Source organism: Camarhynchus parvulus, chromosome 1A (genome assembly GCF_901933205.1).
Source record: "Camarhynchus parvulus chromosome 1A, STF_HiC, whole genome shotgun sequence".
Classification (NCBI taxonomy): Eukaryota; Metazoa; Chordata; class Aves; order Passeriformes; family Thraupidae; genus Camarhynchus; species Camarhynchus parvulus.
The window spans coordinates 67,236,280-67,358,175 of NC_044586.1; the positions used below are offsets into that span (position 1 = coordinate 67,236,280).

A 121,896-nucleotide genomic window follows, 5' to 3' on the forward strand; every position below is an offset into this window, starting at 1 on the left:
CAATGTTTCACCACCCTCATTGTAAAAAAATTCTTCCTTACAACTTATCTGAATCAACCCTCCTCCAGTTTAAAACCACCAGCCCTCATACCACGAATTTTTATGTGCATCCCACTGTTTCTAGCCTGTCCCACAGGTCTTGGTGGGGACAGGGACAGTGGCCTGGCAAAGCAGAGCCACTTTGAGTGTGCAAAACTAGTGTGTGATTAATTAAGGCTTCCAAAGCATGTTAAGGACCATAAAAATCTCCAAATGCAGTCAATTTCATATTTGCATGACATCCTTTCCCATTTCTCTTTTTCTCACTTTCTCAGGAGGAGGGGAATGTTTTTTCAGTGTAGCAGTTCAGGTGGCAACTCAGCTGGCCTGGGACGAACCTGTTTGGGAAGGAAATAAAAGCCCATCCAAAAATGAAGTCCTGAGATCTCTAGCAAAGTCCCTCAGCACTGCACCTGCCCCATGCCACACACAGCCCTTCTGTGCTGTCTAGAAGCTGCAGCTTTTTGGTTTCTGGACTGTAAAAGACCGTGGGGAGAGAAGAACTTTTCCTCTGTTTTGCTCAGCATTGACACAGGGGTGCTCTAACAGGATTTTGGGTACCCCCAAGCCAGCACCCTCAAGGAGCAGGAAGGTGATGGTTTTCCTGTCCTCATTTTCAGGATGGTTTGGAGCAGAACTCAAATTTACCACAGTATTTCTCTTCTTTGGGCACAGTGGTAACAATGAGAGCATTGGAAGTAGGCTGATGCTTCCCAGTGATTAATTAGTGTTTTTTGAGGTCTGACCATCCCCTGTCCCTTCTCATCAGCGCTGGGTGGTGAAGGAAGGGCTGTTGTGTTTCATTTGCAAACAGCTTGGGCCCCCAGACAGCTGTGCTTCACCCCAGAGAGGGGCTGGAGGGGCTGCTGACTGCTGGAGGGAGCTGTGATGTGCCTGAATATCCTCGGCCACCTTCCCCACACTCATCCTGGGCCAAATCTGGGGCAAATTCGAGGTCACAACCAAGCCACAGCCGCTGCTTTGCCCCTCTGCCCCTGTCAGCACTTGCGGCTTTTAGCTACGCCCCATCCTCTGCCTTCTGCATCCCCACCAGCCCCGCTCCTTGCAGCGAGGGCTTTTTATTTTCCAGCCTAACCTTTGTCTCGTTGAGCCAGTGACTCATCTCACTCATTAGCTGAACTTTGAATATCTCTTTATCCGCTGGATCCCTTTCAAGCTCGTTCCCTGGCAGCGGAAGCGCCTGCTCGCCTTCGCTCTGCTCTGGATTGCAGGGGAGCCGCCTGCCTCGCTCTTGCAGCGGCATCTGCCTCCCCGGCAAGGCAGCAGAATAAACCCAGGCTGGGGCAGGGATGGACTCCAGCCCTTCCCGTGTCCTGGGGGTTAATCGCAAGGACACAGCCCTCAGCGTTTAGGAAGGCACCCCGGTTTTTGGCTGGCACCCGCCGTTCCTCCGCCCGCGATGCTGGTGCTGCAGTTTGTGTTTGCGGAGCGCCAGGGATGCTCTGCTCCAGCTGTGCTCAGCGCCAGAGCCAGCACAGCCGAGCGGAGCTGCCTCAAGGGCTGCTCTCCTTGTGACACCCCAAAAAGGTCCAAACCCTTCTCCAGTGGCCCCCTTGATCCGTGCACAGTCAGAGCAAGCAGAGGAAATTTCGGCTCTTGCGGCTGAGCAATCTCCTGGGAAGAGCAGGGCAGGGGATGGGTCAGGTGGGATAGGGCGTGGATGACTCAACGGGGTTTAGAGCAGGTTGTAGAGATGTAGGTGACCTCAAATCACGGCTCCCGACGTGCTCCCGCTGCTTCACACTCGAGGAGCCTCTCACCCGATGAAATAAGAGCACTGAGAGCGCTCGATCCAAGGGAGAAACCCCTTCCCTGTTGCTCCCTGGAAAGTGAACAGAGGGTGATTTTCTCTCGTGGAGAAGACCAGCAGCGTCCTCTGCGTGCCTGCTACCTTTCACCCGGCTCATTTTCCCACTGAAAATTCAATTTTTTTTTTTTTCCCTGGTTAGCAGCTCTAATCTCCTTCCCAAATTGCCGGGCACATGACCGAGGGCATCTCCGTCGGCATCTCCGCCCTCCCGCTCCTGTTTACGTGCTCCTGCCCCCTGGTAATTTGTGTCTCTCCGAGCCGGGGAGCTGGAGAGCCCTTCCCCGCGAGGAGCTGATGATTCACAGAAAAGGGAATCAATAAAGGATGACTAAGGCAGCCCTACATCAGGCTAGTGATTAGAGGCTGCCTCCGCAGCTTGGTCCAGAGTGGCAATTTGCAGATTGTCTTTACAATTTTTGTCTTGCGGGGTCTCCATCAGGCTCTCAGCAGCACTTTTTATTTATTCACTTATTTTTGACTCTGGCGTTTCACAAGGATTTGTTGCCTTGAGCTTTCTGGGGGTGAGAAGTTGTGCCAACCTACGAATTTCTCAGCAAGAACAGTAACTCAGGCTGCCCTAAACCAGCCCAAACAGAGAGATGGGTGCTATTAATCACTGCTCTGGGGCCTCTTGGGGATTGCTTGCCCACGAAAGCACTTTGGGACAGAAGAGTTCTTGAGAGCTTTTGATTTATGAACTCTCCACCCAATGCAGAGAACACACAGGCACGATAAGTGCACACTGGACAGGAAACTAATTACGTACTATCAGCTGCTCAACATCCACGAGGAGGTAAAATAACGCTCAGCCATGAGACAGAGGATATTTTACACCTTTGCAGCCCAGCTCCCAAGAGTACACACAGGTACTCCACGGTCTGGAGGTCAGCTCTTGTTCCATGCTATTCCTCCAATTCATTGTGTGCTGAAGCCTTCTAGGAGCAGCACAGGGCTGCTTCTCATGGAAGGTGTCCCTGCCCATGGTAGAGGGGTTGGAAGTAGGTGATCTTTAAGGTGCTTTCAAACTCAAACCATTCTGTGATTCTGTGGATGCAGGGGATGTGCCAGCCTCACTCTTAAAGTACCCAGGAACATTTCTGTGGCAGCTGTGCTGTCCAAGCAGGGCCTGGGGAGGGGTTTTATTTGCAAGGTTATTCTGTGCTGCATCAGTTCCCCAACTGAGATCATTGTGTAACCCCATGGCAGGGAGGAGAGGGATTTGGGGGCTGTGGGGCTGTTAAATAGAGAATGGCAGCCTTGGTGACGGGTAATGTGAGGATGCTGGGGAAAGCAGGCTGGTGCAGGAGACAACAGCCCCTCCCTTGTGAGGAGGGGCTGCTTAGAAGACCCTCCAAAGGGCAAACTCCTGGATGGCAAGGGAGAACCATGGCACTCATTGCCTGATGGCATTTCACTGGCATCCAGGCTCCAGCAATGACACAGGAAGCAGAGACCCTGTGTTGGAGCAGTCCTCAAAGCCTGCTGAGGTGATGACAGGGGAGAGGGAGGCCAGGAAGGAAGAGGCATTTCCCCACGCCCATGCCAGGAGGATGCAGCACATAATTCCTGGCACAGGGATGGCAGTTTCCACAGCAGGCTCAGTCTGACCTCCCTCACCACAGGGAGTTAAAATACCTCTCTGATCTTCCTGCTCAAATTTCCCATTAACTTTGAGGTGCCTAATGGGAGAAAGTGCTCTGGGATGGATGAGCATCCGTCCTGGGACATGCCTTAGACACTGGATTTAAGTTCTGGCTCATCCCATCCCCAGTCCAGCATGGTCCCATCTATCCAAAAGAGCTGCTTCAACATCCCAAAAGTGCATATTTCTCCCTACAGCCCTTCAAAGGTGCTCAAACTTCCCATCAGCTCATCCTCACACTTGTTGGTGCCAGCATCGTTTTCATTGCCTCCATCCAAGTGCTTGGGGCCGCCTCCAGGGGGCAAGCCAGGATGCCCAAATTGGCTATAGGAAATCTGTGGAGGTGACTTTGATCTGTTCTGGAGCAATGAGGTGTCCACCAGACAGAACCCGGGTCTCCCTGCTCTGCTCAGCCCACTGGAGCCCCTGGCTCTTTGGGATGCCCTGGGTGAAAGCATCTCTCTACCTGGGCAGCTCCCACTGGGTGAATAAGGAAGCAAAGGAGGTACCAGCAGTGCTGAAGCACGTGGGGGATGGAGATCTGCTTATTCCATGGCCTCAATCCCCTCACTCCCTCCTGCCCTCCTGCTAGTTTCATGGATGATGTTCCAAGTAAAAGGAAAATAAGAGCCAAATCTCAGCCAGGTGTCACAGGTGTGGGAACACAGCTGTGCCCAGTGTTCCCCTTCCTGAGTGGGGAAACAATTTGGGTTAGACCCCCTGCTCCTGGCTCTGCATTCTGCTGGGGATGTTGATGCCATGGATCCCACCAGGAATGGAGGTGCCATGGGCAAGGGTCTCACTGGGGATGGTGAGAGTTCCACAGTGGAGGGGACAGTGATGCCACAACTGAGGGTCCTGCTGGGGACCCCCAGCTCTGGCAGTGCTGCTTCCTGCTTGGGTGCAGCTCCTTCCCTCAGCCTGCCAGCAAGGCTCCTGCTCCTGGTTGGTTCCCAAAAGCCAGTCAGATGACAGGGTTATTTACTAGGGCTGGCAGGAAGGAAAAGCCATAAATTCCCCAGATATAAGGGCTGAGTCAGAGAACGAGGTGCCTGTGGCCAATTCCAGCATGGCCTGGGGAAGCAGAGTGAAGGGAGGGGACAGGGTCAGCTGTGCTTTGTGCTGTCCCTTGAAGGCTGGCAGGGACAAGGAGGTACCAGACAGCAGGTCCCATCAGCAATCCCAGAGCTGCTTTTCCTGGGAAGGCTACTCTGCTTCCCGTGTTTGGAGGCAGAATTTTTCTTTGGCCCCCTGCCCTGCTCGAGGATCATGGCTTGGTTGGAGGGCCTTGCTGACAGCCTGCCCTCCCACCCTAGGGATTGCTGCTTCTCTGGCAGGAAAGCCAAAGGTTCAGCCTTTGGGGATGAAGACCATGCATTATCTTTTGCAACTACCCCCCAGCTATTTAAAAAAAAAAAAATTCCTTAAATTAGCCCTGATGTGCTGCAAACATAAAATCCACAAATTTCATTAAGGAAAAAAAAAAAAAAAGGGGAAGAAACCCCACACCATAAGGAGACATTTGGATCCATTCACATGCATTTCTTTTTCCTCTGTTTGTTTGGTTGTTTGGGAGCAAATTATCCAGCGGCTTCAAACAGTCTCAAACCAAAATGGATAAATATTGTCTCTCCAGAAAGTTTTACCCCACACCGCCTGCTCCTGCCCTGTGCAGGGCACAGCCTCCATAGCTGACCCAACCAGACCCTAGCCCTGGTAATTTTGCTCATGGTCCCCTCATCAGTCACTGTATCCCTTATTTCTGCTCTCTTCAAGTTTTTTCCTCCTCTACCTCAGGAGCACTCACGAATTCCAGTGGGTGATGATAGAGTTTGCAACCCCTACCTCCTATTTAAAGTTTTATTAAAGCTCTGGAATTGCAAAATGCACCTCCTGAGGACCAAATCCCACTGCACCTGTAGACCTGAGGGTGTCAATGTTTTATGTCCCTCCCTTCTTCAGGCCTTCTTCTTCTGGTGTGCTGCTGGTGTCTGAGACCATGGTGCTGCAGCCCCAAGGATAACCGGTCATGCTCTGACCAGGGCATCTGCCACAAGCAGACACAGCCAGGAGAGAGAATGAGGATTTGGGACCATAGAAAATGTAGGTGAAAACCACTTCTGCAATCCTCTCTCCCTTCCCAGCAGGTCCTGAGAACATTGACAGATGAAGGAGTCTCCTTCCCATAGTGACTCCTGGTTCCCTTACTGAGGGTAACACTTTCTCTGGTTCCCTTCCACCACTGAGCTTGTTCTGTTAGGAAAGACAAAAAGCCACGAAATCCTCCCCAGAAACATCCTGTGTCCTTCTAGCCTGCTTAGAGAGGACACAGATACTGCCAGGTCCCTGTCCCCTGCTGCTCCCTGTCTCCTGATGGCCCAGAGAGCTCGGCTCAGTGCTCCAGGGACCTGGATCAGGCCACTCCAGCAACTAACGGCTGTTGCTCAAGCCCTCACGGATGGAAAGGTCTTGAGCAACAGCCATGAATCACCCAAATAGTGCAAAGAGGAGGCGGCCAGAGGAACATGAGGCCAGCACAGACCTTGAGGCAGCTGGGGGGGACCAGTTTAAGCCACGCTGTGTCAGAGCACTGGAGGAGAAGTGGGGTGGAACACACGTTTGAAGGCACAGTGCTCATCATCATCATCCTTTCCAGCAGCGCTCATTGCAGGTGGGGAAAGGAGAATGAACCTGGAGAAGGTGGCTACATGTGCTGGGCTGCTTTGTTTGCTCCAGAAATGTCTCTCTAAATATCAACCCAGGGTTGGGTCTGCAGCAAGACCTGGGAAATATGCCCATAAGTAAATTGGGAGGGTTAAAAAGAGACACTGAGTGGGCTAAGTGGTGAGTAATGGAGATGTCACTCAGCAAGAGGAGATGTTTCAGCATGCTCAATACCGTTTAATATTGGATGGAAATTTCCAGGTGTTCACAAGAAAACAAGAGACAACTCATTACTTACCAAACTGCTTCAAATTTACCATCCTTTGTGTATCTCATTTTATGCATTGCCCTTCCAGATCATTAGCAAAGATGTTAATGAAACTTGATCTTTAACCCTGACTCTTGTTCTGCCCTGGTAACTGGGCCTTGCTCCATGTAGCCCACTCCTGTTACTGAGGATTACTGACTGCATCCCAATGTGTTTTCAGTTTGCATAAACCACATTTCAGACCAAGGCTTTTTTTCCCTAATTATTGTATTTCCTAAGACAAAGAAGCAAAATACATTAGTCAAAATAAAAACACATGTTCATAAAAGGCCGCACTGCTTTCATCCTTTGGCCATGCCGTTCTCTAGCAGCATTTCTCTTTGCACCAAAAAAAGTTGGAAAAGAAGAAAACTGGCAGTTTTCTGTGCCCATCATCCCTTGAGTCTGACTGTTGTCTCATGGTAATTTTATTCAGCATCTGGCTTCTGCAAATTTTCTCCCCATTGACACTATTGTGTGGACAGAACCAAGCTCTAAATATTTCATCATGATTTTTTAGAGAATATTTGTTCTGCTACTTTTATGGGCTGGTGATTGCCAGAATTATATTCTCCCTTTCTTTGTTTTAAATCACCACCTCGTTTCCTTTCTTCTGCCTCTCAGGATCACATTGTCCAAGGATTTTAAAATGCAACCACCCAAAGATCAATATGTTCATTAAAGAAACCTCTTGTTAGCAACTGAGAATGAATACTGAATGTCTGCAACCCACACAGATTGGTTTCTTATGCATAAAGTTTCTCAAGAATGCCTTTTTCCTCTTTCTCCCTGCACTTGGAGAACAGGATTTTAAGGATCATTCAGAATATTGTCCCTTTTGTCTTTTCAATAGTGTCTTTTTCTTCCTCACTTACCTTCCTACCTCCTTTTTGGATGTAAATCCCCTCTTACTCCTTCAGTGAAGACCAACCTGTTTTGCTGCCTGGCTCACTGTCCTCCTCCCAGCAATTCTTAGCTGTGTCAAAAGGCTGCCGTGTGGTTATCTCCCTATATTTTCCATCCATAGGCAGATGTCCACCCTGCAGAGGGCTGTGCCAGCTGGAAACGTCACTGTGCCCTGGGTAACTGTTACCATCCCCAGCAGCACAGGACAGTCTGCACCACGGTGTCTGTGGTGTCTCATTCTGACCCCAAATCTGCTCCAAGGAGCAATGCTGCTCTGTGATGAAAGGGCTGGAGCAGCTGGGGGGTGGGGAGGAAAGGCTGGAGGAGGAGCATGTCCAGTGACACAGCTGGATCGAGGAGTGCACATCTGTCCAGGGCTCCCCATCCCTGAGGAGCCTCTTGAGACTCAGCCTTGGACAACGTTTATGTTTGACACACTCTTGGACTTCAGCCCGAGGTAGACCCTTCCTTGGGATTTTCCAGCCTTCTCCCTCACCTCTGGCTTTTACTGTCCCTTCAAGCAGAGACTTAAACTCCCCTCTCAAATCCCTGCTTTATTTTCTTTCTTTCTTTATGCAATCCTCACTGTGGCCCAGCTGAACTCCTTTCACAAGCTGCATGTCCAAAGTTTCCCATCCCTTTCCAGTCTGGGGGAAGCAAGGTTAGGAAGGTTTTCCAAAGTGTAACTCATCACATGAGTGCATGCTTTGGATCCTTGCATTGGATCCTTACTTTGGGGTGAGCAGCTGAGGAGTTGGAGAGAAGCAGGGATTGGGCGGAGGATTGGTTGGAAAAATGTAAAAGCAAAGTGCAGCCTCGAAGCAGCAAGACAGAGCTCAGGGCAGGCAGCTGTAACCAGCTGTGACAGCTCTGGTTTCTCCTGCACTTGTGCTGCCTCCAGGCTCTGCCCCATCACACCAGGAACTGGTCCCCTCTGGCAGTGTCCTCACCTTGGGCAGCCAGGAGCATGGGGCCCTGAGGAGACACACTGGCAAGGGCTGCTCCCAAAATAGCAGTGAGGCTCCTGGCTTTGGGTAAAATGTCCCCTGTGCTGGCCTTGGTGGGAGGACATGTTTTGTGCCTGTGTTCCTACACTCATCACCCAGAGCTTCTGTGGAAGGGGAAAGGATGAGAGTTCCAAATGCAGAAGCATTTTGAGAGATGCCCATCTCTGCCTGAAATACCACCCCTGCTACACAGAAAGCACAAAAAATGGGAAAAAATATCCCACTCCAATCACTGTGATGATTAAACAGAGATTTCAGTATCAGATTTCAGCCCTGCCATGGGGAATAATTGCTAAATCACACAGACTCAGTGGTCATCGCCTCACTGGGCAAACAGGAGCAGTGATGTCAGCCTGCAGACTGCATTTCCCTATGGACTGACTCTCTCCAGGTTGTTCTCCTTCCCCAGAGCCTGGCTGTTGATGGATTTCTCTGAAAGTGACTCAGCACCAGGGTGTGATTCTGGCTGCGTGCACCCAGCAGATCCCAGCCCGCGGCGTCCACGAGTTAACACAAAGCCCTTGAAGGTCTCACTAATTTATCTGCTTATTGTGAGGCTGGAGGAGACCAGCAGTGAGGGAAGGTCTCAGGTTTATGGGATGCTGGGGCTGGCAGGGACCAGCCTGAAGGTTCACTCACCAGAAGCCACCCCCATGAGGAATTGCCAAGAATTGCCCAAGGAAGGATCTCTGCAGCCTTTTTCTCCTGAACAGAGGAGTCATTTCCCCATGGGAATACCCCAGACACCCCCAAATACCTCATTCTTTCTCCTTACACCCTCAGCCATGGCAGGGATGCTCCATTATCTTTCAAATCACAGGGACTCATCTTTTCTCTCCCAACCCCATGACAATGGTTGATCTTTACAGGGCATTTTCCCTACATAAACCTCATGCCAAGGAGTGCTGTTTGTAGAAGAAAACTGAAGCAGAGAGACAAAGAAAATGCAATTTTCAGACCTAGACCTCTCAGGAGCTGCGGTGCCTCTTGACCTTCTCCCTTACCAGCTTGCCAGGGCTGAAATCGCTGGGAAACAGGGATTTTTGGGCAGAATTTAAGATGAAGGAGGGTAAGTTTAGATTACAAATTAGGAAGAAATTCTTTACCATAAGGGTGGTAAGGCCCTGGCATAAACTGTGCAGAGAAGGTGTGGATGCCCCATCTCTGCAAGTGTCCAAGGCCAGGTTGGACAGGAGTTGGAGGAACGTGGGATAGTGGAAGGTGTCCCTGACCATGGCAGGGCTATGGAACAAGATGATTTTTAAAGTCCCTTCCAACCCAGGCCATTCTATGATTCTATAAGAGCTTTCCCCAAAAGAGCATTAAATCCTCATCCTACCTCCAAAGCCTTTCCTGCTGCCCTGTGCAAGCTGGAGTCTCTTTGTGAGTCAGAAATGCTGACACCTTGTCACTGAGCAGTGTGAGGGTGCAGGAAGGAGAATATTGCTTAGCAGCACTAAATCCAACCCCGCTCCTATTATTGCTGGATTTCTGAACCTGCTTCTCCTGTGCCCGCTTTGTCAACTTATTCACAGTTGCTGTTTATGCCGGAACTATTTAGCAGCAAAAGCTTTTCTAGTGGTTCTTTGACATCCACCTCTTCTCCAAGAGGTTTGCATCTGAGATGCAGATGTGCCAGCTCCAACTGGCTGCTTGCTGCCCTGGAATTGTTGGAGGAGGTTCAGATGGAGCAGCATTGATCTGTAGAGCCCTAGGGCCCAGCGTACCCCACCTGTATTACCCAGGCTGGAACAACACAATTATTTCTACTGAAATCAGCAGTAAAGTTTTCATCCACTCTCATTACACTGAATCAAGACCCTTGGATGGCGCTGAGCCGAAATATGATTAATGGTTTTCCAAGTGCAAGCCAAAGGTGGGTGGAAAATACATCTTGGAAACCAGCTTGGTAGCACTTTGATGCCTTCTGAAGTCTTACCAGGATGCAAAAATGTACCTGGCATTTTGCAGCTGTAAATATGGGCTTCACAGCCACACGCAGCACTTCCAGCTGCACAGATGCTACTTATTTTTGTGTTCTCCTGGAACAAAACCTTGCTTTATTTTTCTCACTTCCAAAACAAACTTCCTTTTCTGCACTCCCACAGAGAATCGCCACCAGGAAGAAAAGCTGTGCAGAGTTCTCTATCCAGCACATTGCCTCTCTGTTCCCTCCACCCCAAGAACCTGAAAGCAGAGCTGGGCTACTGTTTACAGAAATCTGAAGCGAATTCAAAGATGTCTTGTTTCTAAATCCATCCATTTCTGATTGAAAGAAGCTGAGCTAGTCACATTTGAGGAGCTCATTAAAATGTAAACAGCGTTGCTTTTAATTGCCAGCGCTAAAAATTGTCATTATTTATTTTAAATGTCGAGGTGCATAAGAATATGTGTTTAATTGCAAAAAGAAGGAGGAGGTGAATTTTAAACGCACTTTGGAGATGCTGCAGCTTGAGGTCTGGCTGGGTGTTTCCATGAGGAATTGTAGTCAGCCGTTTCACCCTGCAATTCCTTCCATGCAGACACATTTTTGTACAATTTTTTTTCTCTTGTAATACATTTTTTGTTTGGCCTTTCTTTTTCAAAACCCTATTTCTCACCTTCTGCAAATTTTCATTCTTGAAGAAATCTGGAAATCAGTCCAAAGCTTCTAGCTCAATCATTATTGGATGTTTTTCTGCTCACGTTGGTAAAAGGTTCAAATGTGTGTAATTAGTTAAAGATGTGAAGTGCTGACTGAGTGCTAAGAAATGTTACATAAGTGCAATGTATGGCAGACACAGTGTGCCATGAAAGCCATGGCACTGTTCTGCACTGAACCAGCACCTTTCCCCCAGGTTGGCAGCGCTCCTTGCTGTCACTGCTGGAGGTTGTCAGCACCCGACAAATCAGCAAATTGTTTTAATACACCTTCACAGCTAAGAAAACTGAGGCACAGAACAGTGAAGTGCCTTTTCCCCTGGGGACTCAGCAGCAAAGCCAGGCATCCCAAATTCCACTGCCAATTCCAACTCCATAACCCCTGGCTGCATGGATGCTGCCACACACTGTCGGCAAAATCCTGGGGTCACAGCCCAGGGATCAGCTGGGAGCAGAGGAGAGGGATGTTTTGGATGGGATCTGGAGATGCTGCAGCCCACCAGAGTTTGGGGAAAGGCCCACAGAGTTGGTGCACGGCCACGGGGACTGGTTCTAGGTGTGCTGACATGAATAGTTTGTGTGCTCAGAAAGGCTCCCATCCTAGTGAAGGATGGAGACCCCAAATCTTCCCTTTCCACAGTCAAGCTCTTCTGAGGAAGACCAATTTCCTTGGAAAGTGGCAGGGTTCTGCTCTCCACAATGCATTTTTGTAGGGCTTGCTACACTGAGGAGGGAGGGGAAGAGCAGCTTCATTTCCTGCTGCCCAGCTCATGTAATTTCCCATCTCCTGCCCATCCCATGGATACATGCTGCACCCATTGACTCAAGGACTTTCCCTGTGAAACCCAAGCAGCCGTGTGGCGAGTATGGACAGTTGGGACATACTTGAGCCACAACAGGCCACTGCTCTGTGCCTCAAGTCACCAGCCAGGAGCTGGGACATGCCACATCCACGGGATGCAGACCCAGACAGATTGTCCCTGGAGGACCTTGGACAGGATATGCATCATCCTTGCTGCCTGGCACCTCAGCTCTGTCCTTCTTCAGCAGCATTATGTTCCCCCACTTCCTCCTCCTTGCAGCCTCTCCCTCCTTCTCCAAAGTGTTTTTCTTCAATTGCTTTTATAACTGTGCTCTCTTTGGATTTGCAATGTCCTCTGGAAAATCTGATTTCACACCATATTTGTATGTTTAACAAAAATAATTCCAAACACCAAAAACAAGCCGTGCCCTGACTGGCGTTACGTAGCATTTGTGATAATTGGATTCTCAGAAAGCCAAGCACTTTCTGGATTTTAATGAGATTCAGACTTTAATTACTGCGGCCCTTTCCCAGGCATGCAGTGGAAGCAGGGAGGAAAATGACCATAATCAGGACTTGGGCATGTTGCAAGAGACAGCCTTGATGGATCGTGTTTTGGTTCCTTAATAAGGGACCATTCTTGCCACACAGTTGGACAGCCACTTTCTCTTGCAGTGTGGCCTATATTTACACCCCGTAGGATTTTGGCCACAAACCACTGCTGCAGCCTCTCTGAAGACACCTCTTCCCAGATGGAAAACCAGCAGAGATGGCTTCTGGTCCTGCAGGAGAAGAGAGGGAGACAAGGACATGGTGGTGACTGGCACATGGTTTTGCTGAGTCCTGCATGCAGCGCAGGAAGGACATGGACCTGTTGGAGCAAGGCCAGAGGAGGGACACTAAGCTGATTAGAGGGATGAAGGTCTTCTCCCATGAGGAGAGGCTGAGAGGGTTGTTCAGCCATGAAAAGAGAAGGCTTTGGGGTCTCCTAATTATGTCCTTCCAGTACCTGAAGGAACCAACAAGAAAGATGGAGGGAGACTGTTTACAACGACCTGGAGTACACAGGACAATAGGGAGTGGATTCAAATTGTCAGGGAGTGGGTTTAAATTGGATATTGGAAATAAATTCTTCCCTGTGAGGGTGGGGAGGCTCCAGCACACGTTGCCCAGGGTACTGGAAGTGTTCAGGGCCAGGTTGGATGGAGCTGTGAGCAACCTGGGATACTGGAAGGTGTCCCTGTCCACAGAAGAAGGGTTGGAACTAGATGATCTTTAAGGTCCCTTCCAACCCAGGCCATTCTATGATTCTATTAATAAATCTATGATTTTTTGTGGATGATGATGATGATGATGCTAGCACAGAGTGATCCTTGGGACGACTCTAGGATTCCTGCAGGACCAGTACTAGCTTCCTGCAAGCCCATAGCACAGCTCTTTGCCTCCTGCACGGTGCAGATCCCAGGCAACTCCTGCCTGTAAGGCTGGGATGAGTCACTCGCTGGCTTTCTCGCTTCCCGCCTCCATCCTGCAGGATGCGGTGTTTTGTCGAGTCTTATCTGCACTGAGGTTGGAGGAAGCAGATGAATGCAGTGGTTTCATGTCTGCAGAGCGCCAGCCTCAGCAGAGGGGTGGGGTCTTTAACAGAAACACACAAACTTTATCTGGGAGGAATCAAGATTCCACGTGGCCACCCAAGAGGACCTTCAGATTGCAGTGTTCAGCCTGCATGACGATGCTCAGATGCAAGCCAAGAGAAATTAATTAAAAATAAATAAAAAATAAAAAGGCTTTGTTAGATGCTACATCAAACTCTTCCCTGATGGGTTGATTTATTACCTTACGGTGTTCCCACATCTACTCATTTTACAAAATGATAAGAAATCTCTCCATTTCTGCATTCTCAATAGCCCTACTCCTTAACTTTTGTTATCCCATCGTCCTTTTGCCGGTCAGAGATTGATGTCACTCCCTGCCTTCCTCCTTGCTGCGTTCAGGATCGAAGTCAGAATTGCCAGGTAAAAATTTCCAAGATTGCTCTTCTTTCCATTTCCTTTTCCAAGTTCCCAGATATCTGCCTGGTTTTCCATCACTTCTAAAAGGTCACTCTCTCAGCAGTCTGGAGTACACATTGTCCTTGCTTACCACACACAAGCATATTCTTGGAATCACCTTCTTTTTTAACCACTCACTGCTTCCGCATTCAGCCGCGCACTCTGGATGCCCACGCAGCCGTGACTGCTGCTCGCTGGCAGCAGAGGAAGCCGAGGTCTAAGCAGGCAGCAGCAGCAGTGGGTGGCTGCAATGACTCTTGACATGAGGTACTTCAGCCACCATGGGCAACTTTGGCACCTCCATTCTGCCCAGTGCTGTGATCTTCATCATTTCATGGGATGGGGCAGCACTGAAGGACACAACATGCAGGAGCTGGGGAGGAGCACGATGGAGCTGGCACTGTGAGGGGAAATCTTTGCACAGGGCTCAGAGCATGCCTGGGAATGTGGTTTTTGTGGCCATCCCCTCCAGCACTGCCCAGGCAATGTGACGGAGCAGGGACACATCTGCCAGTCCTTGTCCCCCAGAGGCAGACCCGTATCTCTGATACTTCTTGAGCCTCAATGCTCCCTAACTGCTCTGTAGGATCAACCCCCAGCTCAGAATTGTCTTGTTGCTCATCCCCCCACCTTCCCTTTTCTCCAGAAAACCTGCTTGCTTTGCCCTTTTCCATTTCCAGACCTGTTATTTTTACCCTTGGAGCTGTGTATTCCCGGGGGGGCCATGTCTGCTGCTGCTGTCCTGGTGGAGGAAGCAGGGCTGTTCTGCCTTTCAGGGCTCATTTTCAGGGCTCTGCAGCTCTCATGGGTGATAGGTGCTCCCCAGACATCCAGGACAAACCACAAGCTGGGAATCACAAGCAAATCTGTAGCTTTGGAGTATGTGTAGGGACATACTTCATACTTCATACAACACACTCTTGAGCTTCCTTCAGTTTTGCATGGAGCCAAATTTCTCATCCTTGCCAAAGATGACTGGATTCAAGGCTAAGGGCAGATCTAAGGGTCTCAGGGAAGATAAAGAGGGTGAACTGGAGGGCTCCCATGGGATCAGGGCCTCACCTTGCAGAAGGACACAGCCAGACTTAGGCCCCATTGAGATAAATCCCAGGAACAAGGTGTCTGCACAAAGGCTCTTAACCTGGGGCTTATGCAGAGCAAACTCCTTCACCCCCTGCAGTGACCAAGGAGCTTGAATTTCCACACCTAAGTCTGGGCAAACAGGAATACACCAGCAGGTGATGTGGAATGACCTGTGCAGGAAGAGAAGTCTCTTTCTAAGTGCTAAGACTGGAGAAGGGAAAGCTGCCTTTTGGTGTCCCTCCTGTTACACCAGAACCAGGAGAAACTGGGATTTGCCTGGCTTGCAGCAGCACTTGAGGACACAACTCGAGGACATAACTCGAATGTTGTTCTGTGTCCCAGTCTAAAACAGCAAGGGAATATCTGTGCTGGAATGGGGTTAGGAGGGAGCTTGTTTTATTCCAGCACATGTTGGGGCTGATACTCTCTGGACTGTGCTTTTCCAGGTGCTCATGTTGAAGGATGTGGTGATTTGGGTCATACTCCTGTCTCTCTTCTCCGACTTCATGTTGTGTATCCTCTTCTGGCGTCTCTGTAGAAGGAGTCCTCCTTGTCAGCAATGTGGGGAGGCCCCTGAGCTCCACAGTCAATCCATGGATGTGGGGGCAGGTCAGGAAAGCAGCAGGGATGGCCCTCCCACATCCCACAAACCTCTGAGCTCCACCTGCCAAGCCCACAGAGATGATGCCTGTGAGCATGAATCCATCCCAAACCTCCAGCACTCAGAGGACCATTGCCTCCCTCCTTTTCCCAGGAAGCAAATTGCAAACCCATGTAACCACAGGGACCAGCAGAGTGTGGAGGGCTCAGGCATCCGTCCACGCCCGTCTGTGGCTCCTGGGAAATTGCTTCTGATGAGGCAGGAGAAGCTGAGCCTGGGATAAAACAAGCCTCCTGCTGGGTATGTGGCTCTCCTCTCTTCCCAGAAAATGGAAGCACTGTCCTGCAATGGAATGAGAACTTCTGGATCCGTAGATAAAAACAGCCCCTGACCATGTATCACCCCAGCCCCTCCCAAAAAGCCTTCTGGTGGGGGTGGGGTTGAGCTTTGGACAGAACAGAGGAGTCTGTTTGGGTGGATTTGCTGCTGGAGCAACAGTAAAATGCAGCTTGAGGTCCCTGAATGACCTGTACTGAGTGAAAATACTTATTCCTCCACAGAATATTCTCTCTCCCTTAAGTGGAAGAAAAATTCCTCTCTCTTCATGGGAGCAGTATGTTCCCCTTATTTTCCACTTGTGCCTGAGTGCTATAGAGAGTCTTAAGTGGAGCATCTATGGCCATGGAGGATGACCTTGGTGAACAAGCATATCCTTCCCCAAGCCCTGCCCTTCCCAGAACTGCTGCCAGTATTTCCACCTACAAAACTAGGAACAGACACAACAGGAAGCAATGCTCTGGAATAAAGCAGCTTTTCAGAGACTGGAGACTGGGCACAACCTCTCCCCAGGAAATGCTGGGATGGGTTGGTGGGTTTGGCATGTGGATGTTTCATGTGCGTGGCCATATAATTGCATTTTGTCAGGCCTGGGAAGTGAAAGGACAGGGAAGGCTTTCCTTTTCCAGAGGTCAGGCATCACTGCTCCTTATGGATCTCTGCGCAAAAGATCAGAGAACACCCGTGGTGGAGAGGATCAGTTCCAGGTTATCCGTGGCTTTTCCTCTCCCTGTTCCTGGCTGTGGAGATTCCAAGTGAGAAGTTTGTACAGGATGCAGAGCAGTTGGCAGAAGCTGCTGAGATGGTCTGCAGCTGGCTAAGCCACTCCAAGGAAAAGGGATGGGAGCTGGCGTCATCTCCATGTGGCCTGTGGCTGGACACTCCACAGGGAACAGGGAGAGCCCAACAGCCTCACTGGAAAAGTCATCTTCTGCACAGATCAAAGCATGAGACTGTCCTCCAGAGGAGAAAATAACTAAAGAGAGTGAGAAACCTTGGGCTCTTTAGAAGAGAGGCAGAGGGAGGATGTGCCCCCCAGGATTGGCCTGGCAATAGTCAGGCTTGCAGAGGTGGGATAGAATATCCTAAGAGAGCACTGGGAGAGCACTGAATTTTATAATTTTCATATGAAATCAGAACAGGTTAAAAACCTTTGTTTGCAGATCCAGAGCATAATTAGCAGTGAGTCATGGAAAGTGTTGTTCCAGCTACTGTAAAAAAACAAGCTGGCGCTGAAGGGTCTGCTGGTCGTTTGAAAGAACCGAGAGCTTCAGCCCAAGATTCCTCCTTCCTTAATTGCACCACTCTTGGCCACTCGCTCTAAATTAAGCAGACAGGAGCACAAGAGAACTAATGCAGTGCTCTGAAAGGCAAACTATTAACCAAAGCATCTCTCAGATGTTTAACTTCAAGGAGGTGAGATTGAAATCTCATCAATTATGATCAGCGGACATGAGGAGGGCTTAAAGTTCATCCATAACGTAATTTGCACAGTAATAAAAATTAAAGATGTGAAATCTCTGCTGGGCTGAGTCTGCTTCAGTCTCCAGGGTGAGTTAGATGGGTCCTTGTGCCACAATTCCCACTGTATTGCCTGTGTGCAATAAGTGCAGTGCAAGAAAAGTTCCTCTGATGCACTTTTTTTACTCAGAGGATGTTGCTGTTGAATATTTACACCGCACTTATAAATGTAAGGATTTTCTGTGCAGTCTCAGGCATGTTTCCTACTCTTGGCTTCATTGGCAGTTTTCTCTTTCCAAAATTCACCCAGTTTTTCTGACTGTTCTTCTGGACCACAAACAGCTCTCTGCTGTCCCCTGACATCCTCTTCCTTTAAACACTTTGCCCAAGTTCCTTGCCCTTAGCAAACCAGTCAACAGGAACAATGGACTTAGGGGAGACTGTGACATTCCTGGGTGAAAAACAGGATTGAGTCCTTCACTTTCCCACTGTGCTGCTGACAGAACACTACTTAGAGCTCCTACCCTATGACACATTACCCAAACATTAGTTAATTATCCTGCCTGACTCCTTAGAAAGTAGGCAATTAAGTACTTGGGTTCGTTCTCCTTGTGAAGAAAACCAGGCACAAAAAGAGGTTAATAGGGGACAGACAGATCCTGTCCTATAGGGTGAAGAATATCCCTGTGCCTGTATCAGAGAATGGTTTGGGCTGGAAGAGATCCTGAAGGTCATCTCATTCCAACTCCTCTGCCATGAGCAGGGACACCTTCCACTGGGTTGCTCCAAGCCCTGTCCAGCCTCTTCTTGAACAATGACAGGGATGGGCCAGCCACAGCTCCTCTGAGCAACCTGTGCCAGGGCCTCCCCACCCTCAAAAGAAAGATTTTGTTCCTAATATCCCATGCAACCCTGACTGCTGGCAGTAGGAAGCCAGTCCCCCTGTTCTGTCACCCCATTTGCCCCAAATCCCTCTCCAGCTCTCCTGGAGCCCTTTTATGCACTGAAAGGAGATCTAATGTCTCCCCACAGCCTTGTCTTCTTCAGATGCACACTGCCAGCTCTCCCAGCCTGGCTCCAGAGCAGAGTTGTTCCAGCCCTTGGAGCATCTTTATGGCCTCCTCTGGACTTGCTCCAACAGCTCCATGTTCTTCTTATGTTGGGGGCTCCAGAGATGAACATAGTACCTTAGGCGGGCTGTGACCTTCCAGTACTTCTCTTGTGCAATTCAATTCCCATCGAATTCCTCCAGTTTACAGGAGGAGTGCAGAGCATGGGGCTTGTCTTACCCATCTCAGCCATCTACAATAAAGCTGAGCCCTTCTAGAATGTGCTTTGACAGACCAGCACCTCAGGAGAATGATTCAGCTTCATGCAAGATGTGTCCAACTATGGTGGGCTGAATCATCCTCTGGGAAGAGCACACAAGGAGTCCACCTTCTCTGTAAGCCCCCAGAGGAAGGTGTGGATGCCCCAAGCAGACAGTGTAACTTGTCTCCAAACCACAGACAGCAGTTCTGCCAGGACCAGTGCTCAAGACCTCCTGGATCCTGGGAAATGTTCTGCTGCTGTCATTTGAGCTGACTTTTGTGAGCACTGTAGAGCACCACAGACAGAAAGAGGGCTGCAAGCTCGCTACTATCAATTTGATGACCAGGGCTCCATGAATTTGGGATATTTTTGGAGGGAGAAAACGCTGCAATACACTATTTCTAATGCAGAGAGAAAACATTTAGCAAAAGAGGAGCTTTTTAGCAACAGAAGGAGCTCAAGTCTAGTAACAAGAGCTCTAGCCATTGTGACTAAGTACGCCATAAAATGTGTAATTAGGCACTATAGCAACTATTGAATTCCAAGGCACATTTTGCATCTGAAACACAGGACAGAGCTCTCTTTGGGTGATTCAGAGGAATCATCACAACACCCCAGCGCTCTGCAGTGTACAATGAGCAGCGAGTGCTTGCCGTGGAAGAGCATCCCTGTGGGAGCAGTCCTGCCTGGGATGAACACACCTGCCTGGGAGGGAAGAGATGAGTAAATATTTTTAGCCTGAGGCACAGCTGGGAGTGTCTAGTCTGCTTCCTACGAGTGCTGAATTGTGGAATGGAGCTGAGCGTGGTGGCGCGTCACACTGGTGGGCACAGAGGGAGTGGCATGGGGTGACGTCAGAAAACTGCATTTTCCAAAAAAGAAGGACATGGTATTGTTTGAGCAAAGTCCAGAGGAGGGCCACAAAGCTGGAAAGAAGACAGGAACATCTCCCTCACGAAGACAGGCTGAGGAAGTTGGGGCTGCTCAGCCTGGAGAAGAGAAGGTTGTGTGGAGATCTCAGAGCAATCTTTCAGCATCCGAAAGGGGCTTACAGGGAAGTCAGAGAGGGATTCTTCACCAGGAACTGTAGTGATAGGACAAGGAGTAATGGCTACAAAGTGAAAGAGGGGAAATTTAGGCGAGATATTAGGAAAAAATTCTTTACTGTGATGGTGGTGAGGCACTGGAGCACCAGTGGGAGGATGTGGATGACCCAACCCTGGCACTGTCCAAGGCCAGGCTGGATTGAGCAATGTGATCTATTGGAAGGTATCCCTGTTCATGGCAGGTGAGGTTGGGACTAGATGATCTTTAGGTTCCTTCCAACCCAAATAATTCTGTGATTTTACCAAAGGATGGAGAGTATGAGTGTGATTTGTGCCACCATTCCCATTTCACTGTCTTTCCCTGCCCTCGGGTGCCCTATTTCAGTTCAGACAGGGCTGAGCATGCCAGGGTACCAAGGAGATCTTCTTTCCCCAGTGTGGCTCAGAGCCACTTGCATCCGTTAAAAGGCATCTTCTGACTCAGATACACTTTCCTCCATTGTCTGGGGCATGTTGTTTTGCAGCTGGAGACTAGTGAATGAAGCTGAGTTACTGACCCTGATTTGAAAAAAATGCACACTTGTGCTTTGCAAAACAAGCCTTTTAAAGCTGGCTTTTATGCAGAGAATTATGCCAATGTGTGCATGGAGGCGACGGCATTTCGGGTCCTTTTCAATCTTCTGGATTGTCAGTGAGGTCTTTCACTGATTTAAGCCTTCAACCAAAGGACGGATGCTGCAAGAGGCAGTGAAGAGGACTCAAGCAGGTACTGGAGTGTTTAGCCCAGGAGCAGATGCTTGGACTGGGGCCTAGATCAGAAGAGGTATTTTATTATGCTGAAGGAGGTGTTGTTTTACTGCATTGTAAGGAGGGACAGATGATCCCTCTCTCTTAAGGGAGAAATAAAACATCATCTGGTTTTAAGGCTTGTTCTCATCCCTTTTGGTGTGGATATGCATGGCAGCCCCGCAGGAAATAGGTCTCAATGAGCTTTGCCACTTTTTTCCATCATGTCATCAAAATGAGAGGTGAAGATGAGGGAGGCCAGTTTGAGGAGCTTTTGGAATTCCCTCTGGTCCTGCTCCAGCCTTGCCCACAGGTTAGAAACATTTTTCTTTGAAGGTGCTATGGGAGGCAGCAGGGGTTTGGCTTGGGAGGAAGCTCTTAGCCTGGTCTGGTGCAGGCAGGAAGTTTTATTCCCTTTGCACCATGTCTGAGTTAAACGAGGCCTGGCCTTGCAGGAGGAGCTCGGTTAGGTGAGCACCGCCAAAATCTGGTAGGACAATACCCCGCTGGGCCAGCACTCTGCTTCCGCTCCCTGAACAATGGGAGTTTACACAACTGCAGCCCACTTGAGGTTTCTGCCTTGCTTCATGGCTGAGCAACGAGACCCCAAATGTTACAGCTCTGCCTAATGTCCTTGGCTCTGTCCTGCTTTGGAAGGAAACATGCAGCGGCCTGTGCTGCCAATGCTATTTCCTCTCTCGCTTGTCTTTAAAGGTCTCTTTTTCCAACAGCTGATCGGCTCTGCAGCTCCGGGGAGGACGTGAGATCCGGCTGGCCCACGAGCTGGCTGGTATGGCTGCGTGCCATGTTGTTGTTTGTATTGCTTTCATTTTTCTGGCATTACTTGGCTCTTCCACGAAACTTGTTTTCATCCTGAACTATGTGCTCATTACATATCCAAACGCCCACGCGAGGTTTTGCATGAGGAAACTCGAAACACATGCGCAGTAGAGAAGCAACTTTCTGATGGGGGGGGGGAGTGGGGATGAGATATTTGTCTCAAGGCTGACAAACAATTGTAAAATCCCCAAGTTTCCTGCAATTGGGGTTCCAGCTCACTGATGACAAGCATGTGAACGCTGTCTGTGCATCCTCCTGGCAAAGAGATGTGGGGAACATCTCTTGTGGTCACCTTGGCCTTTCCCAGCAACTCCAGCTACTGTCCAAGGCACACATCCAGGGACCTCTGAGCTCTCTGGCAGGCTGGTCCCTGAACGCCAAAGGGACCTTCTGCTGCTAGGAAAGCTCTCAATTCCCCTCTGTGGCCCCATCCTCAGAGAGCAGCCAGCCACAGGCAGCACAGATCCACCCAGCCAGCTCGGGCTGAGAGGCACCAAACGTGCTGGAGGGTTTCAGTGAGGTCCCAAGTGAGGGGGGCAGAAGGAGGAAAACTGCACAGGGTTTGCTTCATAAGGACAAGGAAGCTTGTGAAGGGCCTGGAGCACAAGTCTGATGAGGAGCAGCTGGGGGGAGCTGGAGGGGATCAACCTGGAGAAAAGGAGGCTCAGAGGGGAACTTCTCACTCTCTACAACTCCCTGACAGGAGGGTGCAGCCAGGTGAGGGTCTGTGTCTGCTCCCAGCAATGGGATGAGGCGAAACGTCCTCAAGTTGTCCCAGAGGAGCTTTAGATTGGACATGACGAAAAATTTCTTCACTGAAAGTGTTGTCAAGCACTGAAACGGGCTGTTCTGGGTAGTAGTGAAATCACCATCCCTATAAGTATTGAAAAATCATGGAGATGTGGCACTTGGGGATGTAGTTTAGTGGTGGGTTTGGCACTGCTGGGTTAATGGTTGGACTTGATAATTTTAGAGGTCTTTTCCAACTTCAATGATTCTGTGATTCCATGTGTAAGAGCCCTCTTTGTGGTACTTCCTTGGAGCAACGGGTCTCAGTCACTTCTGGAGGTAGGATGAGGCATGTTGGTGCCACTGGGCTCCCCACATTCCTCAGATCCAGAGTTACATTGGCAGAGCAAGCACCGCACAGGCCTGGACCAGCACAGTGGGGTTCAGATTTTCTGAGTTTTCTCCCCCTCCTCTATGGCCCCATCACCAGCTGGGCTCCAGCAGCTGCCCTGGTTGGGATACAGAGAGCTCATCTGGAGGCTGCAGGCCATCCAAATCTGCAGCTCAACACTGCCCTGCACATCACGCTCCTCCCCACTGTGCTCTGTCCACTCAGAGTGTGGAAAAACCCTCTTCTCCAGCAGCCACTGCTACTGCGCAGGACTGGGCAGGCTGTGCTGGAGGGACCAGAGGGCTCGGTTTGCAGCTTTGGATTGCTCTGCTTCCTCAGAGCCTTCCCCGCTGCCTGTGCTGCAGATAAATAAAGATTTTCCAGGGCTGTCAGTACTGCGTATTTCACCAGCATTCCCTTCACTTTAAGTCCAAAATGTGCTAAAAATACGCTGGCTTGGCATCCAGGTCTTGATTCAAGTGGTAACAGGATATTGGGCAGAGAAATCCTGGGGTGGTTTCACTGTGTAGCAGCAAGCTGCTGGCTCTTCCTCCTTTTCCTCCTCCTCCTGGCTGCTGCAGGGCTGTTATCCCCACTCTCAATCCCCTAAATTTCATATTCAGAGGTCACAGGTTTCACATGGCATTGCTCCCCTTGGGGTGGCTGTTAGCAAGGCTCTGAACATTGAGGTGACATCTCTTCCTCTGGGGTTGAGAACGTATTATCAGCAAAATATTTGTTATATTACTCCTGTGGTAATTTTGGGAGGGGGATGCCTGCAGCCTGGAGCTGGGATAAGTGAACTCTGAAATGCCACGGGAAGGCCACAAACTTCAAAAGGCTTCGTTAGTGAAGCAGCAGAAGGAGATGTGGATGTTTGTGCCTCATCCACGGATTTTGTTGTGTTGTTGCTGAGGCGTGTGGCTTTGATACCAGCAAAAACACAGCGAACCCCCTCTGGGAAGGGGTCTTGAGATGAAGTGCTTTCTGCTCCCCCTCACTTTTGAAACACACAGTTGATGTTCAGCCTTCAAGGGCTGAGCGAGTTTTTCATCCGCAGGCAGATTTTGCTGCCACATTCTCACTCACTTTCCTAAAATAAAGGGGAAAAAAAATAAAAGAATCCTTGTGCTAATTTAATCTAGCCAGGCATCCTGCTGTCCTGCCTCATAATATCTCTCCAATCTGTCATTTCCAACAGACAGTGGTTTATTGGTTTGGCTTTTTTCTTTTCCTCCCCCTGTTCTTGAAATATCTCCCCTTCTTTCTCAAGTAGCCCAGAGCTCCCCCAGGGGTGTCCCAAGTTTCCCCTTTGCTTTGGTGGGAGCTCTGGGTGAAAACATCTCCCTTCTCCAGGAAAAACCCTACAACAACCTCAGACAGAGAAAAGCTTGTTAAAGAATGCCCAGCTTATGTGTTGGTCCTGTCAGTGCTGCGTTGATGGACTCAATGGTCTTAAAGGTCTTTTCCAACCTTAACAATTTTATAAATCCAGGAACTGGTGCAGGATCAAACCTCAGTGGGTTTCTCTTGATCTCTTTTCCAATCACCCACCCACGTGGGGCCAGGGAAGGAGCATTTGGTAATTAAAACCCCTCAGCCCCCTGAGCCCCTCATCTCCACAGGGCATTCCTCAAACTTCTCAGCTCACCTTTGTTTAAGCGAACCTAAACAAAAAAACCCTTGAGGCATCCCTTGAGCCCCTCAGGGAACCCCCTCAGACCCAGAGCCCCTCTGACCCACCTCAGCTCCATGGAGCATCCACTGAGACCCACAGCCCCTCTGAGCCCCTCAGGCCACCTCAGCTCCATGGGGCATCCTCTGAGTCCCTCAAAACATCCCCTCAGACCCACAGCCCCTGTGAACCCCTCAGCTCCATGGCGCATCCTCTGAGTCCCTCAGGGCATCCCCTCAGACCCACAGCCCCTGTGAACCCCTCAGCTCCATGGCGCATCCTCTGAGTCCCTCAGAACATCCCCTCAGACCCACAGCCCCTGTGAACCCCTCAGCTCCATGGCGCATCCTCTGAGTCCCTCAGGGCATCCCCTCAGACCCACAGCCCCTCTGAGCCCCTCAGGCCGCCTCAGCTCCATGGGACATCCTCTGAGTCCCTCAGGGCATCCCCTCAGCCCCTCTGAGCATCCCCTGAACACCTCAGGGCCTCTCATCCCCGAGGGGCAGCGTCTGAAGCCCTCGGTCCCACAGAGCAGCCCCTCAGCCACCCCCGAGCCCCCTCAGACCGTCCCCACCCCCGCCGGCGCGGCCCCTTCAATAGCGCGGCCCCTTTAAGAGCTTGGCCCCGCCCCCCGCGGTCGCTGCCGGGGCCGCTGCTGACAACAAGATGGCGGCGGCGGCGGGTCCGGCGGGTGCTGAGAGTCGTGTGTTGGGCTATAGCCTGCACCGCTGGAGCAGCTTCTCCTCCACCTACCTACCCGAGTGAGTGCCGGGCTCGGCGGCGCGCCTGGAACGCGCTCCGGGCTCGGGTCTGGGGGTGGCCGGGCGGCTGGGCCTGTGTGCGGCCTGCGCGGGCCCCGCGCTGAGGCCCGCGCGGGGAGGCCGCGGTGGGGGCAGTGGGACCGGAGCTGTGTGTGAGCGGCGTTCTGTGTGTGAGGGGGTTCTGTGCAGGAGATTTTAGGGGGCCATGTGTGACCAGGGTCTCTACAGGAGAGTTTGGGGTTGGCTGTGTGTAAGAGGGTTCTTTACAGCGGGGTTTGGGGGGCTGCGTTTGACGGAGACCTGTACTGCGGGATTTGGGGGGGTTTGTGGGGCAGGAGGTGCTCAGCAGGGCTGGAGGTGCAGGGACAGGGCACCATCACTTGGGGCTGTGTTTGGAGCACTGGTTCATGAAGAGATTTGGAAGGAGTTGTGTGGAGCAGAGGGTCTGGGCTTGCCGGTTTTAGGGTGATGAGTTAAATAGGGAGGGCCTGGAGAGTTAGGTTTGGGGGTAGCTTTAGGACGAGATATGAGCAAAGAAAAGTTGCAGCTAAAGAGGAGAAGCTGAGCCTAGATTTGGGGGAAGAACAGGTGCCTGTGTGGGAGAGGCTGGTAAGTTACTGGGTGAAACGAGGAGAAGGATCAGTGCCCCACCTGCCCTGCCTCTGTCAGGTGCTTGTGGGCTCTGTGTTTTTTGGCAGCTGGGCGTCCTGTCCTGCCCCTGACCTCTGGCATGCTGGGCTGTGTCCCCTGCTTTGTGTGGCTTTAGGGGAAAGGGGTCACCTGCTGCTCTCATCGCTTGCCTCTAGGAATTTGGGGGTTGGCAGGACCTGTTAGAGCCATCGGTTTGTGCTGCTGTACCAAGTGATCCCATCCTCTGTTGACATCCAGCTGCAGCCTGTGGAATCCCTCATGTCGCTGACAGTCAAGTTTGGAGTGACCAGAGCGTGGTATAGGTGTGATGTTTTTGGTACACCTTTGGGATAAGCCGTCCTTGGTGCTGGAATTTGGGAGGACTGCTGGGGTCACAGCACAACGAGGTCATTATGGGCTGTCCAGACTCATCCCATCATCGATTGTGTTGCGTTTGCTGACCTTTGATTGATGTATCCTCAACTCACCCGCTAGCAACAAGTGACAGAGTTGCCTTAGTTGTTAATTATTAATATCCTCAATTATCTCCACTTTGCAAAATGAAATAAACCTCTAAATCCAGGTTTTTAACTGAACTCTGAATCGTTTTGTTTCTTCTGTATATTTTCTGTGTTAGATGTGAAAAAGAGCTGCTTTCTTCTCTAATTGGTAATCTTTGGTGGTAATGAAACCTTTCCTTTTAAACAGCTTGCCCTTAGGGTGCCTCTTTCAGGTCTCTGATGAGCTTGTAGTTATTTCTACTGCCATTTCTGGCTTTTAAAATCTTGTTAAGGTGTTGGTCCCTGAGGAGAGGGTGACAGTCCATTATTGATGTCAGTGATGCTATACAAACACAGAGTATTGTCTTTGTCCTTGATATTCCTTCCCAAGGCTCCCATTAGTCCCTTTTGCTACAGACTGATGTCAGGAATTAAGTTTCACGTGGCATCTGCAGTGCTGCCCAAAGTCCTTAATGCCTTCCCTGATACAAATTCCTGTTCCTGTAGCTGGGATGGTATTTTACAAACGTGTGACCTTGCATTTGGCTGGTTTTAAGATGTTGTTTAAAAGTGCTTGTCATCAATGAAAACAATTTTATTATCTGCTTTTAAGCACTGTAATCCCAGCAATGGGCTTGTGTGCTGACCTTGGTCTGAGGGATTCTGGTCTTGCTATGGAAGTTTTGGTTTTTGCTTGCTTACTTTTTATTCCCATGGCCTGGGAGAGAGCTGGAATACAGTCTGAATTGGAAAGGAGAAGCTTTGACCTGTGATTTAAGATCAGCCTCTCAAAAAGAGAAAGTTTAATAAGAAATGTATAGGAGGGTGGGATTTTGGGGATGGACTGAAGATGGAAATCTTGAAAATTACTGGGACAAGACCATAACACCCTGTGGGATTACCATGCACACACAGCTAAAGGTTCTCTTAGTATTTAATATGCAGAACAAAATGATGCTTGTCTGGAAGAACTTGATCTTAGAGGATGTTTTCCATCCTGCATGATTCTGTGACATTGGGAATTCTGGTTATGCTGTAGTTTAAATAAATTTACTGGCATAGCTGGAAAGAAACCACTTTAACCTTTAAGGAGAAAAGAGGCTCTGCCCTTGGGTGTGTAGGAGTGAATATACAACTTATTAAATATTATTGATTGTTGTTGGGAGTTGTGGTATTGCAGGCAAAGTGCTCAGGGAGGAGCAGCAGAGGAGTTAAGCATGATTTAAGCACATGTCTTAAGTAGTTGTATGGTTTTAAATGTAAAACAAAGTTCTGGAATGTAAAGCTTTCATCACTGCTGACCAGGGAGGAAATTAGATGTCTAGTGACATCTCACCTGCTTATGTGATGCTGAACTGACATTGAAACTTTTCAGAACGCTGAAATCATCTGATAACCTCTCTTTTAATTAAAAAAGCCTGAACAAAGCCAAACAAAAAGTGTTTTTGAAAGGCCTTTCTGGTCATGCTCTAGTTGAGGAACAGTAGTCTATTGGACAGCACTCATTTTCTTTCAGTGACAGAGAAGCTTCCTTTGCTCAGTGCCAGTGTCTTTCCTCTTGCATTTGCTGGTGGTGCTGGAGGATTAGTTAGTGCTGGATCCAGTTTCTGGCAGTTTTACCAGTGCTGCAGCTACCTGCATGTTTGCAAGGACCTTTCCAGACATTAAGTGAGGACTGTCTTAATGAAAATAAATACTTCTCCTGTTTTCCAAGTCACTGGAGTTGTTTATTGGTTTGTACCTGCAAGAAGACTGACTTGGATATTTATTTTAGAAACTGTGGGTAGAAATCAAAGAATTGGTCTGGTAATAGTGCCTGGCTCAGTCTATGTTGTAGGGGAGGTTGTGCCTTTGGGAAGAGAATTGATCCAGGAGGAAATTTGGTGTTGAAACATCTGATCTTTCCAGAGATCCTCTGCCTGTGCTGAAGCACCAGTTCAGCATTAAGAGGCTTCAGCTTATCCAACCTGGAAAATGATCAGCCCAGCCCATTGCCTGAGACTGCTCTGTCAGATCCATTCCTTGCCTCTCCAGGGTTCCTCCCTGGAGGAATGGAGCCCCAGGGGAGGAATGGAGCCCCAGGGGAGGAATGGAGCCCCAGGGGAGGCTGCTCCCTGACGCCTCACATGGGGCTGGCCTTGCCCCAGCACCTGCTGTGGCTTCCCTCCAGTGACACAAGCAAGTGATGGTGTCTTTAGACATGCACAGAGCCAGGGAGATGGACTCAATCCTCTCCCTTCTCCGCCCTCCCGCAAGAAGTGATGAGCTCAGTCACTTTGGTTCTTTCTGGATAAGGAGGGAATAAGGAGTTGTAGAAGGTAATGCAGGCCTTGCTCTAATTTGGGTTTTTGGTTTTTTTTTCCTTTGGTAAGGAATAGAACCAGAAGCTCTTGCTCTTCACTGAGAGGAGCACTTCATATCCTGACTTTTTTAGTGGCTTGTTTTTGTACCTGCTCCAGTTTGAACTTCTCCTGAGGTGAATGAGAGGTGAAGTGCTGTGCTCTGTATGATGGCAGCTTTGTATCCTTTTTTATTGCCAGATTACTGCATCCTGGGGCTGTGGGTTCTAGTGGCTGCATCAGCCTCATGACTGATGGCATTTTGTATTTAATAATGCACTCAGGTCCTTCTGTCACTGTTTTATATGGCTGAAATCCCACTTCAGAGACTACTAACAAGAGCTTTTTGCTGTGTTCCTCTATTCACATAATTCAGTGAGGAATGTTCATCCTGTTTCTGTTGCTCAAATTTTCAGTGCTTCAAGTTTTCCTGCATGGAATCTCTGTAGAGGAAGATCATTTCTATGTTTGACTCTAGGATTTTTAATTAGTGTTTTGTTTATTTCTTGTGCTAAGGTTGTTATTAAGAATATAAATTAAGATTGGTTTCTTAGCTGATAATTAAATACCATTAACAACCTCTCAGTTGGTGTCACTTTTTCACTGCAACTCACTTTTATCTATTTAATGATCAACTTCAGTTAATTCCAGTCTTCTCCAGTTTGATGCCTTGAGTGGTGTCATATGTTGAAGGCTGAATAACTCTTGTCCCTTTCCTAGGAAGTATCCTGGAGCAGGGAAGGATCTTGTTATTAAAATACACTCAAAATAAGTTTTTTTTTTCCATCAGTTTTCTGTATTTCCATCAAACTAGGGGAAGAAAACTTAGTGAAAGATACTTTGATAGTAAAATATGAGTGACTCATAGGCTTTTAAAGTGAGAATGCAAATTTAACTTTTGCTTTCTAGTTATGAGGATGTAACAGCAAGTTCCTGGCCAAGCTAAAATGTACTGCTGTAGTGGTCTACTCTGAAAGAAGTGTACTCTAATGTTTTCAAATCTTGCAAAACCTTATCCAGAAGGTGAAGAGAACACATGCAGCAAACTTTTTGGGGGTAAAGTTCATAAGGATTAAAAACAACAGACCTAAACAAACAAACAAAAAGCCCCAGGTGAAAAATAACCTGAATTCCAGCTCCTGTGCTCGCTGAGATTTTTGTAACAGGAAAAAACATGTTTGTGGCCAGTGAAATGGGGTTCTCAGTTTCTCCTCCAACCACATGAAACTGGTGACTCAGATCTGTACCATAGAGGTTCATAAATCTCCTTGTAGATGCATCCAGCTCTTGAAGCATCTCCTGTTCAAGCTAGGAGCAGTCATGACTAATGAAAAGGTTTATTTTTAATATTATGTTCCCTTTACAAGGCAAGGATACCTTCTGCTGAGGTCTAAGCAGTTTAAAGCCATCTAAACCAGACCCAAATGGTGGAAGAATTGTAGAACTGTGACTTTGGAGGGTTTTTGCACTAATAATAACCATTAATGTACTTTTTTCAGCTTAAGTTATCAGCATTTCTAGCTTTCCTTCAGTATTTTGACATAGCCAATTCACTTTCGTTGCTGTAGTTGCTTTGCCTTTAGGTTGGGGGAGGCACAGGGGTTGGCTCTGTAACTACTGATGAATTTCAATATTGATCAATACTTCCAACATTTCTTAAAATAAGCAGGGGATGCAGACCCTGGCTAAACAATGAGCTGCCCCACTCCTTGCCTCTCAGCTGAGCCCTCTGTACAGAAACGCTCTCGGTTCTGCTTTTCATCCTTTTCAGTGGCCAGTGGAAAATATTCTTCCCCCTCTGCCTGTTTGTGTGGACGTTCTGGATGTTTCTAGACAATCTCATGTTCTGACAGGCATTTTTCTTTTTGTTTACATCACTTCTGTAGCCTAGAATTTTTCTGTGAGTGCTGAAATTCAGTACTTACAGAGCAAAATATTTCTGTAGATAATAAAGTTGCCTACCCATTGAATGCATAACTATAAAATGCTTCTTTGGTGTCTGATAAAGTTAATTAGTGAGAAAGAAAAATGTCAGAGGTGGAGGGAGTGAAAAAAATCACAAAATTATGAAGTTATGAGGGATTATGAGTTATGATATCTCTTGCTCCCCAGGTAAAAGCACAAGTGCTGTAGTATCAGGACAAACCTCTTTAGGCTCCAGTTAAAATATAGATGTTATTTAAGAGATTAGACAGGTTTATTCACTGGCAGAAGGAGGAAGGTGAAATGCTAATTGCTCAGGTTCCCTGGTGTGCCCAACCTGGCAGAACCTGTAGTGCTCTGATGTTCAGCCTATTCTGGGATGGCATTTTACAGAACATTAAGAATGTAAAATTTTCATGGGAGGTGTTAACATCATCAGATTGTGGATCATTTGCTGTGTATGTTGCTGTATAGCCTGGGAGTTTAATAAAAGTTTTCCAGCCTTTAATTACTAATTACTGGTTTAAAGACTAACTAGTTATTAAAACAGAGTTTTCCTTGGGATAAATGTTATTGTTCAGGCATCACATACAGTCTGCTTGATTTTTTTTTCATGGCAAAGAATATGGTTTATAATTTTGTACATTCATTATGTTTTTATCAGATTACTGGTAGAATGGTCAGGTTTATCACCACCACCGATTTTGTGATCTGATCCTCGTTTTTTTGCTGAGATTAAGTGGCGTGGGTAGCACTGATTCCATCACTTACATAGATGGTGAGTTGTTCCAAAGCAAGCCAGTACTTGACTTTATTGCATGTTAATATAAACTTGTAAACTCAGATATGATTTTGCTTTTTTTGCCTGTTGAATTCTGTGGGAAGAGCGAGCTGTAAGTTCACTGAGCTATTGGAAGGGGAGGAGGAACACTGAAGATGTAGAGTGGTTTGTTGCTTTAGGTAGTTGCTATTTCAGTCATTACTTCCAACTCAGTGTGCATAATCCTTGAGAAATTATTTCCTGAATCAATTTAAATCAAGGAGCACAACCATTTATTTAAGTTGAGGACAGCAGCCTGCATGTCTGAATTTAAACTGCACGAGCAGTCTGGCTGATGGCACTTGCTCTTCCTTTGCTGGCACCTTGTGCTGTTCCTGGAAGAGGACAGGATCTTCATCATGGAGAAAAATTGTGCTCTGGTCGATTTGAATTTGGTGGTGTTTTCCTTGGTCTTCCCTGCCTTTCCTCCTGAGACTGGCTGGGTTCATAATGTCATGCTCAAGCTCTGGGAAGGTGCCTGGAAAAACATTGAAACTCTCTTTAGGACATGACCTGTATTTTTCTGGAATCTTTTTCTGTCAGTACATAGTTTAAACAGCATTTGGCTGTTATGGTAATTATATTTAAACAGTGATTTCCCAGCCTGTAATGCACTTGAAAGTTTTATTAGTAAAGAGATGCTCTTAACACAGAGTGTTAAATTTGAGGTAAAAATTTGGGTTAGGTAAATTGACCTGTGAATAAGGAATTGATGAATGAGTTCCCACTCCACTCTTCTGTGACAGTGTACTGTTGATAACTTTCAATTTTGTCTTCTAAAAATCCTAATTTCTACTACAGGGTTTGGAAACTGCCAAATATGAAAGTAATTTTGGCCTGGGAACTGCTATATCCTTTAGCATGAATTATGTATATTGATCCAAAATAAGGAATTATTCCCCAATGTAATCCAGGGTTAAATGTTTGACCTGTACTGCGTTTCTCCACATAACCAGCACTTAACAGGCTGAAACTTCCTTTTCTTCCCAGATCTGTATTTTGTCCTCTACATTCTCTGAGTTGCACTGTCAGTGAGAGAAGCTTAATTTTGAAAGGAAAACTCTGAAAGTTTTCCTGCCTGGAACCAGGAGGCATTTTCCATAGAGTTTTGGTGGAAAAATTTCCAAACCTGACATCAGTTTGGGCATGAGGGCGCTTGAGTCTGTTTTGTTGAACATAGTCTGCTTTAAATTCTTTTACAGGCATCAGTTTTTTGGGTGAACTTTTACTGGGTGTGAGGTTACAGTGCTGATGAGTATTAAAGATGTGTTTATGGCTTACATTTAGCAATGTATATCTTTACATATCATCACTCAGTCTGCTTTTGTGGCTTCCCCTGAGTGGAATTATTACAGATATAGTGGAATAAAAGAGCATCCTTGCACTGTTGTGAAATCATGGAAGGCCTTGATCTACTTCCTGGCCTTTGTTAAGTTTTTCCATATGTGCATTAGTCAAGCAGAAATACTCTACTGAGGTTGTGATGCTTCCAAAACACAGCACAGGGGATTTACATAGATGTGTGCTAGACATTGCTTTCCTCTAATCTACTTTAAAAGGATCTGTCCCATCCCAAGAAAATGCTTTTGGAAATGAGAAGTGAGCAGTGCTGAAGTGGGCTGCTCCACCAGAACTGTGGAAGATTTGGAAAGTCCAAGTTTTTGTGGTGATTGCTGGCTGTAGAAATCCCTATGTTCACACATCATCCAAACTATTTTCAAGCCAGATAGGAGATTTTCTCAAAATGAAAACTGAACGTTGTTATCCAGTGGTTGTGGGTGGTGATGTTTTAAATTCTGGAGGATTTTACTCCAGTATTTTATCTATTGGCTACAAAGTCCGTCAACTGAAGAGTGTAATCTCTTCATCTTTATCCTTGAGTCTTGAAGGGCAGAATTCATGCTATTCTTGGTCTTTTTATTAAGCCAGGGCTTTATTTCTACTCAGGGAGTTTTCTGGTATCTCACCTAAGCTTGGTTAAAAGGCAGGAATTCAGATATCCTTGTGAGCTCAAATGTCCTTACTGAGGATAATAATGTGTACAAGTGGACATGTGTAATGTATGTACAGGTAATAATATGTACCAGTGAACACAGAGTATGAGATGAGTAAAGGAAACTGCATCAGATGATCTTAAAATGATGAGTTCACTAATGTCACTGGCATTTTAAGTTATTTTCTTATTAAAAAACCAGACATTGATCAAAATATGTAAACAATATCTGTTTTAGTGATCTAACAATTCTTAAATTCAAACCCAGGGTTGGCGCAGAGAGAGAACAAACCTTGGTAATTTTTCAAGCTTAGAAGATTCTCAGCATCACTTAGCAGTGAAATTGCATCTAAACTATAATCCCTAAATGTTGGGACAATTAGGCTGGTAATCATCTGTGGTGCATGAAGTTACTGTGGGTAGCAACTTCAGTAAACAAGCCTGACTTTATTTTTTCTCCTGTTTGTTTTTCCTCTGTGCTAATACTGATATTCCCAGCCTGGAGCTGGGAGCTCTTGCCACCAAGGATTTGAATCGCACAGTGATACAGTCAAAAGTTTAATCTGTGATTTAGGGTTGTTGAGTGTCACTGGAATAGAAGTTATTTACTGGGCTCTGATAACTTGGAAATGACCTGAAGCTGTGCCAGGGGAGGGTTAGATGGGATATCAGGAAGGGATTCTTTACCAAAAGGATTCTTTACCAAAAGGGTTGTCCAGCCCTGGCTCAGCTGCCCAGAGCTGTGGTGGAGTCTCCATTCCTAGAGGGATTTTAAGGACATGTGGATGTGGTTTAGTGATGGCCTTGGCAATGCTGGTTTAATGGTTGGACTTGGTGATTTTAGGGCTTTCCCAACCCCAAGTGATTCTGTAACTTCCTGCACTACACTGCTGCAGTTTTAGTCACTATTTGTTACTATTTCATTCCTGTCGTGTCTGTAGGAAGAACTGATGAATCAAACAAGTCTTGTTTTAAAGTCTTAACTAGATGGGGGGAGTGATAAAAAAGTACTTCCTACCTTGCCTCACTGGAAATGTCTACAACAGGGTCATTTACCATTTAAGATTGGTCTGGCTGGGATGATTGGCAACTTAAAAAGCAAAAGCAAGTTTTCAATGAAAAAATTGAGAACCTGATTTTAATTGGGCTGTTTCTAGGCCAGAACTAAGTAATCCCAGGTTTGTTGTCCAGTGTGATCTGATGAATATATTTCTGTAAGGTTTCTGAATTCTTCAGTTTATTTTTGTAATGCTGTATTTACTAAGCTATTTTATTTTTTATAGAAATAGGTTTGTAATATACTGGATGACAGGGTGAGACATGAAGCAAAATTGAGCAGAAAGTTGGCCAATCTTGTGACAATATAATATTTAAAACTATGCTCCTGTGCATGTTCTATTCAAACTTTGTTTTGCTATGCAAGAGGTTAAGAAGTCCTATCTTGTAAAAAAGCAACCCCAAAACCCCCCACTTTTTTTCCAGAATAGATCTACATAATCACTTCCTGTTTTTACTGTGTTTCAATCAGGACATCTTCATGTCTTTACATCCTTCTGCCTCTCTGAGCAGAGAACTTCTCCAGTGAGAAGGAGAGAAACTGTAGCAGAACCTAAAAAGTGGTTTTTTACCTGCTTTAGGGGACAGCTATAGGTTCAAGAAGGTTTTCAAACATTGCAGCCAGGTGGTTCGAAACCAGCATGGCTTCTAGTGAGTTATGGGAGTTGCAGGAGGAAAAAAACCTGTATTTCTTTCCAGATCCATTGGGTTTTTAGGTGGTAAGTAATTTTTTTTCCCCTGTTTTTCTTGGTTAAGGCTGTGTGTACATTCCAGTGTCTAGGCTGGGCAGGATTATCTCCGTGGATGCTTTTTGCTGGCTGCTGTGAGGGTTCTGCATGTTTGGAATAGTTCGATCCACCACGTCTTCCAGTGGATTTAGTGGAAATTCTAGTGCATGTATTCCAGTTGCTGCATTCTTCCCAATCTCTTTTGGGATAGTTGTAGGAAAGAATCATCACGTGGACAACCCTGGAGCAAGTATTTAGTCCATTTCTAGCCAGTCTGTCTTTTCCTAGCACTCTGAGTGCCTTTTTGCAGTGTAATGGCGTGGTAGCTCTGTGGTTTTGAAGAAGAGAGTCTGAGTTCCAAGTCCTCTTAGTGAAGCCTGTGCCCTTTCCTGCGCAGCTGCTCTCCGAAGAGCCATATGAATGTGCCAAGCAAAAAGAGTGTTTGGGATTTGTTTATTCTTAAAGACTTGTTCCTAAAGTCACGGATTTCCCTAATAGCAGCTCCATGAAAATATTTAGGTTAGATGCAAGTTATAGCAGCCTCAAACCTAATTTGCAGCGTATTCTGCAAAGTCATCTTATTTCTCCCTTTCCCACTGGAGCAAAGGAAAACTCTCCCTTAGTGATTGTCGTGCCTGAACCCACAGAACTCTTTGCACAGAGAAGTCCCCAGGCATGGGGACATCTCTCTTATTTCAGCAGAGATCAGCCAACGGTTGGCACAAAGGATATGACAGCTTCTGGGTTGGTAAAAGGAAAAATTATCTCCTTCCAGCAGTTGTGGGAGCAGTGTCTGCCTGGGTAATGGAAAGAAACTTGCAGCGTGCTCTGCCAAGAGCTTTCTGCATGGAGCCATCCACTCTTTAGTGATGGGAATGCTTACAGTGAGGCTTAGCTCTGGGAGCTGTGCAGGCAGCCAGGTTAGGAAATAAGGCACACCAGGGCTGTCTCTGGAATTGCTTGTGGTGTTAATAAAAGGGTCCCTCCTGCTTTGCTTTTCAGAGCAGAGGTGCTAAAATTCTAAAAGCAGAGGGTCTAAAATTCTCAGCATCCAGAGTTCCAACATCACGTCATGTCATTTTTTCTTTCCAGTAGAAAGTGGGGATTGGGAGTTCACTCCAGTGGGAACCCCTTGTCCCAATCCAGCTGCTCATGTTTTAGTCTCAGTTTGTGCAGGTGCTGGTATGAGCTGAGCTGGAGAACTGCTCTGATGAAATAAGTTACTTATGCAAATCTTTATTATAGCTGCTGGTGTAGGGAGGGGGAGGATCCTTTGTGAGTGGGTGGGCTGGTCCCTTTGGCAGTGTTGTAAATTTGTGCTAGACTTGATCTTGTACCCACAGCTGATGATGGGAAGTGCTCTCAAGCCACGTTTAATGGGTTGCTTTTTTCACAGGAAAAGCTTGCGTAAAACCGTTGGTACGTGTGGTAGCTCGAGGGCTTACAAATACCTTTTTTAATGTCTTGTGAAAATTACATGGAAAGTCGTCGTGTTAATGGAATTTTCACTTCTAAAGTTTCTCAGATTTTAATCTAGGTGTCATATCTGCAAAGCCTCCCTCCGGGTACTGTGTAGGAGTTTTGTGATGTCCAGAAAAAAGGGCTTTACATGGAAAAAGGCATCTGCTGTTAGGACATGCATTTATTTGTTTCTTATTGCCTCACGGCTGCTGCAGTGCTTGAATTCCTCCAGGTCCATAAATTTTCCTAAACTGTTATGGCAAACTGGCTTTGTACACATGGACTTCTGTCTTCAATGTTTGTTTAATCTTAATAAATTAATAACCCTTGTATTTTAAACATTTCTAACTCCATTGATGCTGCTATCTTTATCTTTCACATTTCTTTTTAGCCTTAATTTTGTGTGAGTTGCCTGTCCCTTTTCTCTCACTCTGTGGAAGGGTTTTTATCTTGTCTAGCTGTGCTGATTGAGATCTTCCTTGGTTGTGGCAAAACTGATCTTTGACCTGGAGAAGCAAACAAATCTGCTTCTAAAAATATGATATTTGGGATCTGTCCCAGGTACAAAATGCCTCTTTCCAGCTGGGCATAATCTGACCATGCAGCAGTGCCAATTCCTGCGAGTGTTGCTCAGTGTATGAAGAGTTTATTGTCTAATGTTTAAACAAATGTAATGGAATCATAAATAAAATTTATTCTGTCGAGTAACTTGTCTTCTTGTGTTCCAGGATTAGGATAAAGTTCCATAAAGGAGAAAAGCCATACAGGATTATCTAGTTTTATCTGCCTTTGTATCCCTAAAGTATTTAATATAAGATACATATCTTTAAGTTTAGCATTTTTTTCTCTCCAGATGCTAAGAGGTATTAAGGATTTATTAAATACTGTCTTGCCTGTGGCATGGTACAGGAGACTGCAGGTGATTCTTCTCAAAAGCAAGTGTCTTGTGATTTCTAATGGTGACTTAGCTTTCAAACTGGCAGCTTTTATTAGAAATTTGTGTTTCAGTTCCCGAATTCTTCTCTTCACTTAGATTGGTTTGTTTTGTCCCAGTTGTTATTAAAGGCAGGGCCAGGTTTTCTCTTGTAATTGAGCCTCTTTGCAGTGCAGATGATGTTGTTAGCTGGATGTTGAATTACGTAGAGCCATGTTTTTTATGTTTGATGGGGTTGGAGCAGAGGGCAACACTGTTCCATTGCATTTTCCCAAGTGGGGATGGGTGAATAAAGCAGCCACAGACCTGGATGGCTGCTGGCATCGCTATGTTAATAAATGCTGTGCTATGATGGGAATCAGCTAGAGAGAGGGGGAACTTCAGTTTTATTCCTGCACTGTGTGAAAATCTGGAGGTGTTCTCCAAGCCTATGGATAGACACAGCCACTTGGCCAGCTCTCAAAAATGTTCAGATTTAAGAGGCCGCCCTGGTGTGGCTCCTGGCCACGTCCCTTGTCCCATCATGGGACTGCCTGGATACTGTTGCTGCTGTGGTGATTTTGGGCTGCCCAGTGTGGAAAGAGCCAGCTGATTTCTGTCTGGTAATGCTCAACCTCTGACTTAACCTCTTTCCCTTTGGAGCTTTCATTGGAGTGCTTTTTCCTCCAGCCCTTTGTAGTAATCCAGATGCTCGTGTTCTTTTCCTCCTACACAGCAGATGGAGATGGCAGAAGCCTTTTGATGACTGTTTCCTTCTTTTTACATAAGTTTTATGAGCTGACGAGTTCGTTAGTTGGAAGTGGTGAAGCTCACAAGCCCTGTCCAGCAGGTGGTGCATTGTCACCTTGCCAATAATTATATATATTTTAGGGATTTATAGGTTTTTTTTTAAGTTTAATCTGGGATGTGAGCTTTACTGCATGGTTATAGAAGAGAAAGCAGATGTGTCATGTAACTGTCATGATGAATCTGTTTCATTTTAGCTAAAAAAATAACTATTTTGAATTTATTAAATACCTAAGTATTGTACTATTTCAAAGTGAAGAAAGCAACTCAATTTTGCTGGTTGAAGACTTGAACTTCTACTTTTTTGTGTCTTGTTCTGGGCTTACAGCTCGTGAAAAATACTTGTTAAAATTTAGCATGGCTCTGGTGGTCATCTTTCTATGCTCCAGGAAAGTTTAAGTGGGTTAGCAGCCCTTTCTCTCCCTCCAGTATTGCCTATCTACTAAAGAAGGGGTTTTGGCTTACTAACCCTCCAACTGCTCATCATTTTCACCTTATTGAAAAGTTATTACCCTACTGAGTTGTATAAGCCCATTTTTTTCCACTTCATTACAGACTTAGGCCTATGTAAATTCATCTGTTTTACATTTATGTCACAATTTGAATTTTTTTTATTTCGCAACTTGGAGCTCTGTTTCACAACCACAAAGCTTGAAGGCGTATTTTGATGGGTCCTGTAAAATAGCAATTCAGAAAATCTTTAATAAAAAAGGGGGAAAACCCGAGTCTGTACCTAATGATTTATTAGTTGCATGAGAATGTTACTGATCTGAATGTACAGCACATTTATTGGAGATGTAAAATATGCAGCTGTTACTTAAATTACTTTTGGCTTCTCGTTTCTTAGGAATATCTTGGTGGATAGACCAAATGATCAGTCCTCAAGATGGTCTTCAGAAAGCAATTATCCTCCCCAGGTAAGCTCCTGAGTGTGTGCTGCTCTATGTAATGAATGCTGGGTTTTTATTTGAAATATGGGCTGCTGCTATTGACATGGATGTATTTATAGGCTTCCTTCCCTGAGTAAAATGCAGGTTGTTGGTACATGAGATATTTACATTTCTAGCAATTTGTGATCTTTCTAGAAGTGCTTCATTGTGGGGGAAGTTTCAGGTTTCCTCCTTGGCAGTCATGGTCATGCTGGAAATAATCAAACCTTATGGTGAGATTAAGCTGCTAATGAGGCGTGCAGGTCCCCCTTTGTCAGCACTACTGGAGGCTGTTGTAGGTTCTTGGCCTTGAATCCCACATCTAAGGAGCTGCTATTTGTTTCTCCTTACAGCACGTTCAGAAATGTGGCCTCTGGTTAGACACAAATGTCACCTCTTCTGCTCGTTAAGCACCTTATTAAAATAAGATTTGTATTGATTTTAGCATCTAATTTGCTTTCTTGCTATTATTAAGGTTGTTAGATTATTCAGAATAGTCTTTTCCACTTTTTTTTTCCAGTGAATATTCTCCTTCTCTCTGTGTTAGATCTGTACCTTATTACTCTGACATGTTTGATCAGCTTCTATGTCTCTTATGCTGCTTGTTTTCAATTCTTTGTTTAAAGCACTGATACACAGCAGAGTGATTTGCACAGTGTCCCTCTTATGCAAAGTTCTGCTTATCTACTTAGTTAATCCAAGTATTCCTCATGAGTGAAATCTCACAGGATCTTTCTCCAGGTGAATCTTGCTGCTTTGTCTTGGAGTTGTGTTAAAGATCCAGAGTCTGTGCTGGAGGCTCCCTAGAGCAGCAGGTCATCTGATGCCACTGAAGAGCTTTCACCTGGATTTTCTGTTCAATCCTTCTATGTCATTGTGTCTGTAAAATTAGGTTTTTGGGTTTTTTAGAGGAGAAGGAAAGGTATCCTTTGTATTCCTTAAACCAGATTGTGAAGACTGATATTGATCCTCTTGATGCTTCTGTGCATCTACTGGTCTTTGAATTTGATTATTTTACTTATTTATATTTTTGATAAACAATGCAGAATTTTAATCCATAGCCTGAAGCAGTTTAGTCTATCTAGGAATTATGGATTGCAGAGTAGTGAGTATTGAGCATGGATTGTATCCCAGCCTGTGCCATCCTTTACTTTTATGCAGGAAGCACGTTTTTCTTGGGGTGCTTTTGATCCCAAGGCAAGGTTGGCTCATGGTGTGTCTTTGGACTGGGTTTTTCATGAGCCATGTACTCTTAGTTGTTGCTCAAATTCACTCTAATTTTCTGAGCCATCATGAACATTCAGCCCTTTAAAAAATCTGATTCTGGAATGGAAACGCACCTCCTGTAAGTGGATGCTTTAGAATATTCCCAATTTATACTTAAGGATGACAAGGACTGATGCAGGTTATACTCAGACATGTAGATTAAGCAGGGATTAATTAGAGTGGCAGACTTCTGTACAAACCACATGAGCTTGTTAAAGAGATGTCTTCCAAAATTTTCATGTGTACAAGTCGTGACCTGAATGGAGATAATATTGCAGAATGACTTGACTCCAACCCTGGAGAGTTGGGCACTGCTCTGCATGCTAAGCAAGGCATTTAACCCAAACTTCTTGGTAGGAGAGAGATGAATTAACACTGGCATTGTCTACCTGTGTGTCACATACCAAGACATATATTAGGTATCCAGAATTAAGGCCTGGCTTGCAAAAAAAAACCAAATCCTCATGTGGTAACTGAGATTGGCAAGACAGTATTTGAGTTTTAGTCTCTTACTTAAAGACAAAACTAACAGAAAATCTAGCTGCCTGACTGGAAAAGACCATGTTGCTGTATCCTCTTGCTTGAATCTTTATATCTAATAATGAGAATGTAAAGTACTGTGTAGCTGCTCATGTGTTCAGCAAGCCCAATCCTGAGCGCTGAGTAAGAGAGACGATGTATTTGCAGTGCCTTTGTACTATATAAAGTGCTATATACTGCAGCTAATTCTCATGTTTCTAATCTGAGTGTTTAATTATTCATGTAAAGCATTTTTTATGGTTTAATTTTCTGTTGAAAAATCAGCTAGAAAGAGGAAGTGGGGAATTAAAATCTGCAGAAGAGTCCTGTGTGCAAAGAGTGCAGTTTTTGTTATTTCTGTGTATATAGAAGCAGTTCCCATTTGTGTTGTCTCATATTTGACAGATGAAAGAACTCCAGATTTGGTTGCATTTTGATCAAAATAGTTCTTGCACCTTGTCCATTGAAAGACTGCCAAATTAAATGCAGGAAAAACGTGTATATAGGTGTTCTGCTTCCTTGTTTTTTTTTCCCAGTGGCTGAAGCTCTTACAGCAGAATCTTAGCTTGGAAAACTTCAGTTGAACCAGTGAATGACTGAATTATAAGTGTGGTGAGGAGAGAATTTAAGGAAAAATCAAGCTTTTGGAATAGTTCATATTCCAAAAAATGTTGATTTATACACATGACTTTTAATCTCTGGAATAAACATCATGGATCCTATAGGAAAAGAAGCTGGAAAACATTTTATAGGTGTTGTGGTGGTAGCTCTCCATTTAAAAACTGGTCACTCGTGCGGTGACGCACTTGCTCAAGTGTGTGGGTGGCCATAATGGTCTGGACAGGAAGCGAACTAAAACTCAGGGAAATAAAGCTCTCCTTGTTCCCAGCTTTATTAGCTGAAACCAGGGCTTAGGCACAACACAAGGACTGATGTCCTGCATGCTCAATGTGAGATATTTTAATAAGCTCTGCAGCCCTGATCACTCGTGTTTGTCTCCTCAGTGCCTCACCTTAATGCCACGGTTTAGCAATTCCCTGCTGATGTGATGATGCTGTGCTGGCTTGAAGGTAAAAATATGAGTGAGTCCCTAAACATTGGTTTATTCCCTTCCCTCACTGACTAAAACAAAACTTTTCCAGGCACCTTTTTCAGAGCATGAATCAGAAGAACATAGGCAAAAACATCAAGATGTGTTCAGAAGCTCAATGACAATGCAGTAAATGTGCTGAAGTCCATACCAAACCTTTTTAAAAGGAGAAAGAAAATGAAAGTGGAAGTGTAGGCACTTGAAATGCTGCCACGTGACTATATGTAGTAAAGGGTTTTCCTGGCTTCATGGCTATGGTAGAGTTAAATAGTTCTTATCGCTATGAAAGCCATCAGTTGGTTATGAATGAGTGCCAGTGAAAGGAAATACATCTGACAGCTGTTTTTCTGTTTATTAAACTAGATATCTTTCTTGCGTCTTGAAATAGATGACCCAGAAATTGTATATTTAATAACAAACCTGTTATGTAGTAACCTATTCAGGCAGGAGAGGGCTGATGGTTCTATTTTTAATGCTGTTCTCGGCTTACATTGGAAGTGTGAAGCAATGAGGCTGGTGATGCTGAAGACCATGGCCCTGTCAGAAAGGCTCATTCTGATGATTCCAGTGATGGTCTGATGTGGAGGACTGTGCAGAGCACTTAATTCCCCTGAGTGGCTTGATTAATAACATGTAGAACAAGAGCATAGATTTTTATTTAGCCACCAACTTTATTGCAAGAGCAATTGAGATTTTTGTGTTGTGGACAGCCCTTGTTATTTTGTTATTTTGTGGGTTTTATTTTTACATGCAATGCAAGTTTCATTGTTCGCTAATCAAAAAATATGCTTGAGCAGAACTGGTTAAAGAAAAAGAAATTGGTGAAAGATGGTGTGGCTCTAATTGTACAGGCAGCTTGTGTAGTGCAGTTTGGAATGTAGTTCAGCATATTTGATCACAGAATCAATTAGGTTGGAGTAGATCTCTGAGATCAGAGCACAGCCCTTTACCAATCACCACCTTCTCAGTGCCAGGGTCCAGCTAAATGCCACATCTTCTTGTTTCTTAGACACCTCCAGGGATGGTGACTCTGCCACCTGCTCCCTGGGCAGCCAATTCTAGTCTTGTGGAATTGTGAATTTTGAACAGTTGAAGATCATATGCATAAAGTTAGTGGCATTGTCCAGACAATTGGTTTTGGTTTTGCATCTGAAGACCAGTTTTCCTCTGATTTCCATGCTGCTCTGTAGATTGTATCAGGAATTAATTTAAAGTACATTAATAAAATTTACACTCCGTTGTGTGATGCAGCAGCCTGCATATGGTTGTCATTAAATGGTAGCACAGACCAGAGCTTCAAAAAAAGTTTGGAATTTGCTGCAGCTCCCAGTGTGACAAGACTGGACTTGCTTTTTTTTGGGGTGCACTGTAAGCAGCTGTTGTGTTGCTGAAGTGCCATGTGTGACTTACTCTGCTCTTTGTGCATATTTACAAATGTGTTGGATCAGAAACCAGAAGTTTTCCTCTTCTGGTGTTTTGTAACATCTTTTTTGTTAGTGTTGTGATCTGGGGCCTGACAACTGGGCTGAGGTTTTTGCTCAGTCATGCCAATTAGTATCTGTGTGCCATGTTCTAATGGACAAACACTTCAGTTATAATTTGGATTTTTTTGGAATACTGCATGAATACGTGGACATTAAATGTGCTGATGTTACTCACAGCAATAAAATGGAAAAGTGTCAAATATCTTGATGTATTTGCCTGAAATCTCATAGACTTGTTCTCTATCCAGGTTGAATAAATCACTTGATCCTACAGACACTTCTGTCACATCTTTTAGAGCTACAGAGAATAGTCTGTCACAGCTAAAATCCTGGTAGCAGTCCAGAAATATTCATGCAGCCAGCTGCTAGCAGCTCTTGAGGCAGTGTGTTTTTTCAACATCAGTGAGGTTCATCGCTGATACCCACACAGTGGCAGTGGTGCGTATATAGAAACCCAAAAAGTACATCTCTTTATTTTTACATGTATCATTGAATTACAGAATAGTTTGTGTTAGAAGGGTCCTTAAACATCTCATTTCAAGCCATGGGCAGGGACACCTTCCACTAGACCATGTTGCTCCAAGACTATCTCACTCATCCAACCTGGCCTTGGACACTTCCAGAGATGGGGAATCCACAGGGTCTCACCACCCTCACAGTAAAGAATTTATTCCTAATAGCTAATCTAAATGTATTTTCTAGTTTGAAAGTCTTTCAGTTTGATGTGTATGTATTGCATTATAAACCAGAAAAACACATATCTAGGCACAGGTTTTTACAGCAAATCTGTCCTTTGTTTCCATATCAATCAGCAGATAATTCACAAAAAAAGGTTGAATTTAGCTTTTGTGCTTCTATTTTCTGTAAGGTCTGCATGACTCAGCAGGTGGTGGGATGTGTGGAAGTGGGAAGGAGGGTGACGGAGTTCCCTCTCCTGTCTGTAGGGTTAAGAAATCACTGCTGGCCATGGGGAGTAATTGCTGTGCCTCGCTCCCTTCCAGGCATAAAGGATTTAACTGCAGTGCTGGTTTTCTCTCCCTTAATTTAGGGTAAGAATTGAATAACGCAGGATGACGTTTGTGCCAAGTTTTTGCAAATCTTGTGTGGTACTTGAGAAAGCATGTGTTCATGGCCCAGGCATTAGGTTTGGGATTCCAGCAGGATTAAGAATTGCAATTGCTGGTAGTGCTGGCTTCACTTTTCCAGCTTTGGGAGAAATCTGCAGTGAAGATATGATGGTGTAGGAGGAGTTCTTAGACATTGTGTACTGTCTGTTCTGTATGGGAATTTTGGCAGCGGGTTGTGCCATGTATCAAGTGCTGCCTTGCTCATTAAAGGACTGTCCTTTTGCTTATTCTTTCCTTTTTTCTCTTTAGAAAATCAGTTTTCTCTATAGAATTTTAGTGGGGTGTTTTCCCCTGAAGTTTGGGAAGTACTTTGAGACAACAGCATGGCTTACTGCTGCATAAATGGTGGGTTCTGACATTTAGGTGGCTGGTGTTCTTCACAAAAGTAGAAATTTGTCATTAAAAGCATTTGGAAAAGCACTAAAGTGTTCTCCTGTTGTATCCTTACAGTGCTGCTTCTGGTTTATTTTCTTAATTTTGAAAACAAATTTGAGATACTGGAAGCATCTTCAACAGCAAATCTGCTGTTAGTACCCATCCAGTCTGCATCCTCATCTCTAACTGCTCTGTGTACAAGTATTTCTCTGAATCTAAGCTTTTTGTAAATATAGTAGGAGCCAGCCATTGAGGTCAAACCTTTATCCTGATGCTCTCCAGAACAATATCAGTACTGCTACTAGATTGAGAATTATTTGCTTTATAGGGCTGAGAGAAAAATAAGAAGACTGAGAACTAAATGGATGAGCAAGTTTTTTCTGCTGCTCTCTCAAAAATTACCTTTCTAGGGTAAGATTACCCTACTGATGGACTTGTCTAGGATAGTAGATACTCTCCTAAGATGTTTAGCATAGGAGATACTACTCAGGATCTACAGAAAGCAGCCATGCAGATGCAAATATCTGTACTTGATGCTGATGAAAGTCCAAAACTCAGGCATCATGTCTGGCTTGGCAGTGCTGCTGCTTGGAGGACAGGGCCACCAGCAGAGCCTGCGGTGGGAGGTGTCCTACAACGTGCTGATCTGCTTGTGCTGGAGTCCTGATGACAGGGCTTTGTAACAAAATCCATCAGGATGAGTAATTGTCATTCTGTGCTTTGCCTCTGTGGTGCACTGCTTATTTCTGAGAAATCAGGGAAGAGAGTGAAACACATTATTTTCAGATATAAAACGATGTATTCTGCAAAGTGAAAAAAAAAAACCAACGTGTCTCCAGGTTCCCCCCAGGAACTGTTTGGTCAGGGAAGGTATTTTGGTGGTCCCTGATGAATGGTGCAAGTGTTTCCCTGCTCCTGCTTTTCCATGGGAACAGGCCTCTTCCTCCAGCAGTGCTGGTGAAGCTGGTAGCTGTGGCTTGAGTATAAATAATCTGACTACTCATACACAGATTGTGTCCACCTATTGTGAGAGGGGAGCAAATGTTCACAAGGGAGAGCGTTTTCATCATTTTCCATGTAAAGCTCCTTTTCTGTAATTAAGTGGCTCAGTTTTATTTGGGATGGTTAATAAGCAGTTGGTTCTGCTGTTTGCCACACACCAAACTTTGTGTTAGTGGTTAAACAGCATCAGCCCAGAGAGGAAAAGTAATTTGATGTTCTCTTAGCATGTGGAACATACTGTATTTATCTAATTGTGTATTCAGTTTAGGTTTCATTTCAGGCTGTAGTGGGCGTTTGAATCTTCACTCTCTGTAGTTGGATCCTATTTGCCAGATTTCAGGAAGTCTTGAGTCCAACTTAAAGGAATGTATGTAAGCTCTGAATAGAATTGCTTGGCATAAGTAGTTCAACCAAATCTTCTTCCTAGGTAAACTGATATAAAAATAGTGTTTTTCAAAACCTTTCCTTCATTCCAGGATCAGTGAAAAAATACCATTATGGGGAGGCTTCATCTTCACTTTTATTCTCTGGCTTTGTAAACTGAGTATTTGGAGTCTGTAATGCTTCTCCCTTAGCTTATTTTGCAGCCTTGGCTTTAATATTCAAACTCACTGCTTTCTCTTCCACAGTATTTGGTTTTGAAGCTTGAAAGACCTGCCATAGTCCAGAGCATCACATTTGGCAAATATGAGAAAACACATGTCTGCAATTTAAAGAAGTTTAAAGTCTTTGGTGGGATGAACGAGGAGAATATGACAGATCTCTTATCCAGGTAAGATGTGATTCCATCAGCTCTGGGAATCAAAAAGGCTGGACCAAAATGCTCTTCCCCCTTGGCTCCCCAGCAGACACATGGCCAGCAGTGGGGCAGAGCTGTGGTTGTCACCCTGCCATTGGCTGCCCTCATGTTTGTGGTCAGGTCAGAGAGCAGCAATCCCAATGCTCGCTCCAGGAGCCTTTCTTATCCTGCTCTAACCACAGAGGGTTTGTGGAGAGCGAGCTCTTGGGGATTTGGAAGAGCTGAGTGCTGGGTGCAGCGTTGCTGGATTGCAGTTCCTTCTTTCCATGTGCTTCAGACATGGAAGAAATGATTCCCCAGGTGTAGGGGACTTTGAAGTAACTTTTAAAAGCCCGAGTAACCTCCCCATGTCAAAACCCTTGTTGCACCCTTGAAGATCTGAGCTAGTCAGCTGATCTGCCTTTTTCACATGGGTAAATAAATCAAACAGGCAAGTGGAAACTTGCATTTTCCTTTGTTTAGTTTGGTTTCATAGAGTTGTACTGATAGGTACTAAAAAAAGAGCCTTTGGGCTGTTCAGGTTATCCAGAACTTCTGAGTAGTTGCTAATGTAAATTTGCAAGGGCCTTTTAAGGAGTGTGCTGTTTCAGAAAGGGAAGTGAGATTTAAAATCCAGCAGTGCAAGAGAAAAGAGTAGCAAGAACCGGTGTGTTTTGGGGGGCCTACAGATAAGAAGTCCATCTCCAGAGGTACCTCATCTGTAATCAAGAAGAGTAGCCATGGACAAACATGGGAAATTCTTTGTTGCAGGTATCATTCAAGACCATATAGAATCTATCCACAACCCTTCCCACACTTTTGCCCTCTTTAGATAGATCTGTCTTCAAATTTGACTTTATTGCTGTTACAATTGCGGGGGGAAAAGTCTTTTAGAGTCATAGTAATTTATTGGCATTTAATATTGTTCCACTTCGGCTGAAATTTAATGAAAATCCTCATTTTGGGACCTGTACTTGTATTTTCAGTAAATATGGACTTAAGTTTTTTTATAAATTATACTAAGTATTTGATATTTTTGAAAAGCAATGCCCATAAATGAATCACAAAGCACTTTGTCAGGGTGATAATTTTGAGACCTGATCCATCTCCCTCTTGAGAATGGAAGAGTGCAGTTCAGCACATCAGGAGCTGAAGTCTCAGGGTTCCAGTTGCAGAGGAGCAGCACTGATCCAAAGCCAATTCCCTCCCAAAATGCCAGTGCTGCCTCCCAGGGAGGCACAGGTAGGTGGAGAGCAGCCCAGGCCTGGGTCCAGCACGTGTACTGATGATTCAGAGTGGTGTGAAACAAGCTGCGTGTTTCAGGCGTGACCTAGATTGCATTTATTAGCTAGTCCTTAAATACAAGGTAAGATTTAGTAACCTTATTTATTTTTTCCCACAGTGGCTTAAAGAATGATTATAACAAAGAAACATTCACCTTGAAGCATAAAATTGATGAACAGATGTTCCCCTGTCGATTCATTAAGATAGGTAAATGCATTTTTTCAGCATTCTGAGTAGAAAATAATCTCTTCTGATACTTGTGCCTGTCTTGGCACTTGTGACTTCATTGTACTCAGGCACAGTATCCACAATAGCTGTTCCATTTCATCATCTTTTAGGCTGGTTAGATTGGAACACAGTGAAGTCCTGTTAATAAGAAATAGTAGCTTCATAATTTAGATCCTGGGGAGTGAAAGCAAAATAGAGCAATTTTAAGAAATACAGCTGTTGAGTCAACTAATTGTGGGAGAAGCTGCTTACTGTCCTCCTATAAATTCCTGTATAGAGCTTGAAATAAATAACTAAGCTAAATACCAGTAAAATTTTCTATATTGACAACCATCTAGTCTTGAAAAGCTTGAAAAGTTTTGTTCTCAAACACAGTTGTAACACATAAAGCAACAGCAGAAGCCTCCCTTGCTCTCTCCCTGCTGCTCCTATCACAATGTCTCACTCACCTCTGGCTAAGGGTGACACCCAGGGGCAGGGAGGGGTTGTACCCCCTGATGTTTGGTTTGACTGGTGCAGGGGTTGAGGGGGTGCTCCCCAAGGCCAGGTGCTGGGACATGTGGTGGGAGCAGGTAAGGATATCTCTTCCTTGCTTTCTGCAGGCCTGAGAGAACAAGAGCCTTACAGTTGTTGGATTTAATCCAAGGATTTGGAGCCTTTCATTGCTCACTAAATTTATCTTTCCCTTCCTACCTACTGCGATAGTACAAGAATGACTGGGTTTAAACTAGCTGTTTAAGGTTAAAAATAGAGCAAGGAGGTAGTTGCTGAAAAATGAGATAAGATCCTGTTGGCTAATTTAGATGAATTTAGGAGTGTTTTGATGTGTTGGGTAATTCCTTTGCCAAGACTCTGATGATAGTGGCTGTGTAGGGGCTCCCCTCTGGGCCCTTTGCTCCAGTGTGTTCTTTCTGAATCTCCTCATGTTTGTCAGGAACTGAAAGCTTCAGGCTGGGAATCCAGTAATCATTTGTGGGGTTTCCTGTTCTTAGAGAAGCAGAGGATTTGGTTGTTCACTGGGCTGGTTTCTGGCTGCTACTTTTGGAAGCAACTGTAGTGCTTGGCTTTAGTAAACCTCAAGAGTAGCAGAGGAATCAAGTTAAAGGTTGACTACATCAGGAAAGTTAAATGAATTTTTAAAAGCTTTATTTTTTTTATTTTTTATTCTGAAGCTTCCAACATTAAGTTTTTGGAAAGTGTTATTTTTCAGTGGCTAAGAACTAGCAAGTAGTTCCTGGAGGGCTAAAGGGCCCAGTGGAAAGATTTCTGGCTGCTTCTTTGGATGTGTAAATTGTATTCTAGGAAAGTGTGTTCTGATGAAATGAAGTGTAGCCGTGAGTTGAAACTTGTTATGAAAGTGAAATGCTGATTAATTCCCATCAGCAGGATGTTTTCCTCTGAAATTATATCAGTCCTTGTTTTATTGGGATGGGATCTTCATGTAGCACTTTTCAAGGGCATATACTGATAGGACAAGAGGAAACTGCCTTATCTGAAGGAGGGCAGATTTAGCTTAGATATTAGCAGGAAATTCCTGATTGTGAGGGTGGGGAGGCCCTGGCACAGGGTGCCCAGAGAAGCTGTGGCTGCCTCTGGATCCCTGGAAGTGTCCAAGGCCAGGTTGGACAGGGCTTGGAGCAACCTGGGATAGTGAAAGGTGTCCTTGCCCACATCAGGAGGATGAAGTTGGGTGCTCTTTCAGTTGTCTTGCAACCCAAACCATTCCATGAATAAACATTATTATCTACATTCATATTAGGTTTGCGATGAGCTGCCACTTCCTCACTGGTTATGGTTTGAGATGAGTTTTCCTTTACCTATAGCCTTTCATTTCCTGAAGCTGTCTTTCATGAAGAAATTCCTATGCTAAGACAGAACTGGAAATGGTCTTTTCACCTAAACCTATGAAAGCCTCTGGTTGATGGCTGGTGTCATTTTGTTGATGAAGTTGTGAGAGCATTTTTTGCTGTGAAACAACTGCAAAACACTGTTACGAAATTCTGTTATTTTTCAGGTTCACAGCTTGAAAATGTTTTGAGTTTGTTAAAATTTCCAAGCTGCTAGCCAAAGTAACTCAAAATTTCAAGCACCGTGCTGTGTTCCTTGTAACAGTGCCAGGAAACAAGGCCAAAATCTGCCCTTTTGGACTCTCGGGGACTGACAGGGCGAAATCCCACTATCAGTGAGGTTTGGGCTTGGGGGTTCACAGCACTTGCATCAGGAATGGGCTTTATGATTCCACAGAGCAGCACAGGGACCTACAACAGCACTGTCAGCAGCACAGCAGTGGGGTTTATTTGGGGGCATGGGGCAGGAGAAACCACGGGCAGATCTGGGAGAGGGGGAAGTTCCTGCTCCAGCCTCCATTGCTCACATAGCTGAGGAATTTCCAGGCTCATAAAATACAGAAAGAATAACCTCTCTCCTTTGGTCAAGGAAAGCCTTGCACTTCTGTTAGTTTAATTACTTCAGCTGCAGTTCCTGAGCACTGAAATGCCCAGTTGTGCAGGCTTTTTGACTTACTTGACAGGTAATTTTTACATTTCATGTAGTACCTCATTAAAGAGCTGGAGAGAGAGAAGAAAGTGTTTATCTGGACAAAATATCGAAGAATAATCTTTTTCATGTCTGTGAGCTTTGTTTCTGGCTCTGTTCTCATGATTCCTTCAAGCAGAGATTTTTCTGTGCTGTGTCCTTGAAAGCAGAAGGTGTAAAGACTGATTGCCATGAAAGAACTTGAAAAATGCCAGGTGTAATTCTCATTGCAGTTTGTTACTAGCACAGGATTTGGTAACTAAGCCTCAAGACTTTTAGGCTTTGATGGAACAAAAATGAGGGATACTTTTTTAATGGATATTTTCTTGGTGTTGCAAGTGTACCTGTTTGTATGTCTGCCTGTAGATGAGAGACACAGAAATTAGCTTGAGAGAGATATTTAAAATTACTGTGTTTAATGCCTTTGCTATTAGCTTCTCTACTATAGAGCTGCAGTCCTTGTCTAGGCATAGCTATTATTGAGCACTATCCCCTAAAATCATCCATGTATGGATTAAGAAGTGTTTAAGTGACTCAAATACCTTCTGTTTCTCAGAAGAATATTGATTTTTTTAAATTTTTTTTTTCCTCTGCTGAACTCCTCTCACTGTGGAGTAACAATTCAACTGTTCTGAGCAGTTACACCTTTTAGGATGGATTGCTGTGGTACCTGCAGGAAAAAACATAGTGAGGTGTCTTTTTGATAAAAAGTGGAGGAATTATATACCTTTAGGCCTTCAACAGCTTTGATTGTAGTACATTTCCATCTCAAAGTGTGCGGAAAAAAGTGCTTCCATGCTGCACTTAGTGCCTCCTCTTTCCAGGTATAAGTCAGATTGTGGGTGCTCTAAAAGGAGATTTTTCTGAAGATCTGAGCACTCCTATGGAGGCCTCAAAAGAGAGAGGACAGAAGGAAGGGTGAGAGGTGTCTCCTGGGAGTCAAGAAAGAAGTTCAAAAATGTGGAGATGATCCAGCAGAGCACTTCAACTTGCCTAACTGGAATGGAAATCACATTGCAGTGTCAACCTTCAGCTTTGTTTCTTTTTCTGCTCCTATGGAGTCAGGTTCAGTTTTCTTTGCCTGTGCAGTTCTGGGGAAGTGTTTTGCTTCCCTTCCCTCTACAGCTTAATGTGCTTTCCTCAGAAAAGATTGCACCCTTAAAATCTTTCACCATTTCTGGTGTTTTATTTTTTCCTTTTTGTAAAAAAGACTGTTGGAAGCTCTGAGTTAACTGTGGGGAGGACAAATGTCAGTAAGTTGATGGCTTTGCTTTTTCTTGTGGTGGGAGCTGCCCCAAATTCTTCTGTACATCCCAATAACTCCTTAGGGGTTGTAGTTAGCATCACAGAGGGGAGGGTGCATTGTTAATTTGTTTTCTGAGAGAAGCTCATAGAAGTTTTGAGGAGAATTGCTGAAAAGAAATGGAGGTGGATAGAGAAGGTGGTAATAATTCAGTTTGGGAAGTTGGCCTCAGGTTTACCATCAGGAAATGGATGGTCTTGGCCCATTTGAGGTGGTCTGTGGTTTAGTGGAGTGTTTCAGTTCAGTGAGCTGTTGGATAGACTTTGATGTTTATAGCTGACCAAATACCAAATTTAACCTCAGTTTGGTCGCCTCTGTGTGTTCAGGTCTGAGGACAGACCAGAGGTGCTGCCCTTAGATGTGGTATTTTGCCAGACTGCTGCAGTAATGGGTAGGATATCCGGGACCCAGCTTGAATTTAGCAGCAGTCGTGTTTTATGGTGTTAAGTTACCTTATTGGCAGCACTCAGCTTGTGCAGGGGATGAAAGTCATCAAGAGGGAAATTTCCTGGGCAGAGAGTGTGGAATGTGGATGGGAGACAGGTGACTCTTGGTTTTTCTGACCACCTCACTTCTCTCTCCACAAACATGCACCTACAAGGAACTGCTCTGAAAGCATCACGCTGTGTGCTTAATAATCAAGTTGAAAAAAAAACTGTTTGGAAAGATGTTTTGAGAGCTGTAAAATAGAAAGTACCTTCTTAGGGATACTAAAATCAGTTAAGAGTTGCATATACAAAGTCTCTTTGGATCTTGACTGTTCCCAGAAATTACTGTGTGTCTTTAGCTATAGGTTTGTAAATACACCTTCTAAAACTTAGAAAATCATGTGTTTGAACATGTGCCTTGTGCCCAAACACATTGCAGACAATCATAGATGTAGCTTGTTTGAGGTATAAATACTTAAGAACCTGTAAGAGCTCAGGAACAGCTTTATGATGAGTTTGGGGTTTTTATTTCCTCAAGGAGTAGGTCAGAAAAACGTGAGTTCAGCAGGTTAATCTCAGTGGTATTTCATGGTGCCTGTTTCAACAGGCAATTTCTTAGTGGTAAAAATAGTGGAAGGGAGGAGGTAGTGGACTCCTTGCTGTTGCTGGTAACTGCTCATTCAACTTCAATACTGTCTTTTCCTGTTTATCAGTTAGAGTCAAATAAAAAGGAAACAAAAGTATTTGAAATGAAACCACTCAATTTTGCTGCAGTTTTAATGAGTCAGAGTTCACACACAAGTTTTCTGGGGGTTGGAGTTGCTTCAAAAAGCAGAACCAGGTCTTAACCTGCAGATTAACCACAAAATCAGTGCAAGGCCACAGATACTAACCCAGAGTGGTAGAGAAGCCATAGGTGAGAGGCTGTAGTGTGTTTCATGAGTCTTTTAGTATTCCAAGTCCATTTGTTCCAATATTCAGATGAAATAGTACCAGCAAAAAAAACCTGTGCAGATTAAATAAAGCTTTTTTAAAAAAATAGAGTTTTTAAGTTAGAAACTGACAGTTATCCCTCCCTCGCTCCTCTACAACTTGCAGATGTTACTAATTTTGTAGAATTTAAACTACCCAAGCTTCTTGTCTTCACCATTAGGGAAAATAATTGTTGCTGACAAATGGGGAAATAAATGTACTATGAGGAGCAAATACTGTCGCTAGTATGCTCGTGATTCCCATCCTTGTCAAAGCTTGTTGCCTCTTGGAGCTGTTTTTAATGATAGTGTTTTTGCTCTTCTGCTTAAAGCAAGCTTCTGCTTTGTAATGATCTGCTGTGTTAATGTTGTTCAGCACAGGTTGCTTTAAATGACAAACTTGAACATGATGTATTTGGCAATTTTCCTAAGCTAAGTTAAATGAGCTAGAACTTAAGTCAGAAACACTGAATTTTGTGTAAACTTTAAAATCATTCTGTTGCAATAGTGATTGTTTGATGTTTATGCATAGTTTTTCTCCTTTTCCTTTCTTCTCCAGTTCCACTCTTATCGTGGGGACCTAGCTTCAATTTTAGTATCTGGTATGTTGAACTAAATGGCATTGATGATCCAGATGTGGTCCAGCCGTGCCTCAACTGGTACAGCAAGGTAGGCCTGCATTTTAGATGCCTGTTTGTTTGAAGATTCCCAGTCTCAGAATCTTGTGAAACTTCTCTTACTGGAGTGATGTGACCTTTTCATTCCTTGAACATCAGCTATTAAAACAGCAAACATGCATAGTTGGAACCATGTGGCTGACTTTGACCCTAAGGGAAACTTTCTGAATTTTATCTGTTTGTTCTCTTTGAAAAACCAAAAAAACGGCCCCAAGAAACCCCATAACCCCCAGCATCACCCAAAAAACATGACAGGTAGACATCACAAGAAGGGGACACTGAGCCAAAGGGGATAATATTAGTAAAGTATTAGTATTTGTATTGGAAGGGAAATGAATCTTAACAAAACCTGATTCCGTTTCTCCCTCTTCTTGCCTTCTGATTCTTCTAACTTCAGTCCATGGAGTCCAGAACCTTTTGGGTTACAGATGCACCTTTTGTTACAGGGTATTAAAATGACATTTTTTACAGAGAATCCTTGTTGGTGTCTTGCACTTTAGATGTTTCCCTCTTACTGTCTTTTACTGTCCAGGAGCTGGTGCCACTGGACTGTGAGATGAGATGATTTATGTAATTTGTCATTAGACAATCAGAAAGTTCAAGGGGTTCCAAACTTTATTTTTATAACTTGTATTTAATTAAGTATTAGAGATGCCTCTCCTGTGGGAGGGAAGTGCACACTGACAAGCAGAACACATTTTATTGGTACATTTTGTGCTTTGGTTCCTCTGGAACAATTAATGAAACTCATATTGCGTTGCAGAGAAGACATCCTTCCCAGCTGAGTAGGACTGAGTGGTGGAGCTGTGTATCTCTGCTTCCAGAAGGAAGAACTTAGAAGGGGATAGAGATTGTGTGTGATTAGTTCAGGGTGCTGTGGTGTCTGGCTTGTGCCCATTTACACCAACATCATGAGCTGCTTTGTGGAGGATTTAAATAACCAGCACAATGGACGTTGTCTGGAGTTGCTTTATGGTCCGAATGGTGTTGTGGTCGTGAGTCAGCTGATGGTGGAAGTCCACTTGACAGAAGCTGCTGGTGGTTTTCCTTTTGCTGGCTCTGCACGTGGTGGTGTGTGTCTGGTAGTTTGGACCAGTGGCTGCAAGCAGGAAGCTCTGCTTTTTATTTTCTTTTTGGTCAGGAGTCATGCAGTGACGATGTCTGCATCTGTTTTGTTCCATCTTCTCCCATGGAATGGGCGCTTTTCCTGGTCAGCATTGTGTGTAGGGACAGCTTCTTCAAGGGCTGCCAGCATTGTTCTCCTCAAGCTTGGAGCCCCAGGCAGCAGTGCCGAGACTGAGTCATGGTGGTGTGAGCTCTGCTAGGATCCACTGCCAAGTTGTTGGTGATGAATGCATGTGCCACTGATGTTCTCCTCTCCCACAGAAGAGAGGCCACTGTTGCTGGATCTATGGAGAGGGATGTGCTGTCCCATATTTAGGGAAAGGCAGAAAGGTTGACCTGTTTCCTCCAGTTCTTTGAGATGGTGGGAATATTTTCACGTGTGTTTTTGGAAATCTCAGAGTCTTTGAAGTGTAATAATTCTTCACTGGCTGCGACATCAGATGAGAGGAAGGTTCTATACCACGTTGCCCTTCCTTTTGTTTTGTGCCAGCAAAACCTCCCTCTCCTGTGGGGAGTGGAGCTGGGGATAATGGATAAGAACTGAAACATTCCTCAGCACTTTCTCCTTGCTGTCCAGCTCAGCCTACTGCCTCCAAACAGCCTTGCCCCTCTTTCCTGAGGAGTGGACATACTTCAGCACCTGAGAAGGGGTACTTTATCACTGGGTACCACTTCTGATAATGAGCACATAAGTATTTTTAATTCTACGAGTGTATTTGACAGTGTTGATGTCTTAGTCTCCTGCTCTTGTTACGTTTTTAACCATAGGAATTATTTACAGCTTCAGATCAAAGCTATTATTTGGGTTGTCATCTCTTTAAACCTGTATGACAGCATTTAAAAAGGAGCCTTTTATATACTTTTTATGCACATTTTTTGCTTAAATCAGGTTTTTACATTTAACTTTTGAAGTACTACTATGATGTCACTTGAATATAAACTTGAATACAAACTTTTATATTGCATCAAGTGGCCAGACTCCATCCAAGTCATTCCTGGCTGTCTAAGACAGGTCTATCAGTCATGAGAGACTCAGTAAAAGGGAGGAGGTACCCTCTGTCTCAAGTCTGCATTTTGTCTGATTTCTCAACTAGAGGATCTAAAAATGCAGAAGCTGGTAGTTACTGGTGTGCAGCTCTCCTTTTGCTTGCTATCCCTTTGAACAAAAAAAAACTAATTTGGTTTTGGCCTTGACTCATGCAAATGAAGATTTGCTTAGAGAGTGTCTTAGGCATCTCTTGGAAGGAAAAAAAAGGAGTTGTTTTTTGCCAGTTGTGCTGTAAAACTGTTTTAGCTTTAATAATTCTTTGCTGCAGCCTTGCATTCTTATCGGTACATGTCCTTGGCCTTTATGTGGGCTGGGAACTGGTTTTCTAAAAATGCATAGTTCTGGCTATTTGCAGCTGTGAAATACTGATGGATTAAGAACTAAAAATACAGCACATGGCCGTGTTTCTTTTTAGCTGCTTCAGTTTATGAGATTCTTGCTATCAAGCCATTCTTTCGAGAGCATTAAATTTTGTTGAATGTCAGTGTTAGTTCCAGGTTTTCAGAAAGATTCTGTTCATTTAAATACTATAAACTTCACTTTTAGCAGTAGTGTCCATTTAGGAGTAAAATCTTTTGTCTGTAATTTGATCAGTCTTATAGATGCTTAAAGTTACATTTGCTGTTTACCGCAGTAGTTGTGTGTTAAAGATGGAAATGGAGATTTTTTTTTTTTAATGCCTTAGAATTTAGGATTGAAAAGTCTATTTAAAATAAGTGTTTCTGCTACTTATCAACCTAAAAATCTGTGTTTCTCATACGTCTTGTTAGCAGCTTTGAAAATTGTAGCTCTTACTCAGTTTACTACTCCCTCGTGTGTCTGTGCCAGGATGTTTGACCCAGCGTGGGTTTTGTTTCACCTTTCTCACCCCTTCCCACAGCTGAGTGGGAGATGGGCAGCTGTGGCTCCATCCGTGGTGTGAAAACAGAGGTTCTGCTTCAAGATGCAGGAGAATATTTAGAAGTTAAAACTTTGGCATGCACAGAAATCCTTGGTGCTCTGATCTCAAACCCTCACAAACCCACAGGATTTGGGGTCAGCCTTCTGCCTTTCCATGGCAGGAGTGCTGGTCATTGCAAGTATTCCCATTCTCACAGCTTTTTTTTTTTTCCTCCTTCTGCTTCTAGAAAAGCTGTGACCTACTTACTCTTCTAAATTATTTTGTTATGTAAGAGTCATACAATCAAATTATGTAACGCTGATAGCGAAGGCTTTTTCCTGCTCTGTGCTTCGTGTAGGCCTTGCAACAGCAGGGCCAAGCAGATGGGGGGGAAATAATGGTCACCCCAGAGATCTGGGACACCATGCACTCTCTTTCTTGTATGCTTATTGAATTGGATGATACCAAATTGTATAATTTCTATACTGTTGGAAAGTAAATGCCTGCACAGCTTGTAATGTCTCTCACACAGCCTTCCTCCGTGAGCTCGCGAGCCCTTTGTGCGGCGTGGATAAGAGATCCTGTCTGTGGGCAGGTTCACAGGTAGCTGCCAGCAGTGCTGGTCAGAGGAAAAATCTCCATGTCTCAGAGGTTTTCTTGTGTTCCAGTAGTACCGTGAACAGGAAGCCATTCGCCTTTGCCTAAAGCATTTTCGGCAGCACAACTACACCGAGGCGTTCGAGTCGCTGCAGAAGAAAACCAAGATTGCTCTGGAGCACCCCATGTTGACAGACCTGCACGACAAACTGGTGTTGAAGGGGGACTTCGATGCTTGTGAAGAACTGATAGAAAAAGCTGTGAATGGTAAGAGAATCAGAGGAAGTGATTCATTAGTTTGAAAAAAAAGTGCTTTGAAATTTTACCTTCTTTTGAATGTTAGTGTGCTTAGTAGTAGAGTTGGCAGGTCCATGTGTTGTTTCATTTCTGGTGTGCTGTCAGCTTTTGGACTTGTGAGTGTGTGCGTGATGAGGGATAAAAATTCATGAAATCTCTTATTGCTGCTACTTTTGGAGTCACTTTCCCCCAGAGATGACAAGGCGGTGCACTTGAGTGGGTAAAGACAAGTTCTTCATGTAAGTGTTGGCAAGCTGAAGGTGGGCTTAAACTGTCAGGAAAGTCACTGGAATGGTGAGCAGGGAAGCAGAAGACTGGAGTTCTCAGTGGTGATCTGGATCATGATTTCTGGTTGGAGCTCTGAGTTGGTGTTCAGGCAGAAGTTTTCAGCTGTGTCTGGATGAGGATGCTCTCTTTGCTTATGGGGAAGATAATCCTTGGACAATTCTGTGGAAGTGACTGGAGGCAGAGCTTGTTTTCTTTTGCAGAGTGGGACCTTGGCAGGCCAGTCAGTTTCTTTGGAACTGCTGTTAATCTTTTACTTGAAAGCTTTCTAGTTAAAAACACGGTGTATAAACAGCTCTCAGCTCCTAAAAGGAGGGAGATGTACTCTCTCCTGATCGAATGGGATACAGAAAGAGTGGGGCTGTTGCAATGAAGTGACTCTCAAGACCTGTGCAGCAGTTTTGGATTGCAGTCTGATAAAACAGAGGTGCTCTTGGCTGTGGGTGTAGAGGTTTTTGATTTTGTGCAGTCACTCATCATGGAAGACTTGTACTGGTGTAAGAGGAAAACTTTGTGTCTGATGCCAGTAGAGTTGGGGACTTAGTGAACCAATTTCATGGATAGCTGGTACCAGAGATGTTATTCTTTAATTCTGGGCTAATCAGTCATTTTGTAATACCTTTGGAAAGATGCCAGTGAATCTGCTGACTCCCATCAGTGTGGTTTGTACCACTGAAGCTGGAAGTGCTTCTCAGAATGTGATAGAAATGATAGCTTGGAAATCAAGGGTTGTCTTCCATGAAAACACACTATCTTTTTGTGACTAAGCTGTTCAACTGAGCACAGTTTTAAGGAGCTTATTGCAACAGGTCTTCCAAAACTGCAGCAAGTAGTTTTCTATGGGTTTGGCTCAAGGTTTCTCTTCAGACAAAGCTGTGGAGACCTGCCCTGTGCTGAGCTCCATGAGCAGCTACAAGTGTTGAGACTGAGAATTGCCATGTTCATCCTCACCCTCCCAAGACAGCGGAGTGTTGGCTGGGCTAGGAGTGTGAACAGCTTCCTGCAATGCAGGGGCATTTTGCAACTGGCAGCTTCCTCCTGAATCATAAGGGCAAGGGAGGATTGCAGGCTGGAAAAGCAGCAGGGAGCTGTTTCTGTGTGTGTCTCAAAGACATGAGTGCCTGGAGGGAGTTGATGAGCCCACCATGATGCAGCAGCAGTCAGAGGAGTGCTGTGTGCTGATGGTGATGATTTTATCATTGCCTCGCTTTGCTGCCTTGGCCATGGCTTAATCTCAGTGCCTGGAGGCTGTCCTCTTTCCACTTCATTGCAGGCTGATTTCTTGAATGGAATTTCACTCAAAGTCTTAGAATGTGCTGAAAAAGTACTCTCAAAAATGGAATTTTTTTCTTGGGCACTAATGAAGTGAATGTTTGTAGCCTCATTTTTTGAGCTCTTATATTTTAATTTCTTTTACTACTTAATGTTTGCTGGGAGTGGGGCTGCTGTCAGCAGTGCTCTGCTTTTCCAGGTGTGGAAATACTGGCAAAGGACTGGCCTGGTAGGAAACTGTAGGTCTTGTGTTGTTCTGCCTGACAGACACTTGTTTCTTGTCAGATTTGATGTGGATAATCCTCCTCTGGTTTTTGTAATCTCGTCCCTTTTTGGAGGCTGAGGAGCTCAGCATCACTTAGGTGAGCTGAAGGAATATGCTGTAGCTTGTTTTATCAGCCTTTTTTTAGTTCCAGCAAGTCTTGGTAGTAACAGACGGTGGATAATTTAGCAGGAGAGTCTTCAAGAGCATCATTAGATTTTGTCACTGCTTCTAAGGGACAGAAAAATATGCATAGGGATGTTTATTTTGCTTCATTTTAATCCAGCACCTGGCTAGCTGAAGGTAAATGTCAGTGTGCGCATCTCCCATCGCTCTGTTGGTCATCCTTAATGATTTGACTTGTCTTGGAATACATTAACCTTCCTTCCCTCATCCTCCTGCCATTCTTTATGCTGTCTTCAGCTTTAAATGTACCCATTTAAAGCTCTATCGCCTCCCAGCACTCTTTGGAGAGAAGTGCTATCTATCCCGAGACACTGAGGCTGCATCCCATATTTGCTTTAAGCTGACACCACTGCGGGTTTTCACTAACTGGGTCAATCCTGCCCTTGCTCAGGACACTGTGTCCCTGGCACTGGTGCTCGTGCTGCCACATGGTCAACCCAGACAGGGAGCTGATCAGGCTGGGGTGGGGGAGAGGGCAGGACAAACCTCTTCTGATAGGCACAAAACCCCCCCAAACTGCAGCTGGAACAATTTGTCTGAAGTTGTGGCAGTCAGGATGCTGAATATTAATGGTACTTAACAGCTGGATTCTTCTTGGTAGGATGGGAATAGAGGTTTTCAGCCTTCAGCATGTTCTCCTGCAGTATTCCTGCTCCCTGTGATCTTCCACAGTTACCTGTCCTTACTCTGCTCTTCATTTGTCAAGCTCCCCAGCATTTTCTGAGCAGCCTGGTCTGCTGAAAGGTGTCCCTGTCTCCATGGCATGGGGGTTAGAACTAGATTATTTTTCAGGTCTCTTCCAACCCAAGCCATTCTGTGATGATTTTTTATCATTTTACTTTCCTAGCAGCTCTGTTGTGAAGTCTCAGTAGCTTGCTGCTTAGTCTCTAAGGTGTGGGTGTTCTTACCACTGAACTCCTGTCTGATGCATTGTTTTTCCAAATAAAAGAGGATTAACTTTAGTCCTGTGTCTGTGTACTGTAGCTGAAGTGTAGAGTTAATTGAGACATACAGATCCTTAAATTATCCCTGAAATCGTTCAAAGAGCAACTGTTCTGTTGCAGACTGGGCATGAATATGTGAACTCCTGACCGCTTGCTGATCTGGGAGTTCATTGCCTTAAAGGCACAAACAGAAGTGCAGCGAGGTTGACAGAGATACTGCACACTCAGTTCAGCCTAAAATGTCTTCTGGAGAGGCTGATATTTGCAGTGGTGGGTATTGACAAAGTGCAACGCTCTGCATCTCTCGCGGGCTATTTCCATAGGCTTAGTCATGTAGAAAAAGAGTAGGTGGTCAAGAATTAGTGCTGGCAGAGCTAACTCTTGTTCTTTTGCATTGCTAATGATGAACGCTGTCTTCCACCTCACATCACCAGATGATTTCTTTTGAGAGCTCGGTGGCAGGCAGCCACACTTTTCCCACTGATTCTTTTGACTTGTGCGTTACACTTAGAAAATGGGCAAATGGAAACTCTGGCAGCTGCCTGACTTCGTCTCAAAAAGAAAAGGTTCCCTAAATCTCAGCTGGTTCACAGACTCGGTTCAAATGCTTCACATTTGGATCCATTCCTATAGCTTTCGGGCCTATATTATTGAAGGAAAAAAATCTGCTTAATATTCCTACAGAGAGCATGTGGAGTGCAAATTGCTTGGTTGAACTGCTTAGAGCTCCTGTAGACATGGAAAGCTGCTTGGAATGGTGGAAGAACTGCTTGTTTCCCATTAGTATTCCAGGACTGAGGTGTTCCTTCTGGCACTGCTCATGTCAGTATGTGACACGTGTTTATCTGGTGACAAGTCAGTTCTGTACGACAAACAAGAAGTTGTGATGTGCAGCCTGCAGGCTCCAGTGTCTCCCAGAACTCACGATTCGCAGGAACAGGAGGCACAGGAACAATTGTACTCCCCTGGAAATTAAAGACAGACACATATACCTGAATTTTACCATTTAATATTGTTTGGATTTAGTTCTGAGAAAGCTGTTGTGTATGCTGGGATATATGGAGGGGAGAGGCTGGCTAGGGATCCAAAGCCTCTGGGAAGTAAATGGTAGGGGTTTGTGTAGAAGAAGGATAACTTACATGGATTTGAGAGCAAACCTTGTTTCATTTTTATGAAGAACAAAGTGCAAGAAAATATTACAGCTCTGAGGCTGGAAAAAAACCCGTATGTTTCCTTGTTTCTCCCAAGTCTTGAGGAAATTGTCAAGTAGTGGCTGGATTTTTATCTGATAGAGCCTTTCACTCCTTCAGGTTTTCTTTAGAAGGTAGTTTGTGACTCAAAACGCCTCAAAGTGTTTAGGTATTTTGGCTACTTTGATTTGAGAAAAATCTCAAAATCTCAAACCCCAGCTCCCAGAAATTATGGTCTAAATGTCACTCTGAAGGTTTTTGAGCCATTGGCAGTGAAGTGAACAGATTTCAGTAACCCTGCCTGGAGATGTGTGTTGTCTAAAACCCCCCAAACTTTATAGAACTTGCTCCTGATTGGCTTCAGCAAGTTAAATATTTTTGTCCACAAGGTTTGTCGTAATCCTTTCTGGGTAACCTGCAGTTGGCTGGCAAAAGAAAGACTTGGGTTATCAGAGAGGCAGAATTGACCAAGCTTTAATCACGATGAACTTCGTGTTGTTACATCCAAAATGCGTCATGGCTTACTGCAAAGGGCTTGAAAATAGTACAGAGTTGTTTTTTTGGCTGTAATTTTAGTAAACATGGACATTGAAGTGAGAGGTCTCTGGAGCGATAGAAAACACTTCATTTAAAAACTTCCACCCAGCGCTTTTTTTCCTTTTTTTTTTTTTTTTTTTTTTTTTTGACAAGAGTCTTGAAATTTATTTTAAACTCCTGTTTCATTGGGAACAGCTGACAGACCTGAGCAGGCCTAGCTGTGAGCCTCAGTGCCTCACAGGAGCTTTGGAGACCTTTTGGTCAGCAGTGCTCTCCTGACAAGGAACATAAGGAGTGCGCTGGCGTAGGTCTGGCGTCGGGTACAGAATCCACCTAGAAATCCTCCTTTTTTTCCCTGGTGGTGTCAGACAGGTGGTGATTCAGCTTCCAAAACAAGCTGCTGCTGGTTTGCAATGCAAGTAGAGTGAATGTGGAACTGCTTCCAGCAGAAGGAAACGTTTCTGGGAAGCAAGCTGGAGTATTTCCAAACCAATGTCCCATGGAAAACGAGAAGCATTATTAAAAGAGGCCGAAGGCACAGTAGGGGAGAAGTGTCATATCTTGACAAGTGCAGCCTGTGGGTGTAGAGCATGGGAGAGAGGTTAAATCACCCTTTCAGATCCTATGTGGTGTAATTCATCCTTTTGAGCTATTTATGTCCAATTATCTAGTGGCTGCCATAGGGATAAATACGGTTTTGGTTTCTGTCTTGCAGACCCAAGGCTGTAACGATAACCAAAAAGCTGCATTTCTGTCTGGGTTTGTGGCTGAGTCACTGTGGGATTTCTTACAGCACATGCATTTGTTCTATTAGGCCTGCCTTTTCTGAATCACAATTTATGAGATCTCAAGCGTCAAGCCTCTAGTGTGTTGTCCCAGCTTCATAAATGCTGAAGAAGTGGGAGTTAAGAACCCTGCTATTAAACCCAAAATAAACCACTTTTCCTTCTACATACATTGAGCAAACTTCTGGCTTTCCTCGATTACCTAATGTGGGGGGGAAGAGCTGCTGGTTTTGCTGCTGAGGTGAAAGTAAAATCTGCCCTGTTTTCAGAGTGTTTATTTGGAAAAACTTGCACAGCTGAGTTTGTGGAGGTTTTATATTTTCAGACCAAACTCATCACTTTTCAGGGGCTCTTGAGTGCCCTTGTTTTCCTGTTAGATGGTCTCTAAATAGAGCTTTCATCTTCTCCCAGGAAATACTTGCTGGCTTGGGTTTTAATTAAAACCTGGATTTCAGTCACGACAAAGTACAGGATGTCAGGAAACACTTGAAAATTTTCTCTGAGCCTTGTGTCGTGCTTAACAAAGATTTTTTACCTTTTTCTAAATAAATAGGGATGTGTTCAGTAAGGATCATTCTTTCTTGCCTATACACCTACAAAGGGCTTTTGTATAAATAAGCAGAGGCGTTCATCATTATTAAATTCCTATTGTTTTTCTTCCTTGTAGTGCATTAATAGAGCAGAAACATTTGTCAGGAAGAGCTTGTGTGTTGAGATGGGGTGATGGGTGGGATGTAGCCAGGCAAACAGTGCTCAGGTGCTCTCACAGTTTGTTGTGCTGCAGAAGGTAAGGTAGGTGTTTCAGAGGAGACATTTGAAGATCAAAAGCACCCAAGTTCCCCACGTGCCAAGCCCTTCCCAGACTGGAGAGCAGTCCCAGGGAGTGTGGGTGTTGCAAGTCTCCTTTACAGAAAATTGGTGTTTATGTGATGGACTGCTAACATCTGAACAGGATTAGGAACTGGCCTCTGGATGCTGAAGAGGTGGAGGGCACAAGGGGAGTGTGGATCAAGTGCTGGGGCTGGTGCTGCTCACAGAAATGCTGCACTTGGCACATCTGGCCCAGGATCTAACACCTCCTCTGTTGCTCTTCTTGCTTAACTCTCTGAAGAGAATCTAAACTCTTGTTTTGTTTTTCATCCAGCACTTGGTTGTCCCATATCACAGCATTTAAACAATCTGCTCTGTTTCCCTTCTCAGATGAAGCTCCAGAGATGCTGTCTGACCTAGTTTTAACTTAACATGCACTAAAATGGTTGAATTTTATATGCACTGGCAACTTTCCTTTTTCTTAAACAAGGGGGAGGGATTCTATTCTTAATTAAATACACCACACTGGAGATTTATAGACACTTGGCACGACCTGGCAGGAAAACTGGATAATTCCTGATTGATCTAGTAGCAAGTATTCTTTTTATTTTAGTGCTCACACATTTAGTTCATTAACAAACTAACAAAAGTTTAACAAACTAACAAAAGTTTAACAAACTAACTGACACATAATAGAGAACTCACTGAAAATGGAGGCTTTGGAGTGGCATACTGGATTGAGTTAGGCTGAAGTTACCCACATTAATAGTGATTTTGCTAAAATGGAAGGATAAATGTTTTATCCAGCAAAATTTTTGTTTTGCAGATGGCTTGTTCAATCAGTATATCAGTCAGCAAGAGTACAAACCTCGCTGGGGGCAGATTATCCCCAAAAGCACCAAAGGTAAGGACATTTCTTAAGATAGAACTCATGTACTGCCAGTTCTGTCTTGTTCCTTTGAGAATATGGAGCAAGAGAATGATGCAAGAAAGTCTCCTCTAGGAGAGTTCTAGGGAATGGTTTCTTCTCTGAAAAAGTTGCATTTGTCTGCAAATTCAGTGAAATTCAGCCTGCTCTCTGGTTGAGTAAGGAGTGCTGTAGGAATACTAGTTGTAACTTTAAGGACAGATCATCAGTTTAGTAACAAATCCCAGAATATTGGTTAAACATGAGAACAGCTATCTGTGTTACTGGATTTAGCACATGGAGTTGATGTAAGTTCAATTTAAACTGAGGAGTTGGCAAATAAATGCATTATCTCAACAGGGAGTATTTTAAATGAGGTGGATCTTTTGAAGTCCTGATCTCTTACACAGTAAATCCAAACTGCAGAATCTTTTCCATTCTTGTCTGCCTTGAGAGGAGAATTGTAGCAGCATCTTTAACTGCAGAGTACAAAAATCACTGTCACAGAGCAAATGTGGGATCCAAGGTGACAATTGCCAAGTGTAGAGCACTGTCCCCAAGCCCCTTGGGAGGGGTTATCTGTGTCACCTGTCCTGAATACTTAAGATACATAAGGTGGTTGGAAAGCTGCTTTAATTGGACAATTGGAATTCCCTTATATGTGAGAATAGCTGGTGCAAAGCTGGCTGTGTTCTGTGGTCTGCATCAGCTCCTGCTCCCATCCCAGGGGTTCATTTCCCTGCCATTTGAGTATCTGTTCTCACAGCTCAGCTCTCAGGCAGCTCTCAGGTGTGGAGAGATGGAAGGGGAGCCAAAGGGTGGCTGTGTCATCCCTTCTGGAGAGCTGCAAGGACATCTCAGAGCTCTTTTGTGTGCACCAAGTGTGTCAGGAACATTGGAGCTCCTTTCCAAGGCACTGAGAGTTGCGGTGTTCACTTCTGCTCTCTGTGCTGTCAGTCACCAAATAGTTCAGTATAAAACTTTGTACAGTTTTACAATGCTCAAAAAATACTACTTGGAAAAAGTGATGTGCTAGTGTTTAAGGAAGGATGAGTTACTCAGTTCCTCTGCTGCCATGTTGAGGCTGTATCTTTCTTTGGTTTAAAAATCTTAAGATGGAAAATTCTCCTTTTCCCTCTTCTTCTGAAGGTGATGGGGAAGACAGTCGGCCAGGGATGAGAGGTGGTCATCAGATGGTAATAGATGTGCAGACAGGTGAGTAGTTTTTACATTTCTTAATAAATTACTTAATCAGTTATTTTCCAGATTAATATGCAAATGTGTTTTTCTTCAGATCCTGTGTTAGCTTCAGGTTTTCAGGAAAAAAAAATTGCACTTTCTACTAGTTGGATTAAATGTTCTGTTTCCTCTCTGGATCTATATCCCAGCTGCCTTTCTCCTTCTTCCCTAATAATTCTGTGTTATGTCTTAGCCATTGTCTTGTCTTAACTAAGACAAGAGCAATTGGTTTTCATTTTTTGTTCCTCCTACCATCTTAGAGCAGAAGTTCAAACAAGAGAAGAGAAATTAGGGAAAATAATTTCCCTTATCTTCTACAGGCTGTGCTCAAGCAATAGATCTGATGTGTTGAAACATTCCTTGTATTTTGGTTGGAATGGCTTCTAATTCCCACAGCGTGCAAGAAACTCCTGTTAAATATAATTCTAGCAACTCCTGTTAAATATAATTCTTCAGACATCTTTTGCAAAAACGTTTCCTGTAGCAGTTTAAGGAATGGCTCAGCCTCTGTTTCAGAGAACATACAGAGAAAAGAAAGTGGGGTGGTGTATCAGGAGCAGTTCCAGTGATTGTTGTTCTGCATAATTTTTTATATCTTTGTCTGTTACTTAATCAGATTTCTGTACTACGTCAGTCCTTACTAAAATAAGGAAAGCATCTGCCCGAGTCTTTGCTGTGTGAGTGAAAGGATTGTTCTTGGGAAGGGAGAAACAAGATCAGGGCGTGGGTATTGGACAGGAATATAGGGTGGCATTGAAGGAGCTGGCAAAAAAATGCCCATGGCCATATCTGTTGTGGTCACAGGACGGGGACAGAGCATGTGACAGGACAGGACCTTCCAGAGTAATTTGCTAAGTCATGGTGAACAAGCGAAAATGCAGCAGTAACTGCAGCCTCTGGCTTTTGCTCAGAGGAGTTACTGCACTGGAGGAAGCACTCAAGTTATTTGGTGTAGGAGAGTAAACTTCTTTCATTTGGTGGGAGAGGTTTGAGATTGATTAGAACAAAACACTGCTGGAGGATTTGCTGGTGTTTGTCTATGCAGAGGCTGGGGACGCTCCCTAGTGGCCTCGGGAATTAGCAGTGAGTGTTTCACCACAGCGTGGAAGAAACATGATCCTTGTCAACTTGGAAATGATAGTCCTGCACACCTCCTGAAAATAAAATATCCATGGTAGTGTGAGCCTTCCTTTCCACTGCTCTTCTCTAAAGTCCCAGTAAGGTTGTCAGCTCTGCCTTTGACTTCAGTTTCACTCTGCTTTAACAAGGCACTGAAACTCATCCATATATTTTTTAATATTTCTTGATACATTTTATATGTATTATATATGCTTTGGATACATGTGTGTATTTAATATATAATAATATTTATATTATTTATTGAAATATATGTATAATGTATTATGTACATTTTATTATAAATGTGTGTATATATATTATACATTATAATATAATATAAATTATCAAATATATACAATTTAAAAATTTTATTTTAATTCTTTTACTTACACAAAAGTGGCTGGACACTATCCACATAGGTGGAATCCTGGATGTCCCTCCCCTCAGGGTGGTCATTTCTTGCTGTAGCTCTATTTACAGGTGGTGGGATACCTTCCCAAAGTTTCTCTGTGGGCTGTTTGGGAAGTTGCTCTCAGTTTTGCATCCAGGTCCACTGAGGCTTGTAAAAGCTGAAATGTTTTTGAGATGATCAGTTTTGCCATTTAATTTAGCTCGTGACAGGCCAGGGGAAGTTCTTGGGGCTGTTTCCCATTGCTGATTGCTGGAGTTTTCCTTTTGAATATAGGTGGAGTTTAATGAGCTGGTGGGAATGTAGCCAGTTATGTCAGGATGTGTTTTACAGACTGGAGCTGGAAAGCTCCCTGGCTAACCTTGGACAGATCCAGTGCTAATGGAAAAAGGAGCAGTGGTGTACTCTTCCCTTCAAAGACATCCTCCCTCCTTACTCACACGCTTGCTGAGTGGGTTTTTTTTCAGAAGACTTTGGCAACTGAAAAAAAATCATCTCACTTTGCACTCCTTGTTAGAGGAGTTAGGTCCTTCTCAAAAATCAGTATTTTCTTCAACTTGAATCTTTTGGAAGTGAAGTGAAACAGCAAAATCATGCTTACAAGGAGATTCTGAAGTTTCAGATCACGTAGAATTAAGTATTGGAAGCAAATTTTCATCTCTGATGTCCAGATCTGCTGTAGCTGTAAATGAACTAGAAATGGTTCAGTATTTTGATTAACCTCAAAGAGATTTTAACCACTCATTACTGACTAGAAAAATAATTCTAATTCAATAGTACTGAGCCTGCTGGATGCAGGTGCTGCTGTCAAGGTAGAGGATATGGGTTGCTGAGTAGCTGAATTAGATCTTAAGTTGCTGCTGGTGCATGGAGTCACTGAGACTTTATCAGTTTCGGGTAGAACATGGATTAGCTTGGTCTAAACTGCCTTTTACCATGGTTTATCTTTCACTTAGAGTAGGCTGAAAGTAACTGAAAGAGAATTTGATGTCTCTGCTGGCAGCCAGTAACTTGTGCTGGAGCTCGTTTCCATCTGGTACTCCTGTTCTTAATACCTGCCACAGCTGACTGAGTAAGTGCAGTGTTCCTGATGCTTTGGAAATCTCTTAAAGCAGTTTGAAATGGAACTGTAGGCATTGTGGGATGCAGAACTGAGAATGCAGCTCAATGTCTTCCTAAATATAAAAAAAAAGAGAAATTAAAAATGGGAAGTTAGTGATTCCCACTATATCCTCCATCATTTTAATCACATTAACACTGAGACTGGAATGACTCTGGATGGGAGAATTAGGAAGTTGGCTTTGGTATACATGTGCAGAAACATAAACAAAGAAAAATTCAGTTACAGCTGAAACCACTGGTAGGTACTTTAAAGCTTTAGGCTGCAAATGAAAACAGAAAGCTCCTGTTATTCCTGCTTTCCCCTGCAAGGTGCATTTCTCATGCAGCTCTCCATGTGGGAGGCTGGAGAGTTCTCTCTGCTTTTCTACAAGGAAGGGGAAGTATTTGAGTAGCTGCAACCCAGGTACATAAATTAAAACAAAATTGTCCCCCAAACAACCCCAGAAGTACACAAGAGCACAGTGTCATGTGCTGCATGTCAGACATGAGAAGCTGTTTGTGTAGGCCCTGGGGAAATACTGGGGCAGTAACACTCAGGCTCATGTGCAGAACTGTGTTCCCAGGGAATTGAACCCTAATGCAATTTTGGATGAGGGTGTCAGCATCTGGCACTGGTTCCTTATTAACAGCTCTTTGTGTCTGCCCTCCCTGGCCTCCTTATGGGTCAGATATGCCACATGTTTCAAAATTCCAGTGCTTATTCTGGAAGAGGGAATGGACAAGTGAATTGCCAAAAGCAAGTTCTAAGGAGTAATGTTGGTACTTAGGAACAGTATGTGTGTTGTGTTTTGGAGATGTGGTTTCTAATTCCATAGGCAAGGTGGAATTGATCTCTTTTGCTCTTACAGGGCAGACACAGTGAATGACAGTGCAGTCCATAAAGCCATGTAATTGTTTTGGTAACAATAGAAATAGAGACCATGTAGAAATCATTCTGTTTAAAAAAAAAGATATTTAGTGTATATCAGGCTTTCTGAAATGTTGAAGTTTTCCCATGAGCCTGCTTTAGAAATAACAGCAAAGCAACCAGGATGATTTTTCTTCTGTCTCCATTTCTCTTCTCTTTGGCAAGTGAAACAATTTTTTGCGGGAAAACATTAGTGAAATGGTCTTTATTGATGTGGTACCTCTGTTCTCTCACTGAAGTGCAACTGCTGTGTAATTTTGGTTGTACATCATTTTTGCTTTTCCTTTCGTCCGAAGGAATTCTGTTTGCTTCCTTCCATTAGATAAATGAGGACAAATCTGTAGGTTGGGAACAGAGGGAGATTCAAAGCACTGGGCCCAGTGTGCCCATTGTGTACGTGGGCAGCACAGCAGAAATGACAAGGCTCGTTCAAAAGCAGCATGGAAAGATGAAAAAGATGAAGAGAGAGCAGCAGACATGAAGGATGCTGTTTTGCCTGAGGAAAACACCACTATCCATAAGATATTTAAAAACAAGACTTGTGTACAGGATGAAGGGATCTCAGAAACAAAACACAGATGGCTTCTAAGCTCTGAAACACAAACAGCTGCTGAATCCTGGAGGTTACTCAACTTCATGGGGCTTTCACATTTGAGACTGTATGCCTATCCTTAAAAAAAAACCCTTGTATTCAGCCAACTTGTATCCAGCTGAACTGTGGCTCAGAAACCAAGGAGTGTGATCCTGCAAGAAGATTCAAGGCTGGTTTTATATTTGTGCTCTTAAACGCTCCTCACAAAGTGGGCAGCACTGCTGGCATGTAACTAAAGGTGTGGGTGCTGCTTGGAGAAGTGACATCCTTTTGTAGAAGGCTTTTGAGAGATCTTGCACCTTGGTTGGTTTGTTATTTCTGAGAGGAATCTTTCATAGTTGTAGAGACAGTGATGCTCCAGTACAGCCCCAGCAAGTCTGTGCTGGCAGCTGACTGGGAGGGCAGTGGCTGATGAAATGGGGACCAGAGCCATGAGTCCAGGGGGGCTGCAGCAGAGAATTGTGAGGTTCTGATCCTGCCCCTGGGATGTGACAGCTGTGCAGGAGGACAAACTGGGCACTGACTGCATGGAAGGATTTGCAAGGCACTGGAAGCTGAGTGTGCATCATTGACGTGTCCTTGTGGCCTCTCCTGCTGGGCTGTACCAGCACAAGCACGGCCAGCAGGGAAAGGAGAGGGTGATGTTCCTCTTCTGGGTACTTGGGGACACATCTGGAGTGCTGTGCCTGGTTTGGGCTCTCTGGGACAATAAGGATTGTGTCAAACTGAACTGACCAAGGTGGTCAGGGCTGGAGCGTGTGATGTGTGAGAAGATGCTCAGGGAGCTGGTTTTGTTCATCTGGTAGAAAAAAGGTTCATGGGAGGATCCTAGAGCTGTCTTCAGCTACTGGTGAGAGCATGGAGATAGCCAGGCTCATTCTGGGGGGAGCAGAGAGGTAGGATAGAGGGCAGGAAGGGAATATCCTGTTGGATATTAGGGGGAAAAATTTGTAATGAGGTTAATTAGTCATTGCAGCAGGGATCCCATGTGAAATGTCCCTCCTTGGACAAAGTATAGCTGAATAATTCCCTGGGCAATGTGGTCTCTGCTGAAGTTAGCCCTCCTGTGAGGGATTTGGGGGATGGCTGATGGACCTTGCTGAAGTGCTGCAGATCCACAATTCTTTTATATTCCATGGAGGACTGTTCTAGCAGAGACATGGAAATACTGCTTGACCAAAGAATATAGTTAAATATGTCACCAGGACTGGAATGTACTCACTGAGGAAGTCCTCCTGTACCAGAATCCCACAAGTATTTCACCACATGGAGAAAATGGAGATAACAGGAGGTAGAGAACTGTCCCTGAGAATGTGTCTGAACCTGGACTGAAACCACCCCAGGAATTTTGGTATTTCGTGGATTGGAGAAGCTTGCTTTGCTACTTTTCTGAGAAATAGAAATTAAGGAGAGACTGACAGGAAATATGTGGATTATTGGGAATGTACATCCTCTCATTTGAGGACTTCACTGGCACCTTTTAATCTTCTAGAGAGTAAGGGAAGAAAAGAACTCAGACATTACAGAAAAATTTTTGACTGAGCAAGCAGTTTAGAAATACTCACAGAACATATTTAATTCAAAGTGTTGAATTTGTATTCAGAAAAAAATGTAGAGGAAATAAGCTGAGGATGCTGGAGGAGAAATTTGACTTCCTAAACGTAGCTGGTAAAAGCTTTGGGTAAATATAATTGCTTTCATGTTTTTTTCTTGTTGCCTTTCAGCTAGGTTTGAAAATTCTCCTGCTCTGCTCCTAAAGCTGAATAGAGACTTGCTTTAATAAAGCAGCATCAATTTGCTGTGTTCCATATTGCTTGGTTGCAGAGGGAGGATCCTTTTCTCCTTGAGTTCCCCAGTGCTACCAGAGTTATATTGGTGTGAGACTGCTGGGCTGCCCCACTGCTGCTGCCTGGGGTCTGTGGCCTCTGTCCTCTTCTTTGAATATTGGCCTTTCATATCTGTCCTGGTTGGGTCTCTGCATGCAGGATGAAAAAAACCCCTCCCATAAAATCTGAATTAACAGCTAGAATACAAGCAGTGATACTGGTTGGGAACTAGAGCGAAGCTTGACTTTCAAAAAAAACTTTAAAGTCCCCAAAAAACTCAAACCCAACCAAACCAAAACAATCAAACCCAACCCCAAATAAAGAAGAACAATCCCACAAACCACCAAACAACTATTTTTTTTGCTTTATACCATGGGAAAACAATTACAAATTTTAGGAGAACTATAAAAAAATTATTTATTTGACATTACCAGCAACAGATGCATTTATGCATTAAGAAACATTCCTTTTAAAACATGGAACCTTCCTCTAAAATATATATATACTTCTGCAATAAGGCAATAAACAAAAAAATTATTTTCATTGGGTCTAGATAGTGATGGAACCTTTCTTTCATGTGAGCTGCAGTTTCATGATGTAAAAAGTGTCTGGCACAGAGTTCATGTCCAGTTGTGTTCAGGGTGTTGCTCTGGGGATGCTCAGCACCAGCTGGGTGCTTGTGCTCCTCTCTCAGTGCTCACATTTAATTCTGTCAGCTTGGGCTAGGTAACTTCCAAAATCTGAGTTTTCATCGGAGTCATTCAGGTTTGCTATTAAATTTCATGTGAGCCAACAAAGCCTTTCCAGGCAGGCCTGACATTTTGGCAAGGCCCCAGTAGGATTTTTAGCTGGTGCCAAATCTTTTATTTTTCTCGGCTATCAATGAAGCTGTTGTGGTAATGTGGGTTTTGTGAGCTGTGAGAATTTATGCGCACAAAGGGACCTGCTCTTTGCAGGGAACACTGGGAGCCCTGAGTCCAGGAGGAAGGGTAATTAAAGTTAATGAACCAGGGTAACCTTTCCATGGTGATGACCACTATCCTGATGGTAGGTAAGGGTCAGGGACTAGTCCCATTTTATAATCGTGCTCTAACTCCACGCTTTAATTGGTGTTGGATTAAAAATTGGCTATTACCTCCATAATAGAAGTGGTTTGTGGATTTTAAAAGAGTTTTTCAAAACTCTGCAAGTCTTGAGGAGCTTGTTCTTCTTGGGCTTGGCTTTGTGTTCTGTTTTAATGCAGTCTGAAAATGAAGTATTTTTAGAATTTGAGACCAGATAGTGCTGTTTCTATAATGGGAGCAGTTTGGTTATCTCTCCATGGCAGAACAGAAACTCCTTTCTTAAATGCTTCCCCTTTTCAAAGGCTTCATCTGGCTTTATCAGTGAGTCTGGGAAGCCTTAGAACTTGCTGTACACAGAGCAGTTGTGGGTTTGAGGTGACAGCCCTGAAACACTGACTTAAATTTGTGACTCTTGTACTCGCCGGCTTTTGTGGCATCAGGTAAGTTAACATTATGCAAGACATTTCCCTTGAAGAGAATTTTGTATTTGATTTTTCTATCTAAGGGATGGACTAAACAGAAAAACTTTGCTGCTCCTGTCTCTAAAATCTTGTTGATGTATAAATCCTGCACCAAACAGGGCACAGGCTGAGATGTCATTGATAGACTACATGCACAGGATCCAAAATGTTAAATATTGTTCATTTGTCTGTCTGGAATTTTAATCAGAAGGCTATGGGTTTGATTGCCTCTTATGTAAATGTGGAAATAGAAAATGACGCTGAGAATTGGCTGTCTATCAATCTTAAAATCTTCCATTACTAAACCAAACCACATTTTTGTGTTGATGACTAGTTCCATTCAAAGAGCAGTGGTGTTTTAAGAAAAAAAAAAGAGTTTAAATTTATCTTCTGATAATTTGTCTCTGTCACAGATGTTTTGTAGGCATTAGCCTGTTTAAACACATTCTCTTTGAAAAATAAAATTAATTTTTAATATTTTTTTTGAAATAGAAACTGTTTATTTGTTTGGTGGCTGGGACGGAACTCAGGATCTGGCTGACTTCTGGGCATACAGTGTGAAGGAAAACCAGTGGACCTGTATATCCAGGGATACTGAGAAAGAGGTAAGTTCTGCAAACATCCATATTTTTAAAAATACATCAGTGGTTGCCCTCAAAAATGCCCCTCCTAAAGTCCTTGTGTAGAAGTGCAGTGTAAGAGTGAGAGCCACAGAGTTCAGACCTTCAAGTTCTGAAGACTTTTGAAAGGCTTACATGGGGAAAATATGAGCTGGAGGTGGCTTTGAAGTGCTAAGATTCCTGGAGGGGAAAGGTTTATTTCTCAAAAGCAGAAATGGTCGGCCAAAAAATCAGCTCAGCAAATAGAGCACGAGTTAAATAATTTTGTGTGGCTGAACAACCAGACTTATCACAGAATCACAGAATGTTTTGGGTTGGAAGGGACCTTAAAGATCATCCAGTTCCAGCCCTGCTGCCATGGGCAGGGACACCTCCCACTGGAAGGTTCCAAGAACTTGCTAATGAACATTTCAGACCTGATCTTGATGTTTGAACTTCAGAAACCAATTGTTTATTTTTTTAGCTTCTGTCAAAAATGAATAGAAATGGACAACTACCAGATGGAAATCTAGAGGACAGGGGTTACTGCCAAAGGCTACGCAACCCCGAGAGCTTTCGTGGAATTCATTTGAACCATTTTCCTTGGCCTCTTTTGCTCAGTGTTTGACGTATGAAACCTGAAATGAATGTAGCTTGGGTTATAGGACCAGACAAAAAAAGTCCAAGACCTTTGGCTTCTGTAATTCATTTCACTGTACACTGAAATCTTCAAGTTTTGTGTGGTTATTGTATTTTGTGTTCATTACTTGTTTGTCAGAGGAAAATTCGTGCCACCTCTTCTTGGAGGTATGAAAAGTTTGAGATCCCACTACTTTTTGACAAATTCAGTAGTTGATTTCCTCAGCTATTTGAGAACAGTATAAAAACATCTTGTTTCTCATTTGTATTTCTCAGTTTCCTGTCATGGCTAATTTTGTGAGCTTCCTTACCAGATTAAATAACACTTTAATATTCTCATTTTTTTTCATAGCAAAGGTTTTTTTAGAGGTTGTGATCAAGTAGGACAAATAGCCTGAGCTGAAAAAAAAATAAAAATCTCACAGGCATTTCCTGTAGCCCTCGAACCTCTGTGTCATGTACTTACTGATTGGAACATCCTTTACAAAATGGGCAATAACAGAACTGAATGTGATACTCTGGTTTCTGTCATAACAGAGCTGTGGAGAGGTAAAATTGTTAAATTTATGTTCTGTTTAGTCAAAAAGGGGCTGCTGTGTTTTCTTCCTGCACAAACCAGGGTGGGTCAGTGTGGTGTTTAAGGGATGCATTTCCTTCTTGCTGGGGTCTTGCCACATCCAGTTGAGTTGCTCTAAAGCTTAGGAGGCCTGGCTGAGATGAGAGAAAGGAGGAATGCACAAAAGGAGAGCTGTGGAGGAGACACAGTGGAAGAGTTGTGATTTTATGTGGTTAAATGATTATAAAGGGATTTTGGAGGGAAAAATGTTAGCAGAGTGTTATGGAAGTTCAGGAAATTCAGATGGAAGATGGGAAGGATCTAGCAAGGAGAGGAAGAAAGAGGAATTTTTAAAAAGTGGAGACTTGCTGAATGTGTGAGGAGTTTTGAAGAAGGGATGTATTTAATTGTGAAAAATGTGGAGAAACATGGCTTTGGAAAGAGAATTCTGGAAGGACTCTCTATGACAAACATATGAGGTGGGGCCCCTGTGAGCCTTGTGGAGTTCAGCAAGGCCAAGTGCAAGGGCCTGCACATGGATTGGGGCAATTCCAAGAGCAGATAGAGGCCAAGCAGAGAATGGATCCAAGAGCAACCCCAAGGAGGAGGAGAACTGGGGGTGTTGGTGGTTGAGAAGCTCAACAGGCCTCGATGATGTGGACTTGAGCACTTCTGCTCTGGAGCCAGGCTGGCAGAGCTGGGGGTGCTCACCTGGAGAAGGCTCCAGGGAGACCTCAGAGCCCCTTCCAGTGCCTAAAAGGGCTTCAGGAGAGCTGGAGAGGGACTTGGGACAAAAGCATGGTGTTCCAGGACAAGGGGGAATGGCTTCCCAGTGCCAGAGGGCAGCATTAGATGGGATATTGGGAAGGAATTCCTGACTGGGAGGGTGGGCAGACCCTGGCATAGGGTGCCCAGAGAAGCTGTGGCTGCCCCTGGATCCCTGGAAGTGTCCAAGGCCAGGTTGGACAGGGCTTGGAGCAACCTGGGATAGTGGAAGGTGTCCCTGCCCACAGCAGGGGGTGGCCCTGGATGGACTTAAAAATCCATTCCCACCCAAAGCATTCCATGATCCTGTGATACATTCAGCAGTGTTCAGGAGGCCTCCTGAAGTGTAGTTCAGGGGTTTTGGTGACTTTCTGAGGTACAGTGACCTGGCAGCTGCTGTACTTGGAAACCAGCAATGGGTTGTGGGTTTTTTTTTTCCAAAGAGATCTGGATGAAACCTGATTTAGAAATGAAAAGGTCAATCTCAAATGTTGAGAAGTATATTCAAAAACAAAGGCTCCAGATGTTTGTCTAATAGGGACATCAACTGCTCACAAACAATTTGCAAAAAGGAAATGTCTGTTGACATGGAATTTTAAAAAATATTCAGAGTAGATTCCAGTGGAGCTTAATCTTGTTTTGTTGTATTGTGCTAGTTCTGCTTCTGGATTTTTTATTCTAATTAATCAGTGACAGTGGTTAAATTAGCCACTTAGTAATGAAACTTGGATAAGAGTGAAATACGGTGAAAGTTGCATCCTGTCCAGTGTTATTGTAGGGATAATGCAGAGTAATGCTTTTGGGATAAGGGTACTGGGAGCTTTTGTTGCAATGCATTAGGAGAACGTTGTGTGACCTTTTTAGAAAATGTTTTTGCTGCTGTTTTTCAACATTTTCCAGTGAGATGTCTCTTTGTCACCTGAAGTTGCATTTGTCTTTTTTAATAATTGGACACCAAAGCTGATTTTTCATAGCTCTTTTTTATAGAATCATTGAATAGCTCAGTTGGAAAAGCCCTCTAAGATCAACTCCAGCTGTTTCTCCCAGCGCTGCCAAGGCCACCACTAAACATCCCCAGGTCTCACATCCACATGGCTTTTGAGTTCCTCTGGGGTTGGGGACTCCATCATTGCCTTGGGCAGCTGTGCCAGGGATGGAAAACCCTTTCAGTGAAGAAATTTTTCCAAATATCCAAGCTCAATCTCTCCTGGTGTAACTTGAGGTCGTTCCCTGTCGCAGACATCCTTTTCACTAAAATCCTTTCTTTAGGATTTTTTCCTTCTGAGAAGCTGTGGCCTCAGAAACAAATGTAAACAACAGGTTATCTGCTGCTGTGGAATGCAATAGGTCAGTCTGGATTGACCCAGCTTGGATATTTAGAAATAATGGCCAATCCAGAACGGAGCTCTCTCGGACACAGTCTGAGAGAGCAGGGTTTGTTATCATTCTTTACTTTTCTATTCTTAGCTTAGCAAGCTTCTGAAAAGCTCTCCTGCTTTTTCTTTGTAGTATAGTTATAATGTAGTTATATATATATATATCATAAAATAATAAATCAAGCCTTCTGATCATGGAGTCAAGGATCTCGTCTCTTCCTTCACCCAAAAACCCTTGTGACAACCGTCACAGTTCCCTCTCCTCCTGTCCCTGTTCCCTGGAGCACAACCCGACCCCCCTCCGGCTGTCCCCTCCTGGCAGGGACTTGTGCAGAGCCACAAGGTCCCCCCTGAGCCTCCTTTGCTCCAGGCTGAGCTCTTTCCCAGCTTCCTCAGCCCCTCTGGATATGCTCCAGCTCCTTATGTCTGTCTTGTATGTCTGGACAAAATGCTCAGGGCTCTGCTGGAACAGCTGATCACCTTCAGCATGAAAACAGGGTCTGCAGGACCTGCTGCTGAGCACACCACCACTGCTGATGGACAGACAGACAGACCCCACCATCCCTTCAGAGTATGGATCCAGCAGGACTCCTGCTGTGCTTGTCAAATCCTCTTCCTCAAGCCTGCATGCTTCCAGGGAGATGCTCCCTGGAGCAGCTCAGGACCTCTCAGCTTCCCCACAGCTTCTGTCTCTGGAGTGTGTGACAGCCCTGTGAATCAGCTGGCACAAGGCACAGCCAAAGTGGGCTTCATTTAAGAGCCTTTAAGAGTTTCTATCCTGAATCAGTTGGAATGTTCTGACAAATGCTGTTGTCTTCAGGGTTTTTTAGTAGATCAACAGACCTCTTCAGGATTAGGGAATAAATAGTTTTAAAAAAAAAAACAAACCTTGTCATTCCTTGGACATTTTTACTCTAGGCCAGTGTCAGTTAATAGGGAAATGTCATGAGTGTGTTTTGATGTCTATTTCTAGTTTCCAAGCAGCAGTTTTCTCTTTTGAAGGGTAATTTAGTTAAAATCAGTGCAGGAGGACGGTTTCAAATGTAGGAAAGACTTTGTTTGGTGTAAATTGATAGTCAGGGGATTTTGAAATAGGATCAAAATGCTGAGGGGTGTTGATGCCTCTGGAGATCAGATAAATGAGGCTAAAGCAGTGTGAAAATTGGCATATTTTGTGTCTCTCTGGTATTCCTGTACCTTGTTCTAGTATTTCCTAGAGACAAGAGATGGGGGGATCTCCCTTCAAACAGTCTCACTGCACTGACTGGTACCTTCTGTGCTGCTTCTTGGAAAATGCATTGACTCATCCTCATTCTGGCTTCTTCAGAGGAAAATCCTGGTCACAAATCAGCTCTGTGAAGGATGTGGAAATTGTGTAAATGGGTTAGGTTTAGGTGACACTGTGTTTCTCTCAAAAATTGTTGGAGTATTTCCTTACCAAAGGTAGAAGTGAAGGTCTTGCCATGGTTTAACTGCTTGAGAGGATAAATCTTTGCTTACAGTGAAGGAAAGTGTAGGTCAACAGGTGCCTCCTGTTCAGTAGGTTCAAAATTATGTAGAAAATGGGTATATTGTGAGGTGACAGTTTGCTGTGAACTGAAAGTGCTTTTCCATGATGCTGAAAGTAAAAGCTGACAAGTGTAGAAAGATCTCCTAATGGTGAGAGCCAGGGGGAATTTCAACTGCTATTGTATTTCCAGTTAAATTTTCTCCAGTCTCTGCATGCATTTCTTTGCATTTGTTGACATGGATGGATTTACCCAAAGCTTTCAGTGTCATGTTACCACAGAAGCATTTTTTGTAGGACTTTGTGACACCCTTCTGTTTTTTTTGGGTGTGATGCAAAAGTACATGAGCTTATCAATGTAAAGTCTTTACCCTGTGCTGTTTGAAGTGTAGGAACTGAACTAGTCTCAAATATTGACTTCCTCCCACAGATGGTGATACAGTTTGGAAGACACATCAAGTGACTTGAGGGGCTTTTTGTTGCAAATATTGTGATGTTTACAGACTTGATATCTAATACAGCGAGTGTGCCATGTCCTACTGCTGAGCAGTTCCAGTGGTACAGATGCTCAGTTGTAGGAGATTCCTGGTGCTGCAAAAGCACATAGGGAGAAAGCAGCTGTCCCTGAAAGAAACTTGGATACTGCAGACGTACCTCGGAGCCAACTCCCTAAGTAGTGCAAATGCCTACAAAAGTAGGGACAAAGACAGCAGATGCTGGAGTGAACTAAATGAAAAGTATCCTAGGCTGATCTTAAATATCACAGGCTAATGGTTTATTTTCCTCCCTATTTAGTAGCATAATGGTTTAAAATGTTCTAAGACAGTATTCTTTCACCAGAATGTTTGAGAGAGACTTTCACATATGCCTAACTGACATCCCCAGTGATTTCCACTTAGGCAGCCTAAAGCAAAAAAACCCTGTTGAGGGAGCAGCACCACAGCTTTTAAAATAATTTATTTTAAAATAAACTTTTTGGGAAAGGTTTTCAACCTTTAAAGCTAACTTATGTGCTTATGCTACCTTGTGTGCCTCAAGAGTTCTGTCCTCTTAATCCTGGTTTATTTGTCTTTTTTTTTTTTAACTTTGACATTTTTTTAAGGAAAAGATCATCCATATTTGAAAACAACTTCAGGTCTTAAGTTATTCAGTTTCCTCACTACGTGCCTGTATTTCTTGCTTCCAGCATGGAAAAAAAAGCCCAGAAAACCAGCCAAACTTCAGTTATTCCTCACACCAGGTGTCTGAATGTGTGGAGGTCCTTTTCCTCCACACACTGCCGTTCAAGTCAGTCTCGTGGAGAAAGGAGCATTAAATAAATGCCTTGTGCCCAATGTCCTGGAGGCTGCACAACTTTGGCAGCCCTGGAGCTTGTGCATGCCATTCTTCAGGTTATGCTGAATTTCCAAGTCATCATAAAGCTTTCAGTTGCAAAGTAAAACTACTTTTAGTCCTTGAAGTAATGCATCAGGCAGAGTTGATTTGTGGCGTTTATGTTCCGATAAAAATCACCACTTCAGCTGCAGCTTATGATGAGTTTAATGCTCTGATCTCTGGTCTGGAATGGAACTTTATTTTACTTACATGGCTTTATTAGGACATTATTGCATCATCCTAATGCATTTTGCAATTCCCCGTAAATTGTAGATGAGGCAGTGTAGAGTCATTCTTGGGTGGCTGTGGATGCATCCTGGGGGGAAATAACATTGCAGGATTTTCAGGTAAAGATTTAGTGAAGAGGTTGATGTTGGTACAAGGAATTCTGATTTATATCCTTTTGGCTTTTAAAGACACAGAAATATGCACCTGTGAGATGAGCCAGCTGGAATGCCAGGACCCCAGCATTTCACACTGAAGGGATTAAAAGAAAAGGATTTTAAAGAAATAGGAGAATGTGTAGAGGTGGAAGGAAAACTTAACTCTTTTGCCGGTGAGTGAAAGTAGCTTCACACACCAGTCAACTTTGCCTTGGGAGTAGAGTAATGTCTTATTTCAGCTGCACTGAGAGACTTGTTACATTAATGTTACATTAACATTGCTCAGTCTGTGCAAATACAGAAATCCCTAAAGAAATATCAGTTATCCCAAGGTGGTAACATAGGGGAAGCAGTCTCAAGTAGTATCACAGGCAAATCTGTAGCTAAATTGTCTGGATAATTACGTGCTTGAAAATGTAGTAAGTTTTTGTGGACCTTGCTGCTGTGGTATTTCAGCAACTGGGTTTTGGAGGTAATTGGGAATTGAGCTTTCTGGATTGTCTCAAGAGAAGTTATTGGCACAGTGGCTGGTGCAATGATGTGTTGAATTCAGATCTATCTGAAAGAGCTTAGTGTGTTTAATAGGACTTAATCCTTGAATTTTTCAGGGCTTGCATGTGATGGAAATGTTACTGATACTGGGCTCTAGGAAATTAAACAGCCAACTTGCCAACACCTTCAGGTGCAAACTACTCTTTTGTCACAGCTCAAAACTGTCTCCACTTTCTCAGAAACATCTGAGAGCCTGTGGCTGTCAAGGGATTTAGACTTAGAATATCATGTTTGTCTATCACCAGCATCTCAAGGACAATTAATTACAAAAAAAAAAAAAACAAACTTCCAAAAGTGTAGCTTTGCTTGTAACCTTTTGTGGCTAAACAGTTTATAAGTAACCAGTTAAATTTTTTCAGGCTTCTGGTCTGCAAGTGAGGCTGTAGCTCAGCAGAGTAGTTTGTGTCTATGGAAAAATCTCTCTTGGCTGGACCTTCGCTGGCCATTGTTACTGGTAATGAGAGGACAGAGTGAACTTGTGATGCATGCAAAAATGACCTCATTCAACATCCTGCAATTGTTAATGGGGTTAGTTAAATTCGGCACACGAGGGACGTGGTCCTGAGGGCCCATCTCAGAGCTGGTGAAAGCTCTGGTTCTCTGGTGGCTTGTCTGTTACATTTCACCAGCATTGCTGAAAGCAAAGCTGAGTTCTGGATGTGGAACAAACTGACAATTTACTTGGTAAAATTTAAGAAGTTGAAACTTTTTTTACGTTTCAGCAGTGTGAGCAGCGCTTTGTTTGCAGGTGAATTGTGCCTTTTGTTAGAAATAGCACAGAACTGATGTCCTTTTGCTGCAAGGTCGCCATGTACTGGGGTATTCCTTCAGTACTTCTCTTGTTTGCATTTGTAAGCTGAATCACAAAGGTTGGATGACTTTTATTTTTGACTGTAAACTAAAGCCTGCACAAGACCTTCATACACATTCCTGCAACCTTCTTCAAATAAATTAAAGAATTACAGAATAGTTTGGGTTGGAAGGGTGGAAAGATCAACTCATTCCACCCCCTGCCATGCACTGGGATGCCTTCCACTATCCCAGGTTGCTCCAAGCCCCATCCAACCTGGCCTTGAGCACTTCCAGGGATCCAGGGGCAGCCACAGCTTCTCTGGGCACCCTGTGCCAGGACCTCCCCACCCTCCTAAGCAGAGAATTTCCTTCTAACAGCTGATCTAAATGTCTTCTCTTTCAGTTTAAAATTGTTCCACCTTGTCCTGTCACTATCTGCCTGTATAAAAAGTCCCCCTTCATTTTTTTTTAGAACCCCATTTTTAAATACTGAGTGGCCACAAATTATTTCCCACTATTTGAATGCTTGAAGATGTGGGAGCTTTTCACCCTTCCCACTGGCTTTTAAGATGTTTTTCTGCAGCATAAGATCCATGGTGTTAGGCATTGCTGGAAGGCCTTGAGGATACCTTGGTGTGAGAGCTCAGGAGATCCAGGAATGTGACTCCTGCACTGGCAATTCCTCTGGCAGTGGCTGCCAAAGCTGTTCCTGCACTGTAGGAAAACTCAGGCAGCACAGCTGTCAAAGCACAGTGTTGGTGCTTTGTAAAGTTCAGCTGTGAGGACACACTTGATCTTTAGAGGTTCCTTGATCAGGGCACATCAGAAGCCAGAAGATTGTGTATTAATTCATTCCTTTATGAAAATACTCTCAATTTAGTTATTTCTACAAGCAGGTGGCAGGGAGGCTAATAAATATTAATTTCATGAGAATAGAGCATTATCTATTTGTTTTCATAGCAATCCTCATGGGCTGCATGAGTCTGTGCTGTGATAAACCTGTGCTGATCCCTGGAGGATGGAGCAAAGACTTGGAGTCAAGTTTGTGTCAGACTGGAGGGCTTGGGCTGTCAAGGGTCATCAAATCCAGCCCACTGCTGTCATAAGGATTGTGTTGTATGATCTCTGAGCCTGATCATTTGACTTATAAGCTCATCGAACCGTCTTTCAAAAATAGAACATCAGGCCATTTATTTTTTTAATTCTAATTTAAGCAGGGAAAGTCTCTTTGTGGCAGGCTCAGCTCAAGGCCGTGCAGCATCAACAGTGGGAAATTAGGACTGTCCCAAATGTGAGTGTGCTTTTAGGAAGGGGAAAAAAGAAAGCTTCATCCTATTAAATTTTATTGTTTTCCCACCTTGAAGAGATGTGCACACAAAACTGTGTGCTAAAAGCTGCTTCTGACTTTAATCTGCTCCATCATGTCTGAGTCAGATGCCCAGAAAGGACTTTGCTGGTAAATCTATCCCGTGGCATCGCTGTAGGAGGGCACCAGTAAGCAGATTAGCCATAGCTCAGATTCTGTGTCAACTGCCTGACCAAGGGTGTCTTCCTGTCTTGGCTGTGCCTGGACTTATTAACAGTTAATTATAACTTTTTAATATCCAAACCTAATATTTATCATAAGGCATTTAACTCTCTTGTGTGCAAAATTGTGTAAATTCATGGCTTTCCAGTACTGATCCTGAGGAGTTTTCAGGATGATGACTCTTAGATGCATTCTGGTCTATTTCTTAGGCTTCCCAAAATATTTTTTGGCAGAACATATTTGATTTATATGTAACAGTTTTCTAGAGAAGCTGTGGCTGCCCTGTCTCTGGAATTGTCCAGTCCCAGGGGCTTGGAGCAACCTGGGATAGTGGCAGGCAGGGGAGTGGGACTGGATGAGCTTTAAGGTCCCTTCCAACCCAAACCATTCTGTGGCTGATGAACATGCATGTTCTCCGAAATATTCTTTATAACTGGTAGAGCAGCCTTAAAATTAAGTTGGAATATCTGTTACTTTTATAAATAGCAGCAAGAATCATGGAGTGTTAAAGGTTGGAAGGGACCTTAGAGATCATCTAGCCCCAGACCCCTGCCATGGACACCTTCCACTATCCCAGGTTGCTCCAAACTCCATCCAACCTGGCCTTGGACACTTCCAGGGATTATTTGCAGAATAATTTAAAGAATGGAGTGAACATAGAGTATCCAGAAACCATTTTTTGGAGGTAAACTCCCATCTTATGGTCCTGGAAACGTTCAGTGCTTTGCTGCATCTACCCTGTGTGACATGCAGAGGTTTTTAATTCTAGTGTTGGAACTGTCTAGTCTTGGACATCAAATGACATTGGTGGCACTGATTTCTGCCATCATACAGAGTAAGAAGCTGGGATGTGCTGTTTGAGGGAGGGGCTTTTACACTGCAGAAACCCTTACAGGGGGCTCTGATCCCCTGCCATGTGCCTGTGCTGGGCTACTCTGGCCTTCAGCACAGTTGTGATGCTCCTGCTGTGTGACTGGATGTTCAGGACCCTCCCTCTGGTGGTTTGGTGCTCCTGAATCATCAGTGATTTCATGGGTGATAGGAATGATACATCAGTCCCCAGCTCCTGTTTTGTGTTGAGGGACCATAAAAATCCTCCATGCTACCATAAAAAAAGAATAGATGAAATTATTTTCTTATGTTTCTGGCACCTTTAGGTTATGATAAACTCCTGTGAGTAACCTGTATGGGATGAAAAGGTTTTATTTTGTTGTATGGCTGCAGTTGTTTCTCTTGCTGAATTTAGTGCTCATCTAGAGCAAAGCAAATCTTTGCTGTGGCTCAGATTAAACATTTTGGGAGCGCATTAGCTGTAGACTGGCATTGATAAAGCACTAACAAGCTCTAATCTTAAAGCACATGGACTTGAATTAATGCCAGGAATAATATGCATTTCCTTTCGTTTTCAAGTTTGTGGAGAACTTTCCCCCCTTTTTTTTTTATTGGGGGGGTGTGGAGGAGGAAATGAATTATAGTCCAAAACTGGGAAATGACAGCAATTAATCTCTGCAGTTGTGTGTAGGCAGGAGGGACTATTTGTTGCCTGACAGGCTGCTCTCAGGACTGGAAACAAAGTAGGTTGTTTGTGTCTTTTTATGTCCTCGTCCTAGTTTGCTTTAGGACAAGAGCATTTACCTCATGACGCTTATTTTTGAACTTCATACTGGAGGCAGTGTTCACATTCCACTCAGTCTTTTACAGGACCAAGAACGGAGAATTAGTCAGCTGTTCTTTGTTTTTATTTCCCTGACTCTTGAACAGGATCCAGGCTTGCTCCTGAGGTTTTTCATCTGGATTGGTCTGAATAAAACAGATTTTTCTTGCAACTGAAACCCCTTTATTTGCAAAAGGTTATGATAACCAGAAGAAGCCAAGCTCCCCCAGTTTTTGTTTGGGATGGGCAGTGGAACTGGCTTCCTGTGGTCATGTTCTCATTAAAGGAGGTTCATAGGACATTTATTTAAAAACAAACAAAAAAATGAGAGCTATCATGTTTGTGCCTTAATGTAGCATTCCAGGATGCTGTTGCTAAGATGATGCCTGCTGATTCTGGCATAAATAGTGATTTGAGCAGACCCTACCCTAAGGAGTTGAGTCCCAATCCTTTCTCCCCTGTATAGGAACAAATCAATTATTCTAAGGAGGCGGTGTTGTCTCTCGGTGCTGTTGTGTTGCTTTTTGAAAACGTTTTGTAAGTTAGTCCTTAAGTGGGATAATTGCTTTCAGCATTTGCAAGTTAAATGAAGAAAGCTCTAATTAGATTTTATAAAGTGGCTTAGCATGTTGAGAAGGCTTTTCATAAAGTATACTGTGTATTCACTTGGCATTGCACAATTGAATTTCGTGTAGCACTGACGAAACCTAAAAATCCTATTTGGCCCTGGGTGCTTAAAGGATTGAAAGCCTTTCTTGAGTGCTCCTGGCCATCCAGCCTCTCTTCCTTTCCCCACCATCCCACCGTCACCAGGGTGTTTATCTGTGCTGTAGAGACCAGAGGAGTTACATCCACACCAACCTGTTTAAAGAAGAGCCTTGGAGCTGGGCATAAAGCTTGGTATTTTGTAGCACTTCCAAGCAGGACCCTGCACATGTTGTTTAATCTGTTTTAGCTGTTATTGTGCTGTGCTGATTGTATGGTAGGGCTGGGTGGCACAGAGCCACTTTGTTCAGGTCAGTCCTGGCTCTGTGTGGGCACTCATTGAGTCCCACACAAGCCCAGCAGTGCCTGTGCTTAGTAGTTTTTGGTATTGTTTGGTGTCCTGTAGGTTAGAAATGTGATATGCTAATGCTTTCCTCTTGCCATCACAGCCTTGGCAGCAGCTGAGGCACTGGCCAAAGCAGCCTGACACACTTATTGCCATCTGAATAAGGACTTAGCCCAGTCACAAGCCCCTTTCACGTGTGGTTTCTGCAGTGTGTGTGCCAGGAGCTTTCTGATGAGAATGGAAGGAGTGCCCAGAGGCAGTGTTTGTTCAGGTCGTTTGGGTGCTGTTGCTGGACATGACTTTCAGAGTCTTATAGAAGATGGGCTCTCTTTGGGAAGTGACACCTCTACTACCTCAGTCAATCAGGTTGTGAAGCTTCATCTGCAAAAATGTGGATTCCATGTATAACAACTTAGAAGAAACCAGATCTAAAGTAAAGTACTTAATTATAAAATCACAGAATGGTTTAGGTTGGGATGGACCTTAAAGACCCTCTAGTTCCACCCCTCTGCCATGGGCAAGGACACCTTCCACTAGGCCAGGCTGCTGAGGGCCTCATCCACTGGCCTTGAACACTTCCAGAGATGAGGAGTTTTGCACAGGTTTGTTATGAGTTCAGACAGTCACAGAAGCAACTTGTCAAAACTGTGACTTGGTGATAAGGCCTAGATTTGAAGAAGGGCATAGAGATCTCTAGTCAGATCCACTCAGCCTGGGACATTAATTAATGGATCATGATCAGCCTACATCCTGGCAGGGGGATAAAAGGTTGCTCTTTTGCCCTCTAGCCATGCTTGATCTCCTCACCCTTGGGTTAGAGAGTCATCTCTGTCATGATCAGTTTTTCTCAATTATTGCTTTTAAAGGGTCAGATTCTTTGAACACTTGTGGAGTCAACAAACTTTGCTGTTTGAATTTACTGGATTGCTGTGTCCATGGCAAGCTGTGGCAGAGTGTTCCTCGTGTGAACAGCAGGCTGCTCTTGTAACCACATGGAGCACACAGCTTTGGATGAACACTCACAGCCACCCGCGGGCACTTGATTCATCACATGTGCCTTGAAGCATTTTACTCTTTTGTAGTGTCTTTTTAAATGGACTTTGTGTCCCTCTTTGAAGTACATATGAGCTACAAGGGCTGCCATGGTCAAGCTGAACTCAGAAGTGAACACAGATTTGGACTTTTCCCCTTTTCTGCCTTAAATGTCAAGCCAGCATGTATCACTGTTAATGGAGTTATTTACTCATTTTGGTAAACATGTAGGCTAAGGAGGAAACTTTGGCAGGTTCCTTGTGATCTTGTGAGTGGTGTGCAGGCAGAACTCCAGTCTTCTTGGAGAAGAGGTTTCAAATTGGATGAAGTTTCCTGTATTACAAGAGATAGCTCATGCTATGGCAGGCTCTGCAGTTTGGTAGAGCTGAAGTTCTTGCATGAACTTGAGGTAATGAAGATTCTGTGTCTGTAGAGATGAAATGTTAACCTTAAAGAGCTCTTTAAGAAAGCAGATTTTTACTGTGTGAGATGTGGCTAGGATGTAATTAAAGAAAAAAAGGTATTTTTCCTAAATTCTTTCCTCATTTTAAAATAGTCTTAGGAAATCTGTATGTTGCTTATTTAGTGTAGCAACTGTGGTTTTGCTGCCATTGCCTTGAAATGGGTATTGAGTTATGAAGTGTCTCAGCTTTGTGTCTGTGCTCAGACAAATTTTGGTTGATGGTGTAGCTTTTCATAGCAAGGCAGATCTGGAAATTGCTGAATTGGAGATTTACTCCTGAAAGTGCCAAAGACATTTTTTGAACAAGTTTGGGAGGATTTAATTTAGTCCACATAGAGGTGAGAGAGTGGGGGAATGATTCCTAAATTGTCCAATTCCATTAAGAAACTGCAGTGACCTGCCAGAGGGGAGGGTCAGAAGGCACAGGTGAATCCTCACATCTCACCCACAGGGCAGCTGTGCCAAGGAAAGTAGGTGCTCATGGGCAGGGGAGTGGTGCCATATCCCTCAGGGTCCCAGCTCCATGGCTTGGGATGGACTTTGCACGCTGGGGTGATTTATTTGTGAAGCAGGGGCTGCCTTTGTGAGTGCACAGATTGGTGCTTCTCATGCAAAGGAACTCCCCCATGGGTTTGGAACAGGCTCCTCTGCAAGATGCTGTTCTTGTATTTTCTAGGAACAGCGAATTGTGTTGTTGCCTTCTGTGTCCAAAGGCAATCAATGAGCCTTTGCATTTCAGGATTTTATGCTAATATTTCACTGCTATCAGTACTTTTATTTTCAGAAAATAAAATTATCCTAATTACCATGAAGTAACTAATCCTCAAAGCTGTAATCATTGCCGACATAATGCTTCATATTTACAAAATACGAACAATTCAGTTCACCTCTTCACATGGTCTTTTGAGTTACTGTAAAGAGTTTCCTGGAACCATTGCTTAATCAAGAAATTGAATTCTGTAACATGAATAGTAAAGGCTTTTGACATCAAAGATGTAATGCTTCCTTTCTTGTTTTATCCAATTTGGTGATGTGCATTCCATTAGTGTACTTTAAATTTCAATAGAATTTAAGTGAAAGGGTACAGTTATGAAGATTTTTTCATGAAGACATTCCACATCAGGTAGTACACAGAGCAACTGTTGTGCCGATTATTTGGTGTGATATGGCTACTCTTCTTTAACTATAAGTCTTCAATAATGATTTTAAAGATTTGCTATATCCTTGCCTACTTGCCTAACCTTTACTTTTCAATGATTTTGAATAGATTTTTTTGTATAGAATCTCAGAGTGGTTCGGGTTGGAAGAGACCTTAAAGATCATCCCATTCCATTGCCCGGCCATGGCAGGGACACCTTCCACAATCCCAGGTTGCTGCAGGTCCTGTCCAGCCTGGCCTTGGACACTTCCAGGGATGCAGGCTCAGCCACAGCTTCTCTGAGCAACCTGTGCCAAGGCCTCACCACTCTCACAGGGAAGAATTTCTTCCCCATATCTAATTTAAACCTGCCCTCTGTCAGTGGGAAGCCATTCTTTGTGTCCTGGCAACCCAACTGTGTCAAAATAAACTACAGAATTGATCTATACTCTTGATGTGATGTTTTTCATCTGGTATTTTGCACATAAGGCTTTGCAAACCTTGATTTCTAATGTTTTGGTGTACCACAACATCACTCTCATGCTTCAAGAAGAAGCACATGAAGGCCCTTAAAAAGAGATTTGGGATGCAGAAAGGAAACTACCCAGGCCAGCATAATCATCATCATAATGTCATTAAATAAATTACTCCATGATTTAACTTGAGCACTCCTGGATGGATTAAACCCATAATAAATTGACATGGGGCACTCTGTGTGTTTCTCTTGAAGATCATCACTCAGGGCAGTTTTGCTTACCGTGGGAAACTTTCTTTCAGCTGGAGTCTGGGAGGGCCATATCTATTTGTGAAGGACAGGGAGTTCTTTTGTTACCTTCCCAGAGCCATTACGGGATATGATTGCTTGGGGGAGTGTCTGCTTATGATCTGTTAGAAAACAGCCTATTAATAAAACAGAGCCTCTTGTAATAGAGCACTTCTTAATCTTCTTCCTGTGTAGTTATTTATAGGCTGTGACATCTTAATTTGCCTCTCATGTGCATCGACTTCTGTTATTTTAAAAGATCAAGTAGTTTTCACACGCCTCTGAGAATCACTTCTGGGAGAAACTGTCTGTTTTCTAAGGAATCTGACAGAAAAGGTTCAAATCATAAGTTTGTTGTGACAAATGCATTAAGGTTTTTTGCTGGTGTCGTTCTAAAGGACAGAAGTTAAGGGATGTGCTCTTGTAGTTAGTTATATATTAATCCTGTACTTGATTACAAGCAGATTTTCTTGAATTCTCCAAGGATTTCTAGCTGCTGCTAATATTTAATTTCCCGTAGCAACTTATCTGAAGCAATATTAAATCCGTTACTCTGTTCATTTTTGTGGTGAAACTGTCTGTTTTCTCAGGAATCTGACAAAAAGGGTTCAAATCATAAGTTTGTTGTGACAAATGCATTAAGGTTTTTTGCTGGTGTCTTTCTAAAGGACAGAAGTTATGGGATGTGTTCTTGTAGTTAGTATATATTTATCACGTATTTGATTACAAGCAGATTTTCCTGAATTCCCCAAGGATTTCTAGCTGCTGCTAATACTTATTGCCCCTTAGTGACCTACCTGAAGCAGTATTAAATCCATTACTCTGTTCATTTTTGTGGTTCTTGGCTTTCTCAGAGTGGTCCCAGTGCCAGGTCCTGTCACAAGATGTGCATTGACATCCAGCGAAGGCAGATCTACACCCTGGGGCGGTACCTGGATTCCTCTGTGAGGAACAGCAAGTCCCTGAAGAGTGACTTCTACCGCTACGACATCGACACCAACACCTGGATGCTGCTGAGCGAGGACACTGCAGCAGATGGAGGCCCCAAGCTGGTGTTTGATCATCAGGTCAGCCACACTCATGTCACCACATTTCTCTTCACAGAGAAAAGCAAGGCACAATTCTTCCCAAGAATATTTCTGGGTTTCACATTCTCAGAACGTCAGAGAAAGGAAAAACAATTCTTATCATTTGCTGTGCCCGTGTTTGTGTAAAATTAGAATGCAATATGGAGATTATTTACCCAAAGTGATGGTGGTCTGTTTCCTTGGCCTGTCAGGGCCAAGTATGTAGCCCCACATTTCTCTTCACAGAGAAAAGCAAGGCACAATTCTTCCCAAGAAGATTCTTATCCCATTTGCTGTGCCGGTGTTTTTGCAAACGTAGGATGCAACCTGGAGATGGTTTACCCACAGTGATGGTGTTTTGTTTCCTTGGCCTATCAGGGCCAGGTGTGTGTGTGTGTGTGTCAGGAGTGTCAGCTGAGATTCTGTGCAGTGTGTGCAGAGTTGAGTGCTTGGCACATACAGTTTAGATGTAATGTAATACAATGCAATATAATATAGACTAATATAGTATAATAAAGTAATTAATTAGCCTTCTGATAAGATGGAGTCCTCCTCATCATTTCTCCCTGCCGTGGGGCTCATCCTGTTTCAATACACTCATCCTCCTGCTGCAGGTTCTCAGTGTTTAAAAGCCAGTTTTGATTGTAGTCTCTGTGATTTCGAGGTGCTGTAGCAGCTAACAGAGCAGGGATGAAGAGGGTGTGATCTGCACTCAATTAAATCCTAATAGCAGTGCTGCTCAACGCCACTGGCTGCTGGTGCTCTAATCAAACCGAGTCAGAAGAATCATAAAAACCTTTGCAAACAAATGCATTTTATTAAGACACGTTTTATTAAAGCCCAAAGCACAGTTCATCTGGTTTTAATCAGTCTCCTTGAGCTAGGTTTGCAGATATGCCTTGCCTGGAGGGCCTTGGGGAGCAATTTTTAAAGCTGTGTATGGTACCTTTGGAAGAATACTCCAAGCAAGCTGCTGGACTAAGGCCAACACAGGAGCAGGATCCTTTCCAAATTGTTTTCCTTTAAAAACTGTAGAATTTGCTTTCTTTATAGAGCTTAAAACACCTTAGAGGAATGGCCACTAATCCTTTAAAAAGTCACATCTGTCTACGTGTTCAAATTGCAAACTTCTTTACTTATGTCGTGTTCAGTGGCTTTTGTCTACTTGAAAAAGGTATTTTGTTCTCAATTGATTTTTTTTTTATGAAGCATCGCCAAGAAACAGCACATCAGGACTCATTTTTAAAGCAGCCCAAGATCAGCTTTTATTGGTACTGGCTGTTTTGTAACCAAAGCTGTTGTTTGCCAGCACAATGTGCCTTTCTGCTGACACCGAAAATTAAAGATGCGCCATGTCTGCAGAACAGAAGCCAATCAGTCTTTCTGTTCTATTAATAACCAGTGCCAGTCTCCCAGGTGTTGGGGTAGAGGCACAAGGAAATTGTCAGCTGGCAAAGCTACTCTGGGTACCTTGCTTGCCTCTTGAAATGATTCCTTTTTTCCCCTGTTCTGTCTCTCAGGGAAGAAGGGCTTCACTGACTTCTGTCAGTCTGCAGCTCTTCCTCTTCTCTCCCTCAGCACCTACTGCAATGGCAGTTTTTATTTAACCTTCATGAATGTGCTGCACTAGAAGTGTTTTGTGTAGGCTTTGCTGAGTAGCATCTCTATCTTACTGTAATCTTGTCTGTTTGTTGGTTTGCTTTTTCCCCCCCCCCTCTGGTATTTTGTAACCCTCTGCTTTGCGCTTTGTCTGAAAACATCACCTGGAGTCAGGGGGTTTGGTTTGATTTGTGCTGCAGTGCTTCTCATGGGTGCTTCTCATAACCTCAGTTCAAGTTTGGAGATTAAACAGGTTTCTGCAGTCCCAGGAGGAATCTTTGGCTGGGTTAAGCCCCCACTTTGTGTTCCAGTAATGGGGGTAACAGTAAATGTGGTGGAATCTCAATAACAAATCACAGACTGATTTTTGCATCAGGTGATTGGTGGGCAGTGAATTAGCAGTGATTTTGAATTTCTCCCTTGCACTGCCATTGCCAAAGGTGATACTCTGTTAACTCTGGCTATAAGGACATGGATCTTTTCTGTGGCATCTATGGAAAAGAACCCTGTGAATCCTTGTAAAAGACTCTCAACTACTTTTCCCTGAAATCAGCAGGTTTTTTAGGTGATGAAGGGTAGATTTAGTCTTTTCTTTTGCACATTGAATAGTATATAGAAACTAGACTTGTGTTTTAAATTTCTTCTATGAGATTAAGACTTGACAACCATGAAGATGTGTGTCCTTTTTGTTGGAGGCTCAGATGTGCAGAGCACTGTCTTAGCTTAGTAGGCATTGCTTGCAGGAGAGGGGTGTTTAATGTTAGATCTTGGAGTGTTCAGGTCTTACCTGCTTAAAACTGCTTCCCTGCTTCTTGCAGATGTGCATGGATTCTGAAAAACACATGATCTACACCTTTGGGGGCCGAATCCTGACCTGCAATGGCAGTGTGGACGACAGCAGAGCCAGTGAGCCCCAGTTCAGTGGCTTGTTTGCTTTTGACTGCCAGTGCCAGACGTGGAAACTTCTGAGGGAGGATTCCTGCAACGCTGGACCCGAGGATATCCAGTCCCGGATAGGACACTGCATGTTGTTCCATTCTGTAAGTATCCACACCCTGCTTTGATTTATCATGTCTGACTTTAAGAAGAACATCTGGTTTTGGTTTTTCTTGCAAATTTTGACCTCTTTAATCTCCTGAGTGATGTGTTGTCTCAGTTAATTCAATGTTTGCTGGCATTCTGATGCTGCTTTGGTAAGTGCAGGAGGTGCTAATTCAAGTTTCAGAGCTTTCATGTCTCCAACTGAATAAAATTTCAAGTAGAAATCAAGGTGAATTTAAAAGAGTTGATTTTAATATAATAATAGCAAATAGAAACAAAGGCTGTGGTTCATTTTGACCTAAAAATATATTCTTTGTAAGATAGAAGAGCAATTTAGAAGCTCCTAAACTGGTGTTGTTACTGGAATAGGACTTAATGGGTGTGCATTGAGTTGCACAGGCCTCAGAGCCATTGGTGCTGGAGCATCAGCTGCTCTTTGTAGTCCTGAGCAGCTGCAAACAGCTGTAAACAGCTGGGATTATGGACACTTCATCCAGAGCCTCCTGGAGAAGCAGAAGGATGGGGGAAAGGTGCATATAGCATTTTACTATATGTTGGGTATATGTTTCCAGTTGTGTTAGTCAACCACATGTCTATTTAAGAGTACTAAAGAGAATTAAAATTAATGTTGTGACATTTAAATATTTACTGATACTATCAACTCAAACCCACCAATTTGAAGAAATTGCTGATTTTATTTCTCTTGCCCTTTGAAGTGAAAGATCAGAATTTTTACAGTGAATACTGGGCTTTCTGAGCTTTCAATTTTATTTTTGTTTTGAATGGTTTTTTAAAATCTGGTGGAAAACCATATTGCCCCATAAAATTCTGTACAAGAACTGGAGGATCTTTCAAATAGGAGTCCATGGTAAATGTAAGAGTACTGGTTTCTGTAAGCACAGGTCATGGAAGTTAAATCCTTTTCTGTTTTCTCAACCATTTGAAAGAAAAATAATCTGCCTCTTATGGACTTTCCACTTGGCAGACTTGAAAGAAGCAATAAACCTGTTATTCTTGGCTTGCCCCTTGCCATTTGCCTGTACTGAATTTAGTAATGTGCTGGTACTTGGATGGTTTCTCCTATAGTCTATCTTTTGTTCCTGTTGTGTTTTTAACAGTGATTTTATGATGGACTTTAGAGACAGAGCCTGGTAATTCTTTAATAATAAACTTGAAAGATGAGCTGCTGCTTCAATGTGCTGAAGTCAAAGCTGGATGAGGCAGGGCTGCATCAGTTACCTGAGCACAATGATGTTAAACTTAGAAGAGACATCTCTGTTCCTCTTTGATTCATTAATGGCTGCCCCTGCATCCCTGGAAGTGTTCCAGGCCAGGTTGGATGGGACTTGGAGCAACCTGGAATAGTGGAAGGGGATTGGAACTGGATGGGCCTTAATGTCCTTTCCAACCCAAACCACTTATGATTCTGTGATAAATATTGCTGTTAATGATCACAGTTGACCAACATACTGTCTTGAACTCACAAAGATTTCTTTTTCCTCCCCTTTTCCAGAAAAATCGCTGCTTATATGTGTTTGGTGGCCAGAGATCAAAGACTTACTTGAACGACTTCTTCAGTTATGATGTGGACAGTGACCACGTGGACATTATCTCAGATGGCACGAAGAAGGATTCAGGGATGGGTAAGAGGATAACTGCATAATCATTTCATTCCCTTGGTACAAATGAGAAATATACTGTGAAAGATGAAATATTGTAAAAGGAGAAATATGGAGGTGAAAGGCCAGGTTCAACCTGTGGGATCGAGTTGGCATCCTTAACTAACCCTCCATACCCAGGTGAACTCCACTGTACAGGTTAAACTTCTGCCAGCTCTTCTGTTCTTTCTGTCATTTGACACTCTCCATCTTGAGCACAATACAAATAATTGATGCATGAAACCACACAGCACCTCAAAAGAAAAAAAAAAAACAGCAAAATAAGAACAAATACCTCTTCTGGAAACTCTAGCAAAAAAAAAAAAAAAAAGCTGGAAAAAAAATCTTTAAGCCTGGAAAGGAGAAAGTAAATTCTTATTTTTCTGGTTTTCACTAAGTGTAAATTACCATAAGATAATGTCCAGAAAGGCAGGTAGGGTGCTCAGAGGCAGAGAATTGGAGTAGAGGGACTGAAGTTATTTTCATCAGGAAGATGAGACCAAGCTGTTGTCCTGTTATATTTGTAATAAATATGAGAAAAGGGTAAAAAAAAAGGAAGAGAAGGGAGCAGTGCTTCAGTTCTGTGTGATAGAACAGAAGCGTAGCACTGGAGCTACATATCCTGTGTGTAGTTCTGTATGACAGAAGTCTTTAAAAACACCCAGAAGGCCTGTAACATAACCATGAAGAACTGATTTCATGCCTTTTTCCCTCAAATGACAGAGAAAAATGTTCTTTTCTTCCCAAAAAGCCTTTCTGCATGTATAAGCACATCATTTGCCTGTTACAAATACCCTGATCTTCATCCTGCCAGTCAGAATTTGAAATTTGAGTTGCACTGTGTACCACTATGGGAGAGAAGTTATGAGTATTTCTCATGTTTTGTATGTTCAGTCCCAACCTTCTCTTCTTCCAGTTACTAAAAACCCCAGGAAGGTAATTAATCTTGAATTTAGGCTGCCCTCCTTCTTTTGATCAGGCTTAACTTTTAGTAATTTCACTGAAATTCTGAAGTAAATTATTGGTGGTGATGAGTTATTGTTTACTCATTAATTTAGTTATGCCAGTAAGGGAGAAAAGTACCCAAACTCTAATTCTCTGGAGTCATTTATTTACTCAAGTGCTTCCAAGAAAGAACCAGCTCATATTGTTGACAGTCTCCTTTATTCAGGTGCGTGTTGCCTGATGCTGCTCTGTACACACCCACGCTCCCTTTGTTGTCCTTAGAGCTTTTAAAGAATAGATTTTTTTTTTCTCCAGGAAATTAGTAACATTCTGCCATTTTGATCTTTTCAAGCTGCATGTCTTCATAGCCTGAATCTTGAAAATATGTGGCTTTAAGCTGACACCTTTGTGTACTTCAGGTTTAAAGATAACTGAGTTTGTCAGGACGCTGAGCTCTGCTTTTCATACATGAACTTCAGTGTTTAGTAAAGTAAATGAGAAATGAGGTAAATTTTTAGCCCTTCTCCCCATTCCCACAGGCCCTGAAGTGATGAATAGAAGATTTTGTTGGGTTTTTTTTAATAAGAAAATGACTCACTGGAAATAATTCACAAGTAGATTTTTTTGGTTTACTGTTCTCCTGTGTGTGGAAAGTAAACAAAGAGATTTGAACGTTTCCATTGCTTTTGAAAGAAAACACTGAGATAATTTGCATTTTAACAGGAAGAGAACAAAATGCTTATTACATTCAGACAGCAAATGTTGACAGCACTATTTTCACCCCAAAAAAGCAAGTCTTTATTGTGCTCTTGTTAGGTAGTGATACACCATTTTGATCTGTCTGAACAAAGTGATTGCTTGCCTGGTCGCTGTGAAGTTTTAAGCTGCTCAGCGTGATGAGTCAAGTTGAGGATGCCTGACCTAGATGTTCCTATAAAGTCCCATGATTACATTTTGTTCCTGGCTCGCATGTGGCATTCAGTTCTATTCTTAGTTGAGCTATTTCGATTTTTACCCTTTCTAAAAGAACTTAATTGTGCATTTGTTTAAATATCTCGTGGAGTAGGGAATTTTTTTTTTAAAAAGTAGTGAAATGGATAATACGGATTATCATAACACAGAGTTGTTGCAGTGCTATAAAACCATGGTAATGATATGTTGGTTTTGCTGCTTTCATCTTCCGAGATATTTGTGCTGTTCAGTGTTTCTTTGCTTTTGTTTGTACCTCTGATGTTGATCCTATGACCAGCTCCTTGGATGGCGGATGTGTTTGGGAATGATGGGTGATAAGTATCACTTAAATTTTCTTAATTTGAAGTAAAATACGTAATTTTAACAAATTTAGACGTGCACCTGTGGTGATGTCTTGGATGTGAAGGAAGACAACAGAGGTGCAAATTAGAGGTATTTTAGTACCATTGAATAGAGAGTGTTTGGAGAAGAGAGAAATGCTTATGTTGATGGACACACTTTTAGAGCAGTTTTATATTTTAATGCTTTAAAAAGCACATAAACAACACTCAACAACATAACCCCTCCCAGCAAACAAAAATTGTGTATATCTGAAGCGTACAGGTGGTGTGGAGATGCCACCAGTCCCAGGTGTCCCTAAGGGCTGGACTGGGAGCTTTGCTGAGTCCCTCAGTCCCATGACTAATTGTGCACAGTCATTTCAGCTCTGAGGGAGCTCATGGTAACGTTTGTGGTTGAGGTTTCTGTGGTAATCCCCTCTGGCCCTGACTCAGGTGGTGTGTCAGAGCTCCTGCTCAGAGGGAGAATTCCTTCTGCAAGAGGATGTGCAGAGCATCTTATGTCCCTTGGCATCAAGTGACTTCCAAAGCCAAATGTGAGCAAGCCTTAAAAGTTCTTGTGGTTCATTGTAGTGGTGAAGTGGTTCTTAAGGGCAGCCTACACATTTTAAAGCTAAGCCTAGTTTCTAAGCTACCAGGGAAGCTCCCAGGTCTCTTGTTGGGCTGGTGCTCACTTCACATACACAACTGATGGATGGGGAATTTCATGGTTAAGTACCACGGACAGAGGCGACACAGCCCAGCCCAGGAAACAAGGCAAAGTCAGTAAAACATGCATCAAAATAGATAGTACAGCTGGCTCAGCATGGCTGGGATCCAGCTCAGACAGGCAGCCTCAGTGTGTGATTTTCATCAGCTCTTAGTGACACCTGGCATGTTGTGCCTGTGTTCAGGTGAGGGTTGTGGCCAGCACATCCCTTGCCATGGAAGCATTTTGTTTTGTGAGGGACCTTATGTACTTTCCATCTTGTGGGGTGCTTCTCAGAATTAATCCCCAAATCCTTTCCTCTGCCTGTGAAGGTGAGGAGGGGCAGAGGCAGTCACCAGATCCTAGAGATGCCTTGCACAGCTGCCATAGCTCAGAATTCCATTCACATTTACTGACTGATTGTTTTTTTTCCAAAATCTCAGAGACACCCGAGCATTGGACATTGGATTGTTGCTTTGTCAGTATGACAACCAAACTGTTCAGATGGTCTGCTTAGCTGCTTCTTGGCAGACTGCCACATGCAGTCTCATCAGGAAAAATCCAAGGGGATAATCATTATCTTGCTGTGTCAACAGCTGGCCTGGTGCTATCACTCACCACGACTTGCTCCATTAAAGTCTGGGGGAGGTGCTGCTTCCACTTTATAGGAACTACAAGGAGTGGCTTAGAATAATTTGCACCTACCACTTTTTAAAAATTAATCCACCGGGAGGTGCCAGGTTCTGGTGAGCAGCAGAATCCATGTGATGAAGTTTTCTCCCAATTTTGTAATCACGAGGCATTGCAAGGAGGGAGGATACTTGTGAATCGCTTGCAGTGGGACTGACAGTCACATGTTCTCAGGGTTTCATAACTCAGGTGGCACTAAAACCCTGTCAGTGAACTTGCTTCCCTTATTTATCATTCATGAATCCTTCAGGCATGGTCTGTAGACTATAAATTTATAGGATTGTTTTGCCATTGTTTTGTTTCAAAGTGTGTTGAAAAATTTGCTGTAATATCCCCTCAAATGTAAGAGATGAGATTTAGTTTCCCAAATGCTGTCCAGTACTATGAGAACCACATCTGTGTAACCATAAACTTGACTTCAGGTTGCCCAGAGAAGCTGTGGCTACCCCTGGATCCCTGGAAATGTCCAAGGCCAGGTTGGATGGGAGTTGGAGCATCCTGGAGTAGTGGAAGGTGTCCCTACCCATGGCAGGGGGTGCCACTGGATGATCTTTAAGGTCCCTTCCAACCCAAACCACCCTAGAATTCCATGAATTGAAATTTCCTGCTTTGCAAGCTCTGTCTCTGTGTTAAAGCTGTTTTATTGCTTCGATATTGGCAGGAGCCAAGGTTGTGCTTGAACAACTGTAGCTGTTTGCACGCACAAGCCAAAAAATGTTCAGCTGGCTGAGATGATCACTATGATCCCATAAACTCCTGTAAGCAGGGACTGTGGCAGTGGGAACCTGGCTGTTCCATGATTAGGTGTCACTTTCAGAGAAAAGCTTTTCCCGTGTGTTGTATTTAAATGGAAATTGCACTGTACAGAGCTGCACAGCATCTCCTCGGAGCTTGCTCAGGAATTATTGCTTGCTTATGGAACTGGCTGCAAACTCCAGGCCTCTGTGTCTGAATATTGTTTTTAAATATTGAGGCCACAAGCTTGTAATTTTTACTGTATAAAAATGAATGAAAATACTAAGTTTCTGGGCAAGGATTCAGACCTCTTATTTTTAGGTAGTTACTGCCTTTCTACCATAGACTGGTTAATGAGATTAAGGGGGAAGAAAGCATTCAGTAGCACAGGAAAAGCATTCATCATCTTCTAGACTTTTTAGGATTGTGTGGTGTTCAGTGATTTCTCTCTACAGCTTTTCCTCTTCAATAAGTGATGTATTGTCGTAGGAGCCAAGTTATATACATGTGTTTTGAACACTGGTCTATGTAGCCACAGCCCAGTGTTCAAAACACCCAGGGCTAAGTCCTCAGTCACTGCTTTGTCCTTGGAGCTGGCTGCCCAAGCTGACCCAAGAGGTGCCCTGAAAGGTGTGGAATTGGTGAGGATTTGCTCGAAAACTGATCTTGCATCTCTGTGAAGAAGCACAAGTGAGGGAACTTGCATGGAGCCTTTGTTATCACTTCATTCACCCCTTGGATCTACTACATTGCAAATAACAGATCTGGAAGTGCTCTGGTTCTCACCCCTTGTTGATTTGCTTTTTTCTCCCAAGTCCTAACATTTAAGAAGATACATCCTAAGCAATCAATTATTGTCACTATTATAGACCCATGTTTACAGGTTCAGTTTTGTTGCCCATGCTCAATTATATTTCCTTCCCAGCGTACATTTTGTTACCTAAATGTCACAAGAATTTTTCCGATGTTTCCAGCTCGTGTCCCTCTCTAATACTCCAACCATTCTCGTTTGAATTCTGTCCAACATTTCCTGCCAGTCTGCTGCACTTGCAGCTGATGAACCTCTCTTACCCCCTAGTGGAAGTATTTCAGTCCCGAGTTTTTTATGGAGCCCTTTTGCTCTGGCAACGATCAGACTTCCTTGGAAAACATCTATTTGACATTTCTGTTGGGTTTAAAGCATCACAGCTTTTCCTGCCCAGTGTGTAGTATCTTCTCTCACTGTCTATTTATTTTCAGGGATTTGTTTATCAAAATTGTGTTATGGGTTTTTTTAATGACACTGCATCCAACTTTCTCATTTTGTCCTCCTCTGCAAAAGACCAGATGTCAACTCTTTCTTCCCTAAGGCACTACTTAAATACACTTTCTACCCAGTTGCTTAGATAGGTCACAGAGTTTATGTAAGTTACTCCTTGTCTCCGGCCCTTAGTAAATGTGGGGATTTATATTTCTGATACTTTTCTAGGCATTCTGCATTTCAAACAGTTTCAAGAAGAGATTGATTTACAGCTGAGGGAAGCCTGAAATTACTTGACTTGAATCTTGGTTTGATTGCAGTTGCTGCAGATGAATTCTATTCTTAAAATCAAGAGGAAAAAACCACCAGCGCTGAACTTTGGCAGCTTTTCCCTCCTTCATTATTTAAATAATAATTTCAGCTTCGGGAAATCGAGCATAAACGAGATACAAAATTAATTTATTTAACAACATTTCAGGAGGAGGGATGGGACTTCCATAGACAAGTTTCAGATGCTTTGAGTATCAATGGTAAGAGAGCAGCTATGTTCCTCATGATTATAATAATTTTCATTTCAATGAGGTATTAGTGCTCTGAAGATTTGCACAGGTTTTTTTTTTTTTTGTAATATTCCCGGCTTGGTCTCAAATGTTCAAAGCAGCAGATAGAGTTGCAAAGACATTATCCATGTGCATTAGCATTGCTGATCAAATTTAGATGGCTCTCCTGCCAGAAATGTCTCAAGCAGGCCTTGAATTTAATCCTTTTGGGTCAGCAACTTAGTCCCTGACTATGCAAGCAAACATATTGCACGATACTTTAAAAAAATTAGCAATTTTTAGTCTATAGTCTTCTTTCTGTTCTCAATTTCCTTATGGGATGACTTTCATAGTCCTCATTTGCCTTATTTAAAAATTCTTTGTGGTTTGCAGATAAAACAAGATGTGTAGTCATTGTTGTGTCAGTGTTATTCTCTTATTTTTTTTCTCTTTTCTACCACCCATTTTCTTATGAAAAAGCCACCTTATTTTCCTTTAAAATGTTGTGGCAAAATTGGAGGCCAAACTAGACAGGTTTATGCTGATGAGGGCTCCAAAGCCTCTTCCTCCTGTAAAATCATAAGGAAGGATTTTGTCAAAGAAAGTCTGGCAATGAGTTGTCCAAATATATTCCAGTTTCTATTTAAATTTACACGAGAATTAAGCATTTAAATTTTTTTTGAAAGAAATGCTTAGGTTTTATGGTGTTGCTAAATTCTTCAGTAGGGGCTAAAATTGTAGAGAACCAAATTCAAATTGCTTTCCTGGCCTAACAAATGAAAAGAGTGAAGCATGAGAATGAAACCAGTTACAGAATGGGTTTCCAAAATACCATTTTGTGTATTCCCCAATGGCAATATTAAATATTTTATTAACATAGGGCTCCTTTTCTCAGCCGTGGGGGCACTTCAGTTAATTGCAAGGAAGAATTTGCAAAATACAAGAGTTCTGAGAATTTTTCATGCCAAAATCTTGACCAAAGGCCAGGAACCTTTACCAGCCTTTGTAAACTGACCCAGAAAGAGAAAGGGGACAAACAGGATCTGTAAACAAAGATCACGTGCCCTTCACAAATACATTTTGGAAGGATGGTTGCCTAGGGAAACAGGAAACGGGGAATTACACAACAAACAAAAAGGACTGCCAAACAAATTTGCTGACCTTTTTTTTTCGGGGAATTATGGTGAAAACGATTGGAATCCGTAGGATTTCACCATATTTCTAAATCTGAAGGTGGGACAGGAGAATAGTTTGGTAATTTTGCCACAACTCTTCAGAAAATACAAAAAACTTCTTTGATGTCTTTGTCCTGCAGGGTTGTGAGCTACAGAATTGAGAGGTCATCTTGAATTTTTTGGAGTTTCCCAGCTTTTGCAATTAAGCTTTGTGGAATCAATGCTTCCTTTTACAGATGAGATAATAACAAAATCACTCCATTCATATTTGTAAGGGTCATCTGGTCATTCAGCTCTATATTAGGCAGCTAATCCTCATTTCTGAGCTGGTCATCTCCCAAATGGCTCTGTCCATATCTTTTCCTAGGAAACAGCAGCTCTCAGAATGTTTTTTTTTTCTTCCAAGAGTCAGAGATAGGAAGAGAAAAAAAGAATTTTCATTGGATTTGGCTTTAACAGGGAAGAAGTTGGCCTCTGCGTGGTGATCTGCTGAATTGCAAGAGGAGTGAAACTCATTTGCCTGATGTTTGGATCCCTCCTGCATCCTCCATTGTTTCCAGAGTGTAACTTTTATTTTCTTTTCTCAGTTCCAATGACAGGTTTCACTCAAAGGGCCACCATTGATCCTGAACTGAATGAAATCCACGTCTTGTCAGGGCTCAGTAAAGACAAGGAGAAGCGGGAAGAGAACGTGAGGAATTCCTTCTGGATTTATGACATTGTGAGGAACAGCTGGTGAGTCCCAAGTTCTGACTTCCATACTGACTTTATTTAGAAAGCAATCCTGTCTCCATCAGGCAACTCTGTAACCTCTATTAACCATGGAATTGTTGAAAGTTCTGAAAGACAGCTGAGTTCCCTTTAGGCACCTCTTTTTCCCATTGTCTTTAGAGGTAATAATGGCAATAATCCAAATGAGGGAGGGAAATCATCTTTATTGAAGCCAGGTGGAGGGGATGAGGGGAAGTGAGCAGTTCAAAAAGGCTTTTCCTGCAGGAAGAGTTCAAGGCCAGGATTCAGGTCCAGTGCAGCAAATTCAGTCCAGAGTGAGTTGTTAATAGCAGTGTACATGGCTCTAGTTCTTAGAAACTGAGGAAACTGGTGCAAGTGAATGGTGCTGGAGAAGTCTCTGTGCCAAAAGGGATATTCTGAGAAAATACCTCCTGGTTTTGTCCTTAGTAGCTTGTTGCTACTGTTCCTTTCCAGAGGAACTGGCAGAGATTTTGTGTTCAAAGTCTCTTTTAAAGTGGAGTCAATCACTTCAAAGGTGTGAGTGCTGTTTTTTAAAAGTGAATTCTCAGTTATAACTTAAGTCTGCTGAGAAATCACAGACTGAAATACTACCTCTACTATAATGTGTAGTCTAAAGCTCTGCTGGGTCCAAGATGTTTTTTTTTCATAATAAAAAAATTCTTCATGCTGACAGTTCTGTAGGCAAATAATGTAACATCTGAAGTGATCCTCAAAGCTCATGACAAATAATTTTCTAGATTTTTTTCCTGTTTAGCTTGAGGGCTGTTTTCAGCCAAGATGACCTCTGATTGCTGGCTGGGTTCTTTGTAGAACTAAGAATAGGATGGGATAATAGAGGACAATATTAAGAGAAGTAAGAAAGTCTTTGGTGTTTTACATCATTTCTACCTTCCAGCCTTTCAGCAACTTTTCTGCTTCCTGTAGGTACAACTAATAATTCTTTACTGCTTTGAATTTCAGGTCTTGTGTCTATAAGAATGACCAAGCAGCAAAAGAGAATCCAGGTAAAAGCCTTCAGGAAGAGGAGCCCTGCCCAAGGTTTGCCCATCAGCTGGTGTATGATGAGTTGCACAAGGTAAAAAGTGATTTTTTTTTCAGTCTTTTTGCTCTGAAGATGTAGCTATTTCCTTAAAGATGGTACAATAAATATCCTATTTGAATGTTTGGATTAATACGGTGAATAATTCACTTCCCATATTTTGAAATAAGGTGCTAAACTACTTTTAATGTCAATATGAAGTAAACATGAGATCTGTTCTCACACTTCAGAACACATGAAGCTTCATTCATTATCCTCAGGGATTTAATCTCACCTGCTGGTGAATAAATGAGAACAGATAGTTACCAGAATTTCTAGGAAAAGATGTGTTTGAGTGAACTAATCACACTTAAGAATCCTCTGAACCAGAGGTGCCTGACTTTGCCCTGCATGTCAGAAGGAATTGTCATTCTTTAGCACTGTCAGCCTCCAATGGACACATTCATACTTAAATAGACTTAAATTTGGTTTGGTGTATATGACAGCTCAGTAAACTTAAAGCTTTGTACATATTTACCGGTAAAGCACAAACCCACAGATTAGGTTCATAAACTCATGAATTTAAATTACTGTGACACGTTTACTGATCCTTTCATGGTTTTTTCTAAAAATTCTCCCTAGTCTGAAACAGTCTGAGTTAAAGAAAAACATATTTTAGTCTTGCATTCTGTGGGATGTTAATCAAATTTGGGAAACCCAGGTAGCCCAAAACTTGAGGGATTTTAAGGAAGAATGGGTGCAGATTCTGTATGGGGAAATTGCATTGCTTGTTGTGTTCACTTTAATGATACAGTAAATAAGTAAATACTGTTCTGCTTTTACTTCTAAGTGTAAGGCACCATGAGAGAGTAGTATTTTCTGAGTTACTCTGAAGGTTGCTAAATCATCACAGTTGCCCAGCTTTATCTGAGGAGCTGTTTGATGTGCTTGTTTTGAAGAGTCTTATTTTTAGAAACCTCTGTTCCAATGACCTTTCTAAACTCCTCTGATATAAATAAGGAGAGCCTTCAGCAGTGGGATGCAGAATACATTGTTTTGAGTGATTATTTTTAAAGCCATGGGGAAAGGTAGGCTGTTGGACTTGTTAAACTTCAGTGTTTGAAGGTCCTTTGTAGCATGTTTAATATCAACAGTTCAGAGTCTGAAATTACCACACGAGGGGAAGAAAAATGTAGCAAAGAAATAAACAGTTCTTTTGTGACACTTCCACTCTTCTGGAAGTTTGCCTTTCTCTAAGTCTACATTGTGCTGGACTGGGCTTGCTCTCACTTTGGATGTCTTCAGGACTTCCAGCTCACTTTCTCAGTGCTTAAGGATTTATCATTCTCATAGGCTTTTCCTAAAGAAAGAGTTTGCATGAATTTTGGATGTTCATTTATAAATATCTCAGGTGTCTGCTAAAGGGATGTTCTAATAGTACAACTCTTTTATTATCTTAAAATGTTTATTGTTCAGGAGAACTTTCTTCATCTCCAAGGGGACAAAGTGAGGCTGATAGTAAGATGGAGCAACTTGTCTAAAAGGCAGAGTTTATCCCACCAGAATAAACCTCTGCAAAGCTGCTGACATAGTAAATTGTCTTTGTTCAGTAGATTTGCACAAACAATCAATTTTTTGATCTGCCTCTCATTTCCTTAGGTTCATTACTTATTTGGAGGGAATCCTGGTAAATCCTGCTCTCCAAAGATGAGATTAGATGATTTCTGGTCTCTGAAGCTCTGTCGACCTTCAAAGGAATACCTGCTAAGACACTGCAAATACCTCATCAGAAAGCACAGGTATAGAAACAAAGGTGGTTTTCAATTTCCTTTTCCAGGTGTCTCTTTTTTATTCAAGTTGCTGAGACTCAAATCTCTCAGAAACCATCTTGTGAAATGTCATTTTGTTGGTTATATGAAACTAGATAATCTTCAAGGTCCCTTCTAAACCTTCTGCACATTTCTTGATTATTTTTTAAAATTATTTTAATAAAAAGCAGTGGGCCAGGGCTAAACTACAAAATTAACTTGATTCATTTTACCCATGCTATTCTAAAAGTAGAAAAATCTGGTTATTGTGTGGGGAGTCATGGGGAATTTTTAGATTCCCTTTTCACTGCACTGCTCATCAACATGTGTTTTGGTGCTGTCACCTCCCAAGGAAATAGAGTATGTTTTGGAAACACTGTGCTTGGAGATAGTAACAGCCTGCAAGGATGCTAATGAAGTCTGGGGGCTGGATGCCTTTGCACATCTGAGACTCAACCGTGGTGAGGTCATCAGAGTTTCTCATTCAGAAACTCCTGAAAGAGCTCACTTAGGCAGAATTCAGCTACACTGCAGTGCTTCTTGCACTCTAGATGCTTCAGAGCTGCCTTATATTTGCTATTAAGGGCAACAACTTTTCAAAATCAAGCTTATGGTGTTGCCTTAGTCAAGAAATTGCAGCAGTGAGAGAGCCTTTCAGGACTCAGCAAATCATTTGAAAGCAGGAAATAGCTCTCCCTGCATTCTGGGGGAGAATACTTTGTTATCAGGCTCTGGCAAGAGTTAGAAGGTCAGGTTAAAATACCTGATGGTATTTTATTTCTGAGGCAGCAAGCAAATTGCTGTACTCAACTCACAGCTACTGTGGCTGGGTGAGACACTTAGATTAGCCACACAGTAGATGTGAATGCCTACAAGAATGAATAAAAGCCTTGCCCAGTTATCTGGGAGGCTTATTAAACCCAGATGTGATGGTATGGAAATGCAGCTGTGCAGAGACAGCTCTGAATTATTTGTTTTACTTGCTTAAATTGCACTTGAAGGAAATGTTGCTGTGTGTTGCCTGGCAGAAGTTTGGGGTTTATACACCATGCTCCCATTTTTAGGGTCTGTGTGAGGGAGCCAAACTCCAGCAACCAGGGATGGGGGATGGGTGCCTGGCAGGAGCTGAATTGCTGTAGGGTCACTGGCTGCCCTTTACCTGGCCTGCCCCAAACTCTGGGTAGCAGAACAGGTACTGGCCCTGCATCCACAGCAAACCCACAGCATCAGCCTGGGTCCTGTTTTTCCTATGAACTTGTTCAGTACCAGTCAGCCAGGTGGGCAGGTGGGAAGGAGCAAGGTGGCAGTGGTTCCACTCATTTAAAGCACTTCAGCTCTCTGGACCATGGTGATGTCATTTGAGAAAATCTCTGGCAGTGTCTGAAACTATGTGTAGTGACCAAACTGTCAGATGCATCAAGTGACAGACAAGGTCTTCGTGTTCCCTGTGCTGCTCAGTCACTGACATCTTTAGGCAGTTTCAAAATGCAGGCTACACATGTCCACTGTGGTATAAATAGCTAGGCAGATGACCCAAATAAAAAAATAACAATATGATAAGATGACAAACAGTGTGATGCTGCACTCAGGGGTAGGTGAGAGGAGGAAAAAGGTGATTTTAAACCTCATCCTTTCCAGGCTTATGCAACAGCTCAATGCTGCAGGGAGGCAGCTCTGCTCACTGAGTATGCTGAGCCCAGAATCATATCCTGAGGGCTCTGTTCACTTCTTGAGGGAATTCACAGAAGTTGCAGTTCCTGTTCATTAAAAGACAATGAGGAAATAATGGTGGTGGTGCAGAGGGTTTTTATGGAGCTGTGCTCTTTCCAAAGGTGGGATGTTAATATCCCAGGGACTGAAGTGCTCAAGGCTTGCCTGTGTCTGCTCTGTGAGATGCTACTCACACCTTACTTCATTTGTGGAAGACAAGCTGTACTCAAGATACTATATTTATATATTGAGAAGTTTCTGTGCATATGCTTTTGAATATTTTTAGTAAGAATGTAATACTTTGCCCTTTCAACTCCTTTGCACCCCAAAAATCCCTCTTCCATGTTTCAGTCTGGCTTGAAATTCCATCAAATGTGAGGCTCACTAATGTGGTTTTCTTTGGAAGTACTGTGTTTGTTAGATGGGTTTTGCTCTATGTTGAACCAGTAGGACTTAGTCCTGAAGGATATGGCTGTGCTCAAGTTTTCTTTCTCTTCTCTGCAGGTTTGAGGAGAAAGCTCAGACTGATCCTCTTAGTGCACTGAAGTACCTGCAGAATGATTTATATGTAACCGTGGATCACTCGGACCCTGAGGAGACAAAGGAGGTGAGGATCAATCAACCTTGTCCTAAAGAAATTTAGAATGCATTCTCATTGAAAGTTTTGGGCTTCTTAAACCTGGGTTTTATTCAATTTGTAAAAGCTCAGCAGGTGCCAGACACTTTGCTGTATCATGTATTCCTCTGCACTTAAGTCAGACTGTTTTGGCTACAGTCATGTAACAACTGCAGGTCCAGATAAAATAGCTTTTGTACTCCTAAGAGTGAAGGCTAAGCCTTGTTTTAATTCCAGTGTGCTGGTGTATATTTTGGGAGCTTTAATTGAAATGTAAACTCTCTGAAATGTCACCAGTCTGTAGTTGGTTGTGCAGTAGAAAGGGAATAGAAACTTACTCATGCTCAGGCTTCTCAATATTCAGCATCTCTGGGGAGGGAAAGCTTTTCCAAAGATGATCAATATTTCTTGAAGTAGTTTATACCTATACACTGCTCTGCTGCCCTTAAAATCATATGTCCTTTGCCTTTTGAATATTATCCAATAGGCATGTTCTTTATTTATTCCAGGAATTTGTTCCCATTTCCTGTTTTGATTCCAGTACTGCAGTGCGTGTCACTTTACAAAATGGATTAAAGAAAGAGTGAGAAATGTCAGATAAGGTGGTTGATTTGACTCTGGCATTAATTTCCACATGGAGTTTGGGCAGCCAACTGAGATGGGTAATTTCCACATGGAGTTTGGGGCAGCCAGCATTCAGCCCCTGATGGGTAGATTAGAAACAGTCTGGGGTTCTTTCTGTCTTCTTTCCTTAATGACTTGGGAAGGGATTCAACAGCTCCATTTATAAAATCATGATAGGAGGAGGGGCAGTTCTATTCCATGCTGAGTCCCTGGATTAAAATCTCTTAATCTGGTGGTTTTAACTTGCTACTTTAGCTAAAGAAAAGATTATACAGACACTGAAAAGTCTTGAGGGAGAATATAAGAATATTCTTGCATGTGCACAGGATGGAACTGTAGGGTTAGAATTAGGAAAAAAGTTTACTCTTATCAGGATCTTGGATGTGATCACATTTGTCATAAATTCTAATCAGCGTTTATAAACATGTGATTCAACAAAATATTTAAGTGCTGTGACTCTCTGTTCTCTGTAAATGGTTTCTTGTTCAAATTGTTCCATATCAAGTAGTTTCACATCCCTTCTAGTCATTTCTAGCATAGGAAAGACAGCAGATGATCCTGCATTTCTTAAAGTAGGAAAGGAGATTTTTTTTTTCCTCAATATGTGTCATCTTCCCAGTGTGGTAAAACTTCAGAGTCTTTGAGGTTGGAAAAGACCTTTAAGGCCATCAAGTGCAACCATTGCCTCAGCACTGCCAAGGCCAACACTAAACCATGTCCCCAGGTGCCACATCTATATGGCTTTTAAATACCTCCAGAGATGGGGATTATACTTCCCCAGGCAGCCTGTGCCAGAGCTGGAAAAATTCTGGAGAATTTTTTCCTGATACCCAGTCTTAATTTGAGGCCATTTCCTCTTCTCCTGTGTTTTATTACTTGTGAGTGACCCTGTCCTGGCTGCCCCCTCCTGTCAGGAGTTGTGCAGAGCCACAAGGTGCCCCCTGAGCCTCCTTTTCTCCAGGCTGAGCCCCTTTCCAGCTCCCTCAGCCTCTCCTGGTGCCTCAAACCCTTCCCCAGCTCCATTCCCCTCCCTGGACATACTCCATCCCCTCAGTGACTTTCTTCTTGTGAGGGCCCTAAAACTGAACCCAGAATTCAAGATTTCTTCTTCCTGTTTGAGCCTGTACTAGCCCATAGAGTACCAGCCCCCAACCTGATGCTCTCTTTTTCCCTCCCCCTCCTATAAGATGTGTCCTGTGTTCTCTGATCTCCTTTTTTCTCCATGTCACACCTGTGTGCTGGTAGCCTGTCTCTCCTCTGCCAGTTATTCCTAAGGAGATCTTGCATCTCATGGCTGGCTGGGCCTTTTTATTATTCCCAGAACAGCAAAGATCTGTGGTGTGATGAGCAAGCTCTTCTCCTAGTTCCTGCTGCCTCCTGTCGCCCACAGACCGAGGGAGCTGCTGCAGAAGCTGCATGTTGGGCACATCTGGCACAGGAAACCCTTTAATATCCTCCTTTTCCTTTTCCCAGCTCAGTGTTCAACTTGTCAACCTTGTAGGAATGAAGAATTTACATGCCTGCGTGGTTCCTCTGAGATTCTGGGGAATGTAGAAGCTGTAGCATACTAGTAGAAGTAGAATAAAATGAAAAAAAGAATTACCCCATTTCAGAGAGCACACTGGTGTTCTGAACATTAATGATCCAGTGAATGAGCTTGCATAGCTCAGTCCAGCTGAGTGAATATATTGTGGATTCTTTCTCTGCAGGCCTAATGTCTGATCCAAACAAAATCCAATAGCTTCTGTCTGTCGTGCTGGGCTGTCGATTCAGCACACACCATTCAGCAGAATTAAAGCTTCCATCCATTCCAGCCATCTCCAAAAATCATCTAACAATTTCTGGGATGCTTTGTTGTTTGGGTTTTGCTATTTTGTTTGGATTTTTTTTTTAATTATTATTCATTGTGCTGGTCATAAAGCTTTAACATCCAAAGCTTTTTTTTCCGCTGGGACAGATCTGCCAGGGCTGTGGCACAGAGCCAGCTGCTGGGCTGGTACTGACTGGGTGCATTTCCAGTTGACGTCAATTTACCTTCCGGTTATCACATCGAGTTGGCTTTTTGCTCTGGCATTGCATCTTCAAATAGCTCCTGTGCTTTCCAAAGGACTGACTGACGCAGGCATTTTGGATTCCATATCGAATTTCAAGCACCACTTTGATTGTGTCTCTCAGCCCAGACACCTCCATACCCTGCCTTTATTTGATTTGTATCTCAATTAATAGCAAAGGTGATAGATGTGACTGGCTGCAGCCATTGAATGCTGTAAGTCATCTTAGAACTTTAGGGAATCAATTCCTGCCTGTTTTCCCTCTTTCCAGGGCAGCTGTTAAATTTGGGAAGGACCAGGCTGAATAGTTTCATCCTCAACTTCATGCAATAATTCTGGAGACTGGCCTGTATGGCTTCATGTTTTATGGATGGAGATCTGGGTGGTGTTATATACCATTACAAGCAGAATTTCCCCTTGTGGTGAGGCTTGCTTGCTTTGTAATAGAAGTAATTCCTTCTGACTTAGTTAGGCAAGTCTGTTCAGCTGTTTGCAGTTGCATGCCAAGGAAAACAAACAGACTGTTCTTGAAACTTACTTTGGCCTCAGTAACCGATTTTGTTTAAAGTAGCATGAATGATTGATAGTAGGAACATACCCCAAGATTTTCATTCTGTTGCTGTGAATTTTAGGGATGCTAAGAGGACTATTTTTTTCCTCCTTTTTTATTACTCTGAAATGAAGTAGATGCCTGCACGTAACAGGTATTGCATGGGTGCTTGGTTTAGTAGCCACAGGCTGTGTGCCAGCAACTTCTCTGCCCACAAATGCAGATCCAGTCATTAACTCTGATTCTGCTTGGCATCACTTAAACCTCCTCAGTCAGTTCAGTGTTCCCAAATCAGTGGATCTTTTTAGTGGCTATAAGTTAATAGCCCTGACACTATAGGACACTATAGGAAAAAGAGGGTAAATTTCTAGAAAATGGGGAATTTTGCCCATGATTTAACAGATTAAAAGGGTCATTTGCTGGTGTAAAATTTTCTACTGGCATGGCTGTACTTCTCTGTCACACACAGATGTGAATTTGGTGGAAGATTACAACAGCAGGCTTTTAAAAGATAAGAGGATGGTCAAAATAAATATCAAATTGAATTCCAGATTTTGTACTTAGAGAAAAACAGGTGCTGTTAAATCACAGAAACATCAGTAGTTCATGTATAAAAGCTAAAGATGCTCCTTGAACACTGCAGTAATCATATCCAGAACTTTGCTGCTGTTAAACGGGCTGCAGTAGAAATCAAGATGACACAAAAAATGCCCAGTGCTTTCCAAGTATGAGAGAGCAGGATGATTTTGTACATGGAGATTCAACAACTGATGAAGCTCAATCCCATGATTGTTGTAAAACAGATACAAAGCACAAGGAAAACTCGCAGTATGTTTTTCTTGGAGCGTGGTAGGAGAAAGAGCAAGGACCTGGAGGCCAATCTGAGGCCTGACTTGCTTGTAGACTGAGGCTGGAGGCCCCTGTTCAAGGCTGCTTCATACTTTCCATGCTTAAGACCTTGTCTTTAATAAATTTGACAGATAAAGCCAGCAGGGCCTAAAAGTATTGTTTGAATCTGCATTAGACTGGTATTTCTGGGAAAACTGAAGCCCAAATGGGAAAAATAGTTCTAGGAAGGAGCTAAGAAAAGCCTGTTTCTCCTCTTTGTGTCCTGCTGTGATTTTTTGTAAAGCCTCAGAGCCTGAGTGCTGCAGGAGCAGAGGCTTTGGAGCCATGGAGCCTTTACAAAAACAGCGTTCAGCCTTCCCAATTTCAGCAACAGCTCCATCCTCAAAGGGTTTGTGCTTCTCTTTGCCTCTTTGAGCCTGTGCTGGGAGTCACCAGCCCCAGAGAACTGGTCAAAGCTGAGGAACTGGTTTATGCTGTGATCTGAGCACTCACACACAGGCATTACAGAGGAGGAGGAGGAATTGTGTCTGATTCACACAACTGGCAACGTATCCCAAACGAGAGTTACTCATTCCCCCTTAATCGTTTTGTTTGTGCAAAGGCAGAGGTGTGCAGCAAATATATAAAAATAGACCTAGTAGATGACCTTCTGTTAGTTAACCAGATCTGTTTGTCTCCAAGGAACCCCTGCCTCTGTTCAGGAGGTTGGTTGGATTTCTAAGAGAGAAGTTAATTGTGTAACAAAGGGAACTGCTGTCTTTGGAGTGGAGGCTTAATTTGGAATGGATGAAGCCAGTGAGCCAGAGGGATTGTCAGAAGAAAATGGGTGGTGGTGTGATTAAAGCAGTTGGATGCTTCTGCTGGATAATTGAATTCTGCTCTTGTCTCCATAACAGAGTTGCTGTGTGATATTAAGCAAATTGTTTTTCCTAGATGGTCATTAATTGGATGTTTCATTCTGGTGCCTGATGGGAGAGATCTGAGGTGTGATTTGCTTGAGGGCCATGCTTTTCTGCAAATTCAGAAGCTGTTGCATAACACTACATATTTTGAAAAATCAGATACTGTTAGTTTCAAATAGACCCCAAATTAATCAGAGCTTGAAGTGCCATCTGTTAGAATAACAATTAATATGATAAGAAAGTCAATGAAGAAATTAATTCCTTCTTTAGAGCAGAGCTTGTACTTTGTGAAGAAAATAGTACATTGGATATCTGCTGGGAATGGTATGTAGGAGACCTGGTATTGAGTGAGCAGTAACTGTCCTACACTTTGGGAAAAGCATAGGGATCCTATGGAAGAACATTGTAGGGTTTGGGATTGTAATACAAATGCAGAGTGAACCAGCTTAGGTTCAGCACTGTCCTTAACTGATGTTCTTAACTCACACGCTTGACTTTTCTATCAGAAAGTGCTTTTCAAGTGTGAGCTGATACACAAATTAAATTTCAAACCAAACAAACAACAGCCCTCAAGGTTAACTCAAGTGTGGCACCATCACTGGAGAAGGGAACAAGATCCTCCTTCCCCACAAAGCTGCAAAGAAACTCATAGCCATGAAAATCCATCATGCCTGGTGCAGATGAGGCTGGAAACTTGGCAGAGACCATTTTTAGCAGGGTTTTGGTCTCAGTTCAGCGAGTTCTTGGCTGAACCCTGCTCATCTGGCCTCTTGGTCAGGCACCTGAGCCCCAGTGTGGCTCTGTGCTCCCAGCAGGGCGTTGCTGCAGGAGCATGGGAACCCCTGGGAGCGCGTGGCACCCGCTTTATCCCAGCTGGGTGTGCCACCAGGCAGCTGGCAGCGGGCCCCTGAGCCATCCTGTGGGAGGGAGGGATGGCCAGAGCCAGGCATTTGCTCTCAGAAGCTGCACGGATTTAGCCACGGGTTTATTGGAACTTTTGGAGCTCTTTCTGCTGGGCAGCTGTTTAAGTACGGTGCTGCTGGGAAGCCAAGCTGCTCTCACAAATGAGGCTCACGGTGGAATCCACATGTGGCATTGCAGTGATTTAGTGTGACCAGGCCTTGCTCTCAGGAGGGCACTTTACAGCCCCTTCCCTCTCATCTCCAGTTTCTCAATCCTGTGTGTCTCTCACCATACCCTCCCCAAAGGATGCAGACTTACCCCAGACACTACAGTCCTTATTTTAGCCTGATTTTCCCCTTGATGTCACATTGAAACTGATCTTACTGAAGTGTTTTTGTAGCTTCTTGCACTTGATTGTAGATCTACTTTCTGTAGCACTTTTTCTATTTTTTTTTTACTTTTTGCATCTGTGATTTCTGGCGGTTTTGCATTTGGCCATCATTCTCTGCAGCCCTCACTCCTTTGAGCTTTCTTTGTAGAACTTGCTTTTCAGAACACTTAATTTTTTTTCTAGTGCTTTCCTCACATGTTGCTAGCTGATACAGGGCATCCCAAAATGGACTCCTTATTGTAGAAGAGACTTTAAAACCTTGATAACAGCAAGAGTATTTTATTTAAAGATTCTGCTCCTTTTCATGCATTTCTCAGTTTTATAATAAAGTGATACTGATCAGTTGTAGTGCCTAAGTGCATTTTCACAGAGCCCCTGCGCCTGTTCTGTATTGCTGATTTTTCCTGTTTATGTTGATTTGCACTTGGCCCTGGTGAAATGCACCTCAATCCATCATTATAATTTGGATTAAGTGGAAAAACAGTTGGAAGGCTATCTGTTCCATGCTGGCAGTCAGTCAGAGTGTGGTGTAAGGTCTGGTGATCCTGCCCTGTTCTGCCAAGCAGGTTATCACTGAAAACCCAGGGTGATGCTGACCTTGGGGCACAGATGAATCACTCCTGATTCAAGGCTCCATTTTGATGTCAAACCATTGATGGCCACCTACTGAAAAATTATTTGACCTGTTTGCCTTTCCCTGTTGGCCTAATCTAAGTAATGCCTTGACAATGTGCCTTAAATATCATATTAAAGTGTTAGAATTCCTATGAAAGTCAGAATGGACAAGGTCTATTGCCAAGTCCCATCTCTAGGGCCTTCTGCCTCATAGGAGAAATCAGATTGATGTGCTACAACTTGTTGTTGCCAAATTCACGTTGGCTGCTACTCATCACCTTCTCCACTCCTACATGCCTACAAACTGTCTGTGTTCCCATTTTTTATTGAAATTGAAATTAAACTGATGGATATGTAATGCCTGGCTGTTCTTTCCACTTCTTCCCTGAACATATTTGCTTCTCTTCTGGTTTTTTTCCTCCCTTCTTTTCCTTCAGGCTGTGTGCTGAAAAGACACACAGGCAGGAAACACAAGATTCCAGGGCTTTAAGGAATAAACTCTTTCTCTGCAGGAGCATGACAAAGCACTAAGCTTTTCTGTTCCTTGGGTTCCTGGAAACAGCACTCAGGGGCAGAGGGAAGACACTGGTCATCATCTATCAGTGAGACATGAAGGGAGAATAAAACCATGAATGTGTTAAGTAAAATGTTTTTATTCATGGTCTTGATGTTCCCAAACAAAGAATTTTTATTTTTAGTTAAGAAGATATTGCCTTAAATTTGTGATGTGAGATCTCTGGCACTTCAGAAGGGTTGTTATTAGAATCTTAGAATGGTTTGGGTTGGATGGAGCGTTAAGGATCGTTGAGTTCCAAACTTCCAAACTCCCTGCCATGGACAGGGATGCCACCCATTAGATCAGATTGCTCAGTCCCATCTGGCCTTAAACACTGCCAGGGTTAGGGCATCCACAGCTTCTCTCTGTGGGGCAGAACTTTCTCTGTGTTCAAGAAGTTCATGCTCACTCCAGCAGTTACCCTGTTTTTGTGCCATCTAATCCCTGGCTGCTGAGCCTGTACCATGTTAATCCCTGGGAATGTTATGTGGAAGGACTCTACCTTCTGCCAAAGAGGCAAAAAATTATATGTAAAAAAATGAGATTTTTAGAGCTCTCAGTCAAATACCTTTCATTGCATCAACACTGCTCTAATTCTAGGAAAAACCATCTAACTTGTGCCAAGGTGACAAATTGTAGTGCTCATGTGAAAGTGCCTGCTGCTCTTATTCATGTGTATGGCACAGGAGTTAGGAGGATTGTGTGGAGAAAACACAGCAACTCTAAAGCTACTTGTACCTCTATGAATCCCTTGGGGTTTTTGCCTTTGTGGTTAATAACACTTTTTTCTTTCTTTGTCCCTTTACCTCTTCTTCTGCAGTTTCAGCTTCTTGCCTCAGCATTATTTAAGTCTGGCTCGGATTTCACGACTCTCGGTGAGTATTGTGTGTCAGAGGAATTACATGATGTTCCCTTTGATAATTACTCTTAGTTTCTACTGGTTTTTATATCAAATGTTATGGTTCCTATGAACATTGCAGGCTCTTTTCAATATGCAAAGTGCCGCTACCCAGACATTTGAGAGGTTATTTATAATGACCAGTGTCCAATACCTCAAGCCCATATTTAAAACATCTGTCAACATCAGTGGTTTTAAACCAATGCCTCCCGGGATCATTTTGTCTCTTATTACATCTGATCCTTCACTGTTACCCAAGTAAACAGAAGCTTTGGTCAGAATAAAGCACCTCCTGTCATGTCACTTTGGAATCTCGCAGCATGGCTACGGCTCTGTTTGCTGTGATAACTGCAATTCCTGGAGTAGTTTGGTTCGCTCTGTTCTCTGCAGAACGAGTTCTTTGGGCAGAGTGTCAAGAGTGGAGAAAACAGTGGCGTGAAGGGCTGGAAACAGGAGAGCTGAGCCAAAGCCATGATTTGTTTCACTGCTCTGTCCAGTTAACTCTTTGAGAGATCTCAGAGACTCATCCTGGGCAAGCTGTAGGAAAGGTACAGGCAGAAATTGCATCCCTGTACTGCTGGGGTGTCCTCAAGTCACTGAACTCTCGCTAAGAGAATGGATGACTTCAGTTTTTGATGGAGGTATAATTCCCAATCTGAGAAACTGAGGGAAGGTTGAAGTCCACTGCAGTTCTGCCCTGCTGGATGAGGAAGCTCTGCTGTGTTTCTGTGGTTTGGAAGACATCAAATTGACTGATAGGATCAACTTCTTTTAAAGAAAGAAAACCCAAGTTTCAAAAAAGTTAATTTTTCATAGACTCATGGAATGGTTTGGGCTGGAAGGGACCTTCAAAAATCATCTCATTCCAACCCCCTCTGCCGTGGGCTGGGATGCCTTCCACTATCCCAGGTTGCTCCGAGCCCCATCCAACCTGGCCTTGAACACTTCAGGTATGGGACATCCACAGCTTCTCTGGGCAACCTGTGCCAGTGCTTCACCGCTGTCAAAACTTTTCCCTAGTTTTAAGCATTTTGAAAGATGAATTAGTTCTTGACTTAGTACAGTACTTTATCCAGATTTTGGATTTACAGATAGGAGCATATGTACATCAAGAGGTGCTTTGAAAATAAAAACCCCAGCCCTCCTTGATTTGATTAACTTGGTTGACTTTGATTAACTGAGGAGTGAGTTCACTGAATTAAAAAGCATTCCTTTGAGATAGCAGCAATGGAAGTAATCCAAAGTGGAGTAGATCATTGTGTGCCTGCCCTATTGTTCTTGCTGATGGTTTTAGTGTAGGATTTGGATAAACAATGCAAACCAAACCCTCCCAAGCCATGTTGGGAGGCAGCACTCCAGAAATGGTTTGCAAAAGGTCCTGTGTGCCAAGATGCAGCCAGGTGTAAGTCCAGTGAGTAAATGCCAACTCTGAGCTGGGACTCCTGCTGTCAGCACAGCTTATCTCAAGGAAAACTCCAAGCAATCCAAGGAGCAGTTCTGGTTATGGCAGTGAAGATAATGAAGAAAGCCTGAGGACAGAAGAAATGAGGCACCAAATAAAAATAGCTGCATGGATTTTGTTTTCTGGGACATCAGAGCAGTCCCCTGAGAACTCCTGCTTCCCCTATTTCTTCAGGGCTGTCAGTGAGCTTGACAGACATTTGTTTATTACTTTTTATGGCATCTTGATGGCAGTGCTGGCTTGGGGTGACATAATCTCTCTATATGTGCTCACAGTAGTAGGACGGAGAGCTGGCAGCCTTATTAGTGGAGGCAGAGGGAGCTGTTAACATTTATCCCAAATGGACAATTCCACAGCTAAACTGAGTGTTTGGGATTGGGACGAGTGACTTACTTTCCCCTTTCCTTCCTCCCCCAGGATTTTCAGACGTTGACCACACGTATGCCCAGAGAACTCAGCTGTTTGACACGTTAGTCAACTTCTTCCCAGACAACATGACCCCTCCTAAAGGCAACCTGGTGGACCTCATCACGCTGTAATGGAGCAATCACTGGACACATGGAAGAGGGGAAAAGCATCCATTTTCAGTATTTTAATTTTTTTACTGCATTGATTGACTGCTGGGATGAAGTTAATATAGTAACCCCTAGGTGTTTGAAAGGGGCTTTATACTTGTATGGTGAATCCCTGGAGCTTTTCCCTTGGAGTAGGTTAATAAAATGTAACTGACGTACTTCTGACTAAATATATATATTTTTTCTGACTTTGGATTTTGGGTTAGCAAATGTAAGATGAAAAGGTGGGGGAAAAAAGAAAAAGAAATAAAACCCAGTCATGCAGTGATCTTTTTGCCTATGGGGGAAAATTTGAGATTTGTGAGTTGTCTGGGATTAAAGATGATGGGTTTTATTTTGTGTTTCCTGAGGAAGAGGGGGAAGAGGTTTTTCTTTCCTCATTTGTAACTAGTCATGATGTATTGCTTTATCCTACAACTCCATCCTCAGCAGCTGAATAACTTGGTGGCAGGACACTGACAGGTGTTGAGATGATGTAATTTATGTCCTGAGTCTTGCACTCACGGTGTGTCACGGGAAGGCGAGCGTGTGTTCCGAATCGTCTGTCTCCCCTTCCAGAGTTGTGCTGACAGTCGTGTCTAATTGCTTCTGAGACTCCACCTAAACTGATGACCTGCATCCCTGTCTCCTGTTCTCTGGAGCCTTCCACTTAAACCTGGCAGGCAAGAGGGAACCTGAGATACAGCTGGAAAACAGGAGTGCGGTCACCGCCCACATGGGCCCCTTTTCAGGGATTGATCTCTTTGCTGCTGTGCTCATCCACTGAGAAACCCTGTGGGTCCTCAGCGAGCCTGGCAGAACTGGGTCTTCCATCACACACATCCCCAGCCTCTGCAAACCTGCCCCCAGGTTGGGTGTAGGATTTCTGAAGCAGATTGTCTTCATTTCCATGTGAAGCGTTTCTGTGTGCGTTTGTCCGTGTGTACGTGTACAGGGCGTTGCTCCCAACAGCTTGTCTCCTTCCCATGTAAGTGCAGCTCCCTTGTCAATGCATTTTAGACCTAGATCTGAATGTGAGGGAGGCCTTCTTAGCATAAATCTCTGAAAATGAGCTGATGCATATGTATAGAAAATGTATTCTTCCTTTTGCTGAAAGCCTTCTTTATAAACACTGTAAGGGCTTGATGCTGCACTGTGAGGTTGAATGAAGGACATGCATACCCACCAGTAGAAACTCTGCATTCAGTGTCCATGAGCATTCAGTACACACTGGCAGATGTAAATATTTATATGAAACTGCAAAACTTTCTGTCCAGCAGTGTTCATGCCAGTCAGGTATCATTGCTGCACCTGCTGTGGCTCCTGTTGAACTTGGTGGAAGTCCTGTGTGTGCAAAGATGATTTGGACTCTTGAAATAAAGAGTTAGTCAAGTGTCTTTTTCAGAGCTCGAGTGTCTGCTTGCTTTGATTGTATTGCCTCTTTATCATGTTCTTTGTGTAACTTCTGTAGTCCTGGTGCATTAGAAATAAATTTCAAAACCTCATACTAGTGTTTAATCACTTAGAAAGGAACAGAATGTCAGAGGCCAGGCTTGTCTTCAGGGAGGACTGTACAAATGAAGTGTTTTTAACCTGTCACTTGAGACTGTTCAGACACTGTGCACTTCAGTGGATGGCAAATCAGATGTCTGCAGAAGAATCCACTCTGTGTGGGAAATGAAATCTGATGAAATTGTTTCTTTGGAACGTGGCAGGTTTTTTTCCTATTGACACAAAAAGTTTTACATCACTGCTGGGCTTTGTGGTGTGCTACCTGTGCTGAGGCTTTGTTAAGTTAATGTAGAGTTTATACAGTACAAATGTAGATACTGGGGGAATATTCCAGCTGAGCTGTTGCTTCCATTGAGATCTAAATGAGCACTTTTAATGTAACCAGCCAAAATTCTGCAACCTTTTAGTACTTAAATTTACTGCTGCTGTGCTCCTTTACCACTTGATCTCATTGCTTGTGTATCCTCAGCTTCAGTCAGATGATTAAATACTCTTTGTGACAGTTCTCTAATTAACCAAGCTCTTCATAAACTGTTGTGTGTCTGACTTGGATGGCTGAAAGAACCCAAAAGATACACCTTGAGAAGCCCTGGTGAGCAGGCAGGGGAAGTTCAGGAGCAGCCAGAGCTGTGAATGGCATTGCTGGTGAGCAGTGCATCGTGTCAGGTTGGATTTGTGCGACAGGAATTCGATCCAAACTCATTGTCCTCTGCGCCGGGGGTGCGCGTGGAGCCCGGCAGCCTCGGCTCTATGTTCTGTAGCATGGTGCAAATCAATGATTTGTTTGAGCCAGGGGAACGTGGCTTCTGCAGGACTGACAGTCCCAGCTAACGAGAGCACTTCAGGATGATCAAATATTGACCTGCCTTTGTCCGGAGCAGATCGATGCCGCTCGCACCAGCACAGTTCATGGATTACAGCTGCTGATTAACCAGCAGAAACTTTGCTCAGCTCTGCAGTATTTGTTGAGCAGCAGAGGCACCGTGTGGCCAGAGAGGTTAATCCAAAGGGAAGGCTTCTTGTGGCTTTGCCAAGAATCTTCCCTTCTTTTTGTCCTTAAAGCTAGGAGTCAAATGATCTCTTTGCATTGATGTATGCTACGTTACCTGCTTTAAATTCTAACCAAAAATTCTGAGCAGTGAAGTATAAATTTCCTTTTAAAATCAGCCACTTGTTGTCAGGCAGTGACACAAGTAGTCTGAATTTCATTGCATGCTGATCTTTAAAGACACCGATGATATTCCAGGAAAGCATCTGATGTGCTCATTACAGAAAGCCCAAAATACAAACAGTAAAGAAACCCACTGGATCAGAAAACAGCCA

General features: G+C 43.5%; 1 protein-coding gene across 3 annotated transcripts; it reads left to right on the forward strand.

Annotated features, from left to right (window-relative positions):
• The first annotated feature begins 24,799 nt into the window (after window positions 1–24,799).
• Window positions 24,800–119,345, forward strand: MKLN1 (muskelin 1). Of its 3 annotated transcripts, XM_030959350.1 has the most exons (18): window positions 24,800–24,912; window positions 38,930–38,999; window positions 46,504–46,646; window positions 48,055–48,143; window positions 53,961–54,070; window positions 57,803–57,995; window positions 65,123–65,200; window positions 66,353–66,418; window positions 74,435–74,547; window positions 90,969–91,181; window positions 93,599–93,820; window positions 95,335–95,464; window positions 103,389–103,536; window positions 104,515–104,629; window positions 106,232–106,371; window positions 108,595–108,697; window positions 116,968–117,022; window positions 118,925–119,345. In XM_030959350.1, exons 1-18 carry the CDS (start codon window positions 24,818–24,820, stop codon window positions 119,044–119,046), a joined length of 2,205 nt encoding a protein of 734 aa, XP_030815210.1. In that variant the 5' UTR covers window positions 24,800–24,817; the 3' UTR covers window positions 119,047–119,345. The 3 variants fall into 3 exon arrangements, with proteins under 3 accessions (XP_030815210.1, XP_030815212.1, XP_030815211.1); XM_030959352.1 differs by lacking the exons at window positions 24,800–24,912; window positions 38,930–38,999; window positions 48,055–48,143 and having other exon boundaries at window positions 46,537–46,646; window positions 57,800–57,995; XM_030959351.1 differs by lacking the exons at window positions 24,800–24,912; window positions 38,930–38,999; window positions 48,055–48,143 and having other exon boundaries at window positions 46,537–46,646.
• Window positions 119,346–121,896: the final 2,551 nt, after the last annotated feature.

What these genes read in the sequence shown, in the direction of transcription:
- MKLN1 (XM_030959350.1), top strand. Translation starts at nt 24,818, where the DNA reads ATGGCGGCGGCGGCGGGTCCGGCGGGTGCTGAGAGTCGTGTGTTGGGC. An exon ending in ATGACAGATCTCTTATCCAG is followed by an intron (nt 46,647 to 48,054) that starts GTAAGATGTGAT and finishes TTTTTCCCACAG; the next exon opens with TGGCTTAAAGAATGATTATA. An exon ending in GACATTGTGAGGAACAGCTG is followed by an intron (nt 103,537 to 104,514) that starts GTGAGTCCCAAG and finishes TTTGAATTTCAG; the next exon opens with GTCTTGTGTCTATAAGAATG.